Genomic DNA, 117,519 nt, shown 5'->3' on the forward strand with positions numbered 1-117,519 from the left:
TGGCTTCCATTCGTCACATGTAAAATAAAAATAACTAAATGTCATAAAATTCGATTGAACTATTGATATATTAAGAAGAGCTGGAACGTCAACACATTTACACATTGCACATGTTAGGCCGGGAGATACTGACACAAAATTTCGGGTCATTTGTAACAGGATGGCGGTCTAGAAGGGTCTTAGTACGCAATGACAAAAAGAAAAATGATGGTCAGAACGCTGCGCTGGTACCGGTGGACTACATCTTTTTTATGGGCTATCGGTAAATTCTAAAATTTTTGTGTTACAAATCGTTTGACTTTCGCTATTTATACGACGAGTTCGACTAACGCCCACGCGACTAGTCCACCGGTACCAGCGTTCTGACCATCATTTTTCTTTTAGTCATTGCGTAATAAGACCTCTGTAGAACCGCCATTCTGTTACAAATGACCCGAAATTTGTGTCAGTATCTCCCGGCCTATGTATGTGTCATATTTTGCAATTGTTTATAAATACAGGGTGATGTAATTGGTGTAGTACGAATATCTAAAAATCTATGAAGAATTTTGTGATACAGTAAATGGAAGAATTATAGACTATTTTACAGTATTTAATAAAATCATTTAATTTTTTGTTCATTTTCATTAGAAATGTCAATTTTTCTCACCAAGGTGGAAATTATCAAAACAACCATCCGTGTGTTGGGAGTGAGCGCACGTGTTATTTGTATTGTTTTTATGACCTGAAATTTAATTATTATTTGATAATTGAATGATTATTAATACTTTTATCCAATTGATTATTATTAGAATAAATAATTAACTTCATCAATTGATTTACTATTAAAGTATAATTTTACAGGTAAATTATGAGAGCTTTCATAATTATATTTGCATAATATATTTATCTACAACGCACCCATTTTACAATTCAAGTCTAAAATGAAACTAGAGTCGCATTTATTTTTGAACATACTGTAAGTGAAATTGCATAAGTGTGAGTACTGTGAACATGCCAGCTTTCCTTAATTGACCGATACATTAATTTGACATTAAAGAAATGCTCAATAATTGATTGGGAAAATATTGAAAATTTTCAATAAAAATTCCATGTATGAGAGATATACCTACTTTGGAAATCATTGTTAGTCGAGTCCATATAGAAGGATAGTAGCCTCGCGAAGCATTTTCCTCTTGATGATAGAGCAGATGTCATAATATGCTGTTGAACTTCTTATTTCCTGTAGCTACCAAATGGAGCAGTCGTTACTCGTATGTGTACACATTTTACATGAAGTAAGAGGTCAGAACTACTACAAATACATAGCTTATAATATGACAGTTGTTACTTGTTTATAAAACAATACTATCGCGATGGTGTGTCTTTTTATAATAAACCTTGTAGCAATAATCTACTTATATGTTAATAGCTATTGTGTTCGAAGCAAGGCCTTGCAGAATAGCAGTAAGTGTCATAGATAATTTATGAAACAACAGTATAGGTACAATAACTAATTACAAGTTTCATATTGTCGTAATATTTTATTAGGACAGTACCTATAACTTCCCAGTTATTTTTTTTTTTAGTTTTTACAAGCGCATCTCTGGTACAGTGCAGTGGTTAACGAGTGAGAGCAGTTAGTGCAGCAGGTACCTAATGGGTTGGATTCCTGATGTAGACTTTTACAATGATTAACCGTTCTGGCCGAACACAAGAAGATGATCATCTACTAGTCAGTAAAGAAAAGAAAATATGAAAAGGAGAATACAAACAATGTTTTATTTATTTAAACTTACGCACATATATTCCTAATTTATCCTTTCAATTATAAATTTTACTTGTATAGATCTAGAGTCCCAGAGTCCTTCAGTAGGTATATAAAAAGAAGGTTCGGGAGATAGCTTTCCTGTGTACTGAGTGACTTTTTTAAAGATTTTGTGCAAAAATAAACTTCGTATAATTTTAATTAAAATATTCCTATTTCCCGAATGATATCATTCAACATTGTAAGAACATTTCAAGTACCAGGAAATCGTTCAAGTATATTCCAGTCGATTAGAGCCAGGTAAGTTGTTAGCACCTGACCCCGGGGCGTCCTTGATATTATACAGTAAACACCACCTTTATTGTAAGCGTAGCATTGAAGATACTGATAGCGTCGCGTCCTTCTCAAATTTTCCACATAGGTTAAATTAATGCAGCAGCATTTGATTTGCATTGATAGTCTTTGGAGTTCTACTTTAGGCACTTTTATAAGTGTGTGTTGTGTATGTATTATTATATATTTTTTCATTTCGTTTATTTTACTGGTTTGTCATTATGTGATAATTATTGTTCTCATCACATACCTATATCGTATCACGTACTTGTCTTACCTACTCATCAAGCGAAATGACAAATTCTACAGATGATTTAGTATTATTCTTCTCATAGAATCCAGTTCCCTATTATTATCTCATTATAATTTAGACTTGCATTTATGCTGTGGCATTTGCATGTAAAAATGCAAAAATATTTTTTAATTTATCATATAATATGTATTATGTACCTAGTTACCTACCTATGTTTAAAAGCACCTATCTTATTCGTGTAAAAAGCTCTAAAGACTAAATACCTACAATTTAATTATAAACAAATTTTACGGATTTTCCAAAATAGTAACTATATACTAGTTAGTTAGGTTAAAATTATCAATATCACTGGCATTGACATTGTATGGAGTTAAGGCCACAAAATTACAGTGGAAATACACGCAAACAGCACATTTCCGAACCGAATTTAAGCACCTGCTGACAAGAGCTCACGACGAGGCCAGATTTGAATTTTGAAGTAAAGATACCAACCACGAAGATATTTAAATTAATCCACACTGCCAAGAAAATTTTTAGTAGATTGTTCCGACTTCCGAAATATGAAATTGCAGTAGTCTACGACGTACTTAACAGTAGGTAATTTCAAATTTGTATTTCGTGGTAGGACTTTCCTTGGGCACTATGCTTAACAATTTTAAAACTAACAATTCACACCTAATGAAAACTAAATATTACCTAACAGATATTTTAGCTGAACATTGTTGGATGATAACAAGTAAATCGTAAAAATATTAATCGGATCAGTTTCTTGATCACTCGATCACTGTTAAATTACTGCCATTGAAACGCGTGTTCGGTCTTTGTGGGCCTTGTTTATTTTACTGAAAAAGATTCTAAAATAATATGATAAAATACCAAACTCCTTCATTACCTACTATAAAAATCATCATTAGTATAGTTAAACATTATGTGGAGCAAATAAAGGTCAAGTTCAGAGCGCGTGATCCGCCGAGCGGCGGGTAGCGGCAGGGAAGGCACACGCTTCGCCAGCCACAAGGACGCTGAACATCAAAGCTTGCCAGCTCGCAAATTATCCCCTCCGACGAACAGGATCGATCTGACACATATCCATAATTGATTCATCCAGATAATAAAAGAATATCTCGATATCCACGAGGCTATTTTTAGAACTTTATCAAAATAATAATTGTAATCTGCAAAAAAGGTACTTTCATACTTTTCTCCTTAGCTTTTCTTATTAACTAACTGCTATCGCCTCAGCACAAAAGCAAACAAACAATGAGTGTCTATTACAAAAAATCTCATAATTTTAAAGTATGTATACCTAAGGTACGGTACGTACGGAATACCTATCGAAAACTATACTGTTTCAACGGCTACAGATTCCATTAATGGTCATCATTGCCTCACACATCTAAACATAAAAAAAAATACTACACACTAAGACTACACATGTGAAAGTAAGAAAGTAACTAGGCCATGACGTCTGACAATTTGTTTTATTGTAAAGCTTACAGCCTTAGCTTACAGCTTTGTATAGGAATAGTTTTGTCTTCCGCATTCATTCCAATTTCCCGATATTTGACCGCGTTTGGGAAATGTTTCTTTTAAAAATATTTCTCACTGTCTATGTCTTATTTCCGTAAATGTGTTGAAAAGAAATGTATCACAATTCACAACCATTCCAAAGTTTATTCAGTAATTTACTTTTGCATGCGACTTTTTTCGTTCATTCATGTACTATCTTTTCACCCGGATTGACGTGGAATAAAAATTACACACTGCACTTTATTAACAAAACCGGTTAGTTTACGAGCAAATAAATTTAGTTTAAGATACGTAGTATATTATTATTAGTCTGTGGTTTAAGTAATATGTTTATAATTTGTGTAAGTATACATATTATGTATTAATTTACCATTTTTATATCCATCCATTGCCATCCGGGATTTTTCGACGAACTGCATACCTAAACTCTAAACTGTTTTGAGATGAAACAAAATAAATAATAATTAATGTATGAAGGAATCTGGAATTATTGTGTAATGTGTATCTTACTGATGTCTTCTCGAATAATATAGATTTATTAAAAAGAAGAAAAGTTGTATTTTTTTACCCCACACAAATTAAATGAATAGTTTATGTACCAATTTTATTTTTTGTTTTAACTTATATTTTTTATTTATATATATATATATAATGCGCAACGAATTAAACTAACCCGATAATCGTGATGAATTAAAATTCTATTTTATTAATTATTTTTCATCATAACACCTACTGGCAGGATCAAAATAGCGAGGTATTAAAATTAAATTCTGTTATATTTATTCACGGTCATTTATTACGGTTCTGTTATATTAGACTCAAGTTCAATGTTGTTTAAATTTATATTTTAGAAGCGGTCCGCCCTGACTTTGCCCGTGGTACCTACATATCTCGCAATAAAAGGTAGCTTGTTCTTTTTTAGAGTCTAAAGAATACCTGTGCCAAATTTTTACAAAATCGGTTGAGAGGTGTAACAGACAGACAGACAGACTATCACTAGCAGGGATACATATTAAGTTATGAACTGTTATTGTTGAATAAACCACATATTTTTATAATTATACTATAAGCACAACAACCTAGCAAATTACATAATCAAAATACAGTGAAAACACGTTTATATTCTGATAATTAATGATAATGTATAATGAGCGTTTTACTTTGTTTCTGTTTACACATGTTTAATTTCTGAACAAATATCATACCTTCGATAGCTCAGTTGGTAGAGCGGTGGACTGTAGAGTAATAAACATGGCTATCCATAGGTCGCTGGTTCAAATCCGGCTCGAAGGAACTTTTTATTTTTATAAAAACATTTTTTTTTGTTGTATATTTTCAGATAAATATTAATTAATGTTCTTTAAATTAAAAAAAAAGAAAAACAGATACATAATATATTATAATTGAACATTTTTATAAGGGAAAGTAGTAATCATATTTTAAGATATTTGTGAATGGAATGTGATTATAAAGTTTTCAAGTTTCAATTCCGTAGATATGCTTTTAATCGAATCCTTCATTAGACTCAAAGAAATTGCTATTACATCATATATTCTAAATCTGAATGAAAATTAGCATAACACTAACATCACTTCATTATGCATACGACTAACAAGTTATTTAGGTTACGCCCATGGCTGGGTTTATTTTTGACTAATTAGTAGAACTAATTCATTATCTCATACTGGAGTAAATTCCGTTTTGTCCTTAAAGGTTCTCAATAAGAAACAATATTGTGCATTCTATAAGTCAGGGAGAGATGCAAATTTCAAGCCATGTTTGGTTTTATTTCTAATTAAGTGATTTTCAAGAAGTCATCTAATCTATTTTTCATATCATTCTTCACTTGAAAGTCTTCAAAGGTATATTTGAACTTTTAAATTTAAAGTCAGTCCGTCTATTTAATTCACACAATGAATATAATTTCTTAATCAGGAGCACCAGGACAATAAAAAATGTGATATTATCTTAATATTTATATTTTTATATATAGGTACTTACATCAGTTATCGATTGCATTTTTTTTTTGTTTTTTTATTATTTGTCTGTTGTGGGATCTAAACAATAAATTATTTTTAATCACCCAGAAATCAGGCGCTTACTTAAGCTTTACATATTTTTACTGTATTTATGATTTTTACAACAATAAATAATGATACGTTATGTAATAATGCAATTTTTAAAAAATGGTCATAGGTCTGTTGGTTTACATTATAATATAACAGTCAACTTTAACTACCAATACTTTTACGACCTGAATTTTTATGATTTAATATTTACATTTTTATTTGAACACATTCCCATTTGTATAGGGTGACTGTGTAAGGTTTAAAAGAAATATTGCAATGGCAATGTACAAGAAATAACCTATAATACCTATGCTACGTTTAGGAAAAATGATGACATTAATTTACAAATAACATTTCGTCATTTCGACATCGAATACACAAGAATAACTATACAATATCTATAAGGTACTTAAAAATAAGGAGACAAAGAAAAGTCGTCGTAAATATTTTAACTTTTTAATAGGGATAACTTATATAATATGCAAGGGATAGTCCCGTGGATCCTCTCTAGTGATAAGGATGAAACCATTCATAAATGGAGAATCACATTTTATCACCTCAATAAATACAGTCAACAGTAAGCATAATGTTAAACAATTGAATCGGTAAACGAGTGTCGTGTGGCGCCGCCAGGGCGCGGGCGGCCTACCGCGGCGGGCGCGGCGGGCGCTTGGCGCTGCGGCGGCGGTGTCTCGGCTAGGAGGACGAGCCCGCGAACATGGCGGCCGAGAACGTGGGCTGCTGCGCCTGCGCCGCCGCCGCGCCCGCGCCCACCGCGCCGCGCGGCTTCGGCATGGGCGGCTGCAGGTACTCGTGCCGCGCCAGCCCGAACACGTCGATGCGCTCCTCCTTGCGGTACGCCAGGCACGCGCGGATGAAACTCTGCACATATAACACAATATGTTTACAAATCTATAATAATAATAAAAAAACACACTTTATTCAGCACCAAATAAAACAGACAATATAACAAAAAGAAACAGACAATATATGTTCAAATTGGCCACAATCTTGCAACAGTGAATAGTGAAAATTCGATCAGAGAAGCAAATACCAAATCTTATTTCACAAAGATTTTACCAGACATGAAAATCTTAGCAAAATCTCAGTATAGGAAGATTTATGATGATCAAATGCTTATTTTGATCAAATTATTTCAGTTCAGTTAGTCAGTTCCTATAAAAAAGATAAAAATATTTTAAAACATAATCAGCTTTACTTATAAACGTCTCTCAAATTTAAGAGCCCCTCTTAGCTGTTGATCAACGTTTTTTTCACTTATAAACCCAATTCAGTGTTGAGAGGTGTTTAAGTAACAGTTAAATAATGTCAAAATTTAAGAAACGTCCGACCCTGTTTTAAATCTATTTGAGAGACATCATGGCGGATATATTGTCAAACATTTGACGTTTTGTAGTTGCCAAGAGTATATTATTTGTGTTTTTGTGGTGTTTTTATTCACTTCGCAGTAAAATAACTCTGGTAAAATGGATATTGATAGTTTGAGTAAAGATTTTACGAATGATGTGCAGGTGCTTCGTGATTTTAGAATTCGTAGGCGTCAAAAAAAAAATTTATATTCAGAGCGTGAATTCTCTGGACCTGAAAGAAGAAGAATTCCGGTCGTAGTTTTGGGAAGCATATTGTACGATCTGAGTCACATGCGAACGAGGAATAATTACTATAACTGTCGAGCGTTGCTTCGGGGTGTGGAAGCAAAGATTCCGCATTCTCAATGAAACGTTGTGAGGATTCCTCCACGTGATCAAGATCACGATTATTGCTGGTGCAGTTTTGCACAATTTAACAATACTAATAATAATTAATGAGTCTATTTTAAATCAAGGTAGGTATTTACGCAAAATACTTTCATATGCAAACAAAGTATATTTAATAATGCCAATACATAAATGCTACCTATCCATATTTTAATTCTTTTTTTTTGTTTCTTTCTAGATCCTACAGGCATTGAAAATCAATAAACAAATCCAACTGTCCCTAATAATGTAGAAGAATAATAAGATGAATGCGAAAAACAAGGGAAAACATCAACACAGCCATATTGAAACTTATTTTTATAATTAAATAAATATTTTCATATATTTGTAAATTTATTATTGTTTTCTTATAATATTCCTCTTCCAAAGTAAGTATTTAGAGCCTTTTTTCATGAGTCTCCCTTTCCTGTTGGATTGTAATTTCATGCAACTCTTGTTGTTGCTTCATAAGTTCTTCCCTGCTTTTTTGCAAGGAGGATTAATAATAATTGATGCTCATTTTCAGTTATTTGATTTTTCACTGTACAAATATGATAAACATTAAACATAATTTTACATAAATCACAGCTGTACAACAATTGCTAAATAATAAATTAAATAACAAAGAAATGACATAATTATATTTTGAAAGTTTATTCGCAGTTAAATGTCATACAAAATAAAGTCTACCATTCATATTTGTCAAAAAGTACATTTTTAGTCAAGTTTTTAGTGAATAGCGGGTTTAATTTCGATAATGTTACTAGAAAAAAATATATTGACGTTACTTAGTTGAGAGACTGCTGAGAGAGGTTTATAAGTAAGATTATTTTAATCATTGTTTAAGGAGTTGAGAGTTGTTTAACTGAGAGGTGTTTAAGCAACAGATCAGTCAGTTTTTATAAGTAAGGCTGTAATAGACTATGCCTGTACACGCAAATAAAAGAGACAAATAAATAAATTTAAACATCACAAAATAACTATGTATCGAATCATCTTCGAAAAGTTTCGCAAATGCTCACCTTAGCCTCATTACTGACGGAGGGCTTGTTAGCGAACTGCACCTCGGTCGCCTTCAGTATGGTGTTCTCCTCCAGTATGGTGGCCTGACTCTGGTTGTGGCCGAACGGCTTCTTGCCGTACAGACACTGGTAGAAGATCACGCCCACGCTCCACACGTCCACCTTACTACTTATCTTTGGTGGGTTCTTGCCGACCACGAAACACTCGGGCGGCAGATACCTGAAACAGAAATAATAAACTATGATTTGAAATATGTACTTACAAATAACATCAAGGAAATAGTACAAAATCATGAAAACTATAATTTGTTAATTATTTATTCATTATATAAAGAATTAAACCAATATCAGAAACGAAATTTTTAATAGATTATTTTAATGTTGCATTTCTGAATTAAACAAAGAAATATGCATTTAGCTAAACTGACTACACAAAATGACAAACTAAATGACCATACACTAGATCACATCTTGAACTACAATAATATTTTTTATGTTCATTAATACATTTGCAAGAGTATACACTCACCAATAGGTACCGGCCCCTTGGCTGGTGAGATCCATGCCGTGGTCCGGGTTGTAGTTCTCCTCGTCCATCACCTTGGACAGGCCAAAGTCGGTGATCTTGATCTCGCCGCACACGTTGCCCTCCGTCAGCAGGATGTTGCCCGGCTTCAGGTCGTAGTGTATCACCGGCGGCTTGATCTCGTTGAGGTACTTGAGCGCGGAGACCACTTGCATCACTATGGAGCGCGCCTCGCGTTCTGGTATGGTTTTGTGCTGCACATAAATGTATTAATTTATACTATCCTTACTAATATTATAAATGAAAAGGTAATTTGTTTGTATGTCTGTGTTTTACGTCATAATGGAATAATTTTATCATATGATTTGTGTCGGATAATTGTTAAGAAGCCACAGAGTAAATTCGCTGCTTTTTACCGCATAGAAACATCTCATTCCCATGGGAATTTACTTTAACGAAAAGGGCGTAAATATATAATCATATCATCTTTACAGCTATAATATTATTACCTGCTTAAGATAAAAGTCGAGATCATGTCCATTGCAGTATTCGAGCACAGTACAAAAGGAGTTGCCGTCAATTTCGAACACATCATATAACTTGACGATCCGCGGGTGATCCAACGCCTTGTGTATGTTGTACTCCCGGAGAGCGTGTCTGGAATTTCATTAATATAGTTAGTCACACATTTCTTTCTTTTGTTTTTTTGTAAATATAAACAACACAGAACTATGAAGCAATACATCATGTACTATATTACAATTGATGAGCAAAATATTTATTAAAGACAATCGCATAAAAATAAAAATAAATTGGTTGACTGAAATTACTTTTGGTTACTATTATTAGTATTGAATATTAATAAAATGGTAGTCTAAACAAATAGGCCTATGTTAATTGATATTCCGATAGTTTTTTCTTTCACCTATGTATTTCGTGACTACACAGCATTTCTGCTGTGTCTTAACTATTGTCAAAACAATTAATTTATAAATGTTTATTATTTTTTATGAATGAGCCACGAGAACTAATCACTTATCCACTTCATAGGCATAATTTAATAACGAACATATGATAAAAGCTGTTACTAGCCTATTCCATCAAATAATGCAATCTCGTTATAAAATTTGCATACACACTAGCACAACACACACACACACACATATACACAAATAATGAAAACCACACGTGTGTATACGGACTCACTTGATATAGTTGGCCTTCTTGTCCTCCTTCCAGTCCTTGTTCAGCTGGTGCACTTTGCACGCGGTGTAGCGCTGCTCGCGAAGGTCAAACGCCTTGTGAACTTCGCTGAAACCGCCCTTGCCGAGCAGCATTAGTAAAAGATATCTGAAAGAAATGATACATATTAATAATGATCACTATAAACATTAGTATAAATCTTTCCCTACTACTGGAACATCTTCTATGAGCCTATAATTGTTCCCACAACAGCAATGCACATGTCCAACGAATTTGGCAAATGTTATTGAAGTTTTGGTAACCCAAGTTTTATGCATGCAAATTAGATTTATAATAAGGTTAACATAATAATGCCGCCAATAAGAAGAATCGAATTATTTGTACATATTATAACACAAATTATACCTTGTCAACTGTTTGTAGTTTATTTTTCAAATTATGTTAACAAATACTTTTACTTATAGTTTAAGCAAATTCAAACCAAGAATCACCTTTTTAATGTTATTCTCCACAAATGGACAAAACATAAATAAAGGTTTAAAACCTGTCTTCTGACTTGATACTCAAATACATAAATATTTTCCTGGTGTATTTTAATTTAATGTTGAACTTTTTATGTCATAAAATTCAAACTTCATACACCCATTATAGATATGAATCTAGGGTACAAAGATCAAAGTTATATATATTACTAGCGGTCCACCCCGGCTTCGCCCGTGGTACATATTCACGTTTTCTCTACATAAGAACCATCCTCGTACTTCAAGGAATATAATAAAAAAAGAATTAAAGAAATCGGTTCAGCCGTTCTCGAGTTATGCGCTTACCAACACATTTTGCGATTCATTTTTATATTATAGATTATTATTTATACAGATGTATGGTATAACATATTAATTGTTTACAAAATGAAAAACAATGCTTGTATAAATTGATAAAGTACATACTGTCCTTACACTAATCAGTTTAAGGTCACAACTTCAAAGTAAACAAAGTAAATATGATAGTCATACAAGTATAACACTATTATGTCAATAAAACAAAACAACTTTGGAAGTTTTTATAAGAATTTCAGCACATTAGGAAACACATCTTTACATTATTTATAGTTTTTTGGGTTTATTATAAAAATCGTATATTAGTTCTTAGTTTAAAAAATAATATGTTACTATATTTTATAAACATTGGTCACAACATGTACATATTCGGATTTTTAGCAAAGTATTCACCAGATAATTTATATTCCCTATATTAAGTAAAAAATTAAGAAAATTCACCTTTCAGAGAGCACTGGATGCTGTGAGAAGCGACTCTGATCTTCATTGTGTATCCGTTTCAGTTCTCTAATGTGAAGATTTCTTTCGCGTTCCAACTTTTCCATTTCCAATTGTAAGTCTGCATCCTCTTTCTTTAGTGCACTCTGCCTTAACTGAAAATTTAACAAAACATTAAGACATTTTTAAAGGGAGCGAAAATAAGCATAACATACAGTGGTGGTCATATAATTAAGAACGCTGATACAAAGGGAAGATTTTTTCAGACTAAGATGCATAACTAATTTCATGTAATTATTTTTATTTTTCTCGATATAGAAATACTTTTCCAACAAATCACTGTTTTCATTAATACACGTGATTAGCCTAAAAATTAATAGACGAACTGTTTACACTACTTCTAAACAAAGTATTCCTATTTACTGGCTGGTCACGTAATTAAGAATGCTAAATAGTTTATACTTTTATTCAAATTGGAATAGAGAACACTCGACTCGATTTGTGGTTGTAGGTTACTGTTTGTATAATTTTGGCGCCATTAAGTGTTGCAAAAGATTAAAAGTGATTACTTGTTATTAAAAAAATAAAAGTTGTGATAAATCTACTAGGGAAGTTATAATAAAAGATAGCTGACCATCTGCAATGTTCAAAAACTATGGTGATCCACGCCATAAGGCATTTTGATACGAATCAAACAACTTCAGATGTACTTCGGATGTGTGTGTATGTGATGTGTATGTCCCACGTATGCCAAGACAGAAAAACAACTACTCTAGATGACCGAAACATCGTCCGTATGGCGAAACAAAAATCCTTTTAAAGGGTTCAATGAGCTGAGAAAAGAATATTTCGGGGAAAATAACCCTTCAGCAATCTCAGCACGCACTATTCGAAGACGTTTGGCAGAAGAAAAATTGCATGGTCGGATAGCAAGAAAAGTACCCATGTTGAAACTTTGTCACAGGCAAGCCCGGCTTAGATTTGGAAGAAAATATGAAAACTGGACTGTGCAACAGTGGAAAAATGTACTTTTCTCTGACTAAACGAAAATAAACAGAGTATGTTCCGATGGAAACATATATTATTCCTTATATTATCTGTACCTCAGTAGTCTCGTCATATGCCTGCCACATCATGCAGTTGTAGGTCGGGTTCAAACCGCAGACATATTACTTTGACTGTGTACAAACACAGACAAAGAAATGTACAGCGCGCGCCACACACCCATTATTAAAGGACTCAGCAATCACCTTGAGTATCTCGTCCGCCTCGTAGTACTCCTGCCACGTCATGCTCGGCAGCGGGTCGGGCTTGAGGAAGGTGGGCGGGTCGGTGCCGTTGTGCAGCGGCTGCGGCGTGCTGGGCGCGTGTTACAGTCAGTCACCTTGAGTATCTCGTCCGCCTCGTAGTACTCCTGCCACGTCATGCTCGGCAGCGGGTCGGGCTTGAGGAAGGTGGGCGGGTCGGTGCCGTTGTGCAGCGGCTGCGGCGTGCTGGGCGCGTGTTACAGTCAGTCACCTTGAGTATCTCGTCCGCCTCGTAGTACTCCTGCCACGTCATGCTCGGCAGCGGGTCGGGCTTGAGGAAGGTGGGCGGGTCGGTGCCGTTGTGCAGCGGCTGCGGCGTGCTGAGCGCGTGTTACAGTCAGTCACCTTGAGTATCTCGTCCGCCTCGTAGTACTCCTGCCACGTCATGCTCGGCAGCGGGTCGGGCTTGAGGAAGGTGGGCGGGTCGGTGCCGTTGTGCAGCGGCTGCGGCGTGCTGGGCGCGTGTTACAGTCAGTCACCTTGAGTATCTCGTCCGCCTCGTAGTACTCCTGCCACGTCATGCTCGGCAGCGGGTCGGGCTTGAGGAAGGTGGGCGGGTCGGTGCCGTTGTGCAGCGGCTGCGGCGTGCTGGGCGCGTGTTACAGTCAGTCACCTTGAGTATCTCGTCCGCCTCGTAGTACTCCTGCCACGTCATGCTCGGCAGCGGGTCGGGCTTGAGGAAGGTGGGCGGGTCGGTGCCGTTGTGCAGCGGCTGCGGCGTGCTGGGCGCGGACACACTGGCGGTGCGCTTGCCGCGCCCTCCACCGCCCTCGCTGTTCGACGGCCGCTTCTTTATCAGCATCTTCTTCTGCCTGTCGATCTCCTCCTTCTCCGCGGTTATCTCCTCTTGCCGCCTGTTGGGGGTAACATTGTTTGAGTATAGAGTATACAGTTTATAATAGTAGTCTATAGATATAAATTAGCTGACGATCGAGTACTTGCTATTGATTGTAAAATGCTGGTTAATGGGGACTTTACATACAAATGATAAAACCTGTATGTAATTAGTTACATACTCATTTGAGAACTTCTTTTGTATATCTCAAATGAAGCACATATTACAAAGATGTCAACACCCTATCCATCCTACCAATACATACCAGCATGGAATCAATTGATTAATTATTCCTACTTTCAATTACTTCCTTACTACCAATTTCCAAGTTCCAATACATAAATCATCTTTGTTCATTATCATAATCGTGATAATCATTTATTTATTAAAATGAGGCAAAATATAAACAAAGATACACAATATCTATAAATCTTTAAATTATGTTATAGCAATATACACATAGTTCTATGCCTAGATAATAATATATTCAAAGAACTAATTACTGCCTACCTGCTAATACTTATCTAAATGATGATTATTCCACATAGATTATGATGCCAATCAAATCATATGTACAAAGTTGAATATCAAAACAAGATAAAATAAATAAATATTTTTATCAGGACATATTTTCACACACGGCACAATCTGATCCCATACTAACTTTTTCGCTTGTGTTATGGAAACCAATTGGCTGATTAACATACATATAGACACAGAAGTTCAATGTTCATCAGACAAATATTTGCCCTGGGTGGGAATCGAACCAACTAACCCAACTGATCAGTAAAATGAAGTTAGAAGTCAGTATAAAGTATTTTGCCCTAAAGCATACCTTGTTAGTTCTTGAAATGCATAACCATCAGTCCAATTCTCCTGGAAAGTAGCACCAACTCTCTGTGTCACAAATTGACCCAGCCTTAGTCTATTTTGCATACATCTCTGTCGAGCCTCCTTCTTTTCAATAGTACTCTTTTCATTTAAAAGCTTTTTTACAACGTCTATACATTTATTAATATGTGATTTATGTTGATCAATCGCCTGTAAAAGAATAGAAATTTATTATTAGACTATTTATAAAATCACATGTTTAGGCATAAATATCTTTGTTCATTTAAAAAATAACTTCATTATTTCTGATTAAGAAAACATAGAACTGATACTATAAGAATAAAAGAGTCAAGCTTAAGTAACAGTTGTTTGTCACATTAGTGTTGTTACACAATATCACATTATACTCAACTGTTAGAAAGTTGTAAGAATCATGTATTACTTGATAATGAAATAATTCTGTATTGAATATAAAATAGGTAGTTTCCTTATAGAAGACAATACAATTCAATAATAAATTACCAAAAAAACTTATACTGTATTTGATGGATGCCGCCATTTTGTTTATAATAAGTTTTCATGTCAGTGCTTAGACTCACCTTACTCTGCGCTTGAACTTGATGCTTTAATTCTTCATTACTCCTTGTTAATTCTTCTATTCTATTATTTCTTAGCTCTAAGTCAGACGACGCTTGAGTTTCTAACTCTTGTATCCTCTGACAAGTTAATTCTGTCTGAACCTGCCAATAAATATATGAATATTACAAAAGTGAAACAGAAATTATGAAAATGTAGCAACATGATGAACAGGCACAAATAATCATGTACCTGCTTAACAGATGTATGAGGTCGCTGTTGCGAGGCGGAACGTAAAAAATCAGCCCCCGAAGGCAATATTGAAGATGGTGACGGTGGGTACTGTGGTATGCAAAGGAAACGTTATTTATTAAGAGATAAATCCTCAAAATATTATATTGAAAATAAATATTGACCAAATTATTAAAACTAAAATGTTCCTTTTTATAAATTAAAACATACATTCCAATTTCATCCTTCACATCTTTCCTTATCAAATCAAGTTCCAATTATATATTACCACATCCCACAATCTAACTTTTATTTGATTCCGCAAAATAATTATTATTTACTATTGATAGTAAACAGATATTTTTAAATAAAATAAGTGATGGATGATTGACAATAATCGGTAATGATATTTTTTCTTCCTTAAAAGACCAAAATACATGACATAACACAGTCCACTTTTATAACACTCTTACATCAGATGATTATTCAAAATCATAATGTACGCTAAGTTAAATTGTTCTAACTTTTGCTTTGGGTGCATCAAGAAAACCTGTTGCATTAAATCAATTTCAATTATATTTTAAATGTACATACTCTAAAAGTCTCCTATTAATAATGAGCTGTTGTGTAAAACAACACATAACGTCCATACATTATCTAAAATGAATAATGAGTATAATCACCATAGGATAATTAGCGCCTTGGGGTGATGGTGACTTTGCTCCGGTAAGCCGTACAGGACTGGACGATGGGTGTTTCGAGAAATATTCTCTAATGTTTTTGTCGGAAGAGTTATGCCTTTGCTTCCCTCCTCCCCCACCGCCACCACCGACGCCTTCTTCTCCTGAAATTAACATTAAATTAGATTAGATGAGAAAAAAATGTAAGAATTAATGACACAATGCTCAAGACTTCATCCTACTAATATTATAAATGCGAAAGTAACTCTGTCTATCTGTCTGTTACGCTTTCCTGCTTAAACCTCTCAACCAATTTTGACGAAATTTGGCACAGACAATCTTTAGACCCTGAGAAAGAACATAAGCCACCTTTTATTGCAAAATATGTACCACGGGCGAAGCCGGGGCGGACCGCTAGTAATAAAATAATGACTCCCTTATTTTACTACTTAAACTGTCAGTTGTCAGAATAAATTTGGGACCGCATAAATCATAAACGTTACTCAATGTAGATTATAGAATTACTTATTGAGGTACTAGTTTCATTTTAATATACCTATAATTATAATTGCTTCTACACAATATACAATTCTTACTCTAATCATTTAAATCGAAAAGTGTATTACTAAACAAGCATATTTTCAATGGGTTGACTGCATGCAACAGAAATAATTACATATTTAGAAAATCTGATCATTTTTTTGATAACTTTTGCCATATTAAGATAATAATTGAAAAAATTGAAATAACCTATTCCAATTCTTCACAATGAGAACCAAAGCGTAATACAAATTTCTGTGAAAAGAATCCCTCAATAATGAAATGAACTGTAGTGAACAGAAAACATTGCATGAAAACATAATACTCTCAAATTAGTCAGTGCCATAACTATTATCTGTAACGTGACCTGGTTTTTACAGTGAAGTAAGTAAACAAATATCACCTTTTCGCTTTCTTTTCCTTTCAGGCATTGCTATAGTTGGGGTTGCCCCACTAGGTGGCACAAGTGCACTACCAGGTACTGCAGCCGAGCCTCGCATAGCAGCAGACTTCTCAGGAGTTAAAGCGTCCACTTCCTTATCACTGTGAGAAGACCCTGCAATTAATGGTTTGATGCTTTCAACATAATTTCAATTTCACACATCAATATCTTACCAAAAATATGATATTTGACTAATAACAAAAATATCCATGCATAACATAGAAAATATTGTTTATTACATAGCACTTCCATAAATACCATATTCTATAAATACTGCGGTTGTGGTAGGTCTAACTTATAGCTTAATTAATGTCATAACATATTGTTTATACACATAAAGCATCTATGATAAATACAAAAGGTTGGAACTATATTGCTAATGATTTATTTTGTGCACTGCTTTATAAAACCAAACAATATTTTGCATATTGGCCATAAAATGAATTATAGTAATATAGTAAATATATAATTCACGCCATTAGGTACATAATGCAAAAATAATAACATTGTTATATGTACTTGATGCAGTTACCTTATGTACTCACTTTTGGAAATAGAGCTGAATTGACTAAATTGGTTAAAGTTAGACCCATTTTTATAGTCATGCATATCGTCACAAATAAATCTGTAGTCACAGAATTAACATGGCACTTTCATACTTCCATTCCGGCATCATTCACAGAGCGCCGTGACGTCAGAGTCCTTTTTCCATTTTCCATAAAAGTTCGGGTCCCATAAGTTTATATGGATAAGGTTAAAACTTTGACTTTAATACACTCTTTACGGTAAACACCAAACATCACTGACCACATGCACATCACAATATAAATGTTCATTTTCGTCACTAATTCACAGTTTACCTGTGCTCATATTGGAGTCCTGATTATGTACTGGCTGGCCCGTGTTGACAGTAGTTTGTGGTGCCATCTGAATTTGTGAGCCAGCTGACATCTGTAAAGAAAGATGGCGTCTTTACATATGATTCGCACAGTTTATTTATCGGATAAACACGTGTTTACTTGTTAGCACATTTATTTATTACTACTCACTAGTTATAAATTACGCACTCTATCCATTTCTAACACTTTATAATAATTTTCACTTCGATACTCCGAATAACCTAACTCGTTTGACAAGTTGTAAACGCCAGCGGCTCGCGACAATCGGATACGCATCCGCGGGGAGTGGGTGTGGGGGGTGTTGTAGAATGGAGATCGTCACGAAGTTTGCTCCGAACGTAATAATAATAAAGTCTGGTAAGGCGCCATTTTACAAGGAATAAGCAGTTCTAATCATTTTGGATTTGATAAATAGTTCAACTGTTGGGATAAAAGTTATCTAACTTAAATATATTTATGTTGTAAATTATTGAATGTGCACAGGTCAATAGCCCTCGATTACAATCAAGAATTTAGCACAAGAATGCATTTTTCCTGTAGGCCTTGGAAATCGATAAGTTTAGAACAATCAGTCGTTATTAATTTCGAAATAGGTCTGATAATGAAAATAGACTATATTATATATATGAATTGTAGGTATGGTTGTTGTGACCGATTATTCCCACAGCGAGGTACGGTGGCGACAGCGGGTGGCGGGCGGAGTGCCACCGACCTGCGGTGAACGAGTAGGTACGTGATATCGGCGCTCGTGCCCCACAACAAAATGCTTACTGGACGTGTTACGTAGGCGTCTGTGCGGCGATGTACTAACATAAACATACGTAGATAGGTATGTATGTATATGTTAACACATAATGTACCCGGTAGGTAGGAACAATTTATGTAGCATTGACTAGTGATATGCGAGTTGCGACCAAGTTGAGCAAAAGATAAGCTATTGTTCGAGCTTCATATTCAAATGTTTAGTCATTTTATTCGCGAATTTACTGCAAGATTTATGTTTATGGAAATATTGAAATTTGAACTACAGTCCCTTAGTACAGTCCTTTAATTAAGAAAAGACAGATACCTTGATAGGGAACGTCATTTTATCAGATATTAAATAAAACAAACACTGTTTAAATTTTACGATTTTTTTGATGATCCAACCACAAACTCGTAATAATAATTTAGGTATCTCGTGAGTTGTGACTGCGAACTGAGCAGGTAACTGCGGGCTGCGGCATTCCTTTATAACGGCAATCCGGTTTTGCCAACAAAGACATTTTACTAAATTACAAACATCAGTCTAGACTCTAGTTGCTAAGTAGAAAACACTTAAAACCTTGGTTACCTGATTAAATATCTGAGGCATCAGGCATTTATGTATAACTCACGATTTTATTACAAGATAAATATTTGCAAATTAGCGATAAATCAATTGATGCAAAATTTTATTTGTAGTACGGGTTAGTTAAACGATAAATTACAGTTGTTGCTGTATTGTACTATCGTGATATTAAAATGATATTGTCATTCTATAGATCTATAAATTACAATCTACACGCATGCCAATACTCGGTCGAAACCAAACCCTTTCCCCTTCTTATCAATTCAAGGCTAAAATGTTTAGTTTTAAGTATGCCCCTACTCCACGTACACAGTGTAACTAAATCAGATTGTCGAATTTATTTCGCTTCAATAACGAAATGATAAGGAAAAAATACATCACGACAAATTTAGTATCGACTCTATTTTCAAATGAGATAAATATTAATATTTATTTATTCACTTTATTATTTAAATAACAGCGATCGGTGGTAAAGACTAAAGTAGTAAAGTATAAAATTAATCAAATGTGTGCATGAATCGAACAATGATTTGCGGCGCAGAAGTTATTGTGAGTTGTGACTATTTTTAGTTCAACTAGCATCAGGCAAATGGAAAGTTAGCGAGCTGGCAACTAGCGTAAGCACATAATATTAATGTATGTTATTATATGTAGGATTTTCGTATCGATATTTAAATACGACTCACCGGCGTGCCGTAGCATGATAAAGTATCTTTGTTACGAGTTTAGATAAGGGGAAATCATGTATATAAAACGTATAACTTATATGAATACATAATATTATCATTATTAAACTTCATATAAAAATGTCACTTCCCTTAGCGTTGAATATGCTTGTACCTAGTTGAGAGTAAATTAAAATTGCAGTATTATTGCTTATTTGCGATAGAATTTATATAATTTATAACGATAGTATAGGTAATTTTAATTACGAAATACCTAAGAAACTGGTTTAAAAATAAAAAATGCAAACTAAAAATATAAGAATTCGAAAGACAGTTTTTACTTTTAGTATATTATGTAGTATGTATTGGAATTTAAATTTTGGATCGTAATAGGTATTTGTTTATCATCTTTATTTTCAGTTCAAATTTCCAAATCTAAAACTGAAAATTTACAATTTATACGAGTAATCTGCGACGCTCCAGCAACATGAGTAACATATACCTACGTGGTTTGCACCGTGCACCTACAGCGAGTTTCGAGTTGCGACGTAGGTACGTTGAAGACAATCAATACTCAGTCACATCTTTGTCCCGCATTCATTGTAGAAGCGCAGTTCTGCGGACCCCAAAATCCCCTCTTCCGGTGCGGTATAGAGCCGCGTGCTGTTTAACCCAATTTTCTAGTGCAAGGGGTGTGAAGGGTGTCGGGGGAGGGCAGAGCTCAGCGCAACTTCACCCGCAAGTGTGCAATGCCAACGAGGCGCCACGAGATTCGAACCCGAGCCTGCAATATTGATTATTTCTAGTGCCTGTCCGTCTCCTTTCGCAACTCGCCTCTTGTTTTATGTACATACGATTCGGATCGCATTTTAATATTCCAACTACCTACGCAGAATATGGTACTTATGGTATTTAGTTCAATCACAAACTTAATCAAGTATAGTCAATCTGTAACCATACCGGGTGATAAATTGATAATAATGAAATATATAGGTAGTAGGATTATAATACCTTCTCGTAGACATGGGAATTAACTTCAGAATTTAGTTAACATGAACTGGTGAAAGTTCACTTCACTTATATCCTATAACTATCCAACTTCTTTTGTTAATTTAATTTTCAATCACAATAATTATAAAACATAGGTAGTTACTTACTTCATAATTTGATGCATTAAAAAAAAATGTCTTTACTTCAATAAATATATTTTTATCATCGGTTTTTAATTTTTATGTAACGTGTGACATTTAGAGTATCTTTCCATTTATCGATAATATTTTCAACTAAAGATGTTAAGTTGACATTTTTCTTGATCATTTTTAATTTTAACCTTGCAAGTAGGTATCTAGTATCTACTATCTACTAGGTATCTAGTAAGAAATTCTTTAAGACAATCCCAGTTAGTTGCAGATATGAGATAACATTATTACGCATAATATCACACGTGAATACGTTATCAATAGATATTTAATACTGAACGGCTGGCTAATGTACGTCAATGTCAATATATTATATGTATTTCGTAAACATTTACAAAAGTTGGATCTACAAAACCGTGGTATTACAACGGTACAAGTGTATTATTAACCGAGCATGCGCCACGAATCCATTCACAACAAAATAATGATGTGCCGCTTCAAGGAAACCTGGTCGTTTCAACGCTCTATTTATTACTGTGTAAAAAAGCAAAGCGAGATCGTATTCTTTACCATTTAAATTATACCACTCATGTGAATTTCGTTTATTATTAAATGTAATCGTAACGCTAAGATGTAATAAAAGTAGGAAAGAGCAGTCGTAAAGGCGTCGCGATGTGATGATGGGATCGAAGCGCAGTGGGTCAGCCGAGGCAGTACGGGCGGACCTTGCAATGTCGCGGCGTGACGCTCAGCTGACGCATGACAGGCCGACCGGCGCCCGCCGCCGCAGCCGCCGTCCCTACCTCGCGTTCATTGCCTCCGCGGCGGCGGGCGCGCGAACACGTCCTAGTATTGCGCACGTATACGACATGTGTTTTGGGAAAAATAACGTAAACAATATCAGAATATCATTACAATAGCGACTATGCAGCGATCATTAAGAATATGAATAAATTATGTGCAATTACAGTGAATGTATCTACCGATTTCAGTGAGTGCGTCTCGCGTACATCAAATGCTGGAGTGCGGTGACGATCGGTGCGAAAGGTCGGATTGTGTAAAAATAACTGCGGAACCGAACGGCTAAGCAACCAGTGGAATGAGTTTTGTCGGCACATTGTAGCTGAGGCGGGGCGAGGCCGAATGCGCCATATTATAATTTCCCTTCGCGTTGAATGTGCAAACCGTCTGACTAAACTGTGCGCTGTGCCTATATCTCTTTCCCTCTTTACAGCTTATTAAACGTGTCTGTTGTGCAAAACAAGGCCCCGCGATCCGTTCAACATGTCCTAAAATTAGATATAATATATGCATTATACCTACATGTACACCAATCGTTTTGTGCACGGCATTTTCTTGTTGCCTAGCTAGGTATTCATTCTTATTCACTTTGATTTGATTTTTTATACTAACAGTCAAGATATTATGTAAATTGACATTGATATATATTTTTAATTTTTATATTAATTTTAATTACTATGTTGTAGTTTATAAACTCATAATGATGATAATAATAAATATACAGCATACACATATTATTTTATTGGTAGGTATATAGTGCTGTTTATACATAATATGTGTAATCGTATTGGCGGCGAGATTGCATTTAGTTAGAATTCATATAGACATAAAATAGGTGATAAATAACGAGTTGCGGGGCCAGAGAGTGCGGCGCGACAGTGTCGCTGACCCCTTCGCTAGATCGCAAGCCGCTTGCTAGTACCAGCCGAGGTCGTCCGCACCGGCTAGGGCTCCCATACAAATATTATATTATGTACTTTAAAGTTAATAATAAAAAATCATTATCTACGTGAGTGGTGAAATACATATAAAAGTTCAAGTTTAACAACATATAAAAAACGAACCATGAAGTGCATGGATGAGGTAATCTTGGCAACACAAATTACGTAGGTACAATATACCTATTAGCAAAAAATTATCATATTATTAATTATTGTAATATAAACATTATTAATGTAGGTTGCAATAAGAATCAAAATCATTTCATGTGCCTTTTATTCGTTTTAAAAATCAATACTTAGTCGGCGTAAGAACCTAATTGATATCAAGGTGACCGACGATGCGGCGCCGAGCTGTAAACGTTGAACTATACCTACTCAACATTAATGTATTATTAGAGAACGTCATCACTCGCCGATTGTATTTACAATAGCTAGGTCGCTATCTACGATCGTTAAAAATATTTCCGTAACACCTACTTATGTATTTTGTATGTAGAGCACATGAACGAACGAAAAATAACTCACCGCTTTGAACTCGGACACACGCTGGCTTTTTACCAGTATCGCCCCTGCGTTCACCTGCAAAGACGCGATCAAGGCGCTCAATGTCAAATCCCTTTGAAAAGGGTAATAAAACAATAAAATTGGAATAATTACTGTTATTAACTTCACATTACCAGTTAAATAATAAGTTTATCATGTTATCGTAGGTATAAGTTCTGTATTCATATAATATCTACCATAAAAGGAAGTTTTAATAAAAAGTTACGTATGTAATTTGATGCTCTGATTTCGTTTAGTCGGCAAAGTGCTCCAATCTGTTCGTAAGGTAGGTTGATAAGGCAAAGACACCAACGTACATTTACCGGCAAACTATTTGTGTCCGCCCGCCATCTTGTTAACTGACGAAATAATATATAGTTTCACATACCTACGTGCTAATAATAACATATCAATCTTGAAATAAGATACGTAGATTACGTTCACTGAATTTCTAACTGTGCGAGGGGATTTTTATAAACTCAGTTACTTAGTGAAATGTCACGTCGACGTCTATAGAAAAGGAACGATCAATGAAGTACCTATCTTATTTGAATAGGTAAGTTTCTAAATTCAAACGTATATAGAAGCAATGCTCTGGCGCGATAAAACGACGCGTCAATAGGGCAGAAGAGGGGCTTGAGGTACGACGGGGGCAGGGTAGACGAACGGAGGCGAGCCACATAATGGAATTACATATCCTACCACATCACTTGGCTGAGATCACTATATACATATTCGAGTATATACACACAATGAACGTTAATTTATAAGCATGCGACACGGCAGAGAAAGAGGCGATAAGACTGGTTATGTTATGCCAGAAGGCTGAAACATTCAAATTATTGATTGCACAGATCATGTTTTTACAATGAATTAAACAAATATGTTGAAATTAACTTTCATTCACACAATTTTACACGATACATCTTACAATATTTTCACAGTATTTTTATTTATATTTATAGGTACCTAAGTGTTAAAAGGAAAAATGGAGGCGAAATCTTATGTAATACAAGAAATCTAGTCTTTTTTAATCTGTCCTGAATAAAATTAATAATATATCAAGCTAAATAATTGATAGATTATCGTCCATATTTAAACCAAACAATTAGCACACAAACGCGAATACTTGCTTTTCCATTGTGTGTGAACAGTCGCGATGCGCCGCCATTTTCTTTTGTACACGTAAGTGTGAGCTTGTTTTGCGGTGACGTAGCTCAATGATACATAGCAACGTCTCCACGATACCGATAAACCGAACCGACCAACACAGGAAATATCGAGAGAACAAAAGAATCAAATGTAAAAAATCAACACGTTAACCAACGCCAGCCATTATAACTAAACTACTTCGTGTTGTAATAAACCCAAACAAATCTATTTTAAATGCCATTTCCTCTGCTGTGATTGTTAAATATTTACGACAACTATAAGTTTGCAATTATGTCTTAACTCTAAACTTAACCACTTTTTCATATTAATTGTATTAATTAAATTAATTATTATCCAATTATCATGACATATTACAATTGTGCGATTACGATTAAGAATAATAAACGTTAAGTTTACTGTTACACAGAACAATGTTCGATGACAAGAGGTAGGCATAAGAAGGTCGAGGTAACGATATTTTTAGGCTGCAAATGATACATCGTTTTCGAATTCAAGGTTAACCTAACCTTATGGCTGTATTTTTTATACTAGACAGGTTTTTATCATAATATGTTTAGCAACTGAACATAAAAATGGATTTAAGAAAGGGGTAAAAAGGCTGACCTTGGCGCCTAGAAAGCGAGCCTCCAGCAGCTCCTGCTTGCGAGGATCCAGCGCCGCCTGGAAGTGCTCCATCTTGACGCCAGCGCCTGCCATACAAACATACCGTTACAGTACTCAGTTTTAATTGCCTAACATTATGCTAACCCTACCGCATCAAATATGGATCTTGTTGTCAAGTCAAATCTTTAATAATAACGGAGATTTATTACTAAGCTTCTAAAAAAACTTGATGAGTTTTCTCTATTTTTTACATTATTATGTCGTTCTCACTACCTAACCACAAACTTTTGAATTATGTGAAACATATTTTTGTAATTGTATTTTGGTTCCGAGGGCGGGGACCTGGTGATCTGTGATACCGGTTAAAACCCATTTCAGACACCAGCTCCTCCAACTCCAGCTTATTGTTTGATAATTTTGTATGCATTAATTTATGTGATTGGGAATTGTGAGGAGAAATAAATAAATGATTTGATTTGATTTTATTCTAAATTTAGTATAATATGCTTTTACCGAAAAAAATATGTTATGCAATACAAAACTTATGCTTTTAAATACCTTATTCATCACATTTGATGGGTTCAATAAAAATTATAGAAACTTATCACAACGTAAGGCATTTTATAACGAAATAATATTTAACTGCATTGTTTCTAATAATAAATTATTGAAATGAACTTTTAATGTGTCTTCGCTCTACAACAAATTAATTGAGGTCATGTCGACTCGAGCGTGCCTATTACATATTTTATTTTAAAAAATACAATAAGATAACAATATCACCTTGATAATATCATAACTCATAAGTCACTTCTGTATTTAAATTTCGAATGAACACTCTTTGATTGGATGAAAGTACCGATTAATAAATTATTCAGCAAAATTTCGTAAAAAAAAATATATTCAATCTGAAGAAAAATTTAACGAGATTATGTATAATTATTAATTATTTACATATTACAATAATACATTAAACTGAAACTGTTGAACTTATGTCGTATTCCCTACTAGATCTACTGAACTGATTTTGAATATTTTTTACCATTAGAAAGCCGAGTATTTACTCAATAAAAGCAATTTTTTAACCCGGGTCAAGCCGGGCAAATTGGTATACATAATTATATTTAAATCTTAGGAAAGTGAAAACTTTACATTGAACATATTTTTAAAGAATACTTGGGGCTCTATCTATAATCGAAATGGAAGCCAAAAATCTAGTTTTATAATTTTTGCCGGTTTGTATGACGTATGTCCGGGATAAATTCAAAAATAACTGCATGGATTTACTTCAAATTTGGTACAATGGTAGCTTGAGACCTGAGAAAGGGCATGGGATAGGTTTTATCCCGGAAATCGCATGGAAAAGAGAATTGTACGGGTTATTCTTCGTCTAAACGGGCGAAGTCGCTGGCGGAAAGCTAGTAAATAATAAATTAAGTTGTTCAAGTTAACTGACCAACAGCTTAGAGCCTACAAAAAATGCTTGAAGTAAATCTAAAGGAAAAGGGGCGATCGTTTCATCACCCACGAAATAATAATAATCCGAGTCCGAAGTAACTTAAACCTGCGCATTTACTAGGTACCTTACATGATATTTTAATTTAAATTATACTTGCATAGGTTTTTTAGGTTCCCTATAATAAGCGTAGTATAAACTTACAAACATTTTGGGATTAATCAGTAATTATCATAATTATTAATAGTAGAATAATCATATGACTTCAATGATTCATTTTTGTATAATATGCTTAATTGCAAACTTATTAAAAAAATGATCTATTTTATTGTAACAACAATGGAAAACATTAAAAATTTAATGTGGAATTTTAGTGTATAAAAAAGCGGAATACTAGGTATTTTTGTAATGAATAAGAATTGTGAAATAATACTTTATAGTTAATTACACTTTTCTTGTATTGTCTCCGACGGACGTTCACGATTCAAAAGATTGAACATACATATTTTTTATATAATTTAGAATTTATCACAGTAGGTACGTAGAAATATATTAAATGGACATATATAAATAAAATAATATGCATTACATATTTTTACAATTTGCAATCGCCAAAGATGAAATATTATGTCGAGCTTAATAGCTTATTAATTTTCATCTACCTACGTCATAAAATATTAAATTAGTCATTCAACTATTTGACATTAATTTCCTTTCGATAAGTTACTTTGAAGATTTATGATTGTATGATAATAACGAAATTCTTAATTAATCCAAGTTATTTATTAGTTCATTCATTGATTTTTTTACTACATATATTTGTTTGCATGATCAGAATATTATAAATAAGTACATATACATGTGTAGTTCAGACAGTTGTTCTTAGTAAAGGACTAATTTCAAGATTTGAACGAAACATCAATATTTGACGAAAAGAATTACCAACGTTACGAGGTGAGGTGTGCGGGGTTTTTGGCGCAGTATCTGGAGCAGACAGACGAGTTGAGAGAAGTTAGGTGCGGTTATTTATATAGGTTGGTATATAGATATGTATATATGTTCAATGTACATATTGATCGCCACCCCAGGCCACTCGCCACTATGATCTCACCTCCATCCTCTGTATCCCCCTGCCCCCTTACACCTCCGTAGCGTATTCCGAGGCCTACAATGATCCGACTATCATTGCCGAATCTCATCTACGTACTTAGGTACTTGATGCGATTTTTTTTATAAATTTTAAAAGGTATTGTCGAATTTTGCATATAGACGAGAGGGTATAGAGATATTTTATTTTTATTTACAATATATTTTAACACGTGGTAGGTATATAAAACGTTAAATAAAAAGTTTTCAAAGGAAAACCCGCATAGTTCCCGTTCCCGTGGGATTTCGGGATAAAACCTATCCTATGTGTTAATCCAAGTTACCCTCTATATGTGAGCTAAATTTCATTATAATCGGTTCAGTAGTTAATGCGTGAAAACCATAGATACATACATACAAATTACAAACCTTTCCTCTTTATAATATAAGTATGGAAAACGAATAATTACAACAACAAATTACCTAATCTAATATATAAAAATCAATGCCACTTTTCGTTGTAATTCCATAACTCGAGAACGGCTGAACCGATTTCGATAATTCTTTTTTTATTATATTCCTTGAAGTACGAGGATGGTTCTTATGTAGAGAAAACGTTAATATGTACCACGGGCGAAGCCGGGGCGGACCGCTAGTCTAATATATAAAAATCAATGCCACTTTTCGTTGTAATTCCATAACTCGAGAACGGCTGAACCGATTTCGATAATTCTTTTTTTATTATATTCCTTGAAGTACGAGGATGGTTCTTATGTAGAGAAAACGTTAATATGTACCACGGGCGAAGCCGGGGCGGACCGCTAGTAAATTCATAAAAACATATCCCAATTCCGCGGTCCGGTTGCTATGCAGTTCTCATTGGCTTCATTGATGACATTTAAATTTTATACTCTAGATATCATTATATTATGTATATCATTATAATTACATATATTTGACTTGTAAATGAATACCTACAGTATTTAAACAATAATATTTAAAGTGATTCTAATTATTCGTATAATATAATATTCTGCCTATAAAAATCAGAGCGATAACTAATACGTGCTAATACAGACCAAAAAAAGGAGGTGGAAGGGGGGGGAGGTAACGACGTGGCAGCTCAACTATACAATAGCACATATTGAATGACAGAGAAACGTGTATTTTATAGAATATTACGTAATACCTATATTGATCGCTATATATACTTTTTTTCAAATACATGTAATTTATATTATTAGGTAAAAGAGCTAGAAAATAAAAAGTTATTTAACAATTTAACTTATATCGGTAATTTCAAAACCGATACTGTAGAATAATGCAAATAATGCAACAGGGTATCATATCGCTATAAAATTACCGAAACAGCTTACAGCTGATCATCGAAACGCACCTGTATCTACAAAAAAGTATCGTGTAAAGTTTATTTACGTATCCTATCGAATGAAAAAACTGACATTTCTGTCATATTTACCTTACATTTATAAAAGCTAATTAGTTCTTGAACCGTCTTCTTATCTTATAAAAACGTGATATGTATGTATGCAGCGATGTTCTCCACATTATACAGCTAACAAGCGTCATATTATAATTGATTCAAGGTCAATCTTAGTTTATAGAAAATTACAGTATTTTAAATATTGAAAAGAATGTTTACATCATACTACTGTAAATAAGAATGTTTCCCCTCGTCAACAAGTAAATAAAGTGTATGCTTTAGATAAATTCTACGGATCTTGACTAAACTAATTCAATGAAGAGTAAAAGTTACGGTCGTAAGTGAAACTCATATCATGTGTATAATAAATGATATGACAAGTTTGACAGCTCTTAACAGTATCGAGAGCTGTCATTGCAGACACCCACCCTTGCAGCGAGAGTTGCGGCGGCCGCGCTCGTTCGGACGATCGCTCATCGCAAACGACTCTTTGAAATGCATCTTCCAACACCACTCCTGTCCCCATCCACAGTCACGTGTATAATCCACACACCCGATAGGAACACAATCCTCACACTTGTCACTGACACATGAAACACAACTTTCCTATTAGTTATTATTATCGTTATCTACTATAAGCGGTAGCGTAGCGCTCATAATTTGATTTCCACCGAACGTGACGCATTTTCGTTTTCGATCAACTGACAGAGATGACCTAACAAAACAAACGTTTCATTAGCCGCGAACCGATCGCGACGGGACATTAGGCTGCGGGCGTGGACTAACGTACGATGCGAACGGCCGCCACCGCCGCCTCCACCGCGAGACCGGACTTCACGTCTCGGGGCGAGGATGCGGGAATCGGCTTCGGCGCAATACCCGTCACGAAAATAATAGGAACAGCGAGTGCACCTCAGAAGCGCGACGCGACGCGGTCGGTGTGAGCGAGACGCGGATAAACACCAGACTGTTTACTTACGGTGTTCAAGTGCGGGGCGCCCAAGCGGGGCGAGGGGCGATCGCCTGCAATCCGCGCGCTGCAATTACTTGCCTGTACTCCACAATTTCATCCTAACGCGAACGCGCTCTACATATGTATATAATAAGTACTGAACATCACAATGTCCGACTAAAATGAAAGGCAAACGAGAACAGATTATTCATTAGCATATTTTGCAATATTTACTGAATACTCGTAAACACTATGATAACGGGTTGAGAAAGTGAATTCTGTGAAAAGTTAGATTTATATCGATCGTGATTCGTGAGCTATGTACTATTTTGTGGAGGCTTAGTGAGATCGATTATAAAAAGATGTTTGCGAATGAATTGTGTAAATGGTAGCATACAAAGAAGTTGGACAATCAATCGGCGAGTCGTGCATCGAGCGGTGGTGACTGCATTCCGAGGTCCCTTCCTCGCCCGCGAGGCCTCACCCCTCGTCCTTCCGGCGATGGCCACGTGACGCGACGATTAGCAGTCGAGTGTGCCACCGTGACCAAAATAGAGCGCACGCATGCTATCTTAAAATCTTGTTCACCTTTTAAATGCTCAACCTACCTATTACACTTTCCAAACTTTTAGTTCTGTGTACGTCTAACGCTCTATGAATTTTGTATTGTAGTCGTAACAATCTGTAATCCATACTCAACATATAATTTATAATATTATGATCTGATATAAAATTGAACGTCGCGTGTCGACGATAATGATGAAAATAGTAAATTCCAGAATGTTATTCACATTACTAGATGGTATAAATTAAAACAAGAATAGTCATATAAAAAGAAGAAATCGTCCAACCTAAGCAATAGTATACTAATTAGACCGTCATCTAAAAACGAAGTGAAGATAAAAGTTAAACAAAAATAAAATATTGCGAACAAATAATGGCACGTACCCAAAACGGGAACACAGTTCGCTGCGGAACGCCACAAGTACAACACTGCTATCGGAGTCGGACTCTGGAGAGATCCGATGCCACCTGCTTCATACTAACAATGCCTTGATCGCTCTATTACACCTTTTGTACTTCTTTTTCTTTATTTTCTTATCAAAACATTCTGTCTATATCTAAAATAGTTTAATTATTGTACAAAAGGATGAAACAAACAATATACAATATGAGACCATGGTCAAATTAGGAGTTAAATAAAACAATAAAAAAACTTCAAAAGCATCTCTGAATAATATTTAAAATAAGTCATCAAATACAGTTCTCGGCAAAATAATTAAATTAAATTCCGAAAAATGTAACGTTGTTGTGTATTCTTCCTATATAATCGTTAATAAGGGTTGAAAATTGTCGGAAATCACGCAGAGCCGCCGCATTTAACAAGAAAAAGACGACAGGATCAATACAGGCTGCAAAATGTACACGTGATCGCGTCACTATATAACTCCCTCATTCCACCGACCGCACCCCTAAAACACCCAGATCTTTCCCTGCCCTCTGTGTCGACACTAAGTTTTTTTCATTCGCAGTCAACTCATTTCAAATATAAATGACGACGGTTAAATTGTAGCTTCATATGTCCATAAAATATGCGCCAATTTTTTTATTAAGTAAATATCTCGCTTACGATATCGTATATATATGTATTAGCAATCTGATTGTCATTAATAATAGAAATTCCGATGGGATTTAGAAAAAAACACCCGAAAAGATAATGAAATTCTTCAAGTGCAATAAATAGCAAAAATCACGTTATTAAAGATTTGCTAAACGTATAACTGCATATTATTATTTGAAATCCAAAGCAAGGAAAAAAAGGACGAATGAAAATTTCACTCAAAGTGAAGCCCCGTTATATGTATAACTAATTCGCAGATAAGAGGTGAGGGGTGGTTCATTGGGACTAGTCGCATTACGCAAGTCCTCATATTGAATCTGCCAATTTCAAATGATAAAGGCAAAACGGTTGTATTTTTATTAAATATGACTTGACACTTTATATTATTTGTACAAAATTCGTTTATTTTTCCCTCTCTCATAGATGTAATTAATAAATGCGTTATCATACTGTATGTAACAGTAAATGTGATAAGGCACTCGCATACTCTTTCATTTCTAATATAACTATGTATAGACTATAGAATAACTAGAGAAAATGTCATCTGATCTGATCGATGTTCGTCCTAAAAGGGATAGCCTTAGCGATCCCAATTCCCAACACGCGAAACTGTTGCCAACATTTGGATAAAAGGTAGGTAGGTACATTTTTTTTCTCTGTCACATAAAAAGAGTTTTTCTACTAATAATTGTAATCTATATCTTCATTCTTTGATAGACATCATCATTCCATTATTTCGTTTAAAAAAAAAATATAGAGCGCGACTCTACGTCTTCATTACAACTTATCTCAGCCACTTTTCAGTCACGAAGTCAACCCTTTTTACATTTAAATGGTAAATGGTAATATTTGAATATAAAATATTATAACATAAACTTTGTTTTTAAATACGCCTAATTTTCCCAAGTGGGATGTACAGAAATTGAAATGTATGGCAATCATATTTCGCGCATTTTTTTTTCCTTTCCTATGTAATAGAGGCGGACTGTCTTTAGTATATACATATTTTATTTATTAAAAATGAAAAAAACACGTACAACGAAAACACTCTTGGTGGAAGTTTGCGTATGAATAGCTGGCCGGAGGTATGGTACTGGAAGTTAGACTCTAGGGATCACCGAGGATGAGCCTCAACGATCGCGTAGTACGCTGGAGCAGTATGTTTTTGAAAAATAAAAATATCTTCGACTGAATCTCATTATCATCTTTCCTTAGTTATGTATTGAATGGAATCCTTTTTTAGGATGCAACTTTTATAAAGTTTATTTACCATAGTAAGTACATTGTACATGACATGCCGTCGTCCATAATATGTTAACTTCGTTGCTGCTATATTTCTTTTGCGAGTAAGTACTTCAAATCATTTTCCCTATTGTACATTTAATTGGTAATTAGAAGCGAACAATTGAATTCAAATGCGCCCTACATCTAATGCCTACATGGTTATTAATAAGACCTAACAGTGAAACTACGGCATCAACTTTCTATTAGCAAATCAACCTCGCTCGTAGTTTCTTAATAGCGCAAACTACTTTTTCACTTGGGTAAGCAGCGAAAAGCGGCGTATACTGTGTACCCAACAGAATTGGTGGCAACAGCGATGCGCACTGGAGTATTTGCAACAGATGCAGCAAAATGAACAGTTCATTGAACTCGAGTAAGCAAGGTTTCACTCGCACTCGTAGAACGGCACTAGGTCCAGTTCACTGGCCCTCTTTTGATTTATAACATCTTATTTGTTTTCTAATATCTCTCTTAAAATGTGGATACAAGTTCTTTTAGACTTTAGAGCAATGAAGGAGATCTAAATAAAATGCAATCATAATTTTATTGGTGAGACTTTCACTACTCCATAAAATATTAGTACTTTTGCTTCAGTTTGTAGAATTTATAAAACAAATATCTTTTGCTTTGGGCTTTAACACCATTGCGATTAAATTATTTTTGTTTTATAATATTTTTCTGTGGTAGCCCGCTCTTGTGTCGAAGCGTGCAGATGTTACTATATCGTAACCTGTACCTTACTAGATAAATTGACTATCCAGAGTGTAAAGAATTATGCAATTCTAGGCAGTAGGTTCTGACTTCTGAGATTAACTCGTCAGACAAAACATCAAAATTATCTTAAACTTGAAAATTTTAATACGGATTACATAAAAACATTCGTAAAAGCAAATAAATAGAAAAATATTAATCATAAAAGATTAATCCTACGCAGTCGTTATCCTCAATGCCAATTTAATCTAAAAACATGTTTCGTACTCTGCCTATTGAATGATCATGAAAAATAACGTGATACGGATCTTTCGCAATAAATAAATGATAAGTTTTCCTTAATTGACAAATCGTTATTAGAGAAAAGAGGACAATTATATAAGAAGTAATCATTAAAAGACTGTACTGTACCTGTTAAAGATATGGTACACAGTGGAGGTAAATGACATGAATGGAGGAGGAGGTGAATGAATGACATGTTGGTATATGAAATACGGTGGTCCAGCCTTGTTTTTTATCGTAGATATAGCCTATCTTCGCCCGTGGCATACTAAAATTCCGCCCGCAGCTACGCCCGCTTTTTCTATAACTTGACAAATAATGCTTAAACTTTCTACGATCTAACCACCTTTCCAAAAAACCGCAACAAAATATGTTGCGTAGTTTCAAAGATCTAAGCAAACATAGGGACGGACAGATAGCTAGAAGCGACTGAGTTTTATACTATGTAGCCCTCAGGGATATTAGATATACGTGACATATGATCATATCGAAAGAGGAAATAATTTTTGAAATCGGTTTAATTCCTGAGAGTAGCGCATTCAAACCGAATATATTTAATTATTAATTAATTTTTTAGTAAGTAATTTTTTAGTAAGTTTTTTTATTTTTATTTTTTTTATTTTTTTTATTACTGGTATTGTACAATAAAGTGTATAAATAAAAATAAAAAATACCCTAACGACAGTTAAAACATATCTCTGACATCATTTTTAAGTGTGTTTTTGTGAAATTAATGATTCTATTTTAAAGTTAATTACTGCTCAATTGCTCATGTTTTAACAAGAAGTTATGTTTTTTTGTTTACTTTATTCATCCATTATTTAATTTTTTACTATCCTAAGGACACAAATTTTTTACTATCCTAAGAAAAATCACTGTCCACAAATACGATCTCATAAATATCATAATGACTAATGATAATGATTTTTATAAATCTGCAAATAAATGGAAGTTAACCATTATTAATATTGATACTGTTGACTGTACTTTTAATTATTTTTTTTAGTCTACAGAGCTACGATAACTTTCGAAATACCTAAAGAAAATTTTCCGCTCCTTATTAATTGTGTATTGTGATCAAATTCAACGTTTTTAGGGTTCCGTAGACAAAGGGGTAAACTGGACCCTATTACTGAGACTAAGCTGTCTGTCTGTCTGTTCCTCCGTCTGTCGCCGCTGTATACTTAGTTGGACATTTGAAAATTTAAGAGAAAATTTATTTCGCTATAACAACAAAATATACTAAAAAAAAGAAAAAATAAATATTTATAGGGGCAACAACTAAACTCACTTACCAAGTTACCATACAATAAACTCGAAATAAAATTATATTTTGTCGATATTGATAACGGCAACACGTCATTATTATATTCAGAATATTCCCTAAAATAGAGTTATTGATTGAAATTAACAAAATAAAATTAAAATTTTTTAAGGCGAATTTATTATATTTGTGCTCGTTTTTGATAATCGTGACATATATTTTGAAATTATGGTAAATTTCAAGTTCATAAAACATACATAAGTAAATATCACATTAACAAAACAAGATGGATTTTAAAATATTATTAATATCACAATATTGTGCTACAAAAAGGTAATTTAAAGAAAATGAAAAAAAATTGCTTATTTTTACGGAACCCGAGTCCTACTACCGCTTAACCGATTTTTGTATACTATATAATATATTATACATATATAGGAAAATTGTTAAAAGCTGTTCAACGAATTAAAACAATACGACCGAACGTTTGCACGTGGAAGTGAAACCTATGAAATTTTCTAATTATAATCTTGAATTATAAAGGATTGCTGCCAGGTGATGAAACCACTACTCATGCCATCGATTTATATGAGTGTAATAGCCGCGAAAAAGAATCAGAATAATACGTAAGTACATAATATAATGCATTCATTTACAATATTGTGTGATGTAATATGTTGTCCCTATTCGAGATGTCACTAAACATCAAGGCCACAAGGGTGCGCATGTGCGGTACTTGGGTATCAAAGAATAAAGATTTTTGTACTCTAAATAAAGCGATCTACCGCGATTTGTAAGTTACGTGCTATCCTTGAACGGAAAGAAACAAGCTCTGGCCCCCTATTATGGTCAGCTACGCGCTAATCGAATCTTAAAGGACGATTGTGCGTATTTAATTTCTCGTAGCGTGAGGTTCATGTTGACGTAAAGTCGAAACCTAAAATTTGGTCTAAGACTGCGGGTGTCGACCGTGTAGATACCCAGCATCGATCCGCGTTTTATGTACTTGTTTCACATAGTTACACACTGGCTCGGCCCTCGCGCAGTATATAAAGATTCAAGCCGCGATGCGTCAACCAATGCACATGCACAGAGTAAACAAGACCGGTATACATACAAACGTTACGGGTTAAATTCCTAAGACTTCTCACACGATTATGCGACGTATAAAGCCTACTATAACTATACCATTGCTTATAGCTCAGTTAAACTGAAATCGTTATAAGTCGAGTGTTTGTTACCAGATCCCTATACGTATGTACGTGGCTTTTGTAAAGTAGTTTAAGTCGATACATTGTTCGTTTTATTGTGTGCGGACTTCAACACAACAGTCGCTTTCTCGTTTACACACGATAACCAATTATCGACCAATATTTGCCACAGGCGTCATTATATATAGTTAACCTTGAAATGAAACTTTTTGTTTGCTTCTGTTCTGTAGAAATTTTTATATTTCATAATATGAATGGTTCTTAACTCTAAAGTAATACATATAATAATTTATGAAATCTTATCAGTCATATTATGCTGGATAAAAATAGAAATGTGTATACGTACAGTTTACCTGTTACATTATTTGCACCTTTAGGTGAATAACATAATATACTTTAAAAATAAATTCTGTAAAGACTACCTAGGTATATTTCGTTTTTATACGTGTTGTTATGAATATATTTGAACTTATTTGTATTTATGTTGTGTGGAAGATATAAAAAGTCGCTAATATAGGGTCTAGTAGCCCAAAGTACATATTTTACTAATAAAATGCTTTAAAAATATATTATCTACAATCAATATAATAATATGAAATGTTGCACTGGAATGGAGAAAATCGCTTTTGGCGGTTTACGCCATAATGGGTTAAAAATGTCCAAAGTATGATTTCTTATACCTTTGATTTAAAATTTAACACCGGTTAATGTATATAGTAAATGAAAATGGTTGCATATTGGATTAAGAACTGAAGAATAAACGAATCGCGAGGAATTTGCGTGCTGTCGGTCGAAATAAGTTTACCTATTCAAAAATAAGATACAAGATTTAATCAATGCTTGCCTACATTATCAGAATTACTTAGAAAATAGTTTATTCCACCTTCAACTTAGATAAACTTTAAGTTTTAACTTACCTACTTTTATATACACTTAAAAAACAAAAATTTGAACTGAGACTAATAATAACACAATAAATAAAAAAATTCCAAAATGTGTTAAATAAAAACAGTAAAAAAGTAAGTAACATAGTAAGTTAATTTTCATTTTTTGCACATGCATCTGCTCAAATAACAGTAATTAATAAACACATTTTAAGGAAACTCGCTTGGCCTACAAATTACAATCCAAATAAGCTTTTATTACATTTTGTAACAAACAAGAGACTTGTAATTTTAATGAACAAAATACGACTTTACATTACCCTCTATCACATTTACAACAAAAAGAGCTAGCGCGCAAGAGCAACTTTTGTCTCCGCAACTATGTATTTTGTCTTTCCCATCAACTCTATGGGGAGTTGCGTCGCTACATGCGCGCACTTTCTTACTAGCCCATAGTTGATGGGAGAGACAAAATAGTTGCGGAGACAAAAGTTGCTCCTGCGCGCTAGCTCTTAGAAATGAAAAAGTTTCATAACTACTGAAAGGATGTATGTATTTATTTTATAATGTTGTGCCTATATAATATTATATTATGTTTAGTTTTTAGGTACCTAAGCAAATTATTTTATTTTATACAAATAATTTTGTATTGTTGATTTGCTGGAACACTATTTGTGTAAGGAATGAACAAAAACTAAAGACTTCTTACCTGGGTAAAGAATCTTTTCTGTCATGCCTGCAGTTCTATAGAGTCATCCATTGAACACTGTAAAAGAAAAAAATTATTTAGCATTTACCGAATAAGTCATTATTAATTAAACTTTTGTAGTTATCAACTTTATGATCATTTCAGTTTTCAGTTCCTTGAAGTTGCTTTATCATATCAAAAATTTCCTATTTCTATCCCAATCTATCTTTTTACAATAGCTGTTAAGATATCACTTTGTATAGAAATGAGAAGTATGTACATAAGTTAATGAAAAAAAAAAAACATACACTACTACTGATTTACTAAACTGTACTATAAAACTTAGCTTTATCTATACTAATATTATAAAGCGGAAGAGTTTGTTTGTTTGAACACGCTAATCTCAGGAACTACTGGTCTGATTTGAAAAAAATATTTCGGTGTTAGATATCCCATTTATCAAGAAGGCTATATATTATTATGCTAAGACCAAGGGGCGGAGCCATGCGGGTGAAACCGCAAAGCGCAGATAGTTAGATATATGGACTATGTTTGTTGGTCCATGGATATCATACATGCACATGCATTTCTGCAACATGTGTTTCTTTTATATGGTATGATATTCTGTTTATTGTCATTGTACTACATGACTGAGTCTCACAAGCATAAATTTTAGACTTTTAGACTTTAGACTTTAGACTAGAATTTTAGACTTTAGACTTTAAGCCCTAAATTGGCGCTATGCTCAACAATTTAGGGCTTAAAGTCACTAATATTTGCACTCCTAACAGTTCATTTAATTATATAATCAAATCACTTGATCATTTTAGCTTTAATAAGAATAATATTGTAATTATACTATATGGAGATAGTTTAAATATAAAAAATAAGGATATTGATGTAGGATTTCAAAAAATGTTGGAAATTAGTAGTCAGACTAAATGTAAATTTATGTTGTGTACATTGCCGTACCTACCTGGTTTGACACAAGAACAAAATAGATTAATTCATAATATGAATTTAAAATTGTATAATGTAACAAATCATCATCGTGATGCATTTCTTTACTTTGACATTAATTTGTGTATTAAATCTTTTACTTTGACAAAGAATACAGTGTATCTGCCATCTAGATATAAGCGAGAACTTGCTATGTTAATAGCATATAATATTAACCAGTCTGGTACATGTTTGTTATCAGACCCTGGATCTACTATAATTTTATGTAGTAGTAATAATAATTATATACACCAACCTTGTGTTGACAGAAAATCTAGCCCTAAGCTAGATTTAAACTAGTATATAAGACAACAGCTAAGCAGACTTTTTCTATTGTACATCAAAACATTCAAGGCTTGGCTAGCAAATTATTAGAAATAGAATTATTTTTAAATCATAATAGAATTAAGGTTTTTTGTGTAACAGAACATTGGCTTAAACAATGTCAGTTGGTAATAAATATTGATAATTATACATTAAAAAGTATATACTTCAGGACATATGCTATTCATGGAGGTTCTCTTATTTTTGTACACAATAGTGTAAAATGTAAAGAACGAACTGACATTGTTAGTCTTTCTGTAGAACGGACCATTGAACTGTCCTGTGTTGAACTGGAGCGTTACATTATTGTTTGCGTTTATAGACCCCCTTCCAGTGACTATAATATGTTTGAGACAGTCATGGAAGAAATATTAAAGCGTTTAAGTAGGAGTAAAAAAAAAGTTATAGTATGTGGTGATTTTAATATTGATATACTTTTACAAACACAAACGGCTACACGAATTGTTAATTTGTTTCAGTCATTTAATCTGTATAAACTTTTTAATGAACCCACACGAATTACACCTACTTCTGCAACCTGTATTGATAATATATACTGCGACTGCTTCTGTTTAGAGAAAAATATTCTCAATACACTCACTTCGGATCACTGTGGCCAGAAAGTAGTTTTTGAATGGGATTGCTTACCTGAATTTAAAAGAATTAATGTTAGGCCTATAAGTAAAAAAGGCATTAATAAATTTAGAGATAATATTAATAAAAACCTGCCCGTACTGAATGATCAATCCTGTAATAATAATCCTTGTGAAATGTTTAAAAATCTTTTCAATTTAGTTCATAATGAATTTGAAAAAATATTTAAAGTTAAATCTTTAAATATTACCAAGGATTTACCATTTAGTAAATGGGCGACACCTAGCATACATAGGTGTAGGATCGTTCTTTATGAGTTATATGGTATGAAGCAATATAATAAAGACCCATCTTTTCTTAGTTATGTTAGAAATTACTCAAAAACTTTTAAAATTGTTTGTTTTACTGCGAAGCGATTGTATATCAGAGATAAAATACGCGAATCGGATAATAAAGTTAAAACAGTTTGGTCTATTATTAATGGTGAAATGGGTAAAAGCAAATCAAGTAATACTATAAAACTTGTAAATAATGACAGGGTTATTGACAAAAGTGCTGATGTTGCGCTTGCTTTTGAAGAATTCTTCAGTAGTGTCCCTGTTACTATTACTAATAGTTTAAATTCGTCTTCAGCACTTGCAGAAACCTTTTTGAGGGACCATGTTGCGGGGTGCAGTACATTATTTGAATTACGACACGTAACTGCTAGTGATATTGTTACTGCCTTTAAGACGCTTAATCTAAAAAATACTTGTGATCTTTGGGGAATGTCCGTAAATTTAGTTAATAATATCATAGAAAATATTGCGAAAAATTTAGCTTTTATATTTAATAAGTGTTGTGACTATGGTACATTTCCTAATTTACTAAAGCTTAGTAAAGTTATACCTCTATTTAAGAAGGGCGATCAAGAAGACTGTAACAATTATAGACCTATCTCTATTTTACCAACATTAAGTAAGGTATTCGAGAAGTTAATATTAAACCAACTGAGTAGTCATTTTGCATCTAATGATTTACTGCACACCAAACAGTTTGGTTTCACAAAGGGGCGCTCAACCACAGATGCTGGGGTTGCACTTCTAACACATATATATAAAGCATGGGAAAACTCAAAAAATGCTCTGGGGATATTTTGTGACCTCTCCAAGGCATTTGACTGCGTTGAACATTGTACTTTGTTACGTAAACTTAATCACTATGGAATTAAAGGAAAAGCACAGAACCTCATAGCGTCATACCTGCATGATAGGATACAGACTGTAGTTGTTAATGGAGAACGTTCTAGCGGTGCGTCAATTAACATTGGTGTTCCACAGGGGTCAATTTTAGGTCCCTTCTTGTTCTTGGTATATATCAATGATCTTCCCTATTATTTGCAGGATAGGTGTGAAATAGTTCTGTTTGCAGATGATACCTCATTAATTTTTAATGTGGATAGGCATGACCCAAATGTTGACGAAGTGAACAGTGCTCTTTTACACATATCTGAATGGTTTAATGCCAATAATTTATTATTAAATGCCAAAAAAACCACTTGTGTTGAATTTCTACTTCCTAACGTAAAAAAGTTGAACAGAGATATTACCTTGAACGGGGAGGTATTGCATCCTACTGAGTCTACTGTATTTCTAGGGTTAACATTGGACGAGAAACTACAGTGGGGAGCCCATGTCAACACCGCTGCAGGTAAGCTCAGTTCAGCTGCATATGCAGTCCGAAAAATAAGGCAACTCACCGATGAAGATACGGCTAGACTGGTTTATTTCAGCTACTTTCATAGCATTATGTCCTATGGAATTCTACTGTGGGGCAGGGCTGCAGATATAGAAACTATATTTATCTTACAGAAAAGAGCCATTCGCTCTATATATAATTTACGTGCTCGGGATTCACTAAGAGATCATTTTAAGAATACTGGTATCCTTACTGTACCATCACAGTATATATTTAATAATATTTTGCATGTACACAAAAGCTCCGACTTACACACAAGAGTAGGAGATAGACACGATTATGGCACAAGGAACAGGAATAGAATTGAAATGCCATTTTTCCGATTAGCTAAAGTTAAAAATTCATTTATGGGTCAAGGTATACGCTTTTACAATAGAATTCCTCACAATATTAAAGAGTTTAGTAGTTCTAAATTTAAAACTTATATAAAAAATGTATTAGTTCAGAGAGCGTACTACAGTATTCAGGAATATATGGACGATAAAAACCCATGGAGGGTTGTCGCGTAAAAACCACAAGACAGTTCATTGGCATATTATGTAGTTAGATATAAGTTTCATATATTGCAATATTTACATGATTTTAAAAGAGCAACTATGGAGTTTCTTGCCGATTCTTCTCCATAGATCACTGCTTTCCGAATCGGTGGTAAATGTTAAAATAATTATGTAATGACGATTCGAAAGTGCTACTAAATAGTAGTCTAATTGAATAAATGAATGTTTGAGTTTGAATGTTTGAGTTTGAGTTTGAGTTTAAAATTGTTTCTCAAAAACTCATCCTAACCCACTGACTCTAGCTCATAAATATGTATGTTTGTGTGATTAAGTAACAAAAGTTTATTCATACTAATTGACAGAGTTTTTGAATTTAGTAATAACAATTATCATATCAAAGTCAAGGTGTACAAAATTTCAACCTGTTGTTTTAAAAACATAAATTGGAGTTCACTTTCCATCTGTTTAACTCAATTCAATTCAATTCAATTTTTCTCTTTAACTCTATCAGTTTAAATTAAATTTTGTAGTAAGTTTGCAATATGATGATTGTATCAATGATGGATAATACCAGGAATTACTCAAAATATGAGTAATCAATGTTCCTACATCATAGATGATGAACTTACAAGTTGTAACAAAGTTTTAACACTGTTATTGTTATGACAGCTATTAATAACTTATTTTTAAATGTGTAAATATGCACATAAGTTATATGGAATTATGGTTTTCAAATGTTATATCATACAATTCTTTGAAATGTTATGAATCCCTGTTTAACAAAATTTAGTAATTAGTTGCTTATTATAATCTGGCTAGATATATTATTAAACCAGCTCTCGAAATGTGATTGTATATTATTGTTTAGTAAGGATATTAGGAACTTAATACATTCAAACAAAATCAAATGCAAAATATCGGAAACTAATTGAATGTTTCCTTGTTTTAATAATAATGATTCATTCATTCTATATGGCCCCATGATACATGGTTATCATAAGTATACCACAAAGTAATTACTTAATAAACTTTTACATAGATTACCAAATATGTACAAAGCTCTACGTGCAATATTGAAATTGAGAAAGTTGAAAATAGTAAAAAGATATTTCTAACCTCTTTCGATAAATACTGACCAACAGATTTTCAGGACTTCCAGGAATATCACCAATCATCAAATAGTATTGTCCAATTTATTCACTTTTATTAGAATATAGTTTTATCACAGTTGTAAATTTATTATCCGATTTACCGATTAGATGCAATAAGTGCGAAAATGGCGACGCATTTATCATAGGAATAAACAGTAAACACTTTGCCCTACTATACTGGTGCAAGTACTCGGCAAATTATTGTCAAATTAAATTGAATTATCATGTCTTGCGTTTTTAAAAAGAGATACACATAATAATTCACAGTTCGTTCAAAGTTTGAACATTAATTTTGTTTAAACTTGTCAATATAACAAAAATAAAACGAGACAGAGAATGTTAAAAAATTCGTAAAATGTGACAATCAAATTTTGCTCTATGACCGATTAGTGTTACTATTTTTGCAGTGAACTATTTTTAGCTTCCGACTTCCGAGCAAAATATTTACCAATGTGATGTCTATTGTCTATAGAATTGAAGTATTGACAGTGAGGGATCATAAACATGATAAAGGTATTTAGAGATATAACGAAATAAATTTTATTAAGCTATTGCATAGCTTCTATCGCGGGCCTTGAGCGCGGGGACCAAATCCAGAAATTCCGTAACGAAAAAACCACACGCTTCCCACTCTGACGGGCATGGAGGTGTGGCATAAAGGCATGCTATGCAATTAGCAATAGCTTTACCACGGCAGTCCCCGAGTGCCACACGTCTTTTTTAGAGGTACATAATTTCTTCGTAAAGATGTTATTTTTTGAATTAAGTCAATATTTACTTTAAAGCGTAAAATCATTTGTATTTATCTATTTTACATACACAACAATACAAATGTGTGCGTGTGTTAGTGTACACACGTAAGAAGTGAAACTTCTTTATGACTTTATTTTCCAAAAAATAATTTACTAAATGCAACTTTACAGAAATACGTCGAATCACGCGTGGTAGGGATAAGAAAAAGATGGCGCGTAACGGAAAAATGTCACGCGTAACGAAAAAATGTTACACTAAGAGCGGGTGCGCAACGAATACGTTGCGGGCGCACAACGAACACGCCGCAGATGCGCAGCGAACACGTCGCGGACGCGCAACGATTTCGCTGCGAATAGAAGCGTCGACGCCATTTTGTATACTCTCGCACAAACGCCAGCCCTTCCGCCTTGCCTAACTTCCATTCAATATTTCCATCGTTTTTGTAGCACTCAATTTTTTAACCGTACTGTGGAAATGCACTAATTACTTATCTAAAGATGTAATAACAACTGGAGTTGTTGAAAAAGTGCTTTAAAATTGTATTACATTGAATTCATTTTTGAATGAGGACTTTTAGAATGTACCATACATTCCAAAAGTATGTATCGACTGACCAGTATAATCTCTCCCATAGCAACGTATGTTATAAAGAGATTTTGCGTGGATTTTGCGAACCTAATTATGAGCAAAGTGATAGTGAGTTGCTGGTTGCTTGATAAAATTTTCTATTCACTGCTATTTATCAAATAATAAGAAAGCCCTGTTTTAGTTAAGGAGCTTTAACATTTATTTCACTAATGAACTTTCTTAATGAGCAATTAAGTTATCAGATTGCATTTCGACCGAGATTTAATAGATAAAACAATACCCTAAACATTAACATGTTATGAAAGTTGAAACTCGTAAAAAAGAATGATCTCATATTATACTATCACAAGTTATAAGTAGGTAACAACCAGCACGGAATCCATTTTGATAGTGAGTTGTGCACCCGCTCCGTTTTAAAAACGCTCGCAATCCGCTAGTGTCATATGGCCCTAATTTTTTTTCCAACCCCGCTTATAGAAGTTTCACTTCATTAATAATAATTTAACAGATAAATGAAAAAAAAAATAACATTCCATTTTGTTTTAAATTCGGAATTGATATTTTCGGAAAAGTTTCGGAATAAATCATTCAGTCGGAATAAAATTTAGAAAAAACTATAAGAAATATATTAAGGTGGAATTAAGAAGCTCAGTATGATAATTTTTTTTTTAAGTTATATGAGTTTAGGTTTAGGTTTAGTTTATTATAATAACAATTTTTAGTAAAGTTTATTATGGCTTTTTTTATTACCTACATAATAAGTTTTGCAATGAATGCTATAGGTACTAGGTTTATGACTCTGAGCGTAGACCATCGACAATCGCAATAAGATTTTTGCAAATTGCAATTGCACTTAATATTCTGTCATTTGTCAAATTTTATATTATGATTATGTCATTGTCAATTGATTTTATGAATTGTCAAGTTTCCTGAAATTGCACGTCTTGTAGAAAAAATTAAATTTCAAGTCTTATTATGTTGACTGCTCTACATGTGAATATGTTATTCTCTTTGTTCCATACATGAGATTAAAATGGCTTTTATAAATGAACCAGTGTTAAACATTATAGTTGTAGGCTTCCATCACAAAAAAGGATGTCAGGTAGGCGTCATTACTTCACAATAATCGATATTGTTAATCTGTTGTTATGGTGCGATAGAAAATATGTAAAAAAATGCATAAAATGCAATAATTTCCAACATTATTGCTCAAAAAGCAATTAGGACTTTTAGAATGACTTCTCACTTCAGTGTTGTTTTGATTTTCAGGTAGAACACTGTTATCCCGAGTTGGTGCCAGGACGGCCCTCGGAGCTGCCACCAGTTTGGAGATATTTACCTGCACTAGCACTACCTGATGGGTCACATAACTTTCTGTCTGATACAATATTTTTTAATTTGCCTGATGTATCAGATCCAACACGAACTGTATATGGTATATCATGTTTTCGACAAATTCCTGTAGAGGTACGCTATGATATAGCCTTTATCCATTTGTATGTCATTATAGCAATCATAAAATTTTGCATTACTTAATTCTTAAGTGTCTGGCAATTATAGAAGGTAATAGTAAAGTTAATTTTGAAATAATTAGACGTTTGGAAGTGATTAATATAAAACTATTTAAGTTTGCTCTTATTTCTATAAGTTGTATTATGCTTATTAATACTTGCCTCATTATGTTTTATCTTTTTTATTTACAGCAAGTTATTCAGAAAACGGAAGATATGACCAGAAGTTCTGTGCAAAAAAGTGTGTGTGTGATATGTCGAGCTCCATTATTTGGTAGATTGGCTGTTAAAATGGAGCTTGTGGTACGAGCTTGGTTCTTACAAGGTGACTTTTCACAGACCAAACTGCTTGAGGATGCATATAAACATCTTAATAGTTGTCCTGTACAAATTGATCAAACATTAGAAGGTAAGTTGTTATTTATATATAGACTAGTTTACCAACCGCGGCTTCACCCGCTTTGTTTAAACCTAATAAATTATATACTAAAACCTTCCTCTTGAATCACTAGCTAGCATAGTTTTAAAGATTTAAGCATACAAAGGGACATAGGGACAGAGAAAGCAACTTTGTTTTATACTATGTAGTGATATTAGTATGCAATAATAATTTGTTGCAAAATATTAAATATCCGCAACTTGACATATTTTAAACTAAAAAATAAAACCACAAGCATGTTACTTACCTTATCATACGTAGAAACCGAAGAATTGCTAAAATTATGAACTAATAATGTGCAATAATGTAAATTGTGTAATAATATAATGTAATGTGTAATAATTTAATGTGTAAAAATGTAATTTGTATTAATTTAAATTTCTTAAAAATCAAATGTATTAGGTATGTGAAACTTATCTATTACTATATTATGCACGCAACCTCGTACACACTCTTACACTTACACACACACAAACACACTCACACTCAAATACACACACTCACCCACACACACTCACTCACACACACACACACAAACTCGCTTTTACTCACGTTATAATGGCACTGTGTCTTATGGAGTGGAAAGCGTCGATCGCCTATAGCACAGGTCTAGTACCTAGTTTAGGCGATTGTCGTGTCTCATTTATGTAATCTTCTTATAATGTGGGTCTAAATAAATATTTTTCATTTCATTTTTTTTCAAAATAGTGCAGATATGAAATTGATTATAAAAACTTTCTAACCACAATTCTAACATATAAATTTTCATTATCTTTCATTACACATGGAAGTGATACAGTTGTAAATGAAATGAGCTTGTGTAATAGTTTTTAATATTGTAATCAATTTATTGTTTGCATCTTGCTTACATGTACTTTAGTTTTGTTTCTTTACAACCTTAGTAAGAGTGTAAGGATGAATCCATTATACTTGAATAATATCCTACTCTACTGTTATAAATGAAAAAGTACAGTATTAATTACTATAGCTATCAGTGTAGTTTTGTATCCACAATACAATTTTTGCTCTTTGGCTATTTGCCATGCATGCAATGACCCAAATCCTAATATATTTATTCTTATGCATGCTTAATTACTCATTATCTTTGCAGGTTTATCTGTTCAAAAATTAGTGGAGAATTGGCGACACAAAGCCTTATTACTCTTTAAATTGTTGTTGTTGGGCCGTAAAGTTGTTATCTATGGATCGCCTGCTGGTCAGCTGTCCACTGCTTTGTTAACTGTTATATCTCTACTGCCTCGTTGTTTAGAATATGGACTCTCGCGCTCAGCAAATGTTGTGTGAGTATGACGTCATTTTAGAATTTACAGTGTGATATTTCATTCAGCTTATTTAGTGAATGAGTCATTTGATACTTATTTATTTTTGTCATATTGGCAAATATTTTGTGTAACACATTCAGTGATTCACCTGCAAATTAGATACATTTTTCAAATCAAGATATCTAAGTTTAGTTTATGATAATTCTATTGATTTTTTTCGGCTGCAAATTATGCCAACCATAAAGAAAAGGAAGAATTTACTTTCAAATTTTTTTATTAAAACAAGTTGTTTATCTCTGCTTGTCTTGATTTGAAATGCTATAGTATAAACAAAAAATAATTTTTCTTATGAATTCTTCTAAGGAATAATGCAGTTTTTGAGTTTATCTGTAACAATCATAAGAAATATCTAACCTTCATAATATTAGCACAGTATTACAATATTATTTCCTACAGTAAGGAAACGCCTTTGATGTCGCGCGATGCCGCCGCTAGCGTAGGTACTTACGCTGCCACACCAAAATACGCTAGGGTTGCAACAAATGGGAAATAAAACAATTGTGATTATTTATATTATGATGAAATCATTTATTCATATGTACATTCAAAATAATTGCGATTATTAAATCTGATGTAATTATTTGTTCATAAATATATAATTACAGATATTGCACTGCTAAATATTATTTACGTGGACACTTTATTTTTGGATGTTCTTAATTGTATATTATACCATTTAACTAAGTAATGCATTCGCATTGGGATGTACAATCTGATTAGAAAATAATGAGGACAACATATACATAGCTTTGATTTTAATTCAACAGATACAATTAATACAATCTTTCTGAAATATTGTTTCCTTCTGGGATTTCAATGTAGATTTACATCCGTAAACGGAACAGTTTTTGCGCGCCATAATAGAATATGTAAGTACCTATGTATAATAAAATTATTTCACAAAAAATACGACTGCGTCGTCCTTTCGCGATAGTTAATGCAAACTCAGCGTGATTGCATTAAGGCGTCGCCCGACCCCCCGCCAGTTCCCCTCCGTTTCTCTGCACAAGTACATTCGTCGCCATAGGTACTGTAGGAAATATGGTAATACTGTGATATTAGTGTAGATTTAGTTCAATGTAGATATAGCATGTTGAAATGATTAATATTCATAAATTTCAGACTGACAAGGCCCTTATCTCCAGTTCCAACATTAATAGAAGAAGCTGAAGAAGAATTAAGTGCAGAAATTTCAACAGAACCAATTTTTAATGGAACTAATCTTGTCGAGGAACTATCTCCCAAAGAGACTGGTAATCTTTCTTTGGATGAAAAAGATAGAGTAAGCCATCAGAGCTTTGATGAAACTTTACTATCTGATGGTGATCGTCATGAGGTAACTGGGGTGAGGGAAAAGTGTCACAGCATAGGAGAGAAATATAAACCACAGAAATCGGTCAATGAAGCTCAGCAAAGCCCTACTATGGCGAGGGACATGAGTGTAGACGGACTATATAATTTAACTGGACAAATTGACCAAGCAGAGTGTGGTTTTCCGTTACCCCTATTTGAAGATGGCTATCTTTGCTTGCCATACTTGTCATTACAGTACTTGGATCTATTATCAGATTCTGCAGTGAAAGGGTTTGTTGTTGGCGCGTCAAATGTACTTTTTAAACAAAAGCGACAATTGTTTGATGTGCTTGTTGAGTTGAATGAGATGAGAATTGAGACTGCTGATTTAGCTCTTAGACGGCAACTGGCTTTGGGCACTGAAGACCTCAGGTTTGCTGACCATGTCGTCCGACATGGCGCAACACAAGGGGACTCGTGGATAAGAGATCAATTTGCTAGCTATTTATTGTATTTGTTAAGGACATCTTTATTACCAGGTAAGTTTCTAACTACTAATTTATTTATATTTTATAGTAAATTACAAAATTTCTCATAAAATTTATATTTTACTTTGCAGAAGGTAGTAGGGAGATAGAATCATATAATTCACAGTTTATGGCAGCTTTTAAAAACACACAAACATACGAAAAGTGGTTGAAAATGACAAATAATGGAGATGTTGAAGCTTTTATGAATTTAACTCCAATGCACCCTTTTTCGGGTCAACTGTCGGTAGCTGATATGAAACTAAAGTTTGCACAGTGAGTATATTCATGTACATATAAGTAAAATTTAATTATTATACAGGAAATATAAATGTATCAATGTAGTACTTTCTATGTGTCTACAATAAAAGGTTAGAGGGAAAGATGAAATTCAAAGGTGTTATTTTTAATATCAAAAGCAGAGGCGGCTCGTGACAAAATTTTATGGGTGTTCACTTGAAATAAAACACTGAAAATACATGGTGTAAAGCAGTACAATTTAATTAAAAAAATACTTATAAAGGAAACGCATACGTCTTTCTTTTTGGTATGCAAAAATATCTATAACTTGACACAATCTATTAACCGTTTTTACCGCGCGCCCGTACACAAGACAGCGATGGCGCGCGACGTTGCCTATATAAACAAACACTCTAGTCAACTTGACTGCACGCGCGCGAATGTATATTCGGGAATTTTCTAATTAAAATCATAAGATACGTGTTGACTGTTTAAATAGCCTGTAGTTATCAGTATTACTTGTGAGTGTTAAAATGGACAATTATAATGTGGCGTTCATTAAAAAGTGTGTTAAAACGTTACAAATTCGGCTTGAATTGAAAGCTAAGGGACCGCCACGGCCTGAACTTGACCTTACGCAAAAATGTACGACAAAAACGAAAACATAATATACGCGTGTGTTTAAATCCGAACAATATGTGAAAACAACGTGGTTGTGTGGTTGTGATGAACATGAAAGCAACAAACTACATATTTTGTTTTCCGTGTCTTTGATTTGAAGCGGGCGCGGCCGGCGGAGGTGAGAGTGCTTGGACTGAAACGGGCGTTGACGACTTAGCTCATCTTTCAATCAAGATGAAAAAACATTCACAATCTCGGTAGGTACCTACCATTTGTCGAATGAACTGCAATTGGCGTCTATCAGACGACAAGACATTCGTAAAGCACTAGATTCCGCGTACAGAAAGTCAATACGCGAGTTCAATGACCGTGTCGATGAAAACATACATATTTTACGAAGGTTAATAGATTGTGTCAAGTTATAGATATTTTTGCATACCAAAAAGAAAGACGTATGCGTTTCCTTTATAAGTATTTTTTTAATTAAATTGTACTGCTTTACACCATGTATATTCTCTCTCCTCTGCCTACAGGTGTATGGGATGATGGAATGATGGATATATTCTTTGGTATTGCCAATAGTTTTTTACGATTACGATTGATTTTTAATAGTAATAATTAATATTAATAATGAAATTTAAGGAGTATGATTTTATTATAATTATTTATGGGAGTTCACTGCACCAGCGCTCCTTAGGGCGAGCCGCCTCTGATCAAAAGTAATTAAAATCAAAAACTAAGTTCAGAGAGAGAGAGATAATTAGCATTTTTTATTGTGTAATACAGTTACAGAGTGAATTTTAAGTATAAACGGCACCGCAGCCGTCCGACCCGAAACGCATAAATTGAAAGCGCCCTAATGCATGGATGGCATAAAAAATATAATTGTATTTATAGTATAACTTATCTGGTACTGGCAATATTAGAAACATATTTAAATTATAGACATACGGAAAATTTTCCGTAAAAAATAAATTGCTGCTTTTCATGTACTAGTTCAGGATACATCGCCCATTTTTGCAAGTGACTACTATCAAGCTAATTTTCCGTTTGTAGCTTTATTTTGATGAGACGCCCAATAATTTCGTGTACGAAAGTCTCGATTGTGGTAGCTAACAGAGATAACAAGGATAAAAAATTTTGATTTGATGGTTCTCAAATATTTATTACTAACTGAATTTTTTTTTGTTCAATCTCAAGATGACCTACCTAAATTATTCGAAAAAATATTTGTCCTACAAAATCTATGGTTGGTTCAAAGAATCCCCCTTCCCAAAGTGTATCGATAACGAGGTCATCATAAATGATTACTAACCAGCTGATTTTTTTGTTTTCACTTAGTTAATGTTTATATAATTCAACAGACATATTGTCCTACAAATTGCGTAATAAATATTTGAGAACCATCAAATCAAAAAATTTTATCCTTGTTATCTCTGTTAGCTACCACAATCGAGAGTTTCGTACACGAAATTATTCGGTGTCTCATCAAAATAAAGCTACAAACGGAAAATCAGCTTGATAGTAGTCACTTGCAAAAATGGGCGATGTATCCTGAACTATACCTAAATAACATATTTTGTTCGAAATATTTTTATTTTATAACTCGCTTAGATTACAAAATAAAAGACAGATGGAGCGTTGCCGAACTAAACCGAATAATTTATCGTCATTTTCAATAAAGCTATGTGTGCTGTCATTTCACCGCTGCACTGTACGTACACGGTGCTTTTGTGTGCGTGTAATGTTGCCAGATATTGAAAAATTTCCCAAATTTTTCCCCGACTACGGAAAAAAGAGGGTTTTGTTTTTCGAGTTTATGTATGTATGTATAATATTTCTTTGACACGCCCTGCAGTATAAACCGTTGGACCGATTTTGAGTGGTGAGGTTTCATTGCAATGATCTGAATTATTATGTTAGTGGCGGTGACGTAGGCTATATACATAAATGAGAAGTCAAGTTTTAATTTTTATTTAAATTCTTTTATTACATAAAGTACCTGCCTACTAAAGTTATATATGGACAAAATAATTGTATTAAATTTTTTATTAAATAAATTACATAAAATTTTTTTTAATATTAACTATAATGATTATATTATTTTTTATTTTTCATAATATATGAATACGAATAGCGATAGTTTTTAGTTGAGAATACGGGACATTTTATTTTCATCATATCCATCATGGAGTTCACATAAATTAAATCGCTAGCGAAAACGACTATGACGTTTTTAAGCTTTATAAAAGTAACAAAATAATGTATTATGCTTATTAAAATAATCTAATAATTATCATGAACCTTTAGTGCACTATACAAATAATCACATTCACGATCGAAAAATCCAACAGCATTACCCTGAAGATCTTTTAACCATTTCACCGTTTTACCAATAAAAATGGCAAATTCATTTTCAAAATACTGGCAACATACGTTGAAGTTTTGTATTCCTTCATATCTGTAAAATTATTATTCGTATTAAAGAAATAAATCAGCCAAATAATCTACAGAAAACCTGTGAAACGATGTTTTATCTTTTTTTTGTTTTCGGGAACAAATTTTACAGCGTTTTATTATCGCAAGACGGCATTTTTTTACTAAAATTGCAATCCCTTTTTGACGTATTGCATGACACTATATGCGCTATAGCACTGGAGCAGCGACGTATTTGTTTTTGATTTCGTATTTTCTTTGACAAGGGCGACGGGCGGTTGTCATGCTCCATCTGTACTTTATTTTGTAATCTACTAAGATAACTCGTATGATCAATTAAATTCACTCCTAACTTGAACTTGACTATTGTTCTTATTTTAAATTCTTGTTGCCGTTTAATTGGCCGCATCAAGGGAATAAAAGAAAAATAACCTTCTCCAAATTTAAAATTGGAATTTATAAGATGGCGCCCGAAGTTTTCTTATTTCATACTTGATTTTCGTTCGTAATGATTTTGTACTGTTTATTTTTGGATAAAAGTGATAATAAAGATTTTATGATGTTATTGAAAAATGGCAAACGATTGGATAGAAGGGGTGAACACATGCGCTTTAGTGTGGTAGGTTATTTACGTATATTTTACAACAACATTATATTATATTCCCAACTTAACTTTAAAAATAGACAAATATTCTTTAACAAATATTTTATTAATTTTCAAATTTTTAAGTAATGGTTCTTATTTAAAATGTAAAATATAGGAATCACAATAATTCTATATAAATATTATAAATGCGAAAGATACTCTGTCTGTCTGTCTGTTACTCAATCACGCCTAAACTATTGAACAAATTTTCATGAAATTTTGTATAGAGATATTTTGATACCCGAGAAAGGTTTTATCCCGGAAATCCCACGGGAACGGGAACTATGCGGGTTTTTCTTTGACTGCGCAGGCGACGCCGCGGGTGGAAAGCTAGTTCTATATAAATTACTCAAAGACCTCGTCAAGATCGATTTTCGTACAATAGTTAGTAGAGATTTTGGAAAACATATTTTAATTTAAAGTTTATGACGTAATGTTAACTTTCGAATAAAGAAAAATGGAGACTATTAGACTTTTATATCGTCATCATCTGGTTGAATATAAAATAGCCATTTGAACAGAGCGGATGTAGGGCTCGGCCTATTGTTGAAAGACGACATATTCCAAGTGAAGACTGTTTCGAGACGACGGAATGTACTTCAAAAAACCCACGAACCTAACCTTACCTCTTATCCAAACCGACGACTAAGCTAAATGGCGTTAAGTCAAGACGTTGAACGATACCTTAAACAACTTGACGAGTTGTCCTTTAGTCATTCAATTAAATTTCAATCAAATAATAGTAGATCAAGAATATACATTATAGATGTGTCTGTGTTTTTTATGTTAATTTTGTGTTTGTACAATAAATAATTATTTATCTGTCTATATAAAGGTTGCAGTTTGCATTAAAAAATATTGAACCAATGGACTTTATGAGTGTCTGATAGGCTAGCATTGTCTTATTTATAGATTACTAGCTTACCGCCCGCGGCATCGCCCGCTTTGTCTAAAACCTAATAAATTATATATACTAAAACCTTCCTCTTGAATCACTCTATCTATTAAAAAAAAAATTGGTTGTCTGTAAAGTCGGTTTACTGACGATAGTTGAACGTGACAACGATTGTCCTTCTTTGTCGCTCATTCCGCGCTCTCGCTTGCACTGGAACGCCTCAGAGCGAGGTAACGCCGCATGAGTCTTGTTTTTTCGGGCGTGCAGCCGGCTCTATCGAATTATAAGACGTTGTCACGTCAAAAATTGGTTGTCTGCAAGAAGCTTATATCCTCTAATACACTGGAGATTGCACTATGACCATTAACTTGAAACAAGAAACTATGACATTCAATGACGTCAGTCATGTTATTTGTCTCTTTCTGTCGAGTGACCACGCTGGTTTGTAAATTCAGGATTTTTCAAAATAGAAAAAACTAAAAATCATGGTCTATAAATAATAACGACATATATTTTTAACAGTATTTATATTGTAATTTTAATACTAACATAGTTTTTAAGGTAAAAAGATACTAACAATTATATGGATGCAATTATCTGAAATAAATCAAATAAATAAATATATTATAATATTATGGTCATACTTTATAGGTAGGTACCACAGAACAGTAAGAACATAATAGAAGTGCTATAATGTCATAATTAGTATGAAAACCAGTGTCGCCAAACCCACACATTTAAACCGATAGTTATACAGTACACTACAAGTAAACTATGCCTTTGATTGGACAGCTTAATTTAAGTAAAAACCGACTAAGGTTATAAATTCAGCATTTCAATATGTACCCTAAATCACTATGTTACGGTTTATTTTAGTATAACATCCCTAGGTATATTAGCTGTTTTGTTTCTCTTTGCTCAGAAATTCCAAATTCGAAAACATTCAGCTACTCCACAACAGAGGGCGTTAATTTTCGATAGATATAACTTTGAACCTCAACACATAGAAATAAGGTTGAAATTTGTGTCACTCTAAATTAATGACATTAACTTGACATTAACCTGATGCTATGCTCTAAGGGATGTCAGCCTTGTTATCGATAATTCACAAATAAATATATTTTTGTGCATTTTTTTTTTTCTTTCTATTATATGAGTATAGGATAATGTGTCACATTTTGGAGTATGTTTATTACTACTAAGTACGTCTTTTCATATTATTATATTTAAATAAAAAACGGAATAGAATAGTATAAATCTATATTTACAAAACAAACAGAAAATATGCATTATTTTAAATCTTGGAACTGCCGTAGGTTTGATATATCGGTGGCCTTTGTTAGACTGCTTATTGCTGTTCGGCATCCAGTTAACTCGTCACGTTGCATTTATTATCCATTTCTCTTTTAAATTAGGCTCTTTCGAAAATCTATAAATAAATAGGACAAATGAAAGCTAAGGAAAAATAGAATAAAATTTAATATTTAAAATGTTTGTCTTTCCTAAAGTATCGATACTGTCGATATGCGCCACATGCATCACTAATCCGACATTCGTTTGTTTATTTCAATAATATTCCAGAAAGTCTTGTTTGCTGTTCAATCTATATTAGTACTTATTTCTTATGGATTAAGGTTCATTTTGACTTAATATTTTTATAAATTTTTGACAAATTACGACAAGCGAAGTTGTAACATAAAATATATTTAAAATAAATTAAAATAAGACTTACCGATGGTATGAAATGCCTCGATTGCTGATATTATTTCGTCTGCTATCATTTTTCCACTCTAATACCGAACAACACGCTCTAAATAATGAATAAATATGGAAATAAGGTTTGACAGTTGACAACCGACTCGAATATTTTTCTGCGCACAACTGAGAGCGAGTTAGGTGATCTTACCTTACTAGTGACACGTGGGCCACGCCCACATCGCACTTCTATTATGTTCTTACTGTTCTGTGGTAGGTACATACAATTTGAATTGGTATAGAATGATAGTTATAAATAACTTTTGGCTACAAAGCTTGGATATGAACCGATAACATCCTTTGTAAATAGAGGAAAGTTGTGTTTTGCATCAGATGCTGTTTACCAAATTGTTAGCTACTCAGATCTTCTTTTTAAACGCGTTGCTTCGACGGGTCAATTTCAAGCCAGAATCATCAAAGAAAAACTGTTTATAGCAGCCTTGCACAAATTTCAGCTAACTTTACAAAGTTTATTTTTCAAAAGGTATTTTTTTCTGGGTCATAATCCTCAGTAACCTTGATGGGCACATATATTTCTTTTTATTTTACTTTTTGGAAAGCTGAAATACGTAAAACAAAAAAATATGAGGTAAGTTAAAAACGTATAAATTTCAATGTAAAAACGAACAATCTTATAACTACATGTGAGTGCAATACCGATGTCATGTGTTGTTTCATTACTAGTAACAATCTTTAAAATGGTGTTCTAAATTTTCATCATAATATTGTTATTACAATATATTCTCTTCGCTATCCATAAAAACTCGTCATCATGGTTACCTTACTTGTTAAATCTGTTTATTGAAAACTTGTTGAAAAATGATAAAGTATTAGGGAAATAACAAATTTAACATGACTGCTTACTAAAATGATGCTAAATTAGACAATTTTTGCCATTGAAATGATTCTAAACAGGTAAATGCAGGAGTATTGAGGAATATTGTAAATAACGTAAATATACACTTGCCTGTGAAATTCTATGCCAGAATTTGGTGTCCAAACACTTCTGAAATTTTGCACAATACAATGCATTCTTTATATTCGGAAAATATTCATTAAATAAGCAACAATATTAACTTAAATATTCGAAGCGACGCAATTTTTTTGACACACATGCCATATTGACAAAGTGAGAGTTGCTACAATTTTATTATGGTGACTACCCATAATCAGGGAGTATCGCTTTTTAATAATTGGTTCAAATACTTAGTTTATTTAGCATAAATAATAATTGTCTCATCCAACAATGCTTCTGAATGACGTTGTTGGCAATTTATCAACAAACTCATGTACAAAAACTAACCTTTTGCACAGAATATTACAGCATACATAGTAGCCTTGGGAAAACTTCGTATTAACAGTGGCAATACCAAGTTAGGTGTGAAAGTGATAAAAAACATGAACTGGGCAATATTTTCTTGTTACACGTCAATGTTCATACCGAAATCTCCAGTGTATTAGATATAAGCTTCTTGGTTGTCTGTAAAGTCGGTTTACTGACGATAGTTGAACGTGACAACGTTCGATTGTGTTCCGCGCTCTCGCTCGCACTTCAAGCCTTACACGGAACGCCTCAGAGCGAGGTAACGCCGCATGAGTCATGTTTTTTCGTGCGTGCAGCCGGCTCTATCGAATTATAAGACGTTGTCACGTCAAAAAACCGCATCAATATCCGTTGCGTAGTTTTAAAGATTTAAGCATACAATTAAGGGACATAGGGAAATAGGGACAGAGAAAGCGACTTTGTTTTATACTATGCAGTGATTATTAATAATATGAAATTATTCTTTCAGCACCATGTCAACTACTGAAGGAGGGAGGAAGGTGAGCGCAGCGGTAGCGACGACGGGTCGTGCGGTGGCCACCACCTCCCGCGCGGTCGGCGGAGCCCTGTCGCAGGCTCGCGGAGCCCTGTCCGGCTGGTGGAGCGCCCTCACAGCTCCACCACCGAACGCCCCCAACTCCGCCATCCCCGCAGACGATGATAAATCTTCCGAAACAGCAGACGAGAAGCCCGACCCCCCTTCCGACGCCGAGGACGCTCTAGACGTAACGGATAACAAAAAAGACGACACCGAGGCCCCGGACCCCCCCGACAAACTGATACAAGACAACACGAGCGCACTCAACAAAATACAAGTCGTCTGAACCGGTCGTAGTCACTTTAGTTCTACTTGAATGTTACTAGATTCTTTATTTATTCATATTTTTATATTTCCGTTTATCATCCGCTATTAATCGAAACGTAGTCTGTAGTACAGACTCTGTACAGTTGTTATCTAATTAGTTTAGTGTACTCTCTTTTTATATAGTACCGTATTTTTATATATTGTTGGACACATTGCTTAGTCGAGTAGAGAATAATTCATGTGCCACAATAAAGTATACAATTGTACATAGATCGATCAGATTTTTTTAATGCGAACGTAATGTTCATTGTTTGATGTAAGCGATTGTGAGATCTGAAAACACTTAACCCCATTTATGTCACAAAATAGATAAATATGTGTAAAGAAATGTACACGTTTTTATTATAATAATATATTATATTGTAGTGAAATTATTACCGCAATCTAAAAAAGTTACATTTACGTTAATGTGGCAACTATTTAAATAAATTTTAGTTCTAGAGCTACACATTGTTATGTTAAAGATGTAAGCGCCCGTAGAGTTCTGTGCACTGTATTTTGAAATGAATGTTGAGACTTGGCGGTTTTATCTCGTGATATTAAACTGACGATGATATTTATATTACTCGTTTCTAGAAAAGTCAATTAAAACAAAATATAAACGTATAAAAGACATTTCCACTCACATAAAAATACTATTAAATTATTAATATTTATATGTATATTGTATCGTAATAATCGTACTTCAAAGGTGTACTTTTGTATGGGCTAGTGGCGTCGTAATGATATTTCGCGGCCAGTGATGAAACTTGGATATATTTTAAAAGAGCAATATATTGCATATATAAGCGTTCATATACAACGTTTTGATTAGAATTCTTAAATATATAAAGGAGAAACCTAAAAAACTCAGAAAAATCTTTTAATAAATAATCTAGATTCTAGGTAAACGAATAATACAAAACCAAATGTCTTTGTTCCTAATACGTTTCGAGATTTATGTCCATAATAACTTTTGCTTACAATATATTAATTTGTTAATTGTTCTTTGAAAATATTCAGGTTTCATCTCTGACCGCGAAAATTCATCACGACGCCAACTCTACCCAAACCCCTCTCCAAACTCTTTGGATAATTGACAAAAAAAAAAATAAAGAAATAAAAGTTTTTTTTGTCTTTTGGAGATCGCTAATAAAAAATACTGTTACATGTAAAATTAAAAATACTGTAAGTTTATAAACATCTGTACAGCTCCTGTGAATTTCCTCATTGTGAAAAAATTTGGATGCGCAAAATGACATAAATAGAAATGAAATAAACTGAATTGAGTATTTGAATAAAAAAAAATATTGATTTTTTTCATGTATTTTAAAACTTTATTTTTAATAATATTGATATTTAATGCAAAAAACTAAAAAAAAAAATGTTTTTCAATTAATTATAAGCAATTAAAAATTGATGAAATTTAAATTAAAATCACGTGACTATAAACGCGCCATGACTGGTCACCATAGATGTGACGTCAAATTGTTATAGTTGTACATACGTAGTATATTATTATTAGTCTGTGGTTGTACATACGTTTTTGTATCAACTGCACTGTGAAAACTAACATTATGACGTCACACGCGTCCGGGTGACGCTTCGGGAGTTGTCGGTGTGTTTTCGGTACTGGATTCAAAGACTAATTTTTATTTTGAAATAACTTTTGAATTATTGCAAAAAAAAAAAAATTAAAAAAAAATAGTTTTGTTATAAAACTAATATATAATCTTTCCATTTAGCACAAAAAATTTTTTTATTCAAATACTCAATTTGTAGACTTTTTTATGGAAAGTACAAAGCCAGTAACTGATATAACCTGTTTACATAAAACTGGTTACACAGGGAAAGGAATGATACGAATTTAATGCCAGGCTATGAATGAATGTATTACGTGCGCTTCCTTATTAAGAGTTATCTTTTTATTGTTATAATTTATAATATGATACTCATACGAGGATAAAAAAAAACATTCGTTACTATGTAATTCGCGATCTCTAATATATACTTAATTTATTTATCTAAGGATATACATAAATTCAATTGTGGTAAAATTAATTTAAGTAGATAATAATTGGTTCCTTTTATATTATGATACGCACTTTTGTGCTAAAGTCGGATGTGTACTTATTTTTCAGTCCTACACATAGTGGATATAATGGGTGTAATAATTATTTGTGCATGTTAAAAATAATTTATTTTGATGATATGGAAATTTAAAGACAAACGATTAAATATTATGATTTAGTTATTATAATTTTTTAAAAAGAATAATAGGGAACTATGAATCGGTACTCTTTTAAATTACCTATATTATCAATATTTCTTTCGATTTTTTGTAATTATACTATTATATCTGCTTTGTGTAGTATTGTGTGTAATGTTATTTTAAGAAATTGTACAATGTTATGAATAGCAATAGCTGCCACTATTTAATATATTCAATATTGTAAAAATCATTTCTACACTTTTCGTAACACTCGTTATGTAATTTGTTTTAAATTATTCTGTCCCTTGCCATTAACTTTATATATAATTATAATAAGATGATAATGTGTGCAATGACATTCTTATTTATGTTTAATTTTCAGTTGTAGATGTGTTTGCTGATTAAAATAAAAAGAATAAGCCTAAATCTACTTTCTTTTATTTTCTTTCCTTAACCTATTAATCTAAGAGCCCACGCCGGCCAGACTTTCCTTTCTTTAGGAAAGTTGAAAGTTTCTCTGTACATGTATGTCTCCGATACAGATAAGAACGACACACAAAATCATCGAGATACGTGGAATTCCATCGACATAAGTCCCCGTAAAAGATAAGTAATAACTTTATAACTTATATTATACTATTATTTTTTAGTCATTAATTATTTAATTATAGTTAACTAATGTTTTTAGTGGGTTATTTCATATTTGATACACTTTTAGGTAGTACGTTAATTTGATGATATGTTAGTTATTTTTTAAATGTGTCTGGCAAGATGTAAGAACCATGAAAACTGTCCGACTCTTGAGTTAACATCTTTTTATACGTCTCCAAGTAACATATATAAAATTTAGCTTTTAAACTATAATGAAAGTTAGGTACAATTTTATACACCTTTACTACCTGTTTCCTGCCAAAGTAACCACAACCCAGACTTGATAATCGCTAGTCGTTCTTATCTGTATCGGAGACATATACAGAGAAACTTTCAACTTTCCTAAAGAAAGGAAAGTCTGGCTGGCGTGGGCTCTTGATCTATATGAGAGGGAAACAGATACTCGTCATGATCAAGTTGGATGTTAAATTAATCATAATACCTATTTTAAGAAGACTGAAATATGAAGGTTCGCCTTCAGAACGCATATTTTTCTAAAGAGCAAATGGAACACATAGGAATTAAGATAATGAAAAATCTTAATAAAAATACTGCAAAATTGGGCATTGGCCTGGCATATGTGTGAGACATGGCACCTAGAGAATACAATCCCGAGCATGTTTTTCAATCCCGGGATTACGGGATTTTTGATGGGTAATCCCGGGAACCCGGGATAGTCCCGGGATCAGCCTTATGTGGGAATTGGGTTCTAATTAAAAAAAAAATTGAAGTAAACTTCAATTTTTTTTTCTCAAAAAGATGTTTTTAATATTGTCAGTTGCAATAATACTAAAATAAAAATATACATATTACACAGTACACACGTAAGAAGTGAAACTTCTTTATGACCTTATTTTTCAAAAAATAATTTACTATATGCAACTTTACAGAAATACGTCGAATCACGCGTGGTAGGGATAAGAAAAAGATGGCGCGTAACGGAAAAATGTCACGCGTAACGAAAAAATGTTACACTAAATTTTTTTCCAACCCCAATAAAGAAGTTTCACTTCAAAAATTCCGAGTGGGAAAGTCCCTTCTAAGGTCTGCTATTATTAGGGCCGTACCAGTATAGTCCGTATCCGTATCGTACCTTAGGTTAATTTTATGCTAAGGTATAATCTAGCCTATAGGTCATAGTTAAGGCTCAACGGATCGTAGAATGCAAAATAGAATAGCTGTTTATATAAATCCCGAAAATACCGGGATTAGCCAAGTGCAGTCCCGGTATTTTCGGGATCATAAAAGGGTCGGGATCCCGGGATTGTATTCTCTAATGGCACCTCACGCTTTTTCACAAAAATACTATGTATTGGTTATTGCTTGATTCCTAGATTAAGAATATTTTCTACTTTTTTTAAGCTATTGCATAGCTTCTATCGCGGGCCTCGAGCGCGGGGACCGAATCGAGAAATTCCGTAACGAAAAAACCTCACGCTCCCCACTCTGACGGGCGGAGGTGTGGCTTGAAGGCATGCCATGCAATAACTTTACCGCGGCAGTCCCCGAGTGCCACACGTCTTTTTTTATTTGTAAGAATCAATCTTGAAAGCGTGTTTTTTAGTTTTTCAAACTATATTTATTTACGTGACAGATTTAAAAATAATAATGTAGGTACGTTACCGGAATTAAGGTTAGGACTTAAGAATCTGAATTCAGGCAGGCATTCTTATAAAGTACGACCTACTTAAATAAAAAAAAAAGTTATTGCCTTTTTACTTCATAGGTAAAGAGCTTTCGAGGTTTTTGATATCTGCAATAGTTACGGAATAATCGCCTGTGCATAGTTAACGATTACACCCTGTATATATATGAAAATGGTGAACGTCTAGAAAAGACGAGCAGTATTTAATTTCAAAAGGAAAGTGTATGTAGCTCTTTGTTAGTGAATTTTTTGTGATTTTATTGACTGCAGTTTAATTATTTTTCAATAGGTTTAAAATAAATAACTGTTGCGCATTATAATTTATATATTATTATGTATGTTTATTTCTTGTAGTTCATGTAATGGGTATAATATAACATGACTTTCTTTTATAATTATGTATTTGTGTTTCATATATAATAAAAGAGAATTGGATCAAATAAAATGCACCATTATTGAAAAAAAAATTTATTATATATTATGATCACAAACAATGCTAAGTAAGTCATAAATTTAAGCGATTATAGTTTGTAAATGCAAGTATAAGTCATACCGATATTTTCGCTTAAGTACATAACCTTGTACGAGATTTAATACATTATACATGTCTAAATAATTAACATTTTTCGAGAACGTATCAGCTAGTCTTTAACAATATGAATCCTCCGATGCAGGCTCAGCATGTTGTCAGACAGGGTATTCTATAATCCTGACACGCCGTCCCGACATTCCATTATTGCTTTTGGAATAGTTCAATATGCGCTTTCGTTCATTCCGATGCGTGGATCGTTGTATCATCACACGGCAGAGTCGGGTTCGTCCCAAGGCCAGGGCGGGCCCGAGTCGAGCGCGTCCTGCCGCCACAGCGCGCGCGAGCCCTCCGTCGTGCCGTGGGCCAGCAGCCGCATGTTGTACGGCTCCACCATGTTCGATATGGAACCGTCGCTCGCCTCTCGGATCATGTCGATTTTCGGGTTCGTCGTCAAATATTTGTTCTCCGGGAGGTGGTCGAAGTCCGTGCCGCTCTCCCGGGGCGACTCGAGTTCGGTCAGATCCGAGCGAGGCGAGAAGTCCGAGCTCGCCGTGCAGTCCTGCAGGCTGCGGTCGCCGCAGTCGACGCCGAGCGCCCTCCCGTGGGACGAGTCGAGCGGTTCGCTGGCGCCGGGCGTGGCGTCGCGCGCCGGCTCGCTGGCCAACGGCGACGCCGCGCTCACCGTCGGCGACGACACCAGCGGCACCGACTCGTCGTCGCTCGGCGGCTCCTCCCGCGGCGGGCTGCGCTCGCGCGACCCCGAGTTCAGCGAGAAGATCTTGTCCTTGAACCTCGTCAGCCTCTCCGCGGAGCCGACTTTGCGCAGCAGGTCGGCCGGGCGGCGCAGGTTGCGCAGCTTCAGGTCGACGACGGGCGAGCCGGTGCGCGTGGAGTCGTCGACGGAGCGGCAGCGGTCGGCGAGGCGCGCGTCGGGCGCGTCGTCCGCCACCAGCAGCGAGGCGGGCCGCGAGCGGGCGGCGGGCGGCGCGCGCACCGGCGCCGTGAACGTGATCTGGCTGTCGTCCGAGTCCTCCTCGTTCTCCACCTTGAAGGTGACGGCGGGCGCGTCGGGCGCGCGGCGCAGGCGCAGGCTGGCGGGCGCGCGCGGGCTGGCCCCGCCCCCTGCCCCGCCCATCGCCCCGCCCCCCGCCACGCTGCCCGCCCACGACGCGCCGCGCGGTACGACACGCGGCCGCGGCTCGCGCTCCTCGCCTGCAACTAATGTCAATTCGGTGAGCTCGCGTCCTTTTGGGCCGTGATATCGCAGTAAACAGAATACGACTCTTCTGAGCCGTCGGCCGCTTAGGAGTCTCATCGATGCGGGTATTTGCGTGAGTGAGACTACCGTTCGTATTCTGTTTACCGTGGTAATGTGTAAGCGGAGATGGGGTTTCTTTCGGTAGAAGTTAAATAAAACGAGATGTTAAATTTTCACTCTTTATTTTCTCCAAATTCAATAAATATTTCGATTGGAATGATAATCGTGGAAGATCCATTGTACTACGCTAAAACACCGTATGATATGTATGCGAATACAGATCTACTGCGACTAATACTAGGGAAGGCGACAGTCGGCTCGACCGACGAGTTTCTTACGATTCGAAGTTAAAGCTAGTGCGGCTACTGGATAATCAATATTCACGACGATATACAATAAATGATGTACATCATAATATGTTATTACAAATTTTGTCATATCGAGTATACAATAAAAAAAATTAAAACGAAAAATTTCAAATTGCATTGTATATTATTACAATCATTTAATGTAAATGTATTTTACAATGGCACAACGGGATATTTTAATGTTTCTTAAATATTAATTTGTGTAGTGCTTAGAGCATGCACGTTTCACTAAATGAAGCACAGCCGATTTGAATCAATTTTTAACTAATAACTTACTACGTAATACTTAAAATTAATAGGAATGCTTCAAAAACATTGCAAAATGAATTAAACGAAGCTTTGTTGAAAATTTCACTACTTAAACTAAGCAAATTACATGCATTTATTGTGATAAATAAGCTGAGAAATAACAGTATTAATAAGTGTGTTTGGCAGATTTTAAGTGTTTAAGTACTTTTTAAGTATCACAAAACAACATTATATAAAAAATAGTGATTCTACTTTACAATCTCTAACGAAGTTACAATTTTAGTTATTACATTTCATTTAAAAAATAAAGTTTTTATTATATGATTTATAAATTTATTAGAACGTATACATTTAAATTCCTGGTTCTTCTTTGATTACAGTATAATTTTATTTGATGTTAAAAATTTTAGCACAAACATTGTACATTGTATGTACGTAAATAACTCAAAGTGGCATGCGGTTTGGCACAAAAATAAAATCGCTTATTAAATAGTAAGCAAAATTCCATTCGAATTCGGATCCACGGCCAATCATCAAAAATGTGACAACCATTAATCGAAAAGTGAATACAAATAAAACCATATACTTAATTTAAAACTTTTTAGACAAAATTAAAATGGATCCCGTTTCGTACAGAGTTACATAAGGTTAACGCGGCAACTCCTACGTCCTACGCGCAGTGAACGCAAGGCGGAATCGGCGGGAAGACTGGGAAGACGGGCACAACCGTTTGGGCGCGGGTCAACGGCCGCTCAGAGGAACACGTCGTCCGCCATGTTGACGATGACGTCACGGCGCAGCTCCTCCTCGGAGGCGGGGCGCGCGGGGGCGGGCGAGCGGGAGGGGGAGGGGGAGCGCGAGGGGGACGTGGAGGAGGTGGGGGTGGTGCGCGCGGCCAGCTCGCGGACGGGGCGCAGGTGCGGCTCACCTGGGTGCGACGGCTCCGAGTGCAGCACGTCCTCCATCGCCTCCTCGTTCAGCGTTTGCAGCGCGCCGCATATCATCTGCTCTTCGAGCGTCACCTGTGTTGGCACAATGGTAAATGTTGGGTTTAGGGTTTTTATGAGAACAACAAAATATACGTGCTCTGAATGATATGGTGGATGTTTTGAATCTTATCTCGGTATAATACAAAATAATAGCGATTTTGTAAGTTAACAAAATATGACATCATTCACACTATAAATGACAAGTGTCACATTAAAACTAAAAAGTGCAAAAAATATTAACAGTTGAAATTGATGGAACAAGAAAGTTGTGTGAATTTGAAAATTGCTAACATACACACATTGATATATTCATATTGCAAAGGGGATTTAGAGAAAATAAAGGGAACAAAAGAAACAACAATGATCAAATGTGAGTGTATTCATAATAAATGAAGTTAAGTTAAACGCGCTACAATCCAAAATAAAACGTTGCAACTACAATATAAGAGAGAGAATAAATAAATAATAAATAAAGAATAAATAAATAATACAACACTATGTTAATTTTTTCAAAATAAAGTGAAAAAAATATTTAATTACCACTACAGTCTAAAACGAATGATTTCTAGTGGAATCTAAAACAAACCAAATCAACGAAAATATATAAGTACTAGCTTTCCGCCCGCGGCTTCGCCCGCGTTTTCATAGAAAACCCCACATAGTTCCCTTTCCCGTGGGATTTCCGGGATAAAACCTATCCTATCTCTCAAGTTGGATCAAACTGCACATGGTGTGCAAATTTTATTATAATCGGTTCCGTGGTTTAGGAGTCCATTGAGGACAAACATTGTGACACGAGATTTATATATATTAGATGATTCATGGAAACAATGTCGACTGAAAATGCACATTAACTACAAAATTGCATAACTACGGTTACGGTATACGGTTCTAAAGTGGTTCTACTACATATTTTAATATCTTTAATCACCTGATATTCCGCATAAGGCTGCAAGTGTAAAATAAAGTCATAAAATATTTTACAAAATACAACATTGTCTACATCGAAATTTACACCATTTTTTTTATAAAAAAATGAGTAAATTATTAAAAAAAAGTATAATCAATAATAGTTACCTGTTTTTCCACATTAGTTTGTCGGCTTCTTTGGTGTTCGAGTACTGGTCTAGGTTTCACTGAGTCTGTTTCTGCATCGCCTAACTTATCTGGTATAACTAAAAATAAAAATAGGGTCATGAAATGAAATTGTCCCGTGCTTAAAATAAAATATTATTCAAAATCACATTTGAAAAATATTTGTTTTTTCTATGAAACTACTCAAATTGTGCGATGAGAAAAGCTTGTTTATTACTTATGAGTGTATGAAAAATAATGTCTTACCTGTGACAGATGGAGTGGTGGTTGGTAGAGTGGATTCCAGTTCACGTAGATTCATTATCAACATTTTAAACAACTCCCAATCGCCAAAAGGTAAATCCAGAATCTGTAAAGAAATAAATCAATAAATAAAAGTATTTAAATTGAAAAAAAAAAATGCTAAATTTCAATAAAATTGTGTATAAGTTTGTGCTTGTTAAACGGGTATAGGTGCGCATGCGGGTGCGTAAAGCATAGTCGAACTAGGCACTGGGCTGTCAAATGATCGATTTTAGCGAGATTCCGCATTCTGGAAGAAGTTATTTTAACCGTCAACGTTTTTAATTATTATTTTTTTAATTAAAAATCAAGTCATACTTTATCGTGACAGCACACAGCACTCACCGGCTTGAGGTCGGGCAGGCGGCACACGGCCAGCACGAGGCCGCACACGCGGTGCGTCTGCAGCGCGGTGGCCGCCGCCATGCCGCCCGCGCCCAGCGCGTCGCGCACCAGCCGGCACACGGCTCCACGCACAGCACACAGCACACAGCACACAGCACTCACCGGCTTGAGGTCGGGCAGGCGGCACACGGCCAGCACGAGGCCGCACACGCGGTGCGTCTGCAGCGCGGTGGCCGCCGCCATGCCGCCCGCGCCCAGCGCGTCGCGCACCAGCCGGCACACGGCTCCACGCACAGCACACAGCACACAGCACACAGCACTCACCGGCTTGAGGTCGGGCAGGCGGCACACGGCCAGCACGAGGCCGCACACGCGGTGCGTCTGCAGCGCGGTGGCCGCCGCCATGCCGCCCGCGCCCAGCGCGTCGCGCACCAGCCGGCACACGGCTCCACGCACAGCACACAGCACACAGCACACAGCACTCACCGGCTTGAGGTCGGGCAGGCGGCACACGGCCAGCACGAGGCCGCACACGCGGTGCGTCTGCAGCGCGGTGGCCGCCGCCATGCCGCCCGCGCCCAGCGCGTCGCGCACCAGCCGGCACACGCGCTCTACCGTCAGCGTCGACAGCCGCACGGTCGACACGTCGCCCTGTTGCCGTGGTAACGGATATCGTATTAGTACTACGCGAAACAACTAGGAATAAGATCGACTTAACGCCATTTTGTAGACGTCATAACTCATAATTAAAACGAATAGTCTGAAACTCAGAGTAATCCCAACGCTAAGAAACAATGCTTTTGTAATTTAATATCAGGAAAAAACAAGTAAATAAAATAAAGTATGAAAAAGTTTCAGATGCAAAAAAAAAAATTTCATCTACTTTTTGTTTGACTAACATGATGTACAGTAGTCCAAAATTAATAATGCGCATGCAGATCTTCGCTAATTATCGTATTTCCAGAAACACCCGAATCACCCCGAATCATTGAATCGTAAGTGACCTAAACAATGCACTTGCATCTTGCACCTTGTTCGTAAGAAATAGGAGTCAATTCAGAGTCATACATAATCGAAAACAATTCGGGCGGTAGATGACGGTAGCCTGTCAGTCAAAAAATTCAAAAATCCATCAGTCATCTTTATATATTGGTGGAGACCGCACGTATTATCTCTGTATAGAATTATATAGAGCTGCTGTTACATGCCCTTCTTATTTATTTTATTTATTTATTTATTTATAACACTTCATTGTACAAAACAATATAGGAAATGTGGTTAGTTTTGTTTCAATGTTGAATTTTCCGATAAAATGATTATTTACACAGCTAGGTAGCAGATAGCAGGGGAAAAGTGAAAGTTTATAAGAGCATAATGAAAGTTCTGATCAGTCTACGATATAAGAAATAGATATAATCCCTGATTCTGTAAATCCTTGTAAACCAGTGTTAAAATATAAACATTGTCTTATTTTAACCTTCCATACATCCATCACTACGCCAGCTTCAGTAAAACACTTTAATAGTTTTAAGTAAGTATAGAATTTTCCAAGTAAATAAATACAACAAATATATACAGGGTGTCCCAAAAAGTAGTGATGAACGGAAGCTGGGAGGTAGAGGACCTAGAGGGAATCACCGTATGTTATGCGATTTTTTGTATTTTCGGAGTTATGACACTTTTTAAATTTTTCATCTTTCGCTGAGTAGGATGAGATTTTTATTTATGGTGACGTGAATTATTCTAGATGCTTGATTTTCTTTGTGTGCTAAGCTGAAAGATAGGCCAATTCAGTATGGTAACATTTACTATAGTTAGATCTTCGAATGGAATAAAAAAAGTAAAATGCCATGAAAGATAAAATTACCCAGTATGTTCACTAATTCAAGGTCCCATAAAAAAATAAAATCACATAAAAAAGTTTTCCATTTGGCTTTTAAGAACTTGCTCTGTCTATCAGGTAGCTACCCTGAAAATTTCAATTTATTACTCAGAAGTCAGAAGGCTTCAATCGAAAAATTGAAATCTAAATGTGGTATGTGCAAAAATTTTGCAAAAATTTTGCCGCTGTTGCTCAATGTAAGTGCGACATCACCATAAAAAGATGTCTTTTAAATGTCTGGATGCCATTTTATCATTTTTAATGCTTTCTTCTGCTACTATGAGCTTCCGGGTTATTTCGCCCAAATTGTAATTGAATTGAATAAATGTTACCATACTGAATTGACCTATCTTTCAGCTTATCAAACAAAAAAAAATCAAGCATCTAGCGCAATAATTGACGTCACCATGAGTGAAAATATCATCGTACTCGGCGATAGGTAAAAAATTGAAAAAAACAACGTCATAACTCCGAAAATACAAAAAATCGCATAACATAAGTACATGGGGGTGATTCGGATAGCCCTCTAGGTCCTCTACCTCCCAGCTTCCTTTCATCACTACTTTTTGGGACACCCTGTATTTGCAATCGTGTGGCTTATCCTCGCTATTAACTTACTTTGAATTATCGAAACAAATTTCGTTAGGTACTTATCTCTTTTAACATTAAATCACAATAAAACTCATAATTATAATCTGCATGAAGAAAATACATTTAACCACTCTATATAAATATCGTCTTCGGAAGCTCGGGGAATATGACAGTTGCCGAACAGTCACGAATTTTTCTATGCGCATTATTAGTTTGGGAGAACTGTATATTAAAAATATAATTTTTAATAAAACTTACAATCCCCGGAAAAGCTGTTTTGAGCAAGACCAACGGGTTCGCAGCGACCACAGGCATCTGATTCGGTTGGTACGGTGTGGGCGGGGCCTGCGGGGGCGACAAGGTGTTCCCGCTGGTTTGGGCCCACGCCGCCCACTGCTGGGCTGGCTGTTGGGGTGTTGGAGCTACGGGCTGCACTTTCTGTTACGAGGAGAGAGAAATCAGATTCATGTGTCTGATATAACCTCTGAAAAAGTTTTATAATACAAGATGCGGAAGTGACATCTCCAGAATTTTTTTTTTTAATTAAAATAGTAGATAACAGATTGTTCTGTGATCGAAATAGTACATAACGCTGTGGAACAATATTCTATATAAGAAACATTTAAATTACAATATTTAAGTAAAATAAATCCTACCTGTTTCCTTAGTAAAAGCTTGGAATGCAGATGCCTGCTATGTGACGCTGGGTGATACGGCGCCGCACCACCCGCACCTAAGTCCTCTTCTATGCCCGACTGTAAGTGTTCCTCTGAAAATTTCATTCATTAATGTCCTTTTTAAAGCAAATACACTATTTGGAATAAATATGTAAATTCGATTTTTGTACATAATATATAGTTTAGTTATTAAAAAGCGACAAAGTCGTTGAATTTTTATCACATATAATATTTTTGAAGTGAAACTTCTTTATCGGGGTTGGAAAAAAAAAAATAGTGTAACATTTTTTCGTTACGCGTGACGTTTTTCCGTTACACGCCATCTTTTTCTTATCCCTACCACGCGTGATTCGACGTATTTCTGTAAAGTTGCATATAGTAAATTATTTTTTGAAAAATAAGGTCATAAAGAAGTTTCACTTCTTACGTGTGTACACTAGTACACGCACACATTTTTATTGATTAAGACTAAGATCATTTCTTTTCATACTCTTTCAGCTGAAAAAATTTCACCCTAACCTTGAATATCTGCAACTTACCTTTGATAACCTTCTTTATATACGGGTCCAGGTTGATAGTAAAAGGCAAGAATATCTTAAGGTCTGCAGCTGTGAGCGTGGCGCGGTGGAAGCTCAAGAAGACTTCTAACTTGCGTTCATCGCGATCGAGCTCCATAAGTGTTCCGGCTTCACGGAGACCACTCATGAGGGGTTTAACCCTAGAATTATATTAAAATTGTCGTAATTTGGGTGTCTGGTAAGGTATCGTTTAAAATATGTTTAAACGATTGCGGAGTTTTGACAGAAATTTGTTTAATCTGAATGAGAAACACGAGAAGAATAAAATTTTTTGATAACCTTTGTAGTAGCAGTATTAAATTAACTAAGCAAAAAAGTTATTAACAACATGTAAAGTTCATTAGCGTACATAGCCTACATGTTATTTTGTAGAAGTTATTTTTTGTTCTTATTTCATTAATTTAGATATTTTCGTATTTGCAATAGTATGTACATACTTATCATAAAGATGTTTAAGCGAAGTCGAGTCATCTATATGCTCTTCGTATGTCTCATGATGATAGATGATCCATGAGGTGCGGAACGGCCACTGCTCAGTGAGATTCACCCATGACGCTAACTGGTACCAGTTGAATTCAATTTGAAATGCTTTTAATAAACGCCCTGAAAAATAAAATTTAATTATGTTTTCACTTTTCTAAAATACACTGTTTAATGTTTATATTCACTGTATTTTTTTTACTACATGTACTACAAGTCATGACTTTTGAATCGTTGATGGGAAGTCCTTTGACCGGGATACATATTATTTTACGAATTCTGGATTGATTACTTGTACAGACGTTGTATTGATAATTTGAACAGGATAAATTAAACTTTACTAATATTTAAATTTTAATACATAAAAATTCTGCATAAATCTCCTTCGTACTGGTCCTTCGAGCAGGTTTCCCACTTACCGGTAACATACAGCACGTTCATCAACCTTCGCATGCTCCTGGGATTGACGTCACTAAAGTAATCGTCCGTCAGCAGCACGCGGCCGAGGTCCGCAGCTCCGGCCGGCGCGACCGGCGCGCGGTGCAGCCCGGACGCGACTGACGACGCGATCGACTCGGACGGGCGGAGACGACGGACACTCTCTTTGGTAGCTTGTGTCTTTATGCGCTCCTGGCTGGACATCAGCTCGGAGGTGGATGAGAGACGACGTGCTGATACCTGGAAAATTATTTTGTTAGATTTTTGCACAGAAAAAGAGTATTAACTATGAATGTAGGGGTTATAATATTGTTAAGATATCTTCACCTCCTAGGTAAAGGTGCTGTTTGGAAAATAATGCTGAAATCTTTTTAAGCACCTTTAAACAATAACTATATAAATAAAACGTAATCTAACTACCTAAACCTATACCTATAGGTAGGTGTGATAGATAGTTCTATGGAACTTTGTCAAATTTTACTATATTTTTTTAGCTTGGCACAATTTATTTCATGGGTCACTTTAAAGCGACCCCGCTTAATATTCTACAACTTACGGAGCGTTGCAGCGAGGTAGAGAAGTCATCAGCCGCGATAGTCTGCATGCGTTTAGCGGCAGACTGCTGTGCGCTCTTGACCCGGCGTAGTGCAGAGTTCTGCAGGTAGAAGGGCAGCTGCACCATGTTGCGGAGGTAGTCCCACCCGCCGATGTTGCTCTCGGACAGCGCGCGGCGACTGTTTATTTCTACTGCCTGTGTTTTTGTTATGGACACATTTTTATGAAGATTTCTATTACACATATAATACACCTTTTTATAATTGTTTCTTACAAATCAAATACAAACCCTCTTATTTTTATTTTAACTGATTAAAGTTTGACCGGCTTTAAAGGACCGAACCTGTTTTAGAGGAATAGATTGCATACTTTATTTTTGCTCAAGATTTTCCGATATAACTTTTTCTTCGTTATAGATTATATTAAATTGTTTTATTAATTCACTAGAACCCCTTTCTACATTAGAAATCATTGTACGTCTCTGTACCTACCTATAAGCCAAGACTGACTGAATGCACATTTAAAAAAACTTTTATCCTAAAAAGTTTGTAACACCAACACATTCTAAGTTATAGAATAGTTCTCGAATCAGCCGACTGTGCTGACTTATTACTTGAACGATATAAAGTATTTACATCGCATGCAATACAACGCCAATTTATAGGATAAAAATAAAATAAATTTGGCAACTGAGGCAGGATAAAGCATGCAAGCACACGTCATCGATATACGGTATATGTACAAGGCTAGTCGCAAACTAATCGAGACACGGACACTCCAACTCGGAACTAACCTCCATCCAAGCAACCTGCGCATTGGAAACGTGTTAGAACGAAACGTAGTAATGTTAACTAGTAAAGTGTAAAAAAAAAAACAATAAAATAAATAAAAAAATAAAATTCCGAAATAAGATTTTTTGTTCAACTGAGAAAAAGAGAATGAAAATAACTAAAATGAATGAAATATATTTATTGAGTTTTAAAATTATATAAAAAAAAAAAATATTCTTAGGGGTTAATAAAATTGACGAGAAATTCAAATTTTAGAAGATTGAAAAGATGGTGACAAAAAGTAATATGGGTAAAAGATGTAAGAACTAATAATCATGGTATAATTATAAATTTTATTGGACTTACTTTTCTTATCGTAATACAAAGACAGACTTGTTTGATTTGTAAACAACTGTCATTTTGTTTTACGTAGTGTTTTACGCATTTAAAGTACGTAACATATTAGCATAAAATAAACGCTGATAAAATAACCAAAAATATAGGAAGTATAAGAATACAAGTGTATATAAATATAAAAATTTGAAAAAATTAATAATTTTTTACATCAAAAAATATTGGTATTTGGTGTTCATTAAATTCCTATTAAAAGTTTACAAAAGATGCTTACCTTACTGATAATATGCGGATCGATGGCCAGCAGTAGTATGAAGGGGCTCTTGGGGTCGGAACACAGCGCATGCACGGCGTTCAGTAGAGCTAGCACTTTCTCTTGTTCGCAGCTGTCCAGGGCATCCACGACCACCACTAGACGGGTTTGCTGGCCCGTGAATGCGTCCAGACAAGACACCTAATAAAGGTAACATGAAGTTTAATTTGTGGAGCACTTGTTGTTGTTGTTTTCTTCACTTGTGTTATTGAAGTGAAACTTCTTTATCGGGGTTGGAAAAAAAATTTAGTGTCACAATTTTTTCGTTACGCGTGACATTTTTCCGTTACACGCCATCTTTTTCTTATCCCTACCACGCGTGATTCGACGTATTTCTGTAAAGTTGCATATATAATTTTTTTTTGAAAAAATAAGGTCATTAACAAGTTTCACTTCTTACGTGTGTACAGTAAGTACACGCACACATTTTTTCCTTTTTTTATAGATATTTTTATTTTATAATGATGATAATTTTACGATAAAAATATACTTTGTAGTTTTTAAAATTGCGATATTGCACAGGAAGAAGGAAACACATTTTGCGTTAGCGATTGCAACTCAAGTAGCAGCAGAGGTTTTTGATCAAAAAAATTTTTTTAACTTATATGAAGCAAGCGTACCTACATACCATGTGTAAAAGAGCCCGCAGCGGGCGCAGCATTAGCACGAGACTGCATCAAACTTCCGGTTCATTTCAAAGTCGTCTCATATAAACTAACGACCGACATAATATATAAAGCTACACATACCGTGTGTGTGAGCGCCTGCACCTCCGGCCGCAGCGCCAGCACGTGCGCGTGGTGCGCGCGGCGGGCGCGGCGGGCGAGGCGCGCGCGGGGCGGCACGGCCAGCGCAGCTAGCGCCCGCCCGGCTGTGCACGCGTTCGCTAGCACTAGCGCTCCACCCACAGCACAAGCCGCTATCATCAACCATTGTTGGACTTCGCGGCGCCTGGGAACAACAATGTAAAATTAGTACCACAGAATAGATAATGGTAGCTAAACGCTACAGAACGGACACTCTCCGCCTCCCGCCAAAATTAAACACTTACCTCACCCCGCACGATCAGCCTATAAATGGTCCGCATTTTTCTGCAAGGACGATTCGCAACGAAGATTGACAACATTAATCAAATTGACTTAAAGTAATTTTATTATTTTGGATTTGTGATTATCGTTTTTCGTAGAAAATGGTTAGATATTGTGCTGTTTACGGGTGTATTTCATCAGAAAAACGCGAATTTTTTTTTTACGCTAATCACAAATGTGCCAACCATAAAGCGTTAACACACACATTTGCAGTCTCTACTGTGTGACTGTCAAAACGATAATTTTGTATGGAGTGTCCGGGGTGTGATTAGTACGTAAACGATTAGAGATACACGTGACAAATTTAGCACCTGATTGGTTTACACTCTAACGAACTATTTTGTTCATTATGGATTGCTAGTGTGTATTTATTTATTGGTAATAAAAATGATTAAACAAAAGTTTATAAGATGAAAATGTTCATTGAATTCTGAACACGAATATACAGGGTTACAGGAAAAGTCGATGTAGATCCGTTAAAGGCATGTAGTACACATCATTACTGAATGATTTCACTATGTAACCTCACATCCTAAACTTAACCGTTTTCGAGATATTCGAGTTTTAATTTTTTTTATGAAAATGCCCAATTTTTCGGCTATTCAATTGAATATTTTGAATTTTTTTGACTCTTATGATTATATTTTTGGTTTTTTTACATGAAGAATGAGATGCTTAATTACCTCAATGACTAAAATTGCACGTAAGTTAACTAAATAGGTCATTGTAGACGATCGAAACTTAAGAAAATAAGTACAAATTATAAAAGAATATTTTTCTTTTCTGGATATCTCAAAAAATTATTATGGCACTTGCTCTGCAGATGTGCTTAAAAACATCTACATTTTATCAGCAACGAGGTATAACACTCTAGGGTATTTATTAACCTCAAAGGTGAAACTTAGTTTCTAAGGCTACATGGCAGTCAGAATAAATAGCCCTTATTTAATCTAATTAATTTGACTTAAGTTCAGCATCATCATTTCAGCATACTGGCTTCCACTATTGAACATAGGCCTCCCTCGGCTAGGTACAACCTTCATGCATCCATCGATATCCATCGAGATCGACCTAGGAGATCATTCAGTTTTATAGCATTTTTTTTGTTCACATCGTCGATCGTACAAATAATACCGTACGCCAACTATTACTTGAGCGTAAGTGACTAGTTACTGGCTATTGTTTGGAAAATAACGTAATCGGTGCGTTGTTAACGTTAGTTGGCATACAAAGTCACTCACGCTCAACTCATAGTTGGCGTACAGATCGTCGGTGATTGTAGTAAGCTAAATGAAACAATAAATCAGTTCAAAATAACATTTATTCACCTAATGTTTTTGAATAAAATTTTATAGTTTATGTTCTACGTGTACACCTCTTTCGCACACATTTTCTCATTCTTTCACGTAGTCCACTTTTCACTACACCATGTGGTTAATGTTCTTCTTATGTCAGTGGGAGTTCCATAGTGAAATCATTCAGAAATGATGTGTACTACATGCCCTTAACGGATCCACATCGACTTTTCCTGTAACCCTGATAATTCTTAATCTTTTTTGGCAAATAAAAAAAAATATTCGTATGATGTATGTTAACAGTATTAAATTTACATCAAAATTTTTAAGAAATAGTTTTTTGACCTAGTTATGAGAATATAATAAATCACTCACGATGCGTCTGCATCCGTGTCGGTGAGGTATATCACAAGAATACACAGCCCCAATAAAATGCACGTAAAGCTGATTTCAAACGTTACTATGTGTGGAATGCAGCACGCCCGTCGCCACCTGAAATAATATTATTATTAAAAAAATAAAAATTGAAATGACAGACTAGTGTATATGAAAGGGCATTATCAAATGTACATATCGAGTGATGTCTTCATTTCAATCCTGTTTAATATCACCAGTGCCCCTTGATAATAATTATTTAGCTTTTAGCTTATTCAATTCAAGCATATGAAAATGTTTGAATTGAATAATTCACTCGTTATTTGTTTGTTTGTACAAACAAAATATGAGTGAACGAGGATAGATAAAGCCAACTCACCTCCAACCTGAAGTAGAGGACACAGGTCTTGGCCGGAAGGCGCGGGCCAATCTCGTGCAAACACGTCCGTATTGGGTTTCGAGCGCCTCCGCAAGACTAGCTAGCATTTGCACCAGGGTTGCTTCGCTCTCTTGCCCACCGCCGCTCTTCATGCCTTCCGTAAAGTGGAATCTGGGAGTAAAAAGTAAATAAATAAATAAGTTAAGTAGTTAATTTATATCTATCAAAGAAGTAAATAAAATAGAAAAGCTTCTATTTTTACCTAAAAAAGAGAAAAAATGAAACTAAAAAATTCTAAACAATCACACATTTTACCTTATAGGAGTAGCAGGAAGGGCTCTTGGGTCGTTAGGTCCTGGCGGATGGCAAAATACTACTTGTAGCACTAGCAGCAGTGAACTGAAGCGCTTTCCCATCGCGGACAGCACGTCGGCAGTCCACCACCACTCGTACCTAAATCATTATTGCACATGGTTAAAAATAATGTTCTAAAAGGAATCTTGTTCCGATGTGTATCAAAATTCAATAAATATACCTTCTGGTTCTTCTAAGGAATTATTTTTGGAAAAAAATTGTGGAATTGTTTGGTTGTTTTTTTTTTTTTCATTTTTCTAAAAACTTTTTTGTATCAGATTTGACCTGTCTATTGTGTAGATTTTTCTGTGTCTTTGATCTGGTTCGATAATTTGTACAGGCACGCGCCCCGCCACACCGCCCACGTGCTCACCTGTGCCCGCAGTACCACAGCACGTACAGCGCCAGGTACATAGCGGCGAATATCGCGAAGCAGAGCGCGAGCGCGACGTACGGCGGCGCGCCCAGCGCGGCGGCCAGCGCGGCGAGAGCCAGCGCGCCGTGCCACGCGCCCCACCACACCGCCCACGACCACGACCAGCCTGTTTCGCTCCACTGCCGCGCGAAATTCTTCATCTCCTCTGTTAATACAGAGACATAAATTATAATAGTGCTTTTACACAATCGCTCGAATAGCGAGGCGGAAAACGCACACAAATACGTCAGCGATGCCCTCACTATTAGTTTTGAGAATCACGTATTCGTTTTAAGACCGGTTTCGGACGAAATCAAAAGAAAGAAAAATGTGTGAACAGTGGTGCGCGTCGACACTCGTATTTACGTAAGTACGTAAAGTAATGTTCGACGATACATTATACCATTGAGTCACGGGGTGAATAGCGATTAGCGAATGCGAATGTGTAAATGCACCTTAACATTTATTTGTGTTCAAATACCACGGAATATTTTTTTGGTTAGTAAAATGGGGAAATATTTTTTGTGGCACAAGCATTTTTTTTTTGTAATGTTATATGTAATATGTATATAAAATAAATTGACGTTTTATAGTGGAACGTTTTCCGTCCGCAGCTTCACTAGCGCTGTCAAAGGTAATCTCAAACTGTTTCACCGCGTTGAAATTTGAAAAGTACACATTTGATATAACACGATATAAGATCAGTTAGGCTGGTTGCAGAGCTTGACCGACCGTCAGTGCGTACCGTCGGTCCTGACGATACGCATCAACAATTGTATGACTATGACACTAATGCGCATGACAATACGCGTGCGTATGGTCGGTCTAGCTATGAAAGGTTTTATGAATTTCCATACATATGACAAGCGCGACTGACGTACGCACTGACGGTCGGTCAAGCTCTGCAACCAGCCATAGGGTGTATTCAGAAAGAAAGCTTGAAACTTATAAGCGCTTATCGGCGCTTGTCAATGCTGGTTTTGACAAGCTTGTCAATGCTGGTTTTGACAAGCTGGTTTGAGCATTGACAAGCGCCGATAAGCGCTTATAAGTTTCAAGCTTTCTTTCTGAATACGCCCTTAAGTGTGAGTCGAACTCGCCTCACTAAGGGTTCCGCACAAATAAACATACTCTTTTAATAACTCCATTGAAATAAATATGCAGCAAGCAGCCATCGCAGTATTAATAATATTAAAATACATACATCTTGTTTTATTTTGTGATAGCTGCCCTATTTGTATTTTTATATGCGTTTGGAAATAAATCTACCGTCATTTTGAAAAAAAGATGTCGCTATTATCAATACCAATACCGGTTTACCAATAACGTGAAAAATAAAATATTTGATTTACTACATTTAATTATTCTCTTTAATTTTTTGTGTATATTCTAAAGATTATGTGAATATTTCAACATGTTGCCGTTATCAATATCGTATCGGAGCCCCCTAAACTATTCATTTTATTCTTATTATTTGTTGTAATGGAATGTGTCTGTAAACAATTAAATGGCATCAGTTCATTTATCTTTATTACAAAACAACTTACCTTTAAGTTTATTGAGCAAAAACGACTTCCCGGATCCCCATCGCGCGTACAATCCCACTGTTATTGGCACGGACAAACTCGGCTCAGACAACATGTCTGCCAACGCTGCACTATACAACTCATACCCCAACATATTCTCATTATCTTCATTCGTATTCAATTTGCGTGCCCCAAATATTTGCCCCAGTATTGTCTTGTTGTAACTCATATCTATATTGTATGGCGTCTCATTCTGTTTGTTTGGCTTATATAATAATTGACTATTCTTCGGATTCCTTAAGAGTATTTCAACTATATGCTGTAAGAAATAAAATTGTGTTAAGTTCAACTGAACCAAGAAAAACAAATTAAAGTATTTTAAGAAAAACAAATTATTGTTTATTAATTATTGTTTGTTTTATCCATTACAATAGATTGCAATTTTTTTAAATTATTTTTTTGAAAGTAAAAATTTTAAGTCGCGTCAAGGAACAAGGCGACGATTTTTATATATTTGAATCTTGCCAAAGAAGTTTCATTTCTAACACGTGTCCACACTCCTTTTCTTTAAATATTTAGAATTTGCATGTAACACGTTATACCTTAGACCGCGCCCGCATAGCTACGTGCAAGGCCGTATCCCCGCGGTTGTCAGCGACATTGACTCGTGCTTTGCGCTCCAACAAGAGAGCCACCATTTCCGCGTTACGAGACCGCACTGCGCGCAGCAATGGCGTGTCACCTGTCTGTAAAGTGCAAATACAATGAATTATAACAACCAAAACCAAGATTAAAATTACCATAACATTCTTATGAATGAAAACAATTGATAAATTATTAGAAATAGAAGTATGACATAATATTATAATGAACATGTTGCTTATTGGGCAAAGTTAAAAAGTTTTGACTGAATTATTGGTATGTGTTCATCCAGGTGAGTGTATTTTTATTTTTCATGTCCTATTAATTAAGGTATACATAAAAGTAGGGATACATACTATAGTACAATGTTCTAGATCTGGATTTGAAGCTAAAAGCAATTTCAATATGGCCACATGGCCCTTTTCCACCGCGGTGTACACTGGGGTTTTCTTCTCTTTCCCTGGCAGGTCTACATCTACGTGTTTCTTTAACAGAGCCTCCACTATGTTCTTATATCCGCCCTTCACTGCCTGTATAAGTGGTGTGTCTTTCGAGTGATCCTGAAAGTTACCACAAAGTTAGTTTAGTATGTTTTTGAAAATAAAGGAATTACGGAAAATAATAATTGTTACTTAATTTTATCAGTCCATTGTTAAACTTACGTCAATTTGCTAAATAACTATAAAACATTAAATGGGCAGATGGACATGGTAGAAATGTGTTGGTGTTAAGACATCACTATACTGATAACCAATGGCCGATTCAGGCCATTATTTCAAAACGCATAAAACTTACAAACAGATAAAATTATATTACCTGGACATTAATATAAGCACCGGAATTAATAAGTGCCAATGCGATATCATAGAATCCCTCCTTACAAGCTATCGCCAGAGCGGTGCACCCATCTTTGTCTAAAGCGTTCACATTGGGCTTGTATTCGAGTAGCATTTGGACGATTTCGAAGTGGTTACCTGTAAGAACATTAAGTAAATAACTAAAGGTGAACTTGAATTATTTTTACGCTCATTGTTATAGAATTGTAATTTAAAAGATGGCACTTGTAAATATAGTCTGTACTCTGTATGAGCTGCGTGCTCCCGGGTCCGAAATAGGAAGAAGTAACCTGGGGATAAATAGACTGCGTTACTCTGAAAATACGTGTGGCACTCGGGGACTGCCGCGGTAAAGCTATTGCATGCTATGCCTTCAAGCCACACCTCCGAGCCCGTCGGAGTGGGGAGCGTGAGGTTATTTCGTTACGGAATTTCTCGATTCGGTCCCCGCGCTCAAGGCTCGCGATAGAAGCTATGCAATAGCTTAATATTATGCTACTTGGTAAAGATATCTAATAATAAAAAAATTTACAAACTAAGTTCCGTAGATTCTGAAATTTCTGATTCTGAGATTCTGAAAATTAAAAACATATATAAATGTAGATGCATCAAAGGAACGGCTCATGTTAGCGGTGTGGATAGTTAATTTTAAACATGGGCATTAACACTTGTGAAGGGTAACTAATATATTTCTTACACTGAGAGTGAAGTGAGGTATTATTTCAGCTTGGTTTACTGTCATAATATATTCAAAGATTTATTTCAAATTCATATTTTTTTTACTTCTCGAACCTCTTTAAAAATCAATTCCGTTTACGACACATTTTCACATTTTTATTAGTTTCAATAACTTACAAGCAAGAAACATCACATACAGTATCTAATAATTATTTTTATCGTTTCATTGGTTTTTATAGACATGTGTACGTATCGACTAATGGTTTGGTCGTAAACGTCTATATGAGTTTAATGTTGATCGTAAACGGAAACGCCACTTCTAATTCAACGTTATACCACGTTAAACACTCTTCAGGCTTGCAAATAGTATTTCCCGCTGGCAAATGTCACACGGTGTATAGTTATTATAAAATATGTCTATTTAATCTAGGTTATGACTCCATTTCGTGCCAAGACATCAATCATCGCTAATGATTTGTATGTTTTGGCATAACAAATGTTTCAGACAAAAATTAGTCTTAATCACGTTTATTTAGCGCTAATGCACACTAATCTACACTTATATTATAAAGAGGAAAACTTTGTTTGTTTGTTTGATTGTAATGAATGGTCTCATAAACTAGGTATTGGACCGATTTGAAAAATTCTTTCACCATCCGAAAGCTACATTATCCACGAGTAATATAGGCAATATATTATCACGCTAAGACCAACAGGAGCGGAGCCACGCGGGTGAAACCGCGCGGCACAGCTAGTAGTTAATATAGTTACAGCTATTTATAGCTTAGAAAGGTCGCGTATGTTTAAGGATATCATTAGCAGTAACAATCTCACTATCAATGTTTGTTAGTACAAACAACGTAATCTCTTTATCGTTATCCCCATTGAAAAATAAGCCTTTTATAGCGTGAAAACTACTGCCAGGTAAGTGTATTACGTTAGGTATATACATTAACATTAGCAACAATGATAGTAACATTAATGTAAATTTAATAAAATATACATGTTTACGAGGTGACAAAACAATTAAAAGACAATGGCACATACTTTACGTGCAATGAGGTGTAAAATGTAAATCATTGTTTCTTTTTCTTTAGTGACTAATAAATCATTTTCCTCTTATTTATAATAACAATAATATTTTGCGTCTTTAGAATTATATTATTGAAAATATCGTTAAATTATGATCTTGAAAGTCTAATATTATTTCTTGGAATAAAATTTTTAAGTAACTTGTTAATTTTACTTATTATTATCTATTTAAAAGGAAAAATATATAACATGGCTAATACGTAAGCAAACACGGGTTTATGGCATGCCTGGTGCGCCCAAACGTAAAATTAGAGGTATTTCAAATTGATTTCCTTGATCAATTCTTGAGGGAAAGATTATGTATGTATTATAAAATTTAAGCGGAGATGTAGTACGCCACTAATGAATTGACTAATAGATTTCAATTTAAAATCTAATAAAAGCATCTATCTGGTAAAACGCAACAAATGTTTTTGTCGCCTTTGACGTTATATATACCTTTTGCAGCCTGCAGCAGCGGCGTCCAGCAGGTCCATTAAACTCAAACATTTATTCATTCAATTAGACTTCTTCGCACTTTTGAAACGTCATATTTTTACATATTTTTATTATAACATTTACCACCGATTCGGAAAGCAGTATCTATGGAGAAGAACTGACAAGAAACTCCATTAATCTCCCTAACAACATATCCCTTACAAAAACATAATTGTGACGTCACCCACCTTGCGCGGCCTGCAGCAGCGGCGTCCACAAGGTCCATAAATCTCCCTAACAACATATCCCTTACAAAAATATCACAATGACGTCACCCACCCTGCGCGGCCTGCAGCAGCGGCGTCCAGCAGGTCCATAAATCTCCCTAACAACAAATCCCTTACAAAAATATCACAATGACGTCACCCACCTTGCGCGGCCTGCAGCAGCGGCGTCCAGCAGTACATGCCCGAGGTGTACTGCTGGACGCCGGATTTGTAAGGTCCGCGCCGCCTACGTGAGCGCGGACGTGCCGTACTTGTCGCACGAGTATATACCCTGTGACGTCACATACCTTGCGCGGCCTGCAGCAGCGGCGTCCAGCAGTACATGCCCGAGGTGTTGGGGTCGGCGCCGGCCCGCAGCAGCGCGCCGCACGCGGCCGCGTCGCCCGCGCGCGCCGCCCACGTGAGCGCGGACGTGCCGTACTTGTCGCACGAGTATATACCCTGTGACGTCACATACCTTGCGCGGCCTGCAGCAGCGGCGTCCAGCAGTACATGCCCGAGGTGTTGGGGTCGGCGCCGGCCCGCAGCAGCGCGCCGCACGCGGCCGCGTCGCCCGCGCGCGCCGCCCACGTGAGCGCGGACGTGCCGTACTTGTCGCACGAGTATATACCCTGTGACGTCACATACCTTGCGCGGCCTGCAGCAGCGGCGTCCAGCAGTACATGCCCGAGGTGTTGGGGTCGGCGCCGGCCCGCAGCAGCGCGCCGCACGCGGCCGCGTCGCCCGCGCGCGCCGCCCACGTGAGCGCGGACGTGCCGTACTTGTCGCACGAGTTGGGCCGCGCGCCGCCCGCCAGCAGCCGCGCGACCACGCCGCTGTGGTGCCGTCCCGCCGCCCATACTAGCGAACTGGAAGTGGCTACTTATTTGTATACTTTGTACGTGTGTATTGCCATGAGAATATTCGACAACGAATACGTAGTTGCAATATAATCTTGGCTCATGTTTCCCAAATGTCAAATATGTTATTCGAAACCTTAAGGGGGGTTAGGCGGTCAGCGAAAATTCAGCTATTCGGGCCTGAGGTAAGCGGTGAGGGGGTCCGCGTTTAGTATGGAATCAACGTGCTCGAAACTAAAAATCGTAAGCGCCATTCACATTTTTATCAAAAAGTGAATGAAAATATTTAGTATTTTCTAAATCTAAAACAGTCAAGAAATCGAGAAGGTAAATGCCTATGTACTTGTGATTTTATACGAATTATTATCGTAAAATACGGTTGTAATGAGCATTTATATGATATTTTAGAGGTAACTTCAGGATTTTTTTTTATCGAGCAAAATTTTTCCAATCGTGTTTTGGAAACAGTCATCCCATCACACATACGTTCTGTAATACATATTAGAAATTTCAGTGCGAAAAAACCTCAATATTTTCAATTATAGCTCATAGAAAACAGTCCATTTTTCCGTGTTCACCTACTAAGGGCCCTTAAGAAAAATCTCGAAAAACCTTGATAACTAAATCGTGATAAAATTATTAAAAAAACAAAATTTTCAAATAACATTGTAATTAATAAGAATTAAATCAATAATAACACATCAAAATTTTATCTCTAATGTTAGTAAATAGCAAAGCAAAAAAATTTTTCTGGCTTTTGTAACATTAAGCAAAAAAAATTTTCTGGCTTTTGTAACATTAAGCAAAAAAAATTTTTTTTGCTAATTTAATTCTAACAAAAGCATTTTCGAGGAATACTATATAAATTTTAAGAAATACATAAGGAATAAGGATTCTTAGTGCGATCGAAAAGTAATGCCAACCAATAGTAGTTTCAAGCCACACCCACACCGGCCAATAACAATTACGATTGGTTGCCACTTGCCAACAATGTTAAAAGTATTGAGAAATAAGGCAGAATTTCTATTTAAATGTTATTTCAACATTATATTATTATTATAATTTAAAGTGAAACATAAATCAACACTAACTAAATAAGACTTAATATTTATTTTCTAATTTACATATGAGTTTCTAATCATAAATAACTATAATTTTGCTGAGAATGCAAGCTGTCGAGAACAACATGTCGAAGAGAAGCAGTGTTATCATCAAGAGACAATCTGATGACAATAATAACTACGCTTAAAGTGTTGGCACAGCGCCAGCATTGTTTGGTATGAATGAGAAGGGATTGAATAGCTTTATCGATACCGAGTACATCTTGGTAAGACTGCGGTTATAAAAAATAATGACATAAGTTTTATTTTATTCAGCTGATACGATCTAATGAGAAAAAGTTAGTTAAAATATATTTTAACACTGTTTATAATATTTATTTATGTTTATGTTCTTAAAAGCCAAAATGGAATAAGTAGCGAGTTGCATTGTTTAAAAGAAATATGCAATAACATATGCTCAAGCTGATTATCAAGAATATAAAGGCAATATTTTGTCGATTAAATATTGATAATAATCTACATTACTTAAACAGATTGGACGTAAATGTCATATTAACATATCTACGCATGACAATGATAATTCTATTCTTAACAGCTTCCTAAGAACGTACCTAATTATTATTTTATTAGTTATTACTCATTTTGAAGACCTTTACCTGAGACTAGTCTAAATGATCCTAATTTAGTCACAAAATAAATAAAGTGGTGTCCAAAAATATCAGCTATTTATAGAAAATGCGTAGTCTGTATTTAATATTAAATGAAACTCACTTGATATTAAAGTTCCCATGTGCATGTACTTCAGCACCTTTCTCCAACAGCAAACCAACTATTTCTTCATGTCCCTTGTATGCAGCCCACATAAGAGGTGTCCAGTTTCCCTATTCAAAATAAGATATATTGATAGATTATGTTATATCATATTATGTTTGCAAAATATGTACCTTATTTAATTAGGAATATCGGATTTAAAATTTAAAGACTTAACTCGTCTTTGTTCATAGTTAAGAGATTAGAGATTCCTGGAAAATATATTTTTTTTTAATATGAACAATGTATTTATTACGATTTAGTCCTTCACGAATTATCAATGGTTATATTTTTTGTTTTTCCTGATACATTAATTAATGCTTGGTAATTAAGAGTTCAACAACAATCACGTTGCAGCTAAAAATAAGCCATTGTCCTATAAATAGCTTGTTTATGAAAAGAGTTTGTAACGTTTGTGCATGTGTACCTATATTTTAACGGGATTTAAGAATGTGTGAATGTCACTGATCTTTTGGCAGGGTTCCACCTTAATTATAAATACAGAAATTCGAGTGCACGGTCCAGAGAACAATTTGGTCATTGCTCTATTATAATTATTTAGGTCAGTTAAATAGTGTCGGTTTGTATTGCTAAAAGACAGCTTTCTACCGCACTTCATTCATTAGCAACAGCTATTTTTTATAAATTAAAGAGACGTCTTTAACGAAGTTTCATACTGAACTTACACAATCCCTGGAGTCCACTACAGCGCCGGCGTCCAGAAGCTCCCTGATGACGGCCAGGTGACCCGCGCGCGCCGCGAACGCTAGCGGTGTCCATCCGTCCGTGTCCGCAGCGCACGCGTCCGCGCCCGCGCCAACGAGCAGCCGCACCGCGTCGACACGGCCCTTCTCGCTCGCACACATGAGCGCCGTCGAACCATTCTACATCGATGATTAATATTCAATATTATCATCAAAATTTCCCCCTTATCGTAATTGAAGGACTCGTTTGCAAAGATTATACTGTGTTTATTTTAATTAATTCTGTCAATCGAGATACGCTAAAAAGATATGCATAAACAGCTATGAATAAACAACAAAAGAAATAATCGTTTATAAATAGACATGCATCAAAATAACAATAGTAAATCCATACTACTTGGAACTGTGCAGTGGTGGCTCAGTGGTGAGACCTCGGACTTCGAATCGATAAGTCCGGGGTTCGAGACCAGGCGAGCGCGCAGGAATTAAATTGATTTTTCAATTTATCTGCGCATGTTGTAACATCACCACTGCTCGAACGGTGAAGGAAAACATCGTGAGGAAACCGACATGTCGAAGAATTAAAAAGTTCGACGACATGTGTCATCCGCCAACACGCACTTGGCCAGCGCGGTGGATTATGGCCTGTACCCTCATAGGAGGCCCGTGTCCCAGCAGTGGGAACGTATATGGGCTGATGATGATGATGATGATGATGACTTGGAACTGGTATTTCGAATTTTCGAAGTCTATTTTTATCGTGATAGAGAATAATTTTAAATGTTGATGCTAATTATAATAAGCACGATACGGACCTCGTCTCTGTCGTCGACATTGATGTTTTTGTTGGCGGCGAGGAAGTTCTGCAATTCGTTGCCATCGTTATTGATCAGCTGGGAGAGCGTTTTGAAGCACGCAAGCGACACCATCGACTCGCTGCGATGGAGGCTCTGTTGATGCGGAAACATATTAGTGAACATAAACATAACAAAATCGTGACTTAACAATAGTTTTGCGACGTTTAATTATATTCAATGCCACTTATTCTCTGAATATTCCTCAATAATGCCTTAATCAGCTATCGAGGAAAATCATTAAAATTATAATGTTGTTATTTTTTAAATGTTTGTCAGCTCATTAGGTAATTCCTAAATTTTATTGTTTTATTTTTGCAAAAAACAAGTCTATTAAGTCTATTTTGATTGAAAAAAAAAATAATCAAATTTGTTAACGCATATTTGTGCTTAATAAAATTTATATCACATATTATTACATGTGTCATAATAAAATAAGGAAAAACTAAGATAACAAACTAATAAGAACAAAACATCAAACGTAATTAACACAGAAAATTAGTAAGAACGAAACTCATTTCATACAAAATCAACATAATGTATTAGGTACCAACATCAACAAGGTATCGAAAAATAAGTTAGCAGGCGGACATGCCAAATGAAATAACGTATGAATCAATAACAGGACTCCTCGTTTGTATTAGTAATTTATGATAGGACACACTATACAAAACCTCAGAAACTTGCAAACTTCGACGCAACATTTCACACAAATTCACACTTTTTAGAAATAGGCTTGTATGTAATAAATAGAGCACTGAAGGATATAACACAAAGTACGTTTGCACGGCACAACCTACAATGCCGGTAATGAACATAACATATAGATATAATGATAACGAGCGATATCACAAGCATACTCTATAAATTATTAAAATATGCAGGATTAAACGTTTCAAATATTTATAAAACGTGGAGTCATTTCAACGAGCATCTAAAATCTCAATTACTTAACGATTGACTTATTTTTTATTTTATTGTTAAATCGTATGTGTTATTATTTATCGCATTAAAAATTGTGATCATGCTCAAGTTAGTAAACATATCTTTTCCTAGGATGCAATGTTATTTACTGAGAACTGCAAACTTTCACACCGGCAATATATCCTGGTGCAGACCATGTTAGAGTGGCGACGAAGAGCAAAACCATGAAACGGGAATCCATGACTGAGGCGGCGGCCGTGGCCTTCCCCTGGGGGCGCCGTCACCGTGAAGCGCGGCACGTTGAGATGCGTCCCCGCGCTGAACGGGCCGAAATGCTCGTTACCGCCCCCGACGTTCAAGTGCAGAAAGGAAGGTCGCCGTTTCTTGTTGTGTATCGACGGTGGCATCAGAGTAGCTACCGCGATGCTGTTGCTTTTAGCTCGACGCGTCGGCGGTTCCTCTTCTCCACCACTCACTTGTGCTGTATCAGAATGTTCAGACCTAATAGTTTTATCCGATATCTCCGAAGCGGAGGGACTGCACTCTCTGTCCGACGGTGTTCCCGTCTCCAGGACGGACTCCAAAGACGCGGGTGGCCGAGACACATTCCTAGGTTTGTGTAAGTTAGCAATGAGACATCGGATATGAACGTACTCATTATCACTGGTCTTTTTCTCTGGTAATTGCGGTGAACCGAACATCGCGTTTCGTATCCCCGCATACTAATTTATTAGGAGAGCGAGCAAGCGTCCCGTGACAGATAGACGAGAGACGTAACTGGTGACTAAGATCCGCGGGGAACACGACTCGTCTCGAGTGATACTGATGGGCGGATACTATTTACAGCGCGACGCGTCTCAGGGCGGATATAGGGCGGCGATGAATGAATGCGAGGGTATACGTACTAAGGAATACGTGCTATACGATTGTAAGGAGAGGCGTTTGAGGATCGCGGTGGCACTGTAGTGCGCGGCTCGCTCCGAGGGCACCATGTTGCTGAGTGACCGGTAACGCTATGCAAGCGGTTTGACGGCGAGATGGATACCAACGGACGATTCTCTCCCCTCCGACACCGACAATTATTTCCCATAGAACATTTAAAATCGTGTTTTTACGCTGAATAAAATAAAATTACATGGATAAACAAAGCGAAAACATAATATGTTAAATAAAGCTAATTGAATATGTCTACTGCTAGACAAAACGTAAGCATATTAGCAATACCTGGAATAGTTTTCTTTTGCCATAAAAAATGTATACTTCTTATTAAAGCTATTTTTGTTAGAATTTTGATAATTTAATGAACGCATAATCGTGATTTGGTTTCTAGTATAAAAAACGCAATACGTTCCGGTTTCCTTGAAGCGTCATCACTCGTAGTATTTCCAAAATGATATACACTTCCTGGTTCTTTTATCTTTGAATTATAAATTACCCAAACACAAATCATAAAATCGAGTACGGTGCGATTTACTTTATAATAACAGAACATTTAATTTTTCAAGAATATGAAAAATGTTTTGAAAGAGCCAAGAATATTCCAAATATATATTTTAATATCATAAAGCATATGGATATTGCATAATAAGTTTATAAAGGATAACCTGTCTTGTCTATCTAACGATATAAAAATAAAACAAAAGACATAAGGTTAAGATCCGCGGTGCAATCGAGGCAAAAAGACTAACGGGGTTACAGGATTCCGCCCAGTCAAGCGCCATGCTGAGTTCATCACGTGATCAACGTGGCTTTTGACTACGAAGTTATAATTATGTTGCATACAAGTAAGTACATTTTTAGATATATATTCATAGAGAAAATTGAAAATCTTTGCCTAGCAAACTTTAAAAACATTGTATTTCAGTGTGCCGAATTGTTTTGTAACGTTCAATCGTTCACTGTGTCTTTTATTTTTCATTCTTTCATGAGATTTAAAGTGTAACAAAACAACAAATTGTGTTTCTTTTTAAATAGGCCAGTCATTCTTCCTTTGAAAACCCAACTAATTAATACTAACAAAAGAAAAATCATCAATGTCGCAAACAAATTAAAAGACCATCGGATGCTGTTTTTGTTAACTGTTCGCAAAAACATATTACGTTATCCTGCTAGAGCTCCGCCCCCGTTTAGCTTTATTTTACAGTGAAAGAAATAAGTCATTGAACTCGGTTAACTCTGAAGGAGCTTTAAAGTAGCGCATAGGTACGCATGTAAGCTCACAAAATATAATGCTGCAATAACATCAATTATTCATCAAAATGAATCACGTGTACTTATTTGTTAAAAGAATGAGAAATTTATTGTACTTCAAATATAAAAAAAATTATCTTAGTGTACTGGATTTACTTGGATATCTTATAGCTGTACCTAGCTTTAACAATTTTATATTACATAGATAAATAGATAATAATTAATCAAACCTGTCCGTAAGTCCTGATAATAGACGCGGCTCGAAACATTTTCATTGTTGTCAATGCATTTTACGCATTATTTTTTCACTCTACAATTACGACCGCACTATCCAAGAAATAAGCCTAGATTATAATGCCGATGGTCACATCGCTTACCATGTTGTGTTAATTTATATGATCCTCAAAGTTTGTTTTAGGATATACTCGTTAAATATGTTCAGTATCATGGAAAATATTCTCGCTGAACCAATAGCCATAATTTACACGGGGTCTATAAAGCATGGGTTGATAATATGGTTTACTGTTTACCCGGTAACTGATTACGATAAGACATAAGTATCTGGTAGGGTCATTACATATTTACATTTAACACATGCCATCATCCCTGAGGATGTTTCAAACGCAATTTATATGTGCTCAATAATTACATCTTTCACATTCTAAAATCTAAATATGTCTTGTACTATTTGCGACTTATGAATATAAATTAGTTAATAGTCAATACACTCAGGAGCTGTTTTTATAATAGAATAGTTTGTCTTCGTAACTTGAGCTGTTTAATAGTAGAATTAGGAAGAAACTTGAATAATGATAAAATATTAGTAATTTACATAGGTACCTACCTGGGTAATAAATAATAATGCAGGGTGATAAAAATTTATACTTTTTACAATAATGCATAGAACATAATAACGGTTGTTAAATTAGTAATTTTCCACGTACTTTGTCGATATTTAATAATTTCATCCGACATTTTCATAAAACACTCAAAGAAGCTTTTGTTCGAAGAAAGCTTTTGTCTGAATCGCACAATGGACAGGTCGGTTATTAATAATTCTATTTCCTTAGAGATGTGGGTGGTGTATTTTTTAGTTTCATTTTTATACCCCGTTTATCTCTATATCTCATACAATATACACGCAATGCTATGTTTAAAGAGTAATATCAATTCACAACATTGTTAAACAGATAGTCTGTTAACATAAGAATTATAAAAACGAATACATATTGAGCATTGTAGATTCTTTGTGTCATCTCGTGTATTGTTATTTTCTTAAAATTAAAGCATGTAGGTATGTTAACTGCGAGAAATTAAGAATTATTAATAAATCATGATCGTACCTCATTATACATGGATTCCCTGATTGTGTCCCTTACGAACTTATAATACGGGAGGACGCTCCCATAGCTCCTCGGAACTTTGATGGGTAAGACAAGCGGGCGCCGCTCTGGGGAATCGGAAGACGACGAGGGCCTGGCATTATCGAACCATGAACGCATTTCCAGCACTCACTTGTCACTACACATGCGTCCGCATGCTCTTCTAAATAGATAACAATCGCCAGAGATAACACGACACTTATGATGAGGGTAAACTAATTACAATATGTCACATAAATAAAAGGAACATTGTCAAGTGTCACCGATGAATCGAGTCCTGCGACCCTCGCTACACTACACGACGTATTGATAAGAATTGATTGAAGTAATAGTATTTAATACACAAGAACTCCTTATCACTGTCTACCTATCGTTATTCGTCTGTTTGCTATATCCTACTCCGGGTACGGTATTTACTTTTATACTAAATAAACACTATTAATAACGTTAAAATTTTTGTTTTATTGAGATAGCCTCTAATTTATAATAATTGTATTATGTTTTTATATAAAGTTTTAATAAAATGAAATAAAATTTACACATCTGTCAGTACAAACAATTGACAAGAAAAAATTACTACTTAGGCCAATAATTATCCTTATCGTATCAAATACCCTCACATAAATAAATAATAGAATCGACAAATAGCATCATTATTTTAAAAATTGTAATACTAACGCCATCTACCTTTATTACTCGAAATAAACAAGTCAAATACGGCGCACGCGCACGTCATTTTAAATTATGGAATTTGTTATGAGTAATGCCTTAACCTCGACACATAATACTTATGTTTTCAACTAGATGGCGGTAAGCTCAGCTATTTTAGGTTGTTTTTGTACATTTATCGAACAATGAGGGACAAACATTATAATATTAGTATTCATAATGATTCCAATTTTTAATATGTAACTATTCATACAATAAATTAGATTTATTACAGTAATTGGAAAAGAATAGACCAGAATTTATCCGCGCTTATATACCCATGATTGAGGTAAAGTAATGCATCATTCTTTACGACGTGAATAATGGATTTGTTTATGAATACAAATCGGAAACTATTATATGGTTTGATATGTTATTTCTATTTGCTTACCTAACGGTACTTTAATCGATTCGCGTCCTTCAACATTAGATAGTGTAATTTATTTCTCCTGGTTAAATAGCAATCGCCGTAGCATCAAATTGATTATCAATTCTGACAATTAATAACAATAAACAATTGAACACAAGTCACACTTAAACTATGTATTGTGGCTGTAATATGATAACGGTAATGAGTAAGTACTTGTAATATTATGTAGAATTTTCAATTAATTATGTGTACGGCACCAGCGCGGAACGCTATTGGAAGGGCAATCTCTAAGCGAAGGATAGTAGGTATAATATCTGTGGCGTAAGGAACAGTTAAAAAAATAAATTTGGTTTAATATTAGATATAATATGTCGAAATACAAAAAAGGTAACTATTTTCACTACTTTGTCATTGAACACACGTTTCGGAATGTTGCCTGCACTACTATCTCTATTCACAAACTAGCTACAGGTTTTTATTACCTCTATTATATACTAGCTGTACGCTCCGACCTGGGTCAGGGGTTGTCTTTGTTTTATCCTAATTCAAGCAGAGAAAACTTACGAACCAATAACCATGAAAATTAAAAAAGTAGTATAACTAAAACGATTAAGCACAGTAATATAGATACTGCTTTAGGAGGATAAGTATTTATTAAAGTAATTAATTGCGGATAATTAGTCTGTAAAGAGATAAAAGTCAACGGCTCTCCTACAAACTCTACATTCTTGTAATTTTATTTTAGATGGCGTTTTTAATAAGTGTTTCATAAGTTATACTTAGAACTACAGAACTATTTATTAGAACTTATAACAGTACATAAATTTCATTACATACATGTAAAATCAGAAGCACATTTTAATTTTGGCTTGAAAGTAAATATAGAATAGAATTTGCAAGCTTCAATGGCTAGGCTCTTTATAAGAGGTGAGATACTAGATAGTAGAGTGAGAATATTGATATCATATTACTCGTACTGATAAGTAAAAAAAATGACCTTTAAAGTTAAATTGTATAAAATCAAATAAATAAGTTCAATTGTAACATCAATCGTAACATTGACGTGATTGTACCTAACATTGATAAGGTTTGATGGACGTCTTTGCTGATATGTATATACTGCGCTGGCAATATTACAAAATATAGATGACTTTTCATCTGCAATATTATTATGAGACACTTTTATAATATTCTTAAATCTTCATGAGATAGCACCCCTCTCTGTTTATGTAATGACTTGTAATTTTAACATAAATTAAATGTGTCTTGGCAGTATCCCAGAGTGTTAAGACTATATTAAAATAGTTTTCATCGGCAATTAACAACTTTATTAATCAGTCGTTCAGAATAATACCGTTTCGTAATGCTTATTTATATGTTCATCCATATAATATCTAATTCATTTATTCAAATATCCATGTTTAATACGCTCGAATAAAGTAATGTTTTCAGACAAAATATGTATACTTGACTTCATGTAATTTAGCAATGTGCCAAACAACACGTTTATGGTACTGGCTGTTTCCCACTTCAGTAATTTACAACAACTATATATGGCTAGAGACCTTGCGTTTGAATAATAACTCAAAAGACGCGTGTGGGACACTAGAGCCACTTAAACCGATAAACAATCAAATATTTATGGCAACGTGTGACCTGTCTAGTTGACTACATTTGCATGTAATATATTTTAGTAATTAATTGTACAACGATAAGCGATACTGGCGAACTAGACGTAGAGTGTGAGTGAATAAATCGAACATGGAGAATTTCCGATATATTCAAGGTGACTAAAAATTTGGATCAGGGTGTGAGACAATGAGGTCACACAAATAGTTCTATTGGATTTTGCGACGTATAAAAACTTCGTTTTGTCCTTGTAACAACAGTAGGTAAGTATATTGACCAGGAAACTGCGATAACCAGACGTGATAATATCTAAGAAAAACTTTTGCAATAGAAAAGTTACAAAATAAACTTTTTTATTAAGAAAACATCACGTATCAACGCGATGATTATCATGTTTGCTTAATATTTTTACTGTTGTAAAATGCCAAGTAGATAAGAAAACAACCAACGTATTATATGTATGTATTCAACACGTACCTTTACCTTTACATATCTACAAGGTATTCTAATTAAGAGCTGGCTAAGTGGAATCAGATAACTGAAATGAGTAAGAGATTGTTTTTCTTTGCGGCATCCATAAATCAGAAAAGACAAATCACACGGACGACACTACATTTGCATTAGGATAATAGATTTTGTTTCTTAGGTTTAAGTTTTTTTTAATTATTAAAGAAATAAAAATTATCCTTAAATTTTATCATTTCGTTATTGGCACGTGATTTTCCGTTTTTTCCTATTTGCTTTTATGCGGTGTCTACAAAGCTTAAATAGCACGTGACTTCTAACAGTAGCCACGCCGACGATACAATATGATATTAATATGCAGAACAATACGAATCATATTATATCTGATTTGATTCCAATGAAATCGTTATTCGTCGCTTCCATCTAGCTGTCTCTCGTAGATAAATAAACTTAATTTCTCAGAATGATAATCAACTCAATTGTCGGCATTAAATTGAATGCATACAGTTGGTGTTGTGGGTTATTTATCCGCTTGATTGTTGTAATATGCAACTCTATAATATTGTAACATAAAACATTATCATGACGATGAAATCTATGACATTCTAAGTGATTACTGCAATAGATAACCAGCAAATGCTTATAAATAGAAAGTCAAGTACGAAAGGTTACTTGTTGAAATAGTACAAGGAACATTTCACTAAAACACGATGGTAACAAGTACAAATATAAACATTTCATTGAGGGTGCTTCAAAATTGGTTTAAAGTAATGTTTATCAATTGGAATTCTTAGAATCAAGATAAGTTTTAAAAACATTATCTTGTTGATAATTCATTAAAAGATTATTTCGTGTTTAAATCCGTAATGAGTCGGGTTAAGTACCCGTATAAGTTTTCTATAGAAAGTCTTGATAAGCCTTTATTGCGAAATTCGAAACTTCGGTTTGAAGCTTTAAATTTTCTCATTATAAATCTTTCGACGCCCCATAAGAAGGTGGTATCTATCTACACTAATATTATAAAGAGGAAAACTTTGTTTGTTTGTAATGAATAGGCTCATAAACCACTGGACCGATTTTGATGAAATTTAGCACAGACAATCTTTAGACCATGAGAAAGAACATAGGCTATCTTTTATTGCGAAATATGTACCACGGGCGAAGCCGGGGCAGACCGCTAGTATTCTATATGTACGTAATGAATGTTTGTTTTTCTTTCTAAACATAAGAGTCAAATCCGATGTCAATGTCGTCATTGGCGTCGGATTTCACGTGTTACACAAATCGATATCCAAATATCTTACTTTTTTTAGCCAATGAAAAGTAGCATAGATCGTAATCTTGAGTAAATAATGACCAACGCTCCCACTGAAAATAATTAATTTTTCAATATAATTAATCCAATCAGTGTTTTTTTACTTTCATTCCTAAACTTTTCTGTGAGAAGAAAATATTCGATAAACTATATCCCACCAAAAACATTTTCATGTAAAATGTTGCCAAGACGAGCCCATTTGACTCGCACTGTGAAAAAGTTATCAGATCTCATGTAGAGCCAAGCTTCTAACACTACACGCCCTAACTCTACAAGGCCTAACTTCACAAACTCTACACCTTAGTCAAAATATGTGGCTTGGCCATTTCGCTACATTCACATCGGCGTAAGGTGAAAAATTAATTAATTCACTGTTCATTACTTTTGTGTTATACAATAGTTCTTGTAGTAACGAACGGCCAAGCCACATATTTTGACTAAGGTGTAGAGTTTGTGAAGTTAGGCCTTGTAGAGTTAGGGCGTGTAGTGTTAGAAGCTTGGCTCTACATGAGATCTGATAACTTTTTCACAGTGCGAGTCAAATGGGCTCGTCTTGGCAACATTTTACATGAAAATGTTTTTGGTGGGATTTCATTTCTTTTTGTAAGTTGTTTGTAGTTAACAAAATTTTATATGTCGATTAAATTAATTTTTTTTTAACAAGGAGTACATATATATATCTAGGGGAACCAAGTTTTAGATTATTAGATTAGACCTCTAGCGTCATCAAAATTTAATAGCTGTGTTTTACCTGAAATAAAACACATATTAAATACTTACCTATATTTGAAGCTTACTTATTGAGAAGGTACCTAGCTTTTTCCGCCTATTTTCCCTCTCTTTCTCGTTGTATATATGCTATCTCTCTCGCACACGGCACACCTCCCACCAGGTGGCGCGGCCGGCGCACGATAATGTGCAGGCGCTAGATCTTCTTCATTGAGTCGAAATACTCAACAGGTGGACGTTAAGTGTAAGCTTCAAATATAGGTAAGTATTTAATATGTGTTTTATTTCAGGTAAAACACAGCTATTAAACACTTGACCGTAATTTGAAGCTTACTTATTGAGACCTGTTTGTTACCCACCTGGTGTACAATATATGGACGCCAATGTGAATTTGAATAGGTACATAAGTAATTACTTATTTCTTTATTTGAAAGAGTAAGGTGTGCAGATAGTATACCAATAAATCACACAAATTTTTAAATTTTTATATTATTTATATTAACAATAAAAAGTTAATCAAATAAGAACCAAAAAGTAAATCATAATGATTAAAAGTATTAGAACTTATGAGATTGGTTCAAGCGTACCTTAGTTAACCTTTTGGGCTTGAAAAGTTAAAGTTACTACAATTTCCACTATCTTTAGCGTAAATCTGCGAAAGAGCAAGTAACGACTTTTAATTACGCATTTAGATGTTACTTACAAAATTAAGCAACAGCTCATCACCGACGAGGCAAGAATACCTCAAACTCAAACCTTTATTTATTCAATTAGACTTCTGTAGAAGCACCATTGAATCCTCATAACATAGATTTACCAGCTGTCTCAACCCACACAGTTCTAACCCAACCTGCTACTAGCGGACAAGTAGAGACCTTGGTCTTTACTTTTAGGGTCAAATAAATTAAAAGGTCATCCCTTGGATAAGGTAATAAAATAAACCAGGTAAGCGGTTTAAATTATAATACAGATAATATGTAACATCCAACCAAAGCGTGCGGTGTCTATTAATGTTTAGAGCCAACGCCACCGATCATAATATAAACATGGCTGGTACTTTCAGTGCAATGCATGAATTATTTATTTAAAACTGATAGGTTTTAAACTCTGTACTGGAAACATATAATGAACTCAAGAAGTTAGAGACTAAAATGATAAGAGCTTATCTGTGTCCCAAACCTGCAATTACTACAGCTAAGTACGTTAAGTTTTAATCAAATTAATTTTATGGTTTACATCAGAACTTATATACCAAAAGTCTCGGGACTACATAACGTGACTTATTTATAATGAAAGTGTTTGTGCATAACATCTAGGCCATCAACAGCTATATGAACGTCAGATAGGAAATGAGCCAAATTTATCCAGTAAGTAACAAAGGTTTTTAATTATACTTATTCTAATTCAACCAACTTCTACTAGCTACTCCGTATGTCTTTTGGGTAGACGGAGGCAAATAGGATTTTTCTTCCGACTATAACATTTGATATTTGGAAAATGTATACATTTCTGTATACCTTCAGAGTCAGATTCTAGTGGTGCAGCACTAAACACTGTCTATTAGGTGAATGGTGCTGCTGACCGGGCCTTCAGTTCTGCTTTCCAGAATACCTTCGCCCTTCTCGGTGCTACTACTACTGAAATAGCAGTACTCTTACACGTCGTTCAGGCCTCGAACTGACTAGGATTTCTCATATTATCGTTACAACCCTCGCTCGCTCTAACGAGAACAAATTATCGCTAAGGAATTCTGCTGCAGGACAATGGCAACAGATTAATATGCATTATTATGTTCAGGAATATGGTGCGTTCTGAATACTATCGTCGTCTGAAGGTATCTCCTTTCGATTAACTGCATTAAGGGTGCAGATCTGATCCCATTTTTGTTCCGTAGGAATGCTACGACTGCCTAAACGTTAAACTGGACAAAGAAAGTTGCCCTGAATATGGTCGGTTGTTCCAACATCCCTAATATGGCTAGCTTACCTTAGTTACCCCTTGATTGTAACTGCTACCAATGGAGGCACTGCTCGTGGGTTGTCCACAGTTTTTCGAGTGCAAAAATGAAGAACTGAACTCGTGGGGATCTATGTCGAATGAATCTGTTTTAAGATTATGAAAGGACAGTTGGTTGTGGATGCGAAGACAGGACGTTACTTTAGTCATCTGTAACCACCACGAGAGGCAGCCACGGACAGTGATATAGTAAGAACTAAACTAGCAAAGTTTAGTTGGCTTACTAGACTTTGTCATGTTTAAAATGCAGTATATCATCTGTATAGAATTGCATTTATGACCATTGATAAACTTAATTCAACCGCAACCACGAGAAGCAGGCACGGATATCGATATAGCAAGAACTAAACCAGAAAGGTTTAGTTCGCTTATCTGGTATATTTATAATGTTTCAAAAGCCGTATAGTCTGTATTGCATTGCATTTATTGCCCCCCCCCCCCTTCAAATCAAAGAAATGTGAAGTCATCTGGCAGAGCTTTCTCGTGAAGGGTAGGGGTTCCAAGTAATATCTAATAATACGAGGCTTTTGTTTGGAAGGATTGACCTTCCGTTATTAATTATCCTCTTTCCTAAGTAACTCAATAGTCAGAATTCACAGTACTCGTTGAGTCCTTAAACGTTTTACGTTAATAGTTGCATATAAGTTTATTATATAATATAATAATCCTGGTGGGATGACAAGAAACTTGTCTAAGCAAATGATTATCCTAATCCCTCAGCGATTTATTGTTTGAGCCCTGAAGAAAAACTCATGGGTGCCATAATGAGGCCAAACGGGTTGATAAACGAGTCGAATAAATTGCCTACAAGATCGGGCAACTAAAGTAGGCCTATGAGAGGTCAACTATACATAACCAATCGTAATTTGTTACATTCAATCGCTTTGCGATTAAAAAATCTCTTCAGGTGATTTTATGTGAAAATTGGTCGGCTAGTGCCATGGAATTACGATAACAAATATACCATTGACACAAGGCTTGGTGACAATCCTGGAAACCACCGCCACAAATCATCTGCGAGATGATATTTGATCAGACTCGCCTCCCTTTGTTGTGATTCTCTGCATTGTGAGGCTCTGCATTGGTAAATACAATTTGTTCAAGTCGCAATTTCCATAATTGATAAACCAATGGTGGTTTCCTGATTAAATAAGCGTAAGCTAACCTTTTAGGATACAAAGTATTCATTTCATGCGTCCATTATTTAACGTCTCTTACCTATTTTATTGTATTTATTAGGTTATATTACTATACTTATATTGTATAGATGGCCCACTGTGAATTAGATTTCAAAACCTTTTTCTACCTACCTTAGAAGAGTGAAGATCCGTTACTGTCATCTCTAACATTTTCGTGGGTCCTCGTTGACGAAAGCAAATATCTATGATCATTTTAATGATCAATCCTTTGTATATTTGCACCAACCGCAATCAAAGCCCCGCGAGGGCCGATATATATTTGCACCATTTCCCCGTGAGGGACGGTCGTAATCAAAGCCCCGCGAGGGCTGATATATATTTCCACCATTTCTCCTTGAGGGCGGTTGTAATCAAAGCCCCGCGAGGGCTGATATATTTGCACCTATTTCCCTGCGAGCGACAGCTGCGCGAGGGATGTTTGTAATTTGAAATAAGTAGGGCCTTCCCAAAAATACTTAATAGTCACCCTGCGAGGGTGGGTTTAACCTGGCTAACGAACCTAACCTGCGAGGAGTAGCGGTTAAACCTAGCGGCCACATTTATGTAATCTGCTTCGAGCAAGATTTAAGGTGCTAATATAAAATTAGAAGTTAATAATCATTTAAAATAATAATATAGTAACAAGGTACTTTAACTTATTTTCCAATGCTAGCAACAGCTGTCCAGGATGAAATAAGAATTGATTTGACAATGGTAATTAATTGTTATGTATATGTATATAAAAAGAAGGCTTTAACTATTTAATAAAGTCAAAATTCAAATCATTTACACAAAATTTTAAAATGAACTTCGATTCATATTTAATTTAGTTCATACAATCGATGTCACATTCAGTTGCTTTATATCCGTTAACATTCCTTACGAACGCAGTCATACGTGGCCATACCATCGTAGGACGGTTTTATTGCACAAAATAATCTCCGCTCACCCGCAATTTTTTACTTTTTGTCAAGGTGTACAAGTTTATAATATTATTCTAAAACGTTAGAATATGTGAATAGTAAATCCTTTGAAATGTCTCTAAATTTAATTCCTAATTAAGGTATCTCGATAACTATACGATAACGTCTCTTTCCAAACTAGAAAATTTAAATGTAAAATTTTGGCACTTACTCGTTTTAACCAAAAAGTTGCATCATTTGAAACATAGGAAACGTAATATAAATAAAAGTAATTTTCAAACCAAAATTGCTGTGTGTAATACCTATGTCTATTTTCGCTTATATACGGATCAGATTAATACTCATAAAAGGACACGTATAGACTACGGATACTTTTGAATGTGTGGTACGTTCATGGTACCTACTGAACATGTGCATTGTGCGTATTCCATCATTATTCAGATGAGCGGCTAACTCCCGGACGATTTATAACATATCTCGACATGTTCGGACACGTTGTGATTCGTGCAATTACGCTAACATCAATTTGTTCCTGTTATAGGTAATACCTATATAATTTGTTCTTTGAGCTGACTCATCTCGTTCGATAATTTTTAGTTATAAACTATACTCCGAACCGTTCCTAGTGATAACGACAATGTAATAAAGTCGTAGCAATGGATTGCATGCCTGTTAAGCTTTGAGTTGGCTCATAGGATTAGCCTTGGATTTATCCATACATACTATTAATATTCACTTGTAACCTTGTAATAAAAACACATTAAAAATGAAATAAAATAAAAATATCTATATAAAAGAGAGGGTATTTGATATATTTAGTCAATATCAAATAATCACAAAAGTAATATTAACGATACGAGTAAAGCCGAACGGTAAATCCGTTAAAATCTGCTTTACTCACAGTATTAGAAATTCAAATATTCATTAGTATATATTGCATTACTTATAAAATATTTCAAAAGAAAAGTTACTATTTCACGTAAAATGTAACGGTTGTATCGTTAATTTTAAATATCTAACATGCTAATAAGTATTTAAAGCATATTGAAAAATAAACTATTGCTGATGGATTCATTAAAAGACCTCAGCATTTTAAATAAAGTCCAACGGATATACCGTCGATTTAAAAGATATTTGCTCATTTTTAAGTAAAATGTCATTACAATAGATGTAAAAATAACTCACTGTACCGATCCGACGGGATATACTTTTTCACACTTTTAGCACTTGCAATATGCAATACTTAATACTTAATAGCACCAAGGTTGTAGTCTTGTAGACAACCTTCTCGCGGCGGAAGCTAGACGCCAATGAAGAAGATCTAGCGCCTGCACATTATCGTGCGCCGGCCGCGCCACCTGGTGGGAGGTGTGCCGTGTGCGAGAGAGATAGCATATATACAACGAGAAAGAGAGGGAAAATAGGCGGAAAAAGCTAGGTACCTTCTCAATAAGTAAGCTTCAAATTACGGTCAAGTGTTTAATTTAAAATTACAGGTCTCATACAAACTCCCATTCCCTAGTTTAAGGGGTTGGGGGATGAAAGTTACAAGTTTTATAATTTTTTTGTTGTTTGTGTGCTAATACTAGCTTACATACAAAATTTCAGCTTTCTAGGACATTAGGAAATACCTTAAGAATTTTGATGATCATCAGTGAGTCAGTGACGAAATTAGCGTTTTTTAGATATAAATAAAATCTGAAGTATAAAAGCTAATGTAATTAAAACTTAATATTTTCAATAAGTCCGCTATTGGCAATATATCCCGAAAATTTTGTTGATCTAGCATAATCCAAACCCAAGTTATGAGGGTTCAAAAAAACGTCGAAGCGCTTCGAGAAAAGGTAGGTAGTGCCCGTGCGCTTCGCTTGTTCGCTTTGCTCGTCTTGGCGGGGGCACTACCGTGCCCCCAGATAATGTAACTTGCTTAAAAATTGAACCATACTAATGGTAAACAGGAAATGTTTCATAATTGTTTTTGTCTGTTTTTACCTGCTTTTTTTTGAAACTATTTACCAACTATACTACCTCTATACAATGCGGTTCGAAAATTGGAACTCTAGGTGACTCTAGTTCTAGTAGATAGATTCATGTTTAAAGTTTTCTACTTAGTGCGCTCTATGTTGCTTTTTATTGCATTGGTTTACGTTTACGGCCTTGTTTGTTCCATTCTTGTTCTCATTCGATTATTTTTTACCTTATGACCATGGCCGCGATTTACGTTTTATTTGAAATTTACCTAAGATGGTGGATAAGTTTTCTTTGTTTCAATGTTTACTCAGGTACAACAAGCAAAATGTTTATACCTATTTCGACTATCTACATTTGAATTAATTATGATCTACATAATTCAATTCTTGTTTAGTAAATTAAATAGGTAGGTACTTAAATTCAAAATCGAGGAGAAAAATCAAATAGGATAAAGGTAGGTAAGAGCAATTGTGGAAAAGTTGAAAAGTGAAAACAAATTGAACGTGTGTAATTTTCTGGTTTAAAAATACTAATTTTCACCAATTAATTGCCACAATAACGTCGCAAATTACTTACACTAACTAATTGTCGAAACGAAGGTTACGGGTTGGAAGAAAAACTCGGTTTTGTAAATATCACGACACTGACTCTACCGAGAATGTGAATTTATAGAAAAATTCAATAGATATAAAACGATTATGATTATAATAAATATTATGTTACATAATATGAGGAAGTTTATTGGATGTTATAGTATCATGTAATGAGAAGCGGTATTTTAACAGAGAGATAATTAGAAACATTGACTCAAGTTCACAATACATAAACAACAATCATGCGTTTTATAAAATTAAGCAGATCTTAAAATGAAATTGCCTTAACCTCTATACCTCGTGTGCTCTTTGAGGTTCACCACTCCATTTATCTCTCCAATGAATAAGGTGATGAAGGTGGTTCATGTAATTATGTTGGCGGGTAGGATCGCGCTTCTTTCGGAAATCGGTGGGAGAAGGGGGGGCAGTGAGAGACCCGCGTCTCGCACCAGCTCCCGCCACCACCGAGGGCAACTGCGAGCCCAACAGCCTTTCAGTCTCGGGCTCATCGGAGGACGATATGCTGTCAGTTAGCAGACGTGCTGACCTCGAGCCGCTCTTTTTCAAACTGCACTGAGGGTCTCCTTTCTTCATTTCGTTGCACTAACAGAACTAAGCACTGAGAACAATAGCGTATCGTTGTTGTATGGCGCGGAACGAGAGCGGCGCGAATAATGATAACATTCCGCAATGTTTGATAGTGTTGAGTGACAGGCGTGTGGCGCGGGCGACGCCGTTCGCAGACTGCGGCGCGGTGACGAATTGACGAGTGCACGTGGATGACGGCCGGTCGACGTCAAAAAACGCCTGTCGCTTTGCCGACTGCAAGCAGGATATCCCAAATATGGCAAATATGGCAAATATTTGCTTTGAACTTGACTCTACAATGATTACAGCCTCAAATTACTTGGCACAGCTAAGTTTGCTTCGTATTTGCCCTATTATTTTAAAAACTTAATGCGCAAAAACTATTTGCATCTATATATTATGCATTTTAAAATATGTAGTTTACAATTTAATGGATATATAACGCATGAAATAAATAAAAGCTTTATAATCCTGCTCTTTAATTATTACTAAATTAATTGAGTACTTAAAATATCTTTTATTTTTCTCAATAGAATTGATGTCTGTTATATTAATATACATATCTGAAATGTGGCCAAAAGACATTATAATTTCCAATTTATTTTGAAAAAATAAAACACAATTTTTAAATAATAGACTAAAACCACATAATAAAATTCAATGACTCATACCTCATCATGTGGTATTTTTCAAAGACTTAAATAATAATAGGGGAGTATGCAGGTCAATGACTTACACGCAAAGGTTATTTTAAAAGGTTGCTTTGATTAAATATTATAAATTTTTGAGAATCATTCGATAGCATGACAAATTCAATAATAATATAAACAAACTCATTTATAATACTATGAAGATATGAAATCTGGGTGTAAAGAGTGTCAATGATGAATTGGGCACACATAATATTATCTTTGTATATGTCACAGTCATCTGGTTGAATTTGTTATTTAGCTGAATGACTAGCGCCTTCATTGAATGACAAAACTCAGCCTAATTATTCAATGGAATGTCGTCATTCAATGCAAGTCATTCAGTCAAATAGAGGATTTAACCAGATAATGGCGACATATACATATTATATTAGGCTAGATTAACAACTTGATATTAATAAAAGTTCAGGTTTAGATCTCAATAATATATAAGGATGTAGTCTTCATGTTTTTAGCTGAAAGATTAATTTCTAAAATTGAAGTCATCAAACTTATAATAACTACAATAATTATTACCTATCTTCCAATTTATTGTTTAATACTTTTCTATATTTCTCTGTCTCTGTTATATTAAAGGGACATTTGATTGATTTGTGAGTAGTTTAAGTAGTATCATAGTATGTAAATATGTTGCATATGTATTATAATTAATTTGTTTGAGAATGAGGATAAAACAGGTACTTCTTGGTGTAATTATTTTAACAATAATCTACAGTCAACACCACCTTCAAAACAGTGAACTGGAAGACAACAGCTTTCAAAAAAAAAAGAATCATAACAAGTGATAACTGCGTTAAAAACAACTTCAAACTTGCACTTGCAAAATTTACAAATACCTACAGACAAAAATGCTCATAAAATAAAAACTACTGGGCCTATCCAAATAAAATTTTTATGGGATCAATTAGACACCATCCCGCATCGAACAAAAAAAGAATCACGTAAATCGATTCAGAAACCTCGGTGTAATCGGTGTACATACATAAAAAAAAAACATACCAGCCGAATTGATGACCTCCTCCTTTTTTTTGAAGTCGGTTAAAAATGGATTGACCCCATAAAAATTTCAAGGCAACTAATACTAAACCAAAAAAAACCACTTGAAATGAGATCCTCCCCTAATTTCTAAAGTTGGTTGAAAATGCAATATCATGCATTCTAAAATATCACTTATTTTTTTTTTGTTCCAAAGTAATTTCAGCTTGATATACCTGTGTATATACCTACATATAGTTTAATTACATATGGTATGAATGGGAATGGTCTCATTTTCTAGTTATTATAAATTGAATTTAATTTATTAGGTATGTTTTCCTTAGGAATAATACAATATATATTTAAAACAAGCGCATAATAATAACTACATATACTATATAACTAAATAACATAGAGTTTTCAAGTTCCACCAGTATACCTACGTTTTTAATGTTTCTTGAACTTTGTAAATAAATCACCACAAAGGATTATAATAATACAATATGAAACTTACCTGTTAAAATGTGAATTAAACGATTCCGTTAATTATCATCACTTATACAGGCAATCTCTCAATAGAAGAAATTATTATATACCCGTTTTCACCATTACTTTATATATTATAAAATAAAAAATGATATAATATTTTAAACAAAACATTGATAGGTACGAAATAATTAACTTTGCAAAGCACGCGAATCGAAACACTTCAAATGTCAAAGTTGCAATTTTGACAAATGACCAATCACAAAGACCACACAATGACGTTAAATTTTAAGCAAGTCGTGTGCAAGTCCTCACGGTTCCCTTGGGGTTTGGGTGGCCAAAAAAAGAGTTAAAAATATCTTTATCTTTTAAGAATGAAAAAACCCAACGTAAATAGATAGTATTTTGCTCTACTAAGTATATTATTACCTCTTTTTAATGCATACAATTACACTAAATTTATCATACATGGATTGCATTAATTCCTCCAAATTAATTAATCCAATCCAAATTATGCTTTAACTAGATTTCCGCCCGCGGCTTCGCCCGCGTTTGCAAAGAAAAACCCGCATAGTTCCCGTTCCCGTGGGATTTCCGGGATAAAAACTATCCTATGTGTTAATCCAAGTTACCCTCTATATGTGTGCTAAATTTCATTGTAATCGGTTCAGTAGTTTTTACGTAAAAGAGTAACAAACATCCATACATCCAAACATGATGATATTAAGATTTTCTGGCATTGATATCGTTAAGATTAAATATTAATTGAATTTTTTATCCACTTTTCTTACGAAACGTGAGTGAAATGAAATCAAAGTGACAGCGATAGACTGAGTATTGCGTAAATTATAGGAGTAGGTACCTACCACAGGACATTACCAATGACTTAGGGCGTATTCAGAAAGAAAGCTTGAAACTTATAAGCGTTTATCGGCGCTTGTCTGCGCTGGTAACCCGCGCAGGAAAATATATGAACATGCGCCGATAAGCGCTGATCGGCGCCAACATGTTCCGACAAGCTTCAACAAGCGCTGGACAGCGCTGGGCGCTGCCATATAAAATTTGTTTTGGTCTGCTTCAACCTGCTTCCTTTGTGTAGAACGAACCAGCGTTGACAAGCGCCGATAAGCGCTTATAAGTTTTAAGCTTTCTTTCTGAATAGGTACGCCCTTAGTTTGGACATGCTCTGTGGCTCTGTGGACTGTGGTATTGACACACGTCACACACGTCAGGCGTCACAAGTGACAATTCACAACTCGACGTTTGTCAAATTGGCAGGATTATTCATTTTATTGTTTACCATTTAAAATATTATATTCGTAGCTTACAAATTTACATTTTTATAATATTTTAAAAATTTTAATGAGGACTTACATATGACCAGTGTCATGCTTTAAATATGGCCTTACCTCAAAAAAAATATTATCGACAACGTGCGCATTCTAACCCTATTGCTGATCATTGTTTTGAATAGTATGTATTATATCATAGTATGTATAAGTTTGTTTAATCAATAATATAGGTATCTTTATAAATTGAAATATGTACCGGTAAATATATACAAATTCTTTTACAGTCCAGCCAGTCCTGATGATTATGATTGGTCAAACCTATATCCAATTATAAAAACAAACGAACTTTACAAAAATAATTTGGTTGAGTTCTTAGATGTTGGATGTGGATATGGAGGACTTCTGGGTAACTTGTTTTATCGTATATTAAGGACTTTTTTATTTGTCTATAAGCATTAAATAAGGCTAATGTTGTTTTTGTTTCAGTTACACTTTCTTCAATGTTCAAAGAAAATCTTATCCTGGGTCTAGAAATAAGAGTGAAAGTTTCAGACTATGTGAATGATAGGATTCAAGCTTTGAGAAAGCAAAATGAGAATGAGTACCAAAATATTGCTGTATTACGTACCAATGCAATGAAATATTTGCCAAATTTTTTTAGGAAGGGTCAGGTGATTAATTTTTTATGAAAATTGAAATTCATCCTACAAAGGACAAGACATACATTTGTTAAACAAGCTTTGAAAGTTGTTGAAATGTAATATTTTATTTTAACTATCCTTTGGTTTCATTGTCTCATTTCAAATATTATCCACTAATTTTCAGCTTAAAAAAATGTTCTTCTTATATCCAGATCCTCACTTCAAAAAAGCCAAACATAAATGGAGGATTATTAATAAGTGGCTACTTTCTGAATATGCATATGTGTTAGCAGAACAGGTATAATTTTATCAACAATATTTACATTTTATAGAGAAACAGTACAATAATGTTAATTTATTATAGGTATAAAATTTGTTTTTAGGGTATTGTCTACACAATCACCGATGTGAAAGATTTACATGAATGGATGGTCAGTCATTTTGAAGAGCATCCATTATTTGAGAGGATAACTGGTGATGAATTGGTGTGTATTTTTAGTAAGAAAGGAATATAAATATAGAGTACCTACATAAATTTGAAGAACTTCCAAAACAAAAGCTTACCAAGTTGTATATTTTATAGTAGTAGTAATAGTGTTTTTATACTTCTTTAATAAGCAAATTAACATACATGGCCACAAAGAACTAGGTTGGACTATGCTTTGATAATGGTTACAAGAATAGCTGATAAATCTTATCCTTTTTTTTCTAGGAAAATGATGTTATAGTGGAGAAACTCTTTGAGAGCACTGAAGAAGGACAAAAGGTAACAAGAAATAATGGTGAAAAGTTTCTTGCTGTTTTCCGACGAGTTTGTGATAAATTTACTAAAAATGTTAAATGAAATAATACATTGTTATCTATAAAATGGATTGTTGTATTTATTTTTGAAAAAAACATTTAATTCATAACTTAGCACTTAATAAATAGTATAATAATATATGAAAGCTACGCAATTTATTATATTGAGGCAATTTATTACATTATCACATTATATATTCATGCCTTACTAAGCTTTTTCTCAAGCAAGGTAATCCACCTAGTCATTTGTCGAGAAACATCCAACTGTTTTCTCATATGATTTGTAGCTGCTAATGTCCAATCCCTTCTTTCAGTACTTATTTTTTGGCAAGTTGTTGTGAATAAAATAGCAGCCCATACTTCTGGTTGACATGGGTATAGATGGAGGCCCTTCTTTGCCAATACCAATGCTTTCAATTTATCTCCACTGACATTTTCAGAAACACTTGCTGTAGCCATCATTTTGGCAGTTAAACTATTATCATGATCCAAATACATTGCTCTTTGAGCACAACAACTTGCAACCCTGGCTTTGTTACTTGGTGATTGCAGGCAGTACTGAGACATACAAAACCACAACAGTGCATCACATGGATGATCATGGATACTATCACTTATAGACTTAATAGCGAGGTCTATGTCATTCATATAAACCAGATATGATTTCAAAAAACCTATATCATACCCAAATCTACTATCAGTTTCATATTTTTGTAATTCACTTAAGGCTAGTTTTGACAAACCCTGATCTGAATGTAAGATTCCTAAAGAGCAAATAGCAAATAAGCTATATGGCGTAGGTTTCTTTTGAGATACTTGTATACTGTGAAACAGTAAAGTTTTTGCATCATCCATTCCTTTGTACATGTACACTATTCCAGCCATTGCCACAAGTAGGTCTGATTTTTCATCATCTTCATTGCTTAACCAATGTAATGCTGTATCATAAACTGAATATGCTTCTTCATAAAGACCTTTCTTAAATAATGCCAATGCTAATCCACATGTTGAATCTAAACTTGCCTCAGTTACATTTTTATAAGTTATGATAGCATCGTCATATCTTTCAAGTCTATTTAAAAGCCTTCCAATATTTAATCTAATAATATTCTTCTTTTCCTCTTCTGCAAAATCATATGCTTTTTGATAAGAATCTAGAGCCACATGAAGGAGGCCACATCGTTCTTGCAAAATGGCGAGAACATTTAATGCACAAGCATTATGTGGTTCATGAGTAATAAACCATTCCAATAAATCAATGCCATATGTTATTGCGTATAGATCATCAATAACATACTTTAATTCACGATTATTCTTATAGTCACTGTTTTTAAGTATTCTGCAAACCCAGTCAGCATACCCCAGAGCACTTTCAGGGTGATAACCGAGTCGCGACGCGTGCCTGTACAGATCCATTGCTTCCTCTTCACGTATCACTTCTGCTATCAAGGCTTGTCCAATCCAACTTTGAGGATATGAAGGTAGAGTCGATTGTCCCCGCCAAAAGCAATAATTTGCCAATTTATAAAGTTTAATTTTAACATACAGAGTGCCTAAATTGCACCAAATCTTTGCAACAGACCATTTATGAGTTACCATCAATGCTTTAATGAAGCAATGTTGGGCTATATCATACTTTTTCATGAAAACACATATTTTACCTAGCAAGTTCCAATTACGCCAAGCTGACGGCTTTGAGTGAATACAAGCCAAAGCTAGTTTATATGATATCTGCAAATTTGATACATTCCCAGATGCATTATAGTATAGTAAATATGTTAATGCTAAAATATATGAAGAATTTTGTTTATTTATTTGTATTACTTTGGAATAACATGCCAGGGCTTGTGGGAAAATATCTAACTTATCAACTTTTATCCTGTCTCCTTGATCTATGGATGCAGTCCTCATATAAACATAACAATATTTATCTGGAAGACTTGTTACAAAAATTAAAGCATTAGCCAATAAGTTCCAGAAACATGTAAATCTCTTTTCTTGTGTCAAGGCCTCACAAATGAAATTTATAGCATTTTGAGCAGAATCTCGTGCAGCACCAAATAATTTTGCAGATGCTTTCTTTTTCGCAATTTTAATCCAAGATTCTGCTATACCTTTTAGTGCTAAAACAGACTTTGGGTCTATTTTTAGGACATTTTCAAAAGTAGCAATAGCATCCTCATATTCTGTAAGCAGACAATGGATATAACCAATTCTCGTTAAACAGTAAGTCATATGATTAGAATTTAATTCTATAACTCTCTTATATGCTTTCAAGGCAGATGTAAATGATCCACGTGAATAGTAAGCATCAGCCAGACATTCAAAAGCAACAACATCATTTTTATTACTTTTGATAACATTCCTAAATTGTAGTATAGCATTCTCCCATTCTCTTTTATTGATGTAATGAAGACCCAGTCTGAAGTGAATCCATGTTTCATTTTCTTTATTTTGATAGGATTTTAATAATTCAAAATCTAAATCCTTGAGACCTAATTTTAAATAACTTCCACTCAAACTTTTCATTATTTCTTTATCTGTGTTGTTAAGGCTATGTGCCTTTTCATAACATTTTTTGGCCTTTTCCAAATCTTGTTTATATGAAAAATAAAAATGACCTAAATACAAAAATGTATAAGCATGCTCTGCATTCAGTTTAGCCGATTTTAGAAGATTAATAAGGCACTTATCAAATTGCTGCAATTCCCAATAGCACTGTCCTAAATAAAAAAGATTTAGTTGATTATCTGAAGAATTTTCCTCCAATATAGCAACTGCATCATTGTATTTCCCACTTTTCATGAGTGACAATGCCCTTAGTTGAGCAAAGTAACTTGTAGATTTAAGGTTGTCCAAAATTCCTTCTGCTTCTTCATTAGTTTCAATGTAACATTTAGCCAGAGCAGCTTGTTCACTTTCACTGAACAAGTCTAAAGGAATTTCCTTACCAATGGCAATTGCTTGGGCCCATTTTTGTTGTTCATACAGAGATGTGAACAGAACCTTTTTAAGGGTTAATACAAAATCATGATCTTTTACCTTAATCAAAAAATTGGTTGCAAGTTTCTGAGCTATTGACCATTTATTAAGCATTATTGTACACCTTATAATAAATATTGCTTCAGTTTTGTCTGCTTCCTGATAATTTACTAAAGGCACACATTCTTTGTAGGCTTCTAAATATTGACCCTTGTTATAATAGAGCATACTTTTTAGGAGACCAGGATATTTAGAATTTTCTATACCTTCAGTTATTTTATTAAAATGTTCATCTATATCAAAGCCCATAAATGAGTTTTCTTCAACAAATTTAATACACAGCTGTTTACATAGCCAGTCTCGAAGTGATACATTGGTAGAGAAAAAACTTAGATTAATTACATCAGTTACTGCTGATGCAAAATTAGGTTTTTGTAAAATTATTTTTCCATATATCATTTGTATGTTTTCCTTATTGTTTACTATGCAATCTAAGAAAGTTAAAACACTTGAAATATCATTTTCTTTACAAATGATATCACTTTTCAATAAAATTAACAATTGTTCTTCAGCTATTTCTTTAAGTTTATTTTCCGGCTTTGAGTTAATGTATGATAAAAGGGTTGTAATGGTATCATTACTTTTAAGAGAGCAGCCCAATTGACCAACCTTTGTTATAATTTCTACTGCCTTTTCCTCTTCCAGAGAAAGCTTCAAAATTTCATTATAAATAGATATAAGCTTAATTTTTGAAGCACTATCCTCTTTCCTTTCATAGAAATTTGCCAATCCTTGCCAGGCTAAGGCATGATCAGGTTTACTGGCAATAGCCTTTTGATAAGCTAAAGGTGCCTGATCAGAATCTTGTAACGATTTTCCAAGCAACACGAGAGCTAAATAATTCTGCTTGTCTTTTCTCAAAATATTCTTACAGCATTCTTGGGCATCTTTGAAGTTCTTTTCGTCGATAAGTTTTCGTGCTTCTTTTAATAAGGATTTTATATCTGCCATCTGGAACATTTTTTTTTACTTACATTAATTAAAAAGTTTATTAATTAAAAGTTAAAGTCTTTATTAGGTGATTGTAAATCTTACAGTCTTGTTATTAAATTATCTTTGCGATTAAAATTTTAGTTATTGAGTTATTGAGATAAAATTGTTAACTAAAAACAAAATTAGAGAAGAATATCATAATAAGATAGGGTACTAAATTCGGAAAATTTCAATATTTAGCACCTTCCAGGCTTCCACTTCCAGCATATAATTATCCAGCTGATGTTATTTATAGAACTGTCATGGAACTGTCATTTGTCAACAGACAACAATCACCATAGGTAATTATTTTGCTCTGTGCTGTCAACTTTTATAACACTTTTATAACTAATCTACTGTGGTCACAGTGGTTATAAATTTATTATCAACTAGCGGTCCACCCCGGCTTTGCCCGTGGTACATGTTTACGTTTTCTCTATATAAGAACCATCCTCGTTCTTCAAGGAATATAATAAAAAAAGAATTATCGAAATCGGTTCAGCCGTTCTCGAGTTATGCGCTTACTAACACATTTTGCGATTCATTTTTATATATAAGACTAGCGGTCCGCCCCGGCTTCGCCCGTGGTACATATTCACGTTTTCTCTACATAAGAACCATCCTCGTACTTCAAGGAATATAACAAAAAAAGAATTAAAGAAATCGGTTCAGCTGTTCTAAAGTTATGCGCTTACCAACACATTTTGGCATTCATTTTTATATTATAGATTATTGTCAATAAAGAAAGCATATTCCTGTGGCAAGCCTGTGGCATATTCATTATATAGATAGGCCGAAAGAAAGCTTTTTAGCGCTTACCGGCGCTTGTCAGCGCTGGTTCGTTCTAGACCTTCTACACAAAGGAAGCAGGTTGAAGCAGACCAAGACAAATTATATATGGCAGCGCCCAGCGCTGACCAACTCAAGTTGAAGCTTGTCGGAACTTGTCGGCGCCGTTCAGCGCTCATCGCGTGTCCATATATTATTTTCCTGCGCGGGTTACCAGCGCTGACAAGCGCTGGTAAGCGCTTATAAGTTTCCAGCTTTTTCTGCATACGCCCTTATTTTAAATAAAATAAAATCAAAGTGCCTGTAATAATATATTATACACTTCAAGATACACTTTGACAATGGGTTTGATTCTGTGGTTTGATTATAAAAAAATCACTTCTAAATAGCCCACTTAATGAGGAAGGCTATCTAGGCTGTGTGGCTGTGTATAAGACACTGCTTAAGTAGCCTACTCACGATTCAATTTCAGTAACAATCTGCTGACACAATCTGCAGTGAGCTGACAGATTGTGTCGTGAATAGTATAGTTGAGGGCACGTTGGGGGCGTAACCCAACATGTTGTGTATTGGATCGGCGCGGAAGCAACCCGACAAATTGTCTCAGCAGATTGTGTGCGTGTTGAAACGTGAGTATTGTGATTGCTCCAATCTCGGCTCAATCGCGCTGCGCAGTAATCGCAAAATGGCGGTTTTGAGATAAACGCGGGAAAGACATTTTTACATATTTGAGGAAGATGTTTATATTTTATAGCCGTTTATACTTTATAGCCCTTGAAATCTATCAATAAAATTGGAAAAAATACAAGCTTTACAAAGATAATTATCTTATATTTCATAAATTAGTATATCCATTAATAATGCGTATTATTGCGTTGAGGTTTAGCATCAGGCCAGGCATCAACGTGACGTGCACACGTTGTGGCAAGCAATCGCGGAATGAAATTGTGTCATCAGATTGAGGGTTGGATGAATCGTGAGTAGAGAACGCTCAATCGCGACTGCAACAAATTGTTTCAGCAGATTGTTGGTTGTGTTGAACCGTGAGTAGGGCCTTTTAAGTAGCCTACTCACGATTCAATTTCAGTAACAATCTGTTGACACAATCTGCAGTGAGCTGACAGATTGTGTCGTGAATAGTATAGTTGAGGGCACGTTGGGGGCGTAACCCAACATGTTGCGTATTGGATCGGCGCGGAAGCAACCCGACAAATTGTCTCAGCAGATTGTGTGCGTGTTGAAACGTGAGTATTGTGATTGCTCCAATCTCGGCTCAATCGCGCTGCCGCGTTAATCGCAAAATGGCGGTTTTGAGATAAACGCGGGAAAGACATTTTTACATATTTGAGGAAGATGTTTATATTTTATTGCCGTTTATACTTTATAGCCCTTGAAATCTATCAATAAAATTGGAAAAAATACAAGCTTTACAAAGATAATTATCTTATATTTCATAAATTAGTATATCCATTAATAATGCGTATTATTGCGTTGAGGTTTAGCATCAGGCCAGGCATCAACGTGACGTGCACACGTTGTGGCAAGCAATCGCGGAATGAAATTGTGTCATCAGATTGAGGGTTGGATGAATCGTGAGTAGAGAACGCTCAATCGCGACTGCAACAAATTGTTTCAGCAGATTGTTGGTTGTGTTGAACCGTGAGTAGTGGTCCGGGAGCCAGAAGCAGATTTTATGACCAAGTTCCTCTCAAGCGGTAATTAGTAAAATGCATCAAAGTATAGTATTATGAAGCCTCGTGAACGTCAGCTGGAGCTCGGTTGGGGGGGTGAGCGGTTGTAGCCTCCCACGCACGTAAGAAAAAAAAGTATATTCATTCATTTCCTCTCAGCTAAAAATTTGTCAAATTGTAGCTAACCCAATATCTCAACGAAAAATAATAATCAGCTGGTTACAGCATGGTGTATTATACGTCAGCTGGTGTCTCGAATATAATGAGACATTAACAAAATCATCGAGATACGTGGAATTCCATCAACATAAGTCCCCGTAAAAGATAAGTAATAACTTTATTAATTATATATTACACTATTATTTTTTTAATAATTATAGTTAACTAATGTTTTTTGTGGGTTATTTCATATTTGTTACACTTTTAGGTAGTTATGTGAATTTGATGATATGACAGTTATTTTTAAATGCAGTTTATAATATTTGTAAAAACATGTTTACCGATGTGGCTGAATGTACGTAGTACCCCGATCATGCGCACAACTAACCACCTCCAAGTACCTTATTACTGTCTATA

At 34.9% G+C, this 117,519-nt stretch overlaps 5 protein-coding genes, 1 long non-coding RNA gene and 1 other non-coding gene across 25 annotated transcripts; 4 read left to right on the forward strand and 3 right to left on the reverse strand.

The window, feature by feature from the left end:
* Positions 1-5,067: 5,067 nt before the first annotated feature.
* On the forward strand, positions 5,068-5,156 carry Trnay-gua. Its single transcript is given in 2 exon segments — positions 5,068-5,104; positions 5,121-5,156. It is a non-coding gene; the product is annotated as a tRNA-Tyr (tRNA).
* Positions 5,157-6,372: 1,216 nt separating this feature from the next.
* LOC123690859 (serine/threonine-protein kinase tousled-like 2) lies at positions 6,373-43,758 on the reverse strand. Of its 12 annotated transcripts, none has more exons than XM_045634946.1 (17): positions 43,418-43,758; positions 38,152-38,208; positions 25,251-25,336; positions 23,457-23,510; positions 18,017-18,107; positions 17,118-17,270; positions 16,178-16,338; positions 15,516-15,605; positions 15,287-15,427; positions 14,692-14,897; positions 13,635-13,875; positions 11,718-11,869; positions 10,444-10,587; positions 9,747-9,894; positions 9,241-9,491; positions 8,712-8,931; positions 6,373-6,814 (listed from the first exon to the last, which is right to left on the reverse strand). In XM_045634946.1, the coding sequence occupies exons 2-17, from the start codon at positions 38,174-38,176 to the stop codon at positions 6,629-6,631; spliced, it is 2,349 nt and encodes a 782-aa protein (XP_045490902.1). In that variant the 5' UTR covers positions 38,177-38,208; positions 43,418-43,758; the 3' UTR covers positions 6,373-6,628. The 12 variants fall into 12 exon arrangements, with proteins under 12 accessions (XP_045490902.1, XP_045490903.1, XP_045490907.1 ...); XM_045634947.1 differs by having other exon boundaries at positions 43,398-43,758; XM_045634951.1 differs by lacking the exon at positions 23,457-23,510.
* LOC123690861 lies at positions 7,130-8,042 on the forward strand. Its single transcript, XR_006751340.1, has 2 exons — positions 7,130-7,778; positions 7,889-8,042. It is a non-coding gene; the product is annotated as an uncharacterized LOC123690861 (long non-coding RNA).
* Positions 43,759-45,694: 1,936 nt separating the features above from the next.
* LOC123691112 (late secretory pathway protein AVL9 homolog) lies at positions 45,695-60,149 on the forward strand. The gene is made up of 7 exons (XM_045635351.1): positions 45,695-45,875; positions 46,043-46,240; positions 46,477-46,693; positions 47,835-48,024; positions 49,189-49,898; positions 49,979-50,162; positions 58,273-60,149. The coding sequence occupies exons 1-7, from the start codon at positions 45,807-45,809 to the stop codon at positions 58,625-58,627; spliced, it is 1,923 nt and encodes a 640-aa protein (XP_045491307.1). The 5' UTR covers positions 45,695-45,806; the 3' UTR covers positions 58,628-60,149.
* Positions 60,150-63,607: 3,458 nt separating this feature from the next.
* LOC123691465 (kinase D-interacting substrate of 220 kDa B) lies at positions 63,608-105,724 on the reverse strand. 7 transcript variants are annotated; one of them, XM_045635873.1, is made up of 28 exons: positions 89,682-90,606; positions 88,525-88,659; positions 87,692-87,889; positions 86,967-87,076; positions 84,923-85,143; positions 81,802-81,959; positions 81,342-81,545; positions 80,946-81,089; positions 80,365-80,662; positions 78,776-78,983; positions 78,364-78,501; positions 78,049-78,219; positions 77,670-77,786; positions 75,661-75,862; positions 74,873-75,052; positions 74,268-74,282; positions 73,476-73,670; positions 72,901-73,159; positions 72,439-72,604; positions 71,963-72,141; positions 71,403-71,515; positions 71,005-71,184; positions 68,760-68,924; positions 67,893-67,995; positions 67,629-67,726; positions 67,483-67,500; positions 66,487-66,584; positions 63,608-64,778 (listed from the first exon to the last, which is right to left on the reverse strand). In XM_045635873.1, exons 1-28 carry the CDS (start codon positions 90,186-90,188, stop codon positions 63,953-63,955), a joined length of 5,406 nt encoding a protein of 1,801 aa, XP_045491829.1. In that variant the 5' UTR covers positions 90,189-90,606; the 3' UTR covers positions 63,608-63,952. The 7 variants fall into 7 exon arrangements, with proteins under 7 accessions (XP_045491829.1, XP_045491826.1, XP_045491828.1 ...); XM_045635870.1 differs by lacking the exons at positions 63,608-64,778; positions 89,682-90,606 and adding an exon at positions 105,254-105,724 and having other exon boundaries at positions 65,111-66,584; XM_045635872.1 differs by lacking the exons at positions 63,608-64,778; positions 89,682-90,606 and adding an exon at positions 93,021-93,514 and having other exon boundaries at positions 65,111-66,584.
* A 3,236-nt stretch (positions 105,725-108,960) lies between these two features.
* Positions 108,961-110,518, forward strand: LOC123691091 (tRNA (guanine-N(7)-)-methyltransferase). The gene is made up of 6 exons (XM_045635320.1): positions 108,961-109,188; positions 109,292-109,413; positions 109,494-109,678; positions 109,833-109,946; positions 110,032-110,133; positions 110,361-110,518. The coding sequence occupies exons 1-6, from the start codon at positions 109,115-109,117 to the stop codon at positions 110,490-110,492; spliced, it is 729 nt and encodes a 242-aa protein (XP_045491276.1). The 5' UTR covers positions 108,961-109,114; the 3' UTR covers positions 110,493-110,518.
* A 5-nt stretch (positions 110,519-110,523) lies between these two features.
* LOC123691090 (tetratricopeptide repeat protein 37) lies at positions 110,524-114,709 on the reverse strand. 2 transcript variants are annotated; one of them, XM_045635318.1, is made up of 2 exons: positions 114,668-114,709; positions 110,524-114,442 (listed from the first exon to the last, which is right to left on the reverse strand). In XM_045635318.1, exons 1-2 carry the CDS (start codon positions 114,689-114,691, stop codon positions 110,648-110,650), a joined length of 3,819 nt encoding a protein of 1,272 aa, XP_045491274.1. In that variant the 5' UTR covers positions 114,692-114,709; the 3' UTR covers positions 110,524-110,647. The 2 variants fall into 2 exon arrangements, with proteins under 2 accessions (XP_045491274.1, XP_045491275.1); XM_045635319.1 differs by lacking the exon at positions 114,668-114,709 and adding an exon at positions 114,527-114,659.
* Positions 114,710-117,519: the final 2,810 nt, after the last annotated feature.

The sequence above is a fragment of the Colias croceus genome, chromosome 4, assembly GCF_905220415.1.
Source record: "Colias croceus chromosome 4, ilColCroc2.1".
Lineage (NCBI taxonomy): Eukaryota > Metazoa > Arthropoda > Insecta > Lepidoptera > Pieridae > Colias > Colias croceus.

Excerpts from the sequence above, each read along its gene's own strand:
- LOC123691112 (XM_045635351.1), top strand. The coding sequence starts at position 45,807 with ATGGCTTTTATAAATGAACCAGTGTTAAACATTATAGTTGTAGGCTTC. Across the intron at positions 48,025-49,188 it reads TCGCGCTCAGCAAATGTTGT|ACTGACAAGGCCCTTATCTC; the intron begins GTGAGTATGACG and ends CATAAATTTCAG. Across the intron at positions 49,899-49,978 it reads AAGGACATCTTTATTACCAG|AAGGTAGTAGGGAGATAGAA; the intron begins GTAAGTTTCTAA and ends TTTACTTTGCAG.
- LOC123691091 (XM_045635320.1), top strand. The coding sequence starts at position 109,115 with ATGGCCTTACCTCAAAAAAAATATTATCGACAACGTGCGCATTCTAAC. Across the intron at positions 109,189-109,291 it reads GCTGATCATTGTTTTGAATA|TCCAGCCAGTCCTGATGATT; the intron begins GTATGTATTATA and ends ATTCTTTTACAG. Across the intron at positions 109,947-110,031 it reads CATATGTGTTAGCAGAACAG|GGTATTGTCTACACAATCAC; the intron begins GTATAATTTTAT and ends ATTTGTTTTTAG.
- LOC123690859 (XM_045634945.1), bottom strand. The coding sequence starts at position 29,734 with ATGCATTTCAAAGAGTCGTTTGCGATGAGCGATCGTCCGAACGAGCGC. Across the intron at positions 18,108-23,456 it reads GTGTGTCCGAGTTCAAAGCG|ATGTCAGCTGGCTCACAAAT; the intron begins GTGAGTTATTTT and ends CTTTCTTTACAG. Across the intron at positions 17,271-18,016 it reads GGACTCCAATATGAGCACAG|GGTCTTCTCACAGTGATAAG; the intron begins GTAAACTGTGAA and ends CATTAATTGCAG.
- LOC123691090 (XM_045635318.1), bottom strand. The coding sequence starts at position 114,691 with ATGCTGGAAGTGGAAGCCTGGAAG. Across the intron at positions 114,443-114,667 it reads TGGAAGTGGAAGCCTGGAAG|ATGGCAGATATAAAATCCTT; the intron begins GTGCTAAATATT and ends AAAATGTTCCAG.
- LOC123691465 (XM_045635873.1), bottom strand. The coding sequence starts at position 90,188 with ATGTTCGGTTCACCGCAATTACCAGAGAAAAAGACCAGTGATAATGAG. Across the intron at positions 85,144-86,966 it reads CATGGGAACTTTAATATCAA|TTCGCTAGTATGGGCGGCGG; the intron begins GTGAGTTTCATT and ends AGCCACTTCCAG. Across the intron at positions 67,996-68,759 it reads GCCTGCCCGACCTCAAGCCG|ATTCTGGATTTACCTTTTGG; the intron begins GTGAGTGCTGTG and ends ATTTCTTTACAG.